At 35.3% G+C, this 144,179-nt stretch overlaps 1 long non-coding RNA gene across 1 annotated transcript; it reads right to left on the minus strand.

The window, feature by feature from the left end:
• Positions 1-16,266: 16,266 nt before the first annotated feature.
• Positions 16,267-59,468, minus strand: LOC141516380 (uncharacterized). Its single transcript, XR_012476678.1, has 3 exons — positions 59,386-59,468; positions 20,222-20,342; positions 16,267-16,357 (listed from the first exon to the last, which is right to left on the minus strand). It is a non-coding gene; the product is annotated as an uncharacterized LOC141516380 (long non-coding RNA).
• Between the last annotated feature and the right edge of the window lie 84,711 nt (positions 59,469-144,179).

Raw genomic sequence — 144,179 nt, forward strand, 5'->3', positions numbered from 1 at the left:
AAGATAGTCTATATTGAAAATACTGTTCAATTCCTCTGTACTAGGATGACCATTGTGGGTTAGAGGAAGGATGGGAAGGAGAACCCTTAAAATGAGAGAAAAAAGGAAAACAGCAATTGACTTAGGAGCTTGGAACCTGAGTGACTAAGAAAATAGCTGGGCTATCAAGAAAAATAGAAAGTCACCAGAAGCAAATTTGTAGAGGCATAAGGTTGGGGCTGGAGAGGAGGGAACATAGAGGAAACAAACAGTCTTAGAACCATGATGTTGTAGAACTCCCTTTGCATGCTATGGATGCACTTTCTGATTATGTTTTATATATGTTTATATAAGCAAAAAGAAGAAGAAAAGAGAAGTTCCTGTGCCCCACTAGATATCACACTTCAGCTTCCAGGTAGCAATCACTTGACTCTGTTTCTCTTCAGTAAACTCAGAAAAAAACACATAGAAGGGAACAGACTTCAGAAAAACTCATCTGAGTCTCACTCTCTAACTGAAATTAAACTGCCAACAAAAGAGCAATTCTCTATATCCAGGCCAGTAAAAGAAAAAGACTGGCATTGACAATGGCCTAAGTACTTGGGAGGAAGTTAGGGTGGAGAGTGAGACCATGTGACAAGATTTCCACTTTGCCTGAGACCTTTTGTTTGGCATTTATAAAAGTTGAATGACAGGTAAAGCATGGGGTTTGTGCAGCCAGGAAAAAAAAAACACCGTGGGTATTTTTAATCATTCTCTCAAGGCTTTAAACATCCTGTTAAGGTTTCAGGCAAAACCCAATCTTCCTATAGAGAAAGCAGACCAGGATGTGGTTACAACGTGGAATTCTACTCCTTTGTATTGAAGTGACTTCATGAACAGCTAAAAAAAAGACAACAACAAAGAAAAGAAAAACAGACCAAGAGACAGACAGACAGACAGACAGACAGACAGACAGACAGAAAGAAAGAAAGAAAGAAAGAAAAAAAGAAAGAAAGAAAGAAAGAAAAAGATTGATTGATAGATTTGCATGAATATTGTTTTTGGAGTGCAGTTAACATAACAATTACTTGGGGCTCAGTTCAGAAAAAATAGATATAACAGATGCCATACATCATCTCTTATATGGTGTGAGGCAACTACAAAATTGAGAGTTTTTAATTCAATCTCTGATAGTCCAGGTTACATTTCTTGAATGTAGATAGCACCTACAAATGACATTTTGGTGTAAGATATTTGATGGAAATGTCATACAATGAACAAAAATTTGATTATTTAAAATGACTGAGGAGAGAAATTAATGCCAAGTGGCCACTTCCCATTTCACTCTAAATGGCTTGCCATAGGCCACACCTTGTGACATCACTCCAGGAAGTGAGTAATGTAGGCATTAGAGGGGGAAAAAAAAACAATTGGCAGCAGCATCTTCCCATAGATAGATGGGCATCAGCAAGGCTGACTTCATCTTCTGGCATCAAGTCACTCTCTAGGGAGAGAAACAGTTTTCTTCCTTCTCTTCTAGCTTTAGCATTCATATTTGAAGAAACCTTTGAACTTTGGAGAAATGAACAATTGATCAACTACGATTTATTTTTTAACACAGAAAAAAGGTCTGCTCATATCTAATGCACCATTTACAGATTCTCTATACCATTCACTTATTCAATGTGTCATTACTGGACAATTGTAGAATCAATGCAGAGCAGAATGTAGATCAGTAATATATACTTAGCTGGAATGAAGGCATTCTAGTGGCAGAAGAAGAAATTCAAATTGTTACCAAGTCATAAGGCCTGGGACTAAATTGTTGTTCTTTCATTTATGTAAAAAATGAGATATTTTGATTCTTTCAACCATATTGCAGGTCTCTTGAATAAGGGAGACAAGTCATTTTTTTTTTTGGCATTCCTCCTTCCTCCTTGATGCTCTTTCTTCTCAATTCCATTTATTGGTTGGAAGTGGTCATTTTTATTATTTGCCTCTCAAGCCAGTATGATAACATCAAAAGAACAGTAGATTGAAAGTCAGGAGACCTCATCTGGAAGCTAATTTCTTCTATCACTAAATAGCTGAGTGATCTTGACTAGACTCCTAAACTTCCTGGACCTCTGTTACTTTATCTATAGAATGAAGAGGTTGGATTAGATCTATGAATTCAAACCTTTTAATACATGAACACCCCTTTTTAAAACTGAAAAAATTCCATAGACTTCTACACATTTTATTAGCTTCCATTCATTGAAAAAAAATACAAAATGACAAAAAAAAGCATTACAGGTTCAGTAACACTCAACTGAACTTATATTTTATTAATTATAATAATGTCCACATTTAAAAGCTAATAATGTATATGCAAAGCAGACATTTATGCTTTCAGCCTACAGAATATATGGAGACTTATTAATTATTTTTTTAAAATGTTAGCTTGAAGGTGATGTCCTTATAACTCCAACAAGTAATACAGTGGCCTGGCACATAATAAATGTATGTTAAATTATTGAACTGAATTATAGCCATTTGATAAAATAACTTGATTGCAGCAATCTTGTTTTGCCCTAGGGATCTATAATCCATAAGTAGAGAACAAATGGAATGGATAATCTCTAAGATTACATTCAGCTCAAAAATTCCATGATTTTTTTCATATCATATTATGTTAAATTATACAGTATTACATTGTGTTGTATTATATTGTTATATTGTATTATATTGTTATATTGTATTATATTTTGTAATTATGAAATATCTATACATATTTATTATATTTTATTGATGCATACATTCATTTGAAGTGTGAGAAAGACCTTTTGTAGAAAGTAAGATCTGAATTGAGTCTTAAATGAAGAGAAACAAGGATGTGGTGCTGATGGAACAGAGTGTTCAAGCAGGGAACAGAGTACAAAGGCAAAGAATATTGTGTGCAAGGAATAGTAAAAAGGTCAATGTAACTATATTGTAGCACACAAGAAAGACTAAAGGAGATTGGAAAGGTAGGAAGGGCCTGGGTTATCAAGAGTTTGAAATGTTAAACAGGGAAGTTTATATTTCATCCTGTAGATCGCAGGGAGTCATTGGAGCCCATTGAGCAGGGAAGTTAGGGATTACATGACTCAGAAAAATGGAGGAGGGATTTGAGTAAGAAGAGAACGTTGTCAGGGAGGGCAGTTTAGAAGATAGTTGCAATCATTTAGGTGAGAAACGATGAAGATTTGATGAGTGTGTGAATTGAGAGGACCATCTTCCTATTAGGATCTCCATCTATGACTTTCTGCCATATTGCCATGATCCTTTATTTCCTTCCAGGAATCTTCCTAGATCATCTGCTCTACCTAAATGATTATCTGGTTCTCTGTCATTTTACAATATGATTATTTTGTGCTAGTATTATTGACTTGGATTTTAGTGACTGTGGATGTAAATGTCATATTGTTGTGTTTTTTCAGTCATGTCTGATTCTTTGTGATCCCATTTGGGGTTTTCTTGGCAAAGATACTGGAGTGGTTTGCCATTTTCTTCTCCAACTCATTTTACAGATGAGGAAATTGAGGCAAACAGAGTGAAGTGACTTCCCACAAACATACAGCTAGGAAGTGTCTGAAATTGATTGGATTTGAACTCATGAAGACAAGGACTCTATCCATTACATCTCCTAGTTGAAATATACACTCCTAATTTAATTTATCAATAAGTCTAACATGGCAGGAACCCTGCCAAGTTGTTTATGAATGAAATTTCTTATGCCTCATACCCCTTCTTTGACAACTCATCATTTAAATGATCTCTGGAAACAAACAGACCTTTCCAAACTTCTTTTTGTCATTGACTTGGTATACCTAGTGACTGTAGTAAACAGGGCTCTATTGTCAAATTTCCCAGATGTTTGAACAGCGGGTTTGATGTTTTTAAACTATCTAAATGACGGCCCCAAATGACAAATGTTCATTTTCAAAATTAAAGCATATTAAAAATTATCTGCCAAGTATAATGTGTCAATAGAGAGTGAATGAATTGGAAATTTTGTCCATCTAGAATGGATAAGCAGGAGTAACATGAATGAACACAATCTTCTGTATTCTAGAATGCAGATAAGGAAATTTAAATAGGAGCAAACATATTCATACACATGGCTCACTTTAAAGTTGTCCATCCTGGGGCAGCTAGGTGGTGCAGTGGATAGAACACCCCCTGGAGTCAGGAGTACCTGAGTTCAAATCTAGCCTCAGACACTTAATAATTACCTAGCTCTGTGGCCTTGGGCAAGCCACTTAATCCTATTTGCTTTTTGCAGGAAAAAAACCCCCTGAAAAATAAGTTGTCTATCCTTAGCTTTAGACAAGTGTTCAGGTATAAATTTTCAATAATCAATTAATCAATAAATACATATAAAGCACTAAGTAAAATAATGTGATTATTTGCCATGATATGATAAAATTCATCACTAAATAAATATAGGCTAGGTGTTGAGTCTATGATTTCACTGATGTAGGGTGCTCCCAAATAAGGAAGCTCCCTCCTTCAAAGCAGGATTTCATTTTCAATATACAATTTGATCTTATAGAATTGCTTAAGTGATTTGCCCAGGATCACACAACTAACATGTTTCAGAGAATAGATTTGATCTTAGGTATTTCTACCTCTGAAACCATCTCTTTATCCTCTATGCCAAGCTGCATTTCTTTTAACAAATTTAGGAGAATCTACATATCCAAATGAATGCTATCCTTCAAAATAGGTGGCAAAAATCTAAACCTATATTATATTCACTTATGTTTTCAGTGCTCAAAATATTTTTGAAATTCCTTTTTGAGCATCATCTTTAGGAGAAAAAGTCTCATTGCATTAGTTTCACTTGATTTTGATCACCTTGAAGATGATATCAGTCACCAGCATTGACTGATGAAGCCTATCCTCAAAGGGTGGAGATTTGACATCACCAAAGATGTTCTCTTAAATGCTTTCTCTGTGTTCTCTTCTTCCTCACATCTTCCTGGAGCACTTTGCCTCAATCTTTTCTTTGCTCAGTGTTATCTTTATCTGCATATATGCCATGTCACTCCTATAGATCATAAATTTCATAATGGTAGGGAGAGTTTTGTTCTGTATCCCCAGTAAGTAGTATACTTAGAAACTTAAAAATGTTTATTGAATTTAATTGGAAATTCCAAATGTTCCAGATTCTGAAGGCAATCGACAGATAAAAGCTAATTCTAATGGTATTTCTAGCAATGTCAGCATGACTGGAATAAGTGTATTGTTCCCTGCAGTACTACTTGGAGAGACAGCTCTCATTTGGATGGATAAACTCTGGTTGATCTGTTTAAATACCATTTTCATTATCCTGTTTTAGGGTCTTTCAAAACTCCTGTGACAAAAATTGTAAAAAATCATATCCAGTGTTCATTCCAGCTAAGCCCTTTGAAAATTAATTAAATAATTGTGAATTAAGGACTTCTTCAGGGAAAGGTATTCTATTACATGACATAGGATAATGAAGTATAATGTAGAGTCCTACCCTCAAAGAACTTATAGTTTTATTGAAGAAATAAGGCATCCATACCAAGAATGATATAAGCTAAAACATGATTATATGTTCTAATTAGTAACAAACCTAACATATCATGGCAGGTACCTTGCTAAATGGTTAATGAATGGAATTTCTTACATTGTACCATGTACCAGACACTGTGTGCTTTACAAATATTGTCTCATTTAATCCTTATAACAACCTTGGAAGGTAAGCTCTATTTCTATTCCCATTTTACACTTGAGGAAACTGAGGCAAATAAAAGTCAAATGACTTTCCCAGGATCACAAAGTAGTGTCTGAAATTAGATTTGAATTCAGGTCTTCCTGACTACTAATCTAGGTCTCTGTGTATTATAATACACCATAACTATTATATATCAGGTGGGGCTAGTTAACAAGTGACTCAAACAAGGCTAAATATGGATCAATAATAGGGAAGACTTTATGGAAAAGGTTGGACTTGAGACAGCCCTTGGTAGATGGCTGCATCAGGAGCTTTACTCAAGAAGGTTATTTTAACACACTTTTCTGAAGTCTGCATATCATAAACCCTAAGGTCACTTTGTTGAATTCTAATAGAAAATAAAATAAAATATATAGACTTATAAAAGAAACCTATTATATTGAAATATAATTATCAAAATATTAAAAATAGACCTTAAAATTAAGAACCTTTGCCTAAATAGATAATCTTTAAGATGACCTCATGGTTCTGATCTTCTCTAGCCTGAATAAAGATTTCTCCAAGTCTAGAGATGATAATATATGGCTGGGGTAAGCACTTAGGGCCTTACTTTTCTTTGTATGGGGAAGGAATAAGACCCAGAGCTGCCATCTTTGAAATTATAATCAGCAGCAAGAAGCAAAGCAAGGCTTGTGTCCCTGTTATAGGACTCTAAAGGCTTATTAAAGCATGCACACTAGCAAATGTTATCGTTATGCTTGAAAAACCCATTTCCATTATCAGTCTCTTTTTTCAATTGATTGTGACTTTTCCTAAGAAAAAAAAATGCTTTTAGGCTAGAACTTTCTATGCTTGATTCGGCCCAAGGGGGATTTTTTTTTTTTTACGATGGGGGGAAAAGAGAGGGTGGATAGGCTGAGGTGAATCATTTCAGCTGCCTTTGAGCTACACACACATGGATGAAATGCATCACTTTGCTCTAAAATTGTTTTCTCCCCTTCCCCCCACCCCCAACCTCTATAACTTAGAAATTGCTTAGTGTATATAATTCCAGCTTGCTCATATTAAGGTCTTCATAGTGCAAGCCAAACCCAAGGACCTATACTTAACAATGAAGTTATGAAGGTTTCAATGATGGGGGTAAGGATGCTTCATAGAATCATTCTTACTTAGTTTAAAAGGACTGCATTTGACCAAAACCTCTTCAGAACATTGAAGATGCTCAGAATCATTTTTCAGAAATCCCCCCCAAAAAATTTTAAAGCTGTTAAAGCCACCTGAGTGAAGGAAGTCCTATGTTAAGCCTGTTGGACCCAAAGGGGGATACCCTCCAGTCATAAAATGAAAGTGTTTCTCTGATGACCAAATCAGCTGCAAGTCTGCCCTGATAATTGTAGGCAATAGAGAAGGGTCTAGAAGACAAGACTTCCACTGTTCCTCTGATGTCCTTATGTCCCTTTAGTAAGAGACAGCAAATGATTCTCCCATCACACACTTTTGTGCAGAAGCAGAACCTTTTATTGAGCCAAGCAGAGAGGCTTAAAAAACTTGGATAAAGCAATCTTTCCATTAGAAAAAAAAGAATTAGATAAATAACATTATAACCACATGGTGATTTTGCAGTTGTAAGGGACCTCTACATTTAAATTTCAATATATAAATCCCAATTTTGCCATGTAAAATTAATAATGGATTTCTCTAAATCCAAACCTTTTCCAACCTTCACTGTAATTCTCTTAAGAAAGCATTAAATGAAAGCATTTCACTTTAGTTGAAAATCAATGACACTTCAATGAAGCATGCATCTCCAAAGTATTATGGAGTTGAGAATCATGCAGTTCTTCAAGTAAGGCTTAGAGTCTAGGTTTCAGAGTAATGATGCCAGTGCAGCATCAGAGGCCTTGAAGGAATCTAGTCCAAAACAATGGGAAATCTAAAGTGAGCCCAGTCTGGTTCTCCTTTAAAATGCCACAAGAAATCAAGTAATGAAATGAACAGTTAAAACAAAAGAGTTAGATAATGAATGAAGAATTTGGAGGTGACCAGCCTGAGAATAGACCCAAGAGTTCATCTTTAAAAATTGTGGTCAGCTCTATTCTTAATGTTATTTTAGGTTGTGGATTCAATGGATTATTATTAATAATAATTTACATTTTAGAGAACAGTTTTTCAGTTTGCAAACTGCTTTCCACATACCTCTATGAGGCAAATACCATATTGATTACTATTTCCAAATGAAAAACCTCAGACTCAGAGCTAGGGTAAGATAAAGGTCTATTTCTTAGGGGAGGAAAGAGGAAGAGAGATAAGAGATGAGAAGAGAGACACAGAGACTCAGAAAGAGGTAGGAAGAGAAAGAAAGAAATAGAAGAAGGGACTGAAAGGAGGAAGAAAAAAGGAAGGAGGAAGAGAACAAGAGAGAAAGAGTTAGAGAGTAAGAACACGAGAGAAAACAAAGATGGAAAAAAGGAAGGAAGGAAGGAAGGAAGGGAGGGAGGGGAGAGAGACAAAGAAAAAGGAAGAAAAGGCAGAGCTAGACATATTGAATTAAGGAGATGACAGTAGGAATATATAATTTTCCTATCTCCTGGATTCTTGATTTTTTTATATTGTCATGAGCTGTAAAATTCAAGGGCCCTTCCAAACTTTACCTTATTATGTGAATTCCAGATCTCTTGCTGTCTGCAATATTATGTGAGAAGCGACTCTCTGTGATAGCTAACTGGCTAACGATTATACAGTGTTCAATATGTGCCAGTACTAATTACTTCACAAATATTACCTTCTCTTATCTTCAAAGTAACTTGGGAGGTATTGTTGTTGTTATTACAATTATTATTATTATTACCATTTTTGCAGACAAGGAAATATGGGCAACTATAATAAGTAAGTTGACCAAGACTACAGTTAGTGTCTGAGTTTAGATTTGAATTCAGGTCATTTTCACTTCAGGTTCATCACCATATCCACTGTGCTCCTAGCCACCATGTTGATTTTTGAAGTACATTCTTTTTGCTATATTTAGGAATGGGGGGGTCACTTTTTATTGGAAGAATTTTTTGCTGGTATTGATGCAAAGTGCATGAATTAAAAAGCCATTTGCTTTCTGACCACATTTATCCATTAGAACTTTAGCTGTGGATGTGTGGTTTTTTTTGATGCTCTCCCTTGAATAAGTTGTTCCTGACCAATAAGGGGACTGGCTATTAATCAACACCCAGGTAAGCCAATCAAGTATTATGTTGGCATCAGTCTTGGTGCTGGTGGTGATAGGGAGAATCTGTTGGATTCGTTTCAGGATTTTCTTGGACCTTGAAATCTTCTCCCCTATTGAAATGCTTACTCAAGATGAATGTTTTCAACAGAGTTGAAATTAACCGGTCAATTCAGGGTGGTTGTTATGGCTCATTTATTCATTCATTGAATATTTATTTTTATTAGGGTATCTACAGCTGAGTAGGGACATAAAACATGTGAGGCACCTATTAAGATCACCTAAAATTCAACCCATTTTACTCATTTTTTTCTCATTTCAATTAGCATTTAGCTACTGTGTAGTTGCAACTTACAAATATGACTGTAGAAAATCTGAGAATGAAAATATAAAATAATAAAATTTTAAATAGAGATCAGGAGAACACTACATCCCTATTTCAAAAAAGACCTTTCTATATGAAGGTCTGTGAAGATATAGCCATCCTCACTTTTTTTTAACCAGTTAACCATTTCACTAAATAGTCCTAAAATGTTGAAATCACACAGTAGCAGTCAGATCACTGACCTTTTCCTTCAAGTTAGATTGATGGGGGGGCTCACTTTTTTTTATCGGAAATATTTTTTTTCTGGTATTGATGCACTGATTAATTCATTTACCCCCTACCTCCCAAAACTTTATTCAGCTGCTCCTGTACTTCCAACCTTCTTGGCTCTCAATTCAGCTGAATGTAAAGATCTTGAGAGCAAAGGCTGTTATAATTGTGTTTTATTTTTCCTCTGTATTCCTCCTAAACCCCCAAAGACAGTGCCTTACTTCCATAATAGGTGGTTAATAAATGTTTTATTGAATGAATGAATGAGTGAACCTTGGCAGAAAAATTTGTTAGGATCATTATTGCCCAATATATGAGACAAAAAGAGGGGGAAAAAGGACTTTGTAATTACAAATACTCATTCTTGAATGACAAACTTGGCTTAAATGTTCCATCAGAAAAAGCAGATTCAAATATACAATGGAATAATGCTCCACCAGAAGTGTTAATAAGGATGCAAATTAAATGGCAAGCTCCAGTAAGAGGCAATGAGTCACTCATATCTCTTTTGGAGATGACTGAAGCATAAGGGCTAAAACAAAGATTCTCTGAGACTTCAGAAGCAGAAGATAGGCCATGTAAACCATTTTAGCTTACATTCCCCTAGTTTAATTCACAACAACCTCATGAGGTAGATGGTGTAGGTATTATTCTGCCTGCTTTATTCATGATGCAATTAAGACTCAGAAAAATTAAATGACTTTCCCATAATAACACAACTAATACATGGTAAAGCCAGCAGGTCTCCTGAGTTTTTCAAGGTTTTCATAATCTGCATGCTCTTAGTCCTTTATTTTCCCCATTATTTCTCAGGTTGTTAGGTGGAACCAGGTTCTGGTCCCTAAACTATAATTTAGGAATCTAGTTACTCTACACTGATTGTTAATCATTACCTCAGAATGAAAGACTAGTTTGACCAGTTATGTCTTTCCCTTTCTCTTTTGCATTAAATTACCAAAACCTTGTATCTTCATGAATCCTGGATTTCCTCCTCTCTCCCCTTTCTCATTTTCTATCCTATTTAAAAAGGTTGCTCTCTGACAATTCTCCTTTGTATTTCAGTCCATTCCCAATTTTGTATATATTTCTGAGTCATGCTTTCATACTTCTTAAAAATTTCCCTCTTTTAGGAATGACTTCATTAAAACTCATTATTACTCTCAAACACTAACTTATGCTGGGCTCCATTTATCATTTCTAGATAGCAAGATTCTTCATGTAAGCAACTTGGACCAACTGTCTTGCTCTGCTTTTTTTATTGTTCAGTCCTCTGAACATATGTGCTACTGTGTAAGTAAATATTACCCAATTACCGGAACCTCAAGGGTTCTGTAGATCAAAAGCATATTCAGTGCTATCATTAATGGGGTTATGTGGAAGGATCATTATGATTCCATGGATAAATTGCTTAGAGGCAGAGGATCTGGGTTCAAATGCTGGCTCTGCCAATTTCTACCTGTGTGACCTTGGACAGGTAACTCAACTTATCTTCATTCCTCATTTCTTCATCTAGAAAATAGAGGATTTGAACAAGATGACCTCTAAGTTCCCTTTAAGCTCTGTATCTGTGACCATGTCATACCTTTATGAAATATACCTTTATAAGATTTGGATCCAAGTTTTGGTCAAACCACAGTCATGTGACTGGGCAAATAATACCCTTCCTGGGCCTCAGTTTCTTCATCTATAAAATGAGAGGGTTCAGTCAGGTCCACTATAAAGTCTCTTCCCCCCATTTAATGAGTCTATGAATTGTAGCCCAAGAAAAAAGGAAATATGAGTCTTGCACTATTCCAGGGCAAGTCAAAAGTAAAGGCCCTTTGAAATATTTAAAGTAGAGATTTTTCAGCTTTTTGTTTCATGGGTTCATTTGTCATTTGAAAAAAGCCTGTAGATCCCTACTCAAAAATATGTTTTTAAATGATAAAACAAAATGCACAGGATTGCAGATCTAACAGCGACTTTTTAAAAATAATTTTTGCCCTTCAAATTCATAGACCCCTTCAAATCTCTCTACAGGTTCAGAGGTTATCAACCCCTTTTGATCAAGAACAACTCCCAGACTTTAAAATTTAGTTCAATTGTGAACCATTTTGTTCATTCTGTAGAAATTCAATAAGGGAAGTGAAGAAAAGAAATGCCATATTAAAGCAGTCATGTAGCTAACTGGGGATGAAAAAAAATTATCAACCATTAACAAAATGGATGGAAGTTTTTAGGAAAATGTTGGTTTAATTCCTGCTTCTGACTCATATTGACTCTGTGACCATCAGCAATTCTAGAAATTATAGATAATTGGTGGGGGGTGGGGGGATGGGGGCAGGGGGAGGGAGGGTGGTCCTGATGAAATAAGAGGTTTATAAATAGCCCTTCTCTGCTTCTTCCCAACTCAAGAAAACTAATCTTCAAACCCATCTTATTTTAACTTCAAACTATTGTCTATTTCAATCAAAATGAAGCTCATCTGGTGGTTAAGAATCTCAGGGGAAGTAAGCCTGGGCATTCATTCTGTATTATTTTATTATACTTGGGGAGTAATGGATGGGAGGAGGGATGTCTAGATAGAAGTTTGTCTGAGAAAAGATCTAACGGGATTAGTGGATGGCAAGCTCAATATGAGTTAACAATGTGATAAAGTAGCTACAAAAGCTAATGTTATCTGCATTAAGGAAAGTCAATTAACTATAACTTTAAGTACCTGTAGAACTTTACCCTATTAAGACCTCACATGGACTATGATGTTTAGTTCTGATGAATCATATTTTGGGAAGAATACAGACTATTTTAATTTTGATAAATTGAAAGAAGATCTGACATTTACCCAGTTCATATGATCAAAAAATAGGTTGGGAACTTGAATAATCTTTTTTGACAATGTATGCCATGTATTTTTTGGATAATTCATTATTCCTTACATTTTGTGCTGTGCAAACGCAGTCCTCATATCATTTTAGAGCTATCAATCCCTGGAGTTATTCAATCACAAACAAAAAGAATAAGTAGTTGAAGTAAAGGAAGGAAGGAAAGAAGGAAAGAAGGAAGGAAGGAAGGAAGGAAAGAAAGAAGGAAGTAAAAGAGGGAGAAAGGGAGAGAGGGAGGGAAGGAAGGTGGGAGGGAGGGAGGAAGGGAGAAAAGAAGGAAGGGAAAGAGGGAGGGAAGGAGGGAGGGAAGAAGGAAAGAAAGAAGAAAGGCATGGAGAGAGGGAGGGAGGGTAAAGGGAGGGAGGGTAAAGGGAGGGAGGAAGGGAGGGAAGATGGAATGGATAAAGGAAGGAAGGAAGGAAGGAAAAGAAGAGAAAAAAAAGAGAAAATTTTGTCTTCAGAAAGTTCATAAGTATGACACAGTGGATAAAGTCCTGGCCTTGGAATAAATTGGATGGGAGTTCAAATCCAGCCTCTGACACTTACTAGCTATGTGACCTTGGGCATATTACTTGACCCTTATTGACTCTCATCCAAGGCTATCTTCAGTCGTACTGGTTCATTTCTGGCCACTGGACCCAGATGACTCTGGAGGAGAATGTGAGTCTGGTGATATAGCACAGCATACCCATACTCAAATCCAATTCATGTGCTTGTCTTGGCAACATCTCCCTGATATAGGTGTTCTTTGAAAATAAAGGACAAAACATTAGAACTATGAATTTGGGTGATAGCTAGGATAGAAAAGTTTCTCATCTGGGGTTGGTTTCAAGAAATGGCTTCATCCCCTAAGTGGTTTGCCAAGTTTCTGTTAAATATCTTACATTATTGAGGGTACCAGTCAAAATCACTTATCAGCATTTCTTCTAAATAGCAAGGAACGTGTATTAAAGAGGCCATGAAGGAATTTCTAATGAGAAAAAATGTTCCTACTTTTTGAGAAATTAACTGCTCCAATAAATTGCAAAGATAAAGTAGGAAAAGTTATCACAATAATGTCTGTTGTAATAAAACTAAACTGTCCAGCTGATAACAGTTAAAATGCCAGAAGGTGAGTTAATGAAATACCATTCTCCTAAAAACCCCGTTGGTCCTTACACTGAGATATAATTCTGATGTTCACATATAAAGGTTATGGAGGACAGCTACATAGAAACTGTATGTATGCACACACATTCCAGATTCATCGCCTATGAACTCTTGAATATATATAAAGTTTAAAAAGCAGAGTATATTAAATGAAACTTTCAGGCAGGTAAAATAAAATAATTCTAGAACCAAAAATTTATCCTTGAAGTGTAAAAGAGATGAAAGCCTGTGGGGGAGAGGAATCAGTTTGAACACTAGCTGGCATTTGAAAATTTCTATCAAAGTTCACAAGAAGAGGGGCAAAGATTGAACTGCCATGGTCTTAAAAAAAACCTCTTATGATTTCACAACTATAAGAGAGGAACTAGGACTCCATTGTTATCTCTGTTGGAAAACCACTTGACAAGCTGAACAGAGCAAGGCAGGTGAAATCATTGGATTAAGTCGAAGAAAGGGATATGAAAGGTTTTCCCTTACTATAGGAGGAACTCTATCTAGCCCTATAGGTCAGGGAAAGGCAACAGAGCTAGAGAGTTCCAGTAGAAACTGTAAATAACCTAGAAGAGAATATTTTGGACTGTTCATTGTAATGTGTAGATTTTCAACTCTCTTTTCAGGTCGTGGTTTAAAGGGCCCCAAGAAGAAGAATAGAAGCTAAAAGGACTCCATATAAGAAGTTCAGCAAGACTGAAACATTTAGATCAAAGTAAGAAAGTCACTCTGTGAATGAAGAAAAGACAGAGAAAATCTGGCAAAATAGAGACTGGTTACCACAAGTTCAAAGATAGCAAAGCAAGCACCCAATAAACATAACTATATTCAGACTAATTAAGTAAAAAAGAGCAACTAAGGAAAGTAAACCATTATCCAAAGAATAAAAGGATAGAAAATCAGCCAAAACTCTATTTAAAAAAGGCATGAAAAAAGAATGAAAGCTATGACAAAAACAGACTTCCAAGCTCAGCTGCCATCTGTCCCACCCATCAGCTGGTAATAATGTGACTGAGTAGCAATATACATAAGAGAAAGTTCTTAAGAAAGTATGGTAAAAGGAATAAATATGTTTCTGGTGTCTGGCCTTTGTTTATGGAACATTACAGTTTGGTTAAGCATTCCAAGGTCATCAATTGAATGTTTCTCTTTGATTATTTTTAATTTAGGAATGGGAATTGTATTATTCAAATTATCTTTAGGTTTTCCAGTTTAACCTATTGAATATAGTAGGAAAAATGCAAGCAGTCTAATAATGAAAAATTATATATTGATTTTACTGATTAATAACTAGATCAGTTTTTAAATAATCACCTATTACTAAATGTTGGTAAACTCAGTTTCAATCCTAGCAAAATTCTGGAATGTTATTTAAGGATGGTTTGTGAGGACCAAGAAAGGAATATAGGGACCACTGAGAGTCATCAGATGTTCTTTATGTAGGACAAACTTAATTTCCTTTTGGAAGAAGATCACTATCCTAGTGGATTGTGGGAAGGCTGTGCACATGATATACATATGCATTTCAGTAAGGTATTTGATACATTATTGCATGTTATTCTTGTAGAAAACACAAAGATGTGTATTTGTTGATAGAAGAGTTAAATGAACTCATAACTAGTTAAAGGACTGATCACAAAGAGTAATTGATGGATTGGTTTCAGTCTGGAATATGGCCTTGGGTATAGTGTCATAGGCATTTGAATAAACCATTATTATTTTTATCAGTGACTTAGATGAAGGCAATCATTGATGTTAAACAAATTTCCAGATAATGTAGAGAAGGGAGAGATGGCTAATACATTGGAAAACATAAAAAGAATTCAAAATGTAGTTTGGCAGGTTAAAACACTGGCCAAACCTAAAAAACATCAAATGTTCTCAGGACTTAAATGGGAGCTCCTTCTTGTACTGACCTGATGCTGACTCATTTACTACTCTCCATCACATGCAATAGAAAGACCACTGGATTTAATATTAGAGGGTTTGAGTTGAATCCTGCTTCTGCCTCTTATTTGTATATATCTTGTGTGAGGTTGCATAACCCATTTCATCTCTGAATCTTAGTTTCTTGATCTATAAAATGAGGAAGTAAGGCTAGATGACCCTTCTTAGCTATAAATCTATGGTTTGATTTTTTTCCTATAAATATTCCTATGTATAAAAGGTTCTCCTGACTTTATTGGGGGGAACACATGTTCATCTGTTCTCCTTTGCTCCATTATATAACAGATTCATCTTCATTTCTTATAATATGCCTTTTTGATAATAGTTTTGCGTGATTTCTCATATGTAATTTTTCATTCATGATATACTACATTCCATTTTCAGCCACCATGAATTTATCCATTCCCCTTTGGATGATTCACAATTCATATTCTTTAGAGACAATTGGTTCTCCACTTAGCAATAACATAGACATTTACTATGTCTATGTCTCACCTCACCATATTCAAGTCTCCATAATAATAATAGACTTTTCTATTCTGTCTCTGAGACTATCAGCACTCTAGTACAAGCCCTCTTCATCTCATGCCTTGATGCTTACAATAACTATTGGTGGGTCTTCCTGTCTTATGCCTCTTCCCACTCCAATTTATTCTTCATCCTGCCACTATAGTTCCTAAGAGTTCTATTTTATCACTTTCCTATTCAATAAACTGCAGTGATTTACTATTGCCCCCAGAAGCAAAGGTATAAAAAGTCCTTCATGACCTAGCCCTATCTTACTTTTTCATTCTGTTGCACATGATTCCCCAAGACATACACTGGTCTCCTTATTGTTCCACAAATTAGCACTCCATTTCTTGACTCCAGATATTTTCTCTTGTGATAAGCACAGTCCATTGTATAAAGCCCTGTTAAATCAATAAATGAATAAATATAATTTAGTTTGGGGGTTGGTTTATATATATATATATATTTTTTTTTTCAGAATTTACACAAATAATGTTATAATGAAGTTTTTTACTATATGAAGAAAAAATCTCATATAGTTTTACTCTAGTTAAAAAAGTTTAAAGAAATGAGATTGGGGCATCTACAGATTTTGGTCAATGTTCAAGGGCCAGATTATAATCTTAATCCCTACAACACCAATTTCAGGGACAAATGATCACAATAACTTGGTAAGAGGATTTTCTCAAAATTTGTGTTTCTTCCAAACCCAGTTGATCAGGTAAACATTTTCTCAAGTTATTGAAGAGTCCCGAAATGATTGTCTTTAAATATGTATCATAAGTAGGAAATACTCCTTTGCCAATATCTTCCTTCTTATCAATGTTGATCAATTTAACTATTTATTATGTTAATGGGGGCTCATCTGACTCACCTTCTGGTGGATAGGATGGTTTGAACTAAAGTTCTATTAGGGTGTCAATATTGTACTGTTGAGTATGTCATTAAATTGGCACTCTCATTACACCTCAGTTTTCCTTTAAACTGCAATGTTATTAATCCAAACGTTTTTGATAGAATTACATTTAGTTACTAAAATATTCTTTAAGTACAACAAAAAGAACAATACCCTTGCAGATTTTTAGATAACTCCAGAAAATCATAAAAGCTTCTCCCCCTATAACTTCCCACTTTCCTTAAATTTATAAAGCCTAGATTACATAATCCTGTAAGGAGATATAGAAGTCTAGGACTACAAAATCCTTCTATGGGGCATTACATAGCAACACATTTGAGTGGGTTTCCTAATAGGCAAATATACAAGTGTGGGAAGGTCCTAGTAGACAGGGAGGGCAGTTATTTTGACTTTTGAAAACCAATTTATTTAGGGAGGATCACTGAAGTTGTTTGTTCCCCAATAAAAACAATCATTATTTTCTCATATTTGTTAGCAGGATTCCTTGTTTATAATCCCCAGAAGTTTAAAATAGCAACTTCTCATTTAGCAATGTTTTTCCTTTATTAGACATGCAAACCAATTTCTCATTGTTTTTCCTTGACTATAAAGCTCTCAGAATTGATTTTTTTTAATAAGACTTGTAAAAATATCTTTGAATGAAAAAGACAGTAACAATATGGATTTAGAAAATGACTGGATAATCTAAAGAAACCAAATTTATTTATTTATTGCAAAAGACACTGTCATTTTTCTAGTCTCCCAGGTTTTATGGCATTATCCTTACCTTCACGCTTTCCAGCTTGTTCAATCAGTTGTCAAATTTTTGCCATTTTCTATCTCTCCATCATCTCTTATGCCATAACCTATTTTTCTAATCATACTGCTACCACTTTAATTCAGGACCTCACCACAACTTCCCCTTGCTTGTTATTACATTAGTTCTCTAATTGGCCTCCCTGCCTCAAGTTTCTCCTTTCTCCAGTCCATCCTCAAAAAAGCTGCCAAAGTGTTGTCACAAAAAAAAAAATCAATGATCTGATTATGTCTTCCCCTGTTCAAAAAACTCCAGTGACTCCCTATTGCTTCTAGGATAAAATATAAATTTTGTTTAGCTTCTAAAGTCCTTGACAGCTTGGCTCCAATCTTTCTAATCTCACTGTACATTTCTCCCCCTCTTATTATTTTGTGATATAGGACATACAACTGTAGCTGATCAGACCAATAGGGGCTCAGAAGACTCTACTACAGATTGAGCACAAATAACGATAACAAAGGTGATGTTTGCCCTTCAATCTGGAAGAAGACCATTACATCAGGGAGGTGATGCCATGACAAGAACATGAATCAGATTTGAGTGAGAGAGTACTGTGCTATGTCACCAGTCTTGCTTTTTCCTCTGAAGCCATCTGGGTAAATTGGCCAGATATGTAAGCTAGTAAGTCAAGTGTCTGAGACTGTATTTGAACTTTATCCTCAGAGGATAGAATAATGACCTTGGACTCAGGAGGATAGGAGTTTGAATCCAATCTCTGACACTTGACACTTATTAGCTGTGTGACCTTGGGCAAGTCACTTAACCCAGATTACTGCTACTCCAGTCATCCTGATTCATATTTGGCCACTGGACCCAGATGGTTCTGGAGGAGAAAGTGAAACTGGTGGCACAGCCCAGCACCACCTCATTCAAATCCAATTAATGTGGTTGTCATGATATCTCCTCCTAGATGTCATGGTCTTTGAGAACAAAGGACAAACGTCATCATCATCATCATCATCATCATCATCAACATCATCATTATTTTGGATCCAGCATCTGCTGTTCATGCATGTAACATCTTTCATTTCCATTCCTTTCTATTAACATACTCTCACACCCATTGTATACTGTTTCCTTGTCTCTGTCTCACAAAATCCTTCTTTCTTTCAAATTTCAGCTCAAGCATCACTTTTTGGGGGGGGGAGGGGGCTTGGCAAGGCAATGAGGTTAAATGACTTGTCTAAGGTCATACAGCTAATTGAGTATCCAATATCTGAGACCCAGTTTGAATTCAGGTCCTCCTGACTCCAGGGCCAGTGCGCTAACCATTCTACCACCTAACTACCTCCAAAACAAACATCATTTTCTTTATGAGGGTTTACTGATTCTTTTAACTTCCAGTGCCTGACCCTTCGATTCAACTATTTTGTCTTAAAATATTATTTTTCAATATATTTATTTTATTTGTATTTTATGTTTATCATCTCCCTTGATGTAGTTCCTTTGTATTTGTATCCCCAACTCCTAGTTTAGTACTTAGCATATAATAGGTACATAATAAATGTTGATTGATTGAATCATAACTATTGAAAAATTATTGTAATGCTCTAATGGAAAATTGGCTCATTCATTAATCTTTAGCTATTCAAAACCAACATTAAATTTGATTCTCATTCTTAATAATGAAAATGTTAACATTATTTTTAAGATTACCTTAAGCATAGAGCTTTATGGCTAAAGAGATTATGGATGTATTTTCAACCACCTATTGGATTCTAAATGGCTTGACCTAGACCAATGTTCTAAATATTTTCCATTTGAGTACACAATCAGTAAAACGTTTTTAAATATGTATCCTTAGTATGTAAAGATGTACTTGCATGTATGTGAACTATATTTCATACTGTACTAAAATTTTACATATTATAAAGTTATATAATAGTCATCAAAAAAGAATGGAGTGGAAGGAAATTTTGTAACAAAAATGTACATGTGCATATGATGAAATAAAATAAAAAACAAAAAAGAAAAGAAAACAGAAACTTCATATCTTTACAAATGTTAAAGATTACAAAATACATGGTTCACAAAATAAAGAATGATACAGAAATCAACTAATATGTGATCTTAGATGCAATAGAAATTCATGGAGTTCATTGTTACTCAGAACATGGGGACATGGTCAGAACTGCATTTTAAGAAAATCACTTTTGCAAGAGATTGAATTGAAGGGAAGAAAATTGAGGAAGGTTGATCAATCAGGAGGTTATTGCATTAGTCAAAGAGAAAGGTGATGAGGGCCTATACTAGAAGTTTGGCTATATGAGTAGAGAAAAGGGAGAGAGTAAAGAAATATTTTGGGGGTAGTAACTGCAATATTTGCCAATTTATTGCATATGTGGAATAAAGGAAAGTGAGCTAAACATATAAACCTGGGTGACTGGAAGGATGGAAATGTCCTTGAAAGAGCTAGTAAGGTTTGAAAGAAGAATGTATTTAGAGAGAATGATAATGTATTAAGATCTGAGATGATCAAAACTATTCATGCCTATTCATCCTGCTAGATTTACTCTTCTCTACTCAAAATGAAAAAAGGAAATTCAGACTCACTTGTCATTGCGCTTCAGAAAAGAGACTATCTTCTGAGGGTTGTCTGCAACAATCAACACACCACCAGTGTCCATTTCAGAAGGGTAGATGTTGAAAACTTTTCAGTAGAGAAGGACCTGACCTGGAGAAGTGTTGGGGGAATAAGAGTGGAAATGATTATGTTGAAAACAAAAACTACAACTGTCTATTGTGAAAAGTGAGGATGCAACCCAATTGCTCATGTTCTTAATGGTTGATCACATTTCTCCTTTTGACACCAGGCAATGACACCCATGGGAGCTTTGGTCCTTTAGAGATACAACAAAGATTTTTAATATTTCTAGCAAAAAATATGCTGAGATGTACATAAATGTCTTCTTAGTTATGATTTTCCAGAGGAGGATTAGTATTGCTTTTCTACTAATCTTCCTCCTTCAAAATCCTCCAATTTGGTATACCTTTGGTATAATCTCATTAAAAAGACTAGCCTACTGAATTTCATTCAAAGCAAACCCAATGGTTGATTAACTGAGAAGAATCCCTCAAATTAAAGTTAACATTGGAGAATCTCAGCCTTTAGGGACCAATGGTAAAGTATAATTTTGAACACTTGAAAAGAGGGTCATCTGACAAATTTTTTCGTTAAATGATTTAGTTATCATCATGTTTCCATTTTCTCATATTTAATTAAGAAGTAAGGCTGACTAGGTAGCCTCCAAGAATCTTTCCAGCTCTAAAACTATACTCCTAATATCTCATTTTTTATTGCATCAAGTAGAAAGTTGACTCACCTTAAAAAGACTTAAAGGATCGTCATCAGACCTAGTAATTTTCTTAAGGATGCTGACTAGAGCCTGATAACTTTTTGAGATTGTGCATTTTGTGAAGGACATGTAGGAATAACCATGGAGAAGACAGGAAGATTACGTTACGGCCTTTCACCACAAGCCTTTGTAATTTGTATACAAGTCTGTGGAAGAGCACTGAATCAAGAAAACTTAATTTTGACAGGCTTGATGTATAGTCTATTTTGGTTAACCAAAAGGAACACATGCATTTTCTACATTAGAGAAATTTCCATTATTTTTCTCTCAGCCATGAAAATCGATTTTGATGTGATTACACTCAGAGGCTGCTTGATGTGGCTCTGACAGTACGAAATGGATAGAAGCGGTGGGTGGTGTTGAATCTAGGATACTGTGGTTAAGCCAAACTCTGTCAGAAACTGAAAATAGTAAGATTCAAATATACAATTAGGATATCTTGTATGAGAATGAACCTGAGGAGAAAAATCAAAGAATTTCAGACCTGGAAGAGACCTTAAAGATCAACTGATCAATCCTTTTATTTCACACATTAGGAAACTGAGGCCTAAAGAAATAAAGGGACAACTGATATGCCCAAGACTAGTTAGTGGCAGAAGCAATTAATCAATCAACAAGTTTTTATTGAATAGCCCCTATGTGCCAAGAGCTAAAAGATATATTTAATAGGATTAAAACACCCTTTAATTTCAAGATTATATCCTAATTGAACAAAGTTAAAGCAAGACTGCCTTGTCCCATTATCTTTCTTTGTGCTCTCCTTGATAGAATAATGCTTATAAATGTATATTTAGAAATAAAGCATAGCAAAGATTCCTTCCATCATTTTATATTCCTTGTAAACTATAAGTCTAGAGAAATGGAAGGATGTTATCAATGAATATCAAAAGCTCAAACTGAACTGTTCAATTTAAGCATATTTTTTGATTGCCACAAGTAGTACAGAAGACAGTGTTGGGCCTGAAGTTAGGAAGTCCTGAGTTCAAATTTGGCCTCAGGTACTTCCTACCTGTCTGACTGTGGGCAAGTCATTTATCCCTGTTTGCCTCAGTTTCCTCATCTGTAAAATGAGCCAGAGAAGGAAATGGCAAATTATAGCATTATCTTTGCCAAGAAAATTCCAAATGGAGCCATGAAAAGTCAGACACTACTGAAAAATATCAAACTCACAAACTGATCACATAATAGGTATAAGATACTGTATTCAACAGCTGCTGAAGAGAGGAATGAGTAAGAGCCAATCCCTGCTGACAGTGATCCTCCTAGCTGTTAATATTCTCTATTTATACAAATTACTCATTAATGCATTTATGTATGTGTGTATTTTTTCCCAGATAAAATGTAAGCTCTTTAAGGACAGAGATTCTTTCATTTATCTTTTTATCTCCAGTTCTTAACATTTTTTTATTGGAATTGAAAGACTTTATCATGGCTACTAAATTACACACACACACACACACACACACACACACACACACACATACACACAAAGTGAAAATGGAGATACTGGAAATGCATTAGTGTTAATCAATAATTGTAGGAGTCAAACAATGGAGTTATGGGAAGTGATGGTATTAAATGTTCTCAGTTTGTAGGGGACAAGGCTTAGAAAGAGATAGGGTACTTATTTCTCTAAGGATGCAGGTGAGAAGGGTGTAGGTGAAAATGTAGATAAATTTTGAGGGAAAGAAAAGAGTGGTTGAAAAAGTCTGTATTGATAACAATTATTTGCTCAACAGTCAAAAAGAGAAATAATTTGTTAAAGAAGACATGAGAATTCAGGCTCAAAGAGAAATAGGTTTGGGAAGAATTAGCTAGTTTGAAAGGCTCACTGAGAAAATGCTACTAGAGACAAAGATGGCTGATTAAGACTCAACTGAGGTAAAATAACCAAAAATGAAATGTTCATGACTTTGATAGCTTAGGAAGTGGAATAGAAACTAGATAATGGATGTGACTCATACGAGGAAGTAAGAAAGTGGGAACTATAGAAGGACAAATGAGCAATGGATTCAAGTGTTCTAGTAAAACTATAATTCAAATTTCTGCCTTTGCAATCTAGATTTGTTGTAGATGCAAATGAATTGGAAAGAGATAGTATTGTTGAGAAATTGGACATGAAGAGGAAAGAGCAGACTCAGTAGGAATGGAAGGACTGGGATTGTTGAAGATAAGAAGAAACAGTTCAAGATCTTAAAATTAAAGAAGTAAATAAATGATTCTAGGATCCTCAATTCTGAGTGACAGCCAGATGCTTGGTATGGTTGTTTTAATAGAAGGTTGAATGGAATTCTGATAGAAGTCTTAAGAATTAAATGTGATGTTAGGTTATCAAATGGGTTCTTACCATGGAAACTGAAGTCATCTAAAATATATAGTGTACTATTTCAGCTAAACTTTCATTGCTGCTTAACCATATTTTTACTTTCATCTTATTGATTTCCTATCTCAACACCAGAATGATTTTTGAAATTTTTTTTTCTTTCAAGTCTTCAAACCCCAATACAAAAGAAGGAACAGTTCTTCCTTTGAGATAACAGGGAAAGACAAGAGACTGGCAAAAACTCAGGGAAATTTTGAGCTAGGGGAAAGAGTAGTTGAGGCACTCTCATTGAATGGCATTGCTCTCAGTAAAGTCAAAAGTCATCTGAGGCCATTTGAAGGCACCTTCTTCCATTCTCCTCCTCCATTCCACAAAACTTCAGGATCCATTATCTCTTCTTTCCCTTCTGTCTCAGAGCCAAAGGCAGTCTGATTATTTTCTATGACTAATCCCTTTACTTGTTCTCTTGATCCCATCTCCTAAATTCTGTTGGACCTTGTCCCAGCAATCAACCCTTCTCTCATGCATCCTAAATTTTCATTGCCAACCCCCCACCATTCACATTCTTTTACCAATATGACCAGAATTACTCAATCTGAGAGAAAGACAGTGAAGAGACATAGAGAGACAGGGAGAGAGAGAGAGAGAGAGAGAGAGAGAGAGAGAGAAAGAGAGATACAGACAGACAGAAACAGAGACAGACTGACAGTTTCTCTACCCTAATAGTTACCTACCTATCTCTTTACTCTCATTTAAGACACACTTGAAAAAAAATTGTTTACCCCTGATGCTTCTACTTAACTAATACCAAAGTCACCAATCTAATAAAGGTCTTTATCTACTCATCATCACAATAGATTTCTAATTTGTCTTCTTGTCTCAAGTTTTCCCCCTTTAATCCATTCTTCCCTTATCTTCCAAACTGATTTTCCCAAGTACAGGTCTGACCATGTCACTTCCTCACCCTCCTAACTCATTAAATTCCAATGACTTGCCATTACCTCTAGTATCCATTTTAAAATCTTATATTTTTTTGATCCTTTATAGCCCAGCACTTTCTTACATTTCTGTTCTTCTTATGCTTTACTCCTTTCCAGATACTTGTTGATACTGCTAAACAACATATTTGTTGTTCCTTACACATGACATTCCATCTCCAATCCTCCATGCCTGGAATATTCTCTCTCTTCATTTCTGACTCCTAGATTTCCTGGTTTTCTTCCAGATTTAGTTCAAATATCATCTTCGTTAGGATGCCTTCACTGTTCCCCTCACTAATTCACTATTAGTGTGCTCCCTCTAAGATGAATGTATGTATAGTTATATGTAGCATATGTCTATCTCTATCATCTATTTTATATACACACACATATAAATATTGCCCGATTTATATTCTTTCTCTTTCTATCATCTATGTTTCTATTATGTGTCTGTCTATCTATCTATCTATCTATCTATCTATCTATCTATCTTATTCACACAAACATATACCTATATATTTGCTTTTCCTGATGCATATTAACAGAATAATTGAGTAGAGCCATTTATATGTTATATCTTCCAAGGAATCCCAAATAAATTTTGATATGTTGTTAGAAAAGCCTTTGCCTGAAAAAGAACCAGTACTGAATCAAAGTTTTTTTCAGAATCATTAAGCAATAAGTTAATAGGATTCTTTGATTTTTAACATCCTTAAATTAATTGTGAGAAAGTAAAGATGTGGTCAATTTCTTTACCAATAACCTCATCAAGGATGTCCTCAATTTGTGCATAGATGACCCTGGTTGTGATTTTGTATGATTGAGAGAATAAGAATAGGTTTTGTAGTTAACTTTCCTTATATTAATGGTCTAAGATTTTTTTCTGTGACTTTGACATTTTGTTCCTCTTTAGAAGAGTTTATTAGTTTATTAATGTCAAAACAATTATATTACCTCTATTATGACTCTTCCTTTATTCTTGTTCCAGTTTGGATGTCTTCCCCATCATTGTTCACTTTGATGTCAATTCTACTTTCTTATAAGCACCTCAGGGACCATGATATCAGGATTCAAGTATGGTGGTTTTCAACTATCTTTGGTAGAAAAAATAGTTTGCTGAAATGGTTTTATAAATCTTTTCCATTTTTCTTCTGTGTGTAGTCCTCTTTCCATTTTTATCCTTGAATGCCCTTGAAATTACTTTGCTTAGCTAGATCTCTTGCCAAGTTTTCTTTAAATTGGTTTTATCCTTCATTGCTTCCCTCTTACTTTTTGATAAGACAATGTTGATGAACAGACATAAGTTTTTGTAAGATATTAGAGATGAGTTTATTGTCCAATCCAGTGTTGCCTTTGGCAACCATATCAAGTGAGTTAAATGTTTACTAACTGAAGTCTAGTATCTTTCAGACACCTTGTTGAGGACATTAATTAACATTGATTAAACTTCTGGGAGAAATTATGAGTCAGTGTTGATATTTTTTTATATACTGTCCATTTCCCATTTTTTATTTTTAATGATTTGCATAAAGAATTCAGGGTAGGGGGCGGCTAGGTGGCATAGTGGATAAAGCACCAGCCCTGGAGTCAGGAGTACCTGGGTTCAAATCCAGTCTCAGACACTTAATAATTACCTAGCTGTGTGACCTTGGGCAAGCTACTTTACCCCATTTGCCTTGCAAAAACCTAAAAAAAAAAAAGAATTCAGGGTAACATTTTTATTATCATGATTTTTTCCTAATCACCAATTTTTTGTTTATTATAAATTATTTTCTTAGCATTGACAAACTTTTGGTCATAAATTTCCCACTCTGGAATAATTCCTATGACCATAATGCCTGCTAAAATAGTGTCAGTTTCATTTTTTGTATAGTATTTGGTGTTCACCAGAAAAGTATTCATCATATAAGTGTGAAACTTCTTTATAATCTACAAGTTTCTGTTCTCTATCTTTTACTTTTCCTGAATGATAATTTCCCATATGCTTCTCCCTATCCTCACCTTTTCACATCTTTGTACCTGAAGTACTAAATAGCAGAATTTAAGTTGATTTAATTTGGAAAGAACTTTGAAGGTCTTCATATAATTGCTTTACCATTTTATCCTCAACAACTCATGTTGCAAATGCTTCAATTATTTTCATGTCGACCTTTCTCCAAAAACTTGTCATTAGTACTATAATGTGCAATAACCAAATGTGCCATGAAATAATATTCATTATAGTCTTTTGGAATATGATAAAACTAGCTCTAGGAACTCTTTTCTTTGCCTCTCCAAGGAGGACTTGTGGACTATCTTTCCAATTAGCTGCAGCTTCCTTCTTTCTTCTAGTTTTACTTATAGAGAGGATCTCAGCATTTATATGATCTAATTCCTCTGACAATATTCCCACTTACTGATCATTGGATAATGATCAAATTTAAAATAATAACAAATAATGTGATATGTGCAGATGGTCTAAAAAGTTTGTGAGTTTTAACATCTTTTCCTACTATTTTATCATTGTGATCAAATTGGAAGGGGACATTCAATAGGACTAAGGGCCATTGTAAATTTATCTTTGTTTCATGGATTGCTATGATCAAATGGAATTTTATCATCCAATTGACAATCTACTGGTGGAACCATGAACAAGTTTACTTAACTTATCTGATCCTGCTTCTGAGAAAGGTCACAATATCACTCTCTTCTCCTCTCTTCATTGTGGTATGGTAGAAATAGTACTGTCTCTGAAGAAGGGGAATCTGATTTCAAATTCTATCTAGCACTTAAAAAAAAGCCTTTATGACCTTGGAAAAATTGTATCTTCTCTGACCTTCGGTTTGAAGGGTAAAATGAGGAGTTTGAACTGTACTCTCTTATTCCCTTATAATTCTAGATTTATGATCCTGAAATGCAACATCTTGAAAATTGTGTCCCATTTCAGGTGCATTTTAAATAGTAGTAGGAATAGTTCATATTTATAATAGCATAAGATTTGCAAATAATTTCCCTCACAATATCTTTATGAGGTAGGCAGTATGAATGCTATTTTCTTCATATCACAGATGAGGAAACTCAGGATTAATGAAGTTAAATCACCATCCAACAGTTGGATAAGAGACTGGACTCAAACCCAGATTTCTTAATCCAAGTAAAGTGTCTTTACCATTCCAGGCTGTTTCCCATTAACAAGATTAATATCTCCCATGATAAAGGTGAGCAACATGGTAAAGGGATGCAAAATCAAGTTGAGCAAGGATTATTTGATAGAAATGGAGTCATTTAACTTGAAAAAAATCTTAGAAGAGTAATAATGGATGTCTTTAAATCAATGAAAATTTGTCAGATGGCACAAGGATTAGATATTTTTCTGCTTGACCCTTTAGGGTTGAACTAGGACCATCATAAATAGATATTCCATATAGTGCCTTAACAGTAGACAGATTTCCTAATAATTTGATTCATCTTAAAATGGAATCGTCTGATTCAATAGGTAGTGAATTCCCTTTCACTATGGGTTTTTAATCAGTCAGTATAACTGTAGGTCATAGGTGCTGTAAATGAGATTCATGTTTTAAATAGGGGGTTGATTGGATGACCTCCCATATTTATGTTCTAGAATCATGATAGACTTAGTGAATTTCTGTTGTTCACTATTTGGATAAGAAATAATAATGCCATTTTTCATCCCAAGTAAAAAGATCACAGTATCCCCTAATTATACACCTGGTTCAACTTGAGAGGTGGATAGGGGGCCAACTTTAGAGTCAGAAAGACCTTTATTTAAGTTCAAACTTTATCACATACCCCCTGCTTTTAAAATGGGTAAGTCATTTAAAGGACTTTGCCCCAGGCACCTTTCCAGGACCAGTAGGGGATCTCCAATGTGGAATGGGCATCACTACACAATGAAATTATAGGGTTGGACAAAAAATATTCTTTTATCCAGAGATAGTATTTGGTACTAAGTGTCCTTCTCAGGACAAGTTACTAAAGTGTGCTCACTTACTCAGATTTTCAAATAATATATATTAAGAAAAATGCCACTAGAAACCTATAAATGTCAAGCCCGAATAAAATGTTTTAATAACCAATAGATATTGATTTAATATTCAGTAACTATACTACTCTTCTAAATTAAATATATTGTTGAGTCTATTTGGGATGCTCAGGGGTATATTTCCCCTTGATAGGTGCATATTAACATTAATGGGAGTTATGCACAAGAATAAAGGGGAAAAGAAAATCACCTCCTTAAGGTTATGCTTTTAGCACTGGGTGTGCAAATCCTATTATTGTGAATGGGAATAGCTCCTCTAATTCTCCTTGCCTGCCCTGCAAATGCATCCCTTGATATCAAGTGTTATCAAATATTATGTACTTTTGGACCATTTCTATGTTAACCAATTGCTTTGGGGTTTCTGCCTTCCCTTTCATTCTCTATACTTTGGAAGATATACATACAATGTGCAGCCCTGTAATTTTTTTCCCTGAGGCTAATTAATAACTCTGATACTGAGTCTTCCTTTCCTTCTCCCTTTTTCCCCCTGACTTTTAAATAAATATGTTTATTTAGTGAGTGATGGGCTCCTTTCTCTCCCTTTAAAGTTGAAAAACTCATAACTATGAAAGGCAGCATAGACACAGCGGAAAGGATATGACCCCAGAATCAAGAGACCTTTGTTCAAGTTTCACCCTCTGCTACCAACTAGTTATATGACCTCCAAGATTCATAACCTCTGAACCGTGGTTTCTTTATCTGTAATACAGAAATAAAAATAACTTCTGCCTTTACCACAGAGTTGTGAGGATAAAGTAAGATAATAGAAATGAATGTAACAGCAATTGTATTACAGAATTCCCTTTTCTGAGAACAGCTGAATAACAGATGCCATTTGGTACTTAACTCTGTTATGACACATTGTGTCCATGTTCAATTGAAATTTTTACATCTTGGGTAGCTATGTTTTTCTATGAGGACACAGTACAATGAAAAGAGGACTGGATTTGCAATCAGAGGACCTAGGTTCAAATCCTATCTTCAATATAATCATTTAAATTCTTTGAACCTCATTTTATAAAACTGAGAAATTAAACTAAATTAATTTTTAAAATCTTTTAAAGTTCTAAACCCGAGTTAATAGAAAGGAGACACCTTTAACACACTGACAATGTAGAACATTAGAATCACAAGTGTCCTATTGGCTTTTGGTGATAATCAAATTTATACCCACATTGTTGAGTTGAATAAAGTTTATGTTATATGTGTTCCATACAAGGATTTATTAAATACCTACTCTGCACCAGGTGAGAGGCAGCATGGTGTTGTGGATAGGTAGACCTTTGGAAACAGGAAGACCTTATTTCAAACCTTGCCTCTGACACATACTACTTGTGTGAAGTCCTTAAACTCTCAATAACACAGGTAGATCTCTAGGACTGTATGTTTCAGATTAGGCACCATCAACATTGGTTAAAGGAGTTTTTGTTTTTATTTTTCTCACTAATAATTTCTTATAACAATTAAAGCACAGGCAGGTCCAGTCCCAAAACAAAATGTGCCAGGTCCTGGCTATACGAAGACATAAATAAAATAGTCTGCAATCAAATAAATTATTTTCTTCCTCCTAGTCTTGAAAAAAGATTACCCCAACAGGTAAAAATAAAGAAGAATGTATTCATTTATTCACCCATTTCAGAATGAATAATTGAGAATCTGCAATCCACAGAACACCATTCTTGGTTTTGTAGAAGATTCAAAGAATTGTGCAATAATCTATCTCTGGCCTCAAGGTACAATTGAAGGAACAAGATGTTCATGTGTGTAACATTATGTGGTAATAGGAATGAAATGCCAAAAGATAAGGCAAAAAAAAAGGCCATAATGCAGTGAAAGATAGAGTTCAAATAAATGATATAAGTAGTAAGTTTTATGAAATTAGGGATACAAGAGAATACTATATGCTACAATCCTGAAGTATAACTTCAAGTAGAGAATCTGGTCATTTTTTACACTTTCTTAAGGGTGATTGGTCCTATAAAGGATATGAAGAAAGAAAGAAATACATCTGCAGGCTATACCAGAGTTGATCATTAAATGTTCAGTATAAGCATTTACAGCTTGGAAACTGACAAATACTACAAATCAGATCTAGATTTTTAAGAATTTGTTACTTGCCTAGATTTAGGAGTGTGATGGAGAAAGTTCTGATACAGATTAAACTTAAAAGTGTATCATGGGAACGGCTAGGTGGCACAGTGGCTAGAGCACCAGCCCTGGAGTCAGGAGTACCTGAGTTCAAATCTGGACTCAGACACTTAATAATTACCTAGCTGTGTGGCCTTGGGTAAGCCGTGTAACCCCATTGCCTTGCAAAAACTTAAAAAAAAAAAGTATATCATGGGTATATATCCCCCCACCCCTATCTTGGGAGCTGGTTGTTAAATATTTATCAGTGTAGCCTTGTTTACATGTTACATTCATAGTTTATGTTCTGGAATGATGGAAGATAAGTTTGTCAATGTCAGTTGAGATCAAACTATGAAAAACCTTGCATACCAGGTGAATTCTCTTCCTTTAAAAACAAAGAAACAAACTTGTTTATTCATTCCTTCTACATATGTCAAAATCATTTAAGATTCTTTAAAAGACATAACCATAGAAATAATCTATCTGTTTAGTGACCCTCTGATCATAAACACAGTGTAGGATATAAATCAGGGAAAGTTTTGTTCATCGAAGATGTTCAGCACTTTGATGGAGAACTAGATGAGTCCTGATGGAAGGATTTTCTGTGGTGCTTCTGATTATGAATGGCATTGTGCTGGCAACAACCTGCAGAACACTGTAGGAATCTAAGAAAAATGGGTTAATGATCTAAAGACATAGACCTGACCAAGTTGTTGAAGGCTGTCTTTTAACCAGATGATAATCAATAGTCCATATGTATGGATTACACATACAACTTGTCTGTCAGTCATGTATATCTAGATCAGAATACAGATAGACAATGAGTTGATCCCAGGAATAGATAAGAGGAGTTAGAATGCCTTTAAGAAATTTCAAAGCTCCTTTGATGATTCCAAAAGGAATCATGTACAAAAAGGTCAATGTTTTAATAAACAACATTCTACCTTCATTGTTCTATGATGTACTGAATAAACCAGTCTCTGAAAAATTAAAAATGAACATCACACAGAAAACAATGGATGAACATGATGAGTATGAGCAAAAATCAACAAATAGTCAACGAAGTACTTTGAAGAACAGGAATAAAAGGCATCAATGAAATATATAATTGAAAAAGAAAATGGATAACAAGAGCCATGGATGACAGACAACCAGGATACTTCCATAAGCAAAGTTGCAATGTCAAGAAAATTCAAGATGGCCACATTGAATGGACCCTGTAGTGTATTAACTTTATGGTATGGCACAAAAGAGTACACAGATTGAACAGGTTTAAATGGATGTGTCACAGGAGGGAACTTATAAATTGATGAAATCACAAATACATTTGTCTATTGAAGGACTAATTGAAAGACATGAATTAATTTGACTATTGAAGAACTCAAAATTCTGCTTTTGTCCTCTTTTTATCATTTGTTTTATGTTGGGAAAAATTTTCCAAAAAATCATTTTGGTTCTATTTTATCTATCACATTTGACTTTGTGGGAGGCAGTATAGAATACTCTAGACTTGGTTAATTGGAGATTTGAGTTCTGTTTCCGGTTTTATTATTCACTGAGGCTTAATAAGCAATTTATTTCACCCATATAGGTCCTAATTTATATTGCATAGACTATAAATATCTTAATGGTAGGACCTATGCCATTTGCCATCTTTGATTCCTCAGGAACTACTATAAGATTCTATAGATAGTAGGTATTTAATAAATTTTTTTTTTTAGGTTTTTGCAAGGCAAATACTGTTAAGTGGCTTGCCCAAGGCCACACAGCTGGGTAATTATTAAATGTCTGAGGACGGATTTGAACTCAGGTACTCCTGACTCCAGGGCCGGTGCTCTATCCACTGTGCCACCTAGGCACCCCCCTTAATAAATATTTCTAAAATAGAATGGATTTGAATTTCTAGGGTTCTTTTCGATTCTAAATTACATAATATTTTTTTATTCATTTCTACTACTTCCTTTCTTGCTCTGCTTCCCATCCTTCTTCTTTTTATAAAGAACTTGTGTACATATCTTGTGAAACTGCCCTGCATTAATAGGAGGAATAAGTTTGGGTTAGGAGAGGGTTAAGACTATGTGTCTATGTATCACCAAAACCTAGAAGGAAGAGTTAGAAAGATAAATTTCATTTAAAATCACTTCAGAAGGGGCAGCTAGGTGACACAGTGGATAGAATCTTAGCCCTGGAGTCAGTAGGACCTGAGTTCAAATTCAACCTCAGTCACTTAATATTTGCTTAACTGTGTGACCTTGGGCAAGTCACTTAAACTCATTGTCTTAAATAAATTAAAAAAATGTTTAAATCACTTCAGGTATTTAGATATTTGCAAAGGCAAACTCAGGGGATATATGAACCCTTCACACAAATAAAGACAGATCTAAGTAACTGGATAAGTACTTATTGTTCATAGGTAGCCTGAATCAATTTAATAAAATGGACAATTCTACCAAAATTACTTTTCTTATTCAGTGCCAATATAATTCAACTACCAAAAGTTATTTAAAAGAACTAGAAACAAATGAAAACAATTCAGTCAAAAGAATGAAAAGGTCTTAGGGAATCAATGACAAATGTTAAAAATACAGCCTAGTACTACCAGATTTCAAACTTTTAAAAAGCAGTAATCATAAAAACAATCTGATAAATGACTAAAAAATAGTATGAGCAATTAGTGGAATAGGTCAAGCATAAAATACACTTTAGAAAATGACCATAGTAATCTAGTGTTTAATAAACTCAAAGATCCAAGAAATCATTATTTGACAGAGAATTAGTAGGAAAATTGAAAAGCAGTTTGGAAGAAAATAGGTCTAGACTAACATCTCATATCTTAGAACAAAATAAGGTCAAAATAGTTAAAATATTTAGACATAAAGGGTGATTTAACTATGGCAACATGAACAATTTTATTTATCAAATACATTGATAAGGAAAGAATTTATGACCAAGTTAGAGATGGGGGGGTCACAGGAAGTATAATGAAAAATTTTGATTACATGAAATTAAAAAAAGATTTTCCATAAATAAAACCAATGAAGTCAAAATTAGAAGGAAAGCATGAAACTGGGGAAGAGGGTAGTAAGTTTCTGAAAAAAGGTCTCAATTCTTGAAAATATAAAGAACTCAGTCAAATTTATTTTTAAAAAGAACCATACCCTAATTGATAAAACAGGCAAAGTGATTAGGCAGCATGCAGAAGAAAGAAACAAAGCTATCAATAAGTCATAGAAAAAAAATACTCTGCATTTCTTCTGATTTGAGAAATGTAAATTAAAAGAACATTAAGATACAATTTCAACAGCTATCAGTTTGGTTTATAATGCAAAAAATGATAAATGCTTAAAGGAATGTGGAAAAATAAGAACACTAATGCACTGCTTATGGAATTGTGAACTGGTCCAACAATTCTGGAAAATAGTTTGGACCTAGGCCCAAAGAAATATTAAATGTGCATGCTCTTTGACTCATAAATACCACTACTAGGTCTTTATTGCAAAAAAAGATGAAAGAAAAACAAAAATATATAAACAAAAATATTTCTAGAAGCTCTTTATATGGTGTCAAAGAATTAGGAATTGAGGATGCCTATCAATTCAGGAATGGCTAAATAAGTTAGCATATGATTATGATGGAATACTAGTGTTATCTAAGAGATGATAGGCAAGATCTTTTCAGAAAAACTTGGAAAGTATTATTTGAGTTTATGTAAAGTGAAGCAGTAGAATCAGTTGAACATCATACACAGTAATAGCAGTATTGTAAGGATGTCAACCATGAAAGACTTATTTACTCTGATCAAAACAATGATCCAAGGCTATAAGATATGACAAGCAGGATGAGTTCAGAAAAACTCAAAAAGACTTACATTAACTGATACAGATTGAAATTCCAAAGGATACATGATAAAAATATCATCTTCCTCCAGAGAGAAGTGAACTCTGAATCAGATTGAAACATACTTTTATTTTATTTTATTTTATTTCTTGCTTCTTATTACTTTTTTTGACAAAATGGCTAAAATAGAAATAAATTTTGCATGACTTTGCATATATACTTGAAATATTGCTTGCTTTCTCAAGAAGTAGGAAGAGGTAAAAGAAAAGGAAAGAATTTAGAATTCAAAATTTTTAACAAAATGATTAAGTGTGCATGGCTCTTATTTGTAATTAAAGTTAGCATCTTATAGAATCATATAGTTAACCTCACAGAATGTTTGAAAACAGTAACTGTTTTGTTTGTGACTTTGTATGCCTAAGATCTAGCATAGTGATTGGACCCTGAATTAGTGGACTCAACAAAATTAATGTCAAATGGATTTACTTCAGCGTGTGACTTTGGGCAAGTTTCACCCTCAGTGGGCTTTAGTTTCTTTATTTCATAAATGAAGAGTTTGGAAAATTAATTTCTAAGATCCTGTCAAACTAAAAATCCATGATCCTTATTCTCTGAACTGTTGATGAATTGTTTTTTGGTCTGACTATTGCCTTCACTCTTTCCTCAGCCTCTTTACACCTTGACATGGTGGTGGGCCAGCACTTTATACTGGAGGAAATATCTAACTCAAAATGATTGAATGTCTATACTTCTATAAGTCTTCTCATATAAATGAAATTCATACACTTCAGTGCTTTAAAGACGCAACTTTCATCTCAGTGGATGCTTCTTCCACTGAATAGATTATCATCCTCTTTACCTCAATCTACAAATCAAAGGAAAAATCCTTTGAGGAAGTTCTGGATTTTCAGGGGAAATACAGAGAAATTCTTCTAATTGTGGCAAGGTGGAAGGGCACAGAATCTAGTCATGATAAAAAATATAGGGGGATTGGGTTGGGTGTTCCAGAAGATGAAGGAAGTAGCAGAGGACAGTCTAATTGCTAGGCATTGTGTTTGGAAAGAGGGCAACAACCCCCTCCTATCACTTTTAATCACTACTACTAAAGATATTTGAAAAAGATTAAGGTATAGGAATTAATCAATGACAATGAGATCTTATAGGTGAATTTGAGGAAGGCAATGGAATCTGCCTAGAAAGGTCAATTAGGCTAGAAGTGGAGTTTGACAAGGCACCCATTATGATGAGACCAGTGTAGGATCATGAAGCACCAGGAGCACACTCTCCAAGTCAGCTAACAAACTAAATAGGGGAGTCAATCACTTTCTTGAAAATGAAGTGTAATGTCCAAAGGGTTATAATCTTGTACAGACCCTTTGATCCAACAATAGAACTGCTAAGTCTGTCTCCCAAAGAGATAAAAAAGGGGATGGGGGTCATGTACTTATACAAAAATATAGCAGTTGGTTTTGTGTTGGCAAAGAATTGGAAATTGAAGAGATGCCCACCCAATGGAGAATGGCTGAACAATTTTTTGTACATGAGTGTAAAGGAATGTGATTGTGCTATAAGATATGACAAGCAGTATGATTTCAGAAAAACTCAAAGATACATGAACTGATACAGATTGAAATCAATAGAAACAAGAGAACATTTTATACAAAAACAGCAATATTAGGCGATAAACAGCTGGGAATAGCTTAACTATTCTCAGAAATACAAGAATAATCCCAAAAGACTCATGATGAAAAGTACTATCTGCCTCAGGAGAAAGAAATCTAAACTCAGTATGGAGAAGACTATTTTTCTTTTTCTTTCTTTCTTTCTTGCTCATTTTAGTTCGTTTTCTTCCATAAAATGTTTAATATGGAAATGTTTTACATGATTGCACATGTATAATCTATATCAGGACTCTTGTGTGAAAGTTGCCTCTTAGAAATAATTTTTGTATGAAATTCACTCTATATTCATTTTGTAATTTTTTATGTTGCAAATGAGGAATTTCATATCTAATTTTTACCATTTTTCTTTCTCATATCTCTAATTCTACTTTCTTAAATTTTTACTTTTGTCATTGCTTGACAAGAAGACCACTTATATTCAATGAGACAGTACCTTGAGGATAGGAGCAAAGGAAATAAACTTTCCATGATGGGTGATTAGTTATGTTGGGAGTAGTAGAGAAAGCATTGGACTATCTTTCAAAAAAGACAAGATTGTTTTCTGTCTTAGAAAAGGGGTGGAATTTGAAACTTGAAACTTAAAAAATGCTTAAAATTATTTTTAAATGTAATTGGGGAAAACAAAAAAATACTTGAAAATTTGTGTTCTTTTATGAATGTGAATGAACACCCTAGTGTAAAGAACTGATAGTTCAATCTGAGTAACAGCTCTGTTTGCTATGATATTCCATCACCATAGCAAACCTTAATATTTATAGCTAAATTTCTAGTACTTGATGCCCTTGGGAAAGATGAGCAATTTAGACCCTTTTTTCATGATGGGATCAAATCCGAAGTTTGAAAACTGTTTGTAGAATTTCAAGTGGAAGACATAACATCAAAAATGTTATTCTTGTCACTTTGCAGACTATGTTTTCAGGAATTACAGTATTTTTCCAAGTCATCTCAGTTGAATTAGAATTCTTCTCTGTTCTCTTTGTCAAGTTAGATTTGATAGATATTTCTGACTATTCATTAAATAATATCTAAATCACAAAGTAATAACCATCATATGACTCTCTCATAACTATCTGTTTCTAAAAGAATTATTGCAGCAATGGTTCTTAATAGCCATTTTACCATGCCAAGATGCAGTGAGCCACTCTTAGGTAATCTCCAATGGGAATGATCCAAATTGGTTACCCTGTTGAATTGATCTTTAACTAAAGGTCATACTCAATTTTACCTGCAACATTGAAGGACTTTGATGTGAAAGTTTCCTCTTAGAAATAATTTTAGTGTAAAATTCACTCTATATTCATTTTTAATTTTTTTATATTGCAGAAGAGGAATTTCAGATCTAATTTTATCATTTAACTTTCTCATATCTCTAATTCTATTTTCTTAAATAGTCATTGCTTGACACGAAGCTTTGCATTCTTGCAAACTTGCATTCAATGAGACTGTCCCTTGAGTACAAGGACAAAGGAAATAAACTTTCCATGGTAATGACTAGTGATGCTGATAGTAGTAGAGAAAGCTTTGGACTATTTTTCAAAAAGACAAAACTCTAGACCTGAGTCATCTATTTCCTAACTATGTGACCTTGGACCAGTCATGGTCTCTCCAAGTCTTAGCTTTCTTAATTGAAAAGGGATTCATTTAAGCTATCTCTAAGGTCCTCTCTAGTTTAAAAAAAATCTATAATTTCTAATACTCTCTATGGTAAAAGTATGATCACTTAGAATTTTCTATATTATAAGTTGTTTAATTAATATTCAAATACAATGTATCTGAAAGATAGGATAGCATAAGAGATTGGGAAAACAACCAAAGGTATATTCAAATGCTTCCTCAGTTGACCTTGGGAAAATTCACTCCTTCATTCCTTTCTGGTTTCTATCCTTGACTCTCTGGACTTCTTCCTCCACCACTACTTAGGAGTTTTCTTGCCCTGGAAGATCATTCCATCCCAAAAGCCTTCTCACAAGGGAAAATCATTTCTCCTACATATACCTTTTCCATACACTTGCCCCTTCTCCTGATGGCTATTTCTTGCCAGGACCTTCATTTTAAGTGAAATGCCCAGTATATCCATGTTCATTCTTTCATTCTTTTCTGGGCTGTACTCTTGCCTCTTTTAACTTCTTTCCTTACCATACCAGCTTGTATTCCTTCTCCCCCACCTTACTTTTCACTTCTTGTTATATGTTGCTTTCCCCTACTAGAATGTGAGTAACTTTGGGGTAAGGATAGTCTTTTATCTCTATCCTCAGTGTATAGCTTAGGGCTTATTACACAGTAAATGTTTAGTAAATGCTTTATAAATTGGAGAGTGGAGATGGGCAACGGCAGAAGTTTCATGAAATCATTGAAATTGTATGTTTTATCTATACTCTACCCTGCAAAAACAAAAGCTAACCTAAATCAGATATTTTTAATTAACCAGTGTAGTTTCAGCATTTAGTAAAAAAAAAAATCAGTTTAATATTAACTCTATTTTCTTCATTAAAAGGTATGTGAGATGGGTCAAAATGTCTTATTTAATGACTATTTGGAACCACAGAGTCAAAAACTCTCAACTTCATGAAGTCATCACTTACTTCCATGTAAGTTGCTACTTCTACTCATTGCCCTAGATGATCAGTGGCTTTGTGACTCTGGAACAATGATGTTAGACTTCCCTGGGCCCTTCCTTGAGCATCTTCCTAGTAAAGGATTCTCCTTCAGATTAATTAAGATGTGCCACCTCCTATACTTTTGCTCTCATTCTTTAAACTAAAAGGATTATTTCCCATAGGACCATCAGATTTTGGACACCAGTCTTTATGCTGACCCAAAGACTTCAAAGTCATCACAAGTTTGCACATGCCTCATGCTTTCCTCTTATACCCAGGGAAGTACTTCACAAGCTTCTAGTCTTACAAGTAGAAAAATAAATCATCAAATGAAACCAAAAAAACAATCAAAGGCATAAAGAAAAAGAGAACTTCCTGGTATAGGTGAATAATTGAAAATCTGGGTGCATTATTGTCTGGTTTCCTTGCTAGTTTAAGTATGGGCAAAATTCATTCAAACTCAAATTTTCTTTAATAAGACTAAAAAGCTAAGATATCTTTTTGTAGCTTACTCATGTGAATGGGGCTAATCCAGATTATTCATGTGGTTTTGAGATGGTATCTAGGGAAGGGGAATTTTCTTTTTGCAAACTGGATTAATTTGATTTGATTATTCAAAGCTATTGACATCTGAACTCAAAACAAAAGGAAGTCAAATTGCAACTTCAGGAAGAAAGGGAATTGTCCACAGCATGGTTGACTTGGAAATTGAGGACACATTCAACCATGTGTTCGTTGATCATAACAACTATGTGACAATCTATTTCAAAAGTTCAGGTGACTCAAAGTCCCCTATAATTCTTCAATATATCATAAATATTTATTAGGGGTCTTTCAGGTTAAGAGGCATTATTGTTAGACACAGAGGATATAAACAACAAAACCAAGACTGATTCACCTCATTTTGTCCCTCAATGAAAACTAATTCAGTGAAGTGGCAATGTATAATTCGTTTTATTAGGGACAAACAGCAAGTATACAAATGACTCAATACAAAGTGTGTAAAAATTAAGGAAAATGATTTTGAGAGGTATCCAACACTAATAACTGAGGGAACCTGGAAAGGTCTCCTGTAGAATGTGGTACCTGAACTGTGCCTTGAAGGGATCTATAGATTTGATGATAAAAGAATAAGAGGGAAAGGCATACCAGACAATTTTCACCTCCTCCACAGCTTCCTAGGCAGCTGCTCAGGAGAATGTATCAGAGACTATACCTAGGGAAACTTATGTCCTGATGCCAAGTTCTCCAGATGGGGTGCCTGCCTCTCGCAAAACATTCTTTTGGAAAAACTCCAGTCATGCCTTACTTTACTTTCTCTTTTCTGGCAATCCTGTCCTCAGCCTTCTCTTCAAGTCCTTGGAGTAACTTAAACCATTTCCTCCTCTCCCAGACCATTCCTCATTCCTTTTTGGAACCAAAAACCAAGATCAAATCAACTCTACAACATATCCTGATACTTTTATTAATCTACTCTCCAAGTTTCCTATCAGTCTCTCAGGATTTTTTCTGAGACAGGGAAAAGAAGGACAGAAGGAAGGAAGGAAGGAAGGAAGGAAGGAAGGAAGGAAGGAAGGAAGGAAGGAAGGAAGGAAGAAGGGAATATTATTAAGTTCTTGCTGTGTTCAGACACTCTACTAAGTACAGAGGATACAAAAATATAAGCAAAAATGAAAACATTTACTGCCCTCAAGAAGCTTACATTCTACTAAGGGAAGACTTTACACTAAAAAGGGCTAAAAAAGAGAAAGGGGAGATAACTTGAATAGAGGATTGGTGTTTACTGGTGAGGAGCCCACAGTAGCTAAGGGTAGTTTCATTACAAGAAAGCATGATTTTAAGTCCTAGTACCAGAAACAAGGAGAGTTGTTTAATATTTACTGAGAGCTTCCAACATGCTAGATATCACATAGAAAGGAACCAGATTGCCATCCCTCTCTGCTAAGGGAGTCTCTTCCAAATCACCAGAAGTGTCCAGTACAGGTTAACTATTGTCTGAGGGTTTTATATTTTTGGGGGTGGAGAGAAAAGGAGGTTAGGGAGTTGGTTTCTTCCTCCCTCCCTCCCACCTTTCTTTCTTCCTTCCTTCCTTCCTTCCTTCCTTCCTTCCTTCCTTCCTTCCTTCCTTCCTTCCTTCCTTCCTTCCTTCCTTCCTTCCTTCCTTCCTTTCTTTCTTTCTTTCTTTCTTTCTTTCTTTCTTCTTTCTCTTTCTTACTTTTTCCCCCCTTCCCCCCTTGTACTGACAACCTGGATCTGAGTCTCAATTGATAGACATAATTAGGAGGAAATAAGAGAGATCTTTTCCTACTTATTCTTTCTGCACATAGATATAGAGTATGTCTTCTTATTCCTCCAACCTAGAGTAACTAGAAAAACAAATGGGGCAAGGATGTGGGTCTTGGGAGAGATGATAAGGAATGGGATACATTTGGAAGGTTAGGGGCAAAATAATAGAACTAACCTGTTAGAGTTGAAATCTTAAAAGGGAGAAGAGGACTTTGGGGAAATAGAATGATAAACTACTGAAGATTAATTTTATTTGTTCAGTTATTTTGCATAAGCCTAATTTAGGTATTTAGACCTAACTTTAAGGCAGTGTTTTTTTTTTTTTTTCAGGAATTGTGGCCCATTTTATATTTTGGGATTTTGTATGGTTTTATGATGCCACTGATATTCAATGGGAGATGAGCAAAGAATATGCTATATGTATAAAGGAAATAAATGAGTAGCAATCAGGCAGAGGTATCTGCAATATGCTGTAGTAATTATTTTATAACTGTTTAAAAATAAATGATTGCCCAGAGTGACATTTCTGTCTTCAGATTCTTCCTTAGAAATTTACAAGATCTTTAAACCTGGGGAAGTCATTTAAAGTCTCTGATCATTAGTTTCCTCTTCTGTAAAATAAGAATGATAAAAACACCTACCATACAAGATCAAATAAGGATCAAATGAGGATCAAATAAAAATCAAATAAGGATCAAATGAGGATCAAATAAGGATCAAATGAGGATCAAATTAGTTGCTATGGAGAGACTACTAGTCTTTGGAGGTTGGACAAGAATGGACAAGGAAGGACAAGAATGTCTTCTTTAGTTGTTTCTGGGTCTTGTTTTCTGGGAGAGGATGTAAATGCTTGGGGGAGGGGAGTCAAAAATCTGACCTTGGGGCTAAGGGCCTGCCAGAGCAAAGATCAATTTTTAGAGCCTAAGTTTGTAGAGGTTTGTACTGACAGTGATGAACAGTAAAGTCCAGGAGCTAATGGTGGCTAGCAGAGCACAGGAGACCAGAAACCAATTACCAATTTATTAATAATAATGATGATGATAATGGCTAGTATTTATGTTGTACTTTAAGGTTTGCAAAGCACTTTATAAATATTAGCTCATTTTATCTTCAAAATAACCATGGAAGTAGGTGATATTAATTTCCCCATTTTACAGATAAGAAAACTGAGGCATGTAGAGGTTAATTGTCTTGTTCTGGGTAACACTGCTACTAAGTGTTTGATGACATAATTGAGGTTAGTTGAGAGAGAAGGAAGAGTAGGAGAAGGAGAAGAAGAAGGAGTAAGAGGAGGAGGAGGAAGAGAAGGAGGGGAGGTGGGAAGGAGGAGGAGGGAAGAAGAAAAAGAAGATGATGATGATGAAGAAGAAGAAGAAGAAGAAAAGAATTGAGACAAAGAGGACAGACAGAAAGGGGGGGAGAGAGAGAGAGAGAGAGAATTGATATTAACAGCTTCTAGGAACAGATAGGATAATTTCTCTGTGTCTCTAGGATTAAGCATGTCAGTTATCTCTCTGTGGTAGCTGGCTAGGTAAGTTAGGCTGCTAACACTTTGAAAAGAAACAATGCCTTCAGGAAGGAGTGACTGATTAGAGAGAAAGTTCCTGACCAAAGGAGGAATAAGCCTAGGCATAGTGCTCCCATGCAAAGTTTTATGGGAGCCAGGATGAGATCCACTTTATTTTCTCAAGGGTCAACCAATATAAGAAATTATTTTTGTAAGACATATACTGCTATGTGACCTTCAATTCTCACTCTTTCCAAGACTTGACTTTTGAACCTCAAAACCCCAGCATCTGCTCTATTCTGATTTTATTAGTATCACTATAAAACACAGGTCATTCTTATTCTGGGGGGAAATAAGAATTCATATTCTGAGCTGAAATGATAGTTTATATTGATGCAATAATGATAAAACATATGCAAATCTTGCTATTTGTGTTTTTGGTGCATTAGTATGTTATACTATTTATGATGCAGATGTCAAATATTGTTAAGCATTTGTATAAATCAAAAAGTATCACCGTCCTTTGCATAGAGAGAGAGAGAACTCTGAAATTTTCAGCACAGCTGTTACTCCCACACTGTCACCCTGTTTGACTTGGCCAGAGTTTCCTCTTCAGACTTTTGTAGCAAATTCACAGAGACATAAGAGTCTAAATAAGGTGGGAGAAAATAGATGCTGTCACAAGGAATCATGGTGTTCTCAGAGATGATAATTATAAAGAACAAAGAATATGTTTGGCACATAACAAGAAATATAGGAAAGTTAGTGAGGCTGATAAAGATGATGATGCCAGTCTATAAACTAGAAAGATCTGAATTTGAATTCCTTCTCTGACACATTCTGGCAAGATTATCTAAGGTAGATCACTTAGTTCTCTCCATGTCCCACCTAGGTCCCTGAGACAATTATGTCATGGAAAATGTCTTGTTTAGTAAGAGTCCAACAGGTCCAACAGCAATCCTATATAATATAACTTGCCTCTGAGGCAAAGATTTGAAAAAAAAATAAAGACATGGATTCTAATTTATGAACAGACTTTGATCTAAAAGTTTATTTAAGAGTCAGTTATTTGGAACTTGGAACATGATTCCTCATAATGCCATATAAAATGAATATGTTCCTGAATCAATACTCAAATTATCTAACTCATCATATACCTAGGTTTATAGATTTTTTTTCCTGCTATCCCTTTTCTCTTCTGTTTCTAGTTTCTCTTACTTCTATCAAGATTCAATTTATAGGCTACCTCTTCTGGTCCTCCTTTTCTCCCACAGCTAGCGTCATTTCAGAGGTCAGTTTCTATCTACTTCCTCTTTCACTTGAATGTACCTAGTAGCTTTTATAATGGAGGTCTGGTGTGTGTAGAAAGAGTCATTTTGCTTGACTGGGGAAGGCACCAAGAAACTTGCTTCCAGAAAGTAGTGCCTTGGAGATACTGTGAATAATATGTAAACCTTTTTTAACTGGTTCTTGTTGAGTAATCATATGATGAAAGAAAAGTTTTCTGAATTGCTTTGAGGGAGTCAAGATCAGCATTAGATCCTTTCCTTTTGGAATCATTCATTCATGTTATTCATCTTTTAAGAGACCATGTAGTAAAGGGAAAGGTCTTGGGCTTTCTCTTCCCTGATTCCATTTGGCCCTGAGAAACAGGTTACAGACTTGAGCCTTTTCGTTTCCTCTTTTTCATAATATGTGAAGGGAGTTACACCTCATGATCTATTGAGGTCCAAGAGATTATCAGGAGGATACTCCAGGGCATTCTGTGTTCCAGAGTCTGTGTTCTAGAGCTAGACTTTAAAAATGACCTTTAAGATTGCAGGCCAGTAGAAGGGCTCATCCACAATCATCTTGTCTTAATTGGACATGAATTTGGTGGGATCAATACTATGTAGAAATTAAGCTCAGTTAGGAGACTAATCTTGGAAAATTGAGGAAGGGGGGGAGGAATTTTTGTTCTTTGTATTTTGGGCTTACCATGTCTTTAAAATAAACATTTTTTTAAATAAAATCTAATAATATAAAATGAATAAGTAGAAATGGGTTAAGAGTTATTGGTTCCTAACAATGGGAAACACAACTAGTTGGGGGGGGGGGGGGGTGGAGCAAAGGAGAGGAGTGTCAAGAAATGGCAGTAGAGACAAAAAAAATATCCTCCCAGTCCCTCAGGCTATCTTAGAAACCTGAATGGACATTTAGCTGACTTGGCTCCTAGAAACAAGTCCAGATTATATGATCTAAAATTATATTCTTTCTTCTCTTTTAGAATATATCCTCCTTGAGGTCAAGGATCATATTTTTCACTTTTCCTTCTGTCTGAAACCTTAATATAGTGCCTAACACTTAGTGAGTACCTAATATATATTTATTGACTAACTCAATAAAATTTCTTGAGTATTTTTAAACACTGAACTAATTGCTTGGGATACAAAGACACAAATCAAACAGTTTTAGAGTTTATGAAACAGGCAAACTAGGGCAACCCTTTTATTTTATAAATAAGGAAAATGAGACCAGGTAAGATAAAGTCAATTAGTTAGATCATACAAGTAGGTTAGGCAGAATTTGAACCTGGGTCCATGCAAGTTCATTGCTTTCTCCACTAAATCCCATTATTTCCTATTGCTGTGCCATCAGTATCTCATATTTCCATGGGAAAGCACATTCATAGATTCAAGTTGTCTGTTCAAAAAATACAGATCTCCTTTGCTTTCAGTTCTGGAAGACCAATCAAGGATTCCCTCAATAGAACTTTCCCTGCTCTAATCCACTGGTGGTAGTGAAGAGGGAGGATGAGAGATCTCAGCAGGATAGGAACCTTGCCAGTGTAAAGACTCAAACACTATTCAATCTAGCTTGACCCTTTGTCCCCTTTGCTTTTCTTTTGAAAATCTCAGGAATTGACCTTACTTCTTCCTTTTCTGCTTTCATATTTATTGCTTTAGGCTAGGGTTTTTCCTGTTCTGTCACAGGCTGGAATACTATCCCATTTGTTCTTACAGTCCAATCCCTGAAGCAAACTAATAGCCTTTATGAAGTTCCAAAGGTTTGCTGTTGTTGTAGTTGTTTTTACTGATAATGACAATAGAAAGTCTCATGGAAGGAAGGAAGGTTGAAGGCAAGGTTGGGTGTATTGTTTTGTGTTCTAGAAGCTCATTACTAGTCAGTTATTTGGCATTCCACACATCTTCCCATAGGAATGATGTTATATAAAAGGGATTAGATTCTCCAAATAGTCTAACAAAAAGATTGGTAGGTATTAGGAACATGTGAATCACTCAGGTGTTCTGTTGGATACTTCTAAATACTAGGGGGAAAAGAAGAAAGTTTCAGATGCTTTGGGGAGATCCTTTGTGGAGAATTTATGAAAAAACTAGGAGAAAAGGGCATAAGATAAGATTACATGGAAATTGTAATTTGCAAAATGTTTTGGTTGAAGGAATTTTCATACCAGGAAACAGGAGAGAAAAGCTTCACTCTTATTTACCTCCCCAATTGTTCTGTTTTTTTTCCCCTCATTAGCTACAGAGAAAGACAAAAGACTCAAACAGATGTTGATTATGATGAGTGTTAAGGTCAGGAGGGAATCAAATGCAATTTATCTGAATTTTCTGGTAACAAATAGTAAGTGAAACTTCCAAGGTATTTCTTCCCAGAAACAATAAGGAGGTATCCTCATGAGGAATGGGTGAGAATATAGTATATAGACCTGAGATGCTACACACCAGACCAGTTTAGAAGTTGGGAAATAATCCTTCATAGAAATAGAGTAGGAAGAAGATAGCAACTTTGCTCCCCTGGCTGTATTCCCTCTCACAACCACTGATGGCCCCAGTACTAGCGCAAGGCAATAACATGTGAATCAGTTAGAATCACTGATAACCACTAGTTAGGGACCTTAGATATTCTCATCCCTTTATAGGTAAAGTCAAGTGACTCACTCAAGGTAGCACAAATAGTACATGGAAGAGCTAGAGTTTAGAATACAGATTCCTTTCTTCTGACTAAATTCAATCCTCTTTCCCTAAGAAGTAGCTCAATTTATAATATTAGCCTTCATTTTTCAAAGAAGACCATGACATCAGGGAAGTGATACCATGACAAGTACATGAATTGCATTTCAGTGGGGTCTGTGCTAAGTCACTAGTTTCAATTTCTCCTCCAGAGTCATCTAGGTCCAGTGGCCATATAGGAATCAGAACAAATGGAGATGATTCTGGATGTGAGGTAATGAGGGTTAAGTGACTTGTCCAATGTCACACAGCTAAGAAATATCGGAGGTTAGATTTTAACTTAGGTGCTACTGACTTGAGAGCCAGTACTCTACCCACTGTGCCATCTAGCTGATCTAGCTTAATTTATAAAAGTGATGGGAAGAAACTTTATTGAGCCTGATAGATATTGAATTTTTTGTTTTGTTCTGTTTTATAAATTGAAGGTTTGTGGTAATCCTGTGCTGAGCCAGTCTATTAGTACAATTTTTTTCATTAGCATGTACTCACATCATGTCTCTGTCATATTTTGGTAATCCTCACACTATTTCAATTTTTCTATTATTATTATTAAATGTTATGATGATATGGGATTGATGATCTTTGATGTTACTACTGTAATTGTTTTGGGGAGCCACAAATTGTGCCCATATAAGATATCAAACTTAATAGATAAATGTATGTTTTCTGACTGCTTAATTGACCTGCTGTTCCTGTGTGTCTATGTCTCCTCTGGTCTCCCTATACTTTGGGAAAGAACAAAATTGAAATTAGGTCAATTAGTAATCTTACAATAATAGCCTCTAAGTGTTCAAGTGAAAGGAAGAGTCACTATGTTGAAGGAGAAATATCTGTCTGTTTTTATTTTAATTAAGAAAATATTATTTGTGCCTGTCTCATTTTTCTGAGGGCTTCCTTGACCCCAGATGTTCAGCATATGACTCTATCAGATGCATATTTCTTCCAATGGCTCAATGTAATGTCATGTCTAAATGTAAATTATTAAATGTAAAATGTAAAATAAGAGCAACCTCAGTCTATCCTTCTACCCCTCCTCCAGCTTCCTGCCTCCTAGTCTTCCAAAGTAGGTACTGGACCCCAGTCATGGTGGCTTACTCTTTAACTCTTTAACTGACTCTTCCTGGTATAGGAATTGGGCAAGACTATAAAAGTTTGACTCACATTTCTTCCATGTCAGACTTGCTCTGGTCAAGTCCAGTCATTTCTTATTCCTGCTTCCCTATCTCTCTTTCCCTCAGCCATCCTTTCCTCAACCTTTGTCATTCAGCCTTTCTTTAAGTAACTTACTGTCTCTCCAGATTAAATGTAACTTGTGCTTTGGACATCTGTGATGAACTTTGCAGGATTGTGAATAAAAATCTGAGCTTTTACAACTCCAGAGTCGGTCGTGAGTTCTTCTCTAAGAACACTCATCTTTGAATCTCACTCTGGCAACACTGTTCAAATTTCCAAAAAGATGTAGCAAATTTCATTGTTTTCTTATTTTAAGAAATTAATTCAGCCACCTAACTTTTAGCAACCACTATCCAGATAAATCAGTAGTCATCAACATTGAGACAATACTTTCTACCAGCAAAATGATTATTACTTTTTGAAGACATCAGATGATAGCATTTTTAGCAATAAAGGGATTTTTTTTGATATTTGCATGGCAATAGGGTTCAGTGATTTGCCTAAGGTCACACAATTAGCTAAGTATTAAATGTCTAAGACTAGATTTGAACTCAGGTCCTTCTGACTCAAGGCTGATACTCTATCCACTGTGTCACCTAGCTGCCCTAGTAATGAAGTATTTTTAATTAAACTCTATATGATGCTATCATATACTTAATAGACTACAACATAATATAAATATAATTTTCATATATACTGTGAAACCAAAAAAATTATATGATTCCCTTTATTATGATATTCAATTCATTGTAGTGGTCTCTAACAGAACCTGCAATATCTCCAAAGTATGTCTGTAGAAACAAAAAGACAGTTTCTGTTCCCATTCTAAAAGAGGGAAGAAAATGCATAAAAGGGAACTGAAGTACAGGTAGGGTGGTGGGGGGTTGGCACCTGCACAGGAAAGGATGAGAAGTCCAGAGAAACAAGAGTGGAGCCTAGGAGGTAATGAAGCAATACACAAGGCTGGCCTCCAAGATTCAAGAACAAAGTGACCTAAAATAGAAAAAGATGCTAGAGGTGACCAGAAGTTACAGGGTAAGAAGGTTGTTGTGAAAAAGAAGCTCATAGAATTACATCAGAACCAATTATTCTTTGAATGTAGACTTGAATCCAAATCAAAAATATATTAATTTGTTGAACCTAAAACTCACCAAACTAACATTGGTTTTGTTTAAAATCAATCTATCAGAATAATCAGTTTTAGGTTCAAAATAAATTCTGAAGGTATCTGTATAACCTTGGACAGATGAATTCCCTAGCTCTCAGTTTCCTCATAAGCAAAATATGAGATCATGATCTCTAAAGTGTAGACATTTTAACATAATTTTGTTTGCCTTTTTCTTTCTAGGATGATTCATGCCTGGCCATATAGACTCTGAATAGGCAAACATATAGCAGTGTAGTTTTCCAAAGGGACATTGAAAAGAAGATGAGGGAAGAAGTAGGAAGCAGTGCCAAAAAATAGTATGCTTTCCGTGTCCCCTTCTAGATATGGGTCTAAAGGACTTTAAAACTGCTAGAGCAATTGATCATTGGGTATCTATACAGATATAGCAATGTGGGACATGGAGTCTAGGCTCTTTCACACCTTGTACTGGTATAGTCTTCTGTATTGGACCAATACTCCTGCTACAGTAGGCATCACTGACTTCTAGATTCAGAGGACACAATGTTCCAGTAATGATTGACAAGTTGTTATCCCAAAGTTCAGTTTCTCTTCAGTGACCTTGAGGCTGGACCAGGGCCAGCCCCAAGAGCCAGTACCAAGCTAAACTCACAACCTTGTGTCTTTAGGAAGTTGGGAGGAGATAAGGTTATTTGCTTGCAGCCATGGGTGTTGGGAATGTTTGCTGAAGATGTATTTCCTCAGAATCACAATGCTTGCTATTGTAAGTAAAGTGTTCTGGTTCTTTACTATTTGGGCCACTTCTCCAAAATTTGTTAACTCTTACATTTTAAAATGAAGGAGTTGACTGTGGGGTGATAGTAGGAGCTGGGCCCTAGAATATAGGAAATAAAGGAATGGTCATAATCCCTCATCCTTGCAGGAACCTATTACTGTAGCACAGCCCCAGAATTAGGAGTAACTAGTCTAGAAACAACTAGCCTGTTGTAGAAAGAAACCTGGATGGTGAACTAGTTAGAAAGTCATGACTGGTGTCAAAGAGACCTGAGTTCAAATTTGGCCTAAGGCATTTACTAGCTGTGTCACTCTGGGCAAGTCCCTTAGCCCCATTTATCTCAGTTTCCTCATCTTTAAATTGATTTGGAGAAGGAAATGGCAAAACACTTCCATATCTTTGCCAAGAAAACCCCAAATGAAACCATAAAGAGCCAAACTTGACTGAAATAACTGAACAACAAGAAATTTGGGTGGGTGATATAAAGAAAATTAACAATATTTCAAATTGGGTCCTCCATTCCGACAGTAATTACTTCTTCAAGCAGCTGTGGCATTATGCCCTCATGTGTAACATGACTGGCAAGAACTGGATGAAAATGATGCCTATAGCTAGGATGCATCAAAGGTTTTATATAAGTTTAATTTCTGTAACAAGTGATTGAAAATTCCCCTAATTCAAAAGTCTCCTATTGATCAAATTAGGCAAGGGAGGAGTAAGGAGGTCCAATCTAGGTATCAACCAATTAGCATTTTAAAAGAGTGCATGGAGACAGTTCTCTCAAGAGTAAAACAAAGTAAAGGCTCAGTATGTAAAGTCATCAATAAGCCCTAGAGGTATACTTTTTGGTTGGGTCTTTAGTCTTGTCTTTTCACTGGAAGGATTCCTCTCCCATTGGTTGGAGGAGTCAAAGGTGAGTGACAGGGTATTTAAGGCAAAAGTAAATGGGAAAACAACTCAGTAAGCTATCAATAAACCTTCTAGTAACCTAATTCAAATTTGGTCTTCCTGAAGTCCAAAACATCCTTATTTTCCAAATAGTTTCCTCTGTAGATATGTACTTTCATTAACCCATATACATTGCTCATTTTATATAAAGCAGGAAAGAATGAGGGTTACTCCATGTGTAGACTACCCTTGCTAGTCTTGTTGGCATGTATGCCTATCATTTATTCTAGAGATAGAAAAAGGAGCTGCCCAGTTTATTCAGTAGAGTCTTGCCTCAGAGAAGGAAAGACCCAAATGAATTACAAAGAAAGGGGGGGGGGGAAAGAAACCAGGTTGGCTTTTTCTTTAAATATAGTCACTATTTCCCTGTAGGCAGCTTTAAAACAGGCATAAAACCATCTCTTTTCACCAGAATATTTAATTCATGGATTAATTCATAAAGAATAAATGAAGACATTTTTAATTTTATATGAAAGTGTGAATGTGAATTATTACTTTACATTTTTTAGTGCATTCATCAAAATTAGTTTTAGTAAGTCTCCCATATTTCAGATTGTCTATGTTCACTCCTATTTGCTCTCTTCAGTAACTGTATTAATACACTTTTACTTGATGACCAAAACATATCCCTACATGTAAGGATGAAAAAAAAATTCCTTAATATTATTACTATTTCCCCCTCTTCTTTTAAGAGGCAGATATAAGGTCAGAGTGAAGCAGGGCACAGGAGATGACTATGTTGGACTTGAAGGTCATTCAGGAAATGGTCATGTTGGATTCGAAGTTCATGCCCTTTGGAACAGGAAAGACTAGTGTATAGAATACCACCCATGAGCAAAGAATATTGTCTTAGACACTCCTTGGGGGCTGTCCCTTTGACATACATATTGGAGAATACCTGGGGCCAGGTACTAGACCATTCCTCAAGCACCACCCTTGTCCAATCCACTATGGAAATGCATTTATATAAGGTCTTTGGAGTAAGGCTCTCTCTTTTCTTTCCACTTTTTTTCCTTATAGGATGGCTACTTTCTCTGTCTAAGCTAGCACCACATGCTCCCCACCTATGCAGCTAAAGAGTTATGGCCTCTGCTCCTTGTGACTGGACTCATTCATGTCTTACCCAGCCAGGTCTTATGGCTGATTTCCTTTCTCTCTTTCTCTTAGGCACTTTAACCTAGACCCTTCTTATTCACCCTGTCCTCCAGCAGCTTAATGCTTCTCAAAGGAAAAAAAGAAATAATCTGTGAACTTTGCAGATGTGTGAAATAAAAATCCTGATCTTTTCCACCTCCAGGGCTATTCCATTAGTTTTTCACTTTCAAGAATTCTCATCTTTATGACAGAAGTGCTAATTTCCCCAACATTATTAGAATAAGCCTTGTATCAATTAATTAGTCCTAAGACAGGGATTCCAAAGCTGAGGTCTATAGATCTCATGTGATGGTTGTGGTAAATGGATAGATTTCAGGGCATATATAAATTTGATTGGCAATACATATCTCTATCTCTATCTACATCTTTATCTACATACATATGTATGTCTGTATATATATATATATATATATATATACAAACATGCATATGGATATATCTATCTATATATAAGTAGATAGATATAGATATAATTATAGTTATATTATTCCTTTGTTTTTGCTAGCCTTTGGTTTTCTTTGCAATCTTATATATTTTATTTTATGCATTTAAAATTTATTCTGAGAAAGGATCCAGAAACTTCATCAGAATGCCAAAGGGGTTCCCTATCACAGGAAAGACTGAGAGCTCAACCTAGGTAGAAAGTACACGAAGAGCAAAAAACTAGGTTAGACAGATCCTCTCCTTGATCAGGACAACAGTTTTCATCTGTTGGTAAATCTAAAATCTAAAACCTGTATATTAAGACATAAATGTCTATGATTCCACATATTAACTGGGTGCCTATTATGAACCTCGTCAATAAAATAGTATTTATTAAGTCACAACTAACCAGGTACTGTATTTATTGGTGGGGAAACAAAATATACAAAACATAGTTTCTACTCTTAAGGATTATAACCAAATGCTAAGCACTAAAGGAATGCAAAGAAAAAATAGAAGGATTAAAGTTTTTAAAAGAGAATTAGAAATACTATGGGAGAGTAGAAGAAATGTTGTTGTTGAGTCATTTCATCCTCATTGCAATCCCATTTTGCCAAAGATACTGGACTAGTTTGCTAGTTCTTTCTCTAGTTCATTTTACAGATGAGAAAACTGAGGCTTGGAGGATAAACTGACTTGCCCAGGATCAAACAATTAGTAAGTGTCTGAGCCAGATTTGAACTCAGAAAGATCAGTCTTTACTGACTCTAGGTCTCACATTCTATCCACTGTGCTATCTAGCTGCCTTAGAAAGAATGCTAGATTTGGTATTAAATGATCTGCATTAGAATCCATCTTCACCTTTTACTAGGTTACAAAATAGTACTAAATTAGATAGTTCCAGTTCAGGTCTCTCTGACTTCATGTATGTAAATGAGGCAGCATGATATAGTGGATAGAAAGTGGCCCTTAGAGTCAGGAAGATCTTGGTTCAGGTCTCACCTCTGGGTTGTGACCTTGGCAAGTTGCCTAGTCTTTAGATAGTCCAAGCAGCTCTATTAATTGCAGAGAAAATGCTGACCTTCATTGAGAAGGGAAGTTCCATAATTGGTGTTCTCTAGACCAATAAAATCACAGTTCTGGGGAAAAATGTAAAAGATATATACTTACACTTTCAACTAATGAAATGCAAAATCACAGATCATTTGAAATATTAGCATAAATATTCTATGCACACAAATTCTCAAATGGCTCTGTGATCTTGTTGAAGTGAATGATTGATGCAGATTGCAACCCATCTTTTTTCTTCCCATCTTGTGTCCATGTCAAGTTCTGTTCTAAATCTATGATCTATGTCTTTCCTCCAGGACCTCCAGGTCCCAGGAGGATTCCAGTTGCCCCCAGTTCCCAGAGCAATACAATTTCCCTCCAGATCCAGGAGCCTGAGGTCTGTCCATGGGAAGAGTCAAGGTCACAGCCATGGTGGGGTCCCCAAAGGAGCAGAAACTTGGTTCCCCCATCCCTGCTTACCCTCCATGTGACTTGACATAAGAGGAAAACAACCTACTAATGAGAGCTCTCCCAAAGGGGAATGCAGTATTGTTTTTTTAAGTGAGATCTTCAAGCAGAGACTGGATGACCACAATTTGTTGGGACTATTGTAGGTTGAATAAAATGACATCAAAGGGAGGTCATTTTGGGCAAGACACATCCACTCAGTAACTACCTGCCTTTGAAACAAGTAGGCTTCCAGGGAAGGAGGACAGGGGTCCCTGGACAATGATGCTACCTCTCAAAAGTATAGAGGAATGAGGATTTTAAGCAGACATTAGGGAGATGCTTTCCAAACTGAGGTGGGTACAGGAAGAGCTTCCATGCCACCTGCTGCTTTCAAAGAGTTTTAATGGGAAAGACAACATGAAACATCTAGGCACCAACAATATGGGTGTGCATACATGCATGCATTTTTTGTATGTAGATATGTATACATATATGCATATGACTATGTATATGTATATATATAATATATATATATTATATATACTTATAGATGGCATGGAGAACTGCCATCTCTCCCTGCACCCACCTCAAAATACTCATACAAGCTGAGGCCAATGGATTGTTTTGATTCACAGTAGAGTATGATTGGTGACTGTCAACCCAGGCACCAGGAGAACTCAAGTCTATCTCCTCACAGTTGAGCCTCCTCCCACCCTGAACCATCCCCAAGGGTTCCAGTTCCAAGGTCAACCACTTGAACTTAACTATAATTCTGCAATTTAGATAATTGATGTAGAACTTGGAAGGGATTTGATTTATAGAAGAGGGACCTGAGGACCTTAGCAGTTAAGTGATTTTCCCAAGCTCATGCCTTCTATTAGCATGCATCCAAATTAATATTTGAATCCAAGAGTTGCTGACATTAAATTCACTAAAATATATTGCCTTCCTGGTCAAGTCAATTCACCATTCTGAATGAATTTATTTTCCTCATCCAGAAAATGGGTTGACTAGATGAAACAGTAATAAGCATTTATAATGGACCTACTATGTTGCAGACAGTGTGGGAAGCATTAAGGAAATAAAGAAAGGCAAAAAATTAAAAATTAAAAAGGGCTCCTGCTTTCAAGGAGTCTTAAAGGGAAAGACAACATGAAACATCTAGGCACCAACATTATGGGTGTGCATGCATGTATTTATATGTAAATGTGAATATATATATATATATATATTTGTGTATATACCTATACATGCATAGGTATATATCTATATCTATCTATCTATATCTATATCTATCTATCTGAGAGAGACAGAGAGACAGAGACAGAGAGACAGAGAGAGAGAGAGAGACAGAGGGAGAGATGGGGGGAGAAAGAGAGAGAGAGAGAGAGAGAGAGAGAGAGAGAGAGAGAGAGAGAGAGAGAGAGAGATTAAGAGGAAAAAAGACACCAGCATGAAGACATAAGGGAGATTGGAGAAGGCTTCTTGTAAATGGTAGAATTTCATTTGAGAAATAAAGGAAACAAGAGAAGGCAAGAGGGTAGGAGGAAGATAATTTCATACACTGGGTGTCAGTCATTAGAAAGGCCCAGGGTCAGAAGATGGAGTATCTTGTGTGAGAAACTGAAAAGACTGGTTTCACTAGACAACAGAATGTGTGTAAGAGAGTTAAATGGAATAGGTATTCCCTGAACCTTATTCATTGGGAGGGGGGATATGATCAAACCTGTGCTTTAGAAAAATGATTTGGTGGCTGAGAGGAAGATGGACTGGATTGAAGAGAGATGATGCTGGGAAGTTAGTAATAAAGCTATTGTAATACTCAGTTGAAAGGTGATAAAGAACTGCAGCAGGATCACAGGAGAGAAGAGGGCATATATATAAGAAATTTTATGATAGTATAATAGCCAAAACATGGCAACAACTTATTTATAGGGGTTGGGAAGAAAGGTAAGTCAAGAATGATGTCCAGGTTAAAAGCCTGAGTGACTAAGAGGATTAATGTCCTTAACAATAATAGCCAATAATAGCAAAGTTAGAAAGAAATGAAAGTTTTTACCATCCCATTAAGATTACTATAACTACCTGGCCAAATATTCTTGGTGTTTTCTTTATCTTCTCCTGACATCACAAAGATATCAGTGGAATATTAGGGTTATACAATAGCAATCCTTCTCTCTTACCATATGACCTGCCCACCTTTAAACTCTTTCTTTGAGTTATCTTTCACTATGTCCCAGAGTTTCTTAATTTTTTTAATGTTACAGTGTGCTCATACCTACTGTCTATCTTGACTATTGCACACTGAATGGTATTCATTTTTTTTCTTCTGTAGTATTCTTCTGTGTTTGCATTTCTCCATCATTTGATTTTCTTCAAATAATTTTCATTCTTTTCATTTTTTCACTCTTGTTCTGTTTTTTCCCAGAGAATTTCCTCGTTTTTGTTTTGTTTTTTATATGTTTCTTTTCTAAATTCTCTATTGCTTTGTTAAACTCAGCTTATTGTTAAAGTAGATAATGTGCTGGGTCTTGATATAGAAAGACCTAACTTCAAATATGACCTTACATACTTGCTAACTGTGGGATCATGGACAAATCACTTAACTTCTCTTTGTTAATAATATTTGCCCATCATTTTCAAAGAAGACAACAACATCAGGGAGATGATGCCATGACAAGCACATGAATTGGATTTGAGTGAGGCATGGTTGGGCTAGATTATCAGCCTCACTTTCTCCTTCAGAGCCATCTAAATCCAGTTGTCAGATATGGATCAGCATGACTAGAGATAGTCCTGGATGTGAGGCAATCAGCATAAAATGACTGGCCCAGAGTCACACAGTTGATTATTGTGAAGTATCGGAGGTCAGATTTGTACTCCTATCCTCCTGCCCTCTTGCTTATCTATAAAACTGGTATAAAAACAAGACCTATGTCTCATGGTAGTGTTGAGGATCAAACAAGATTATAACTGTAAAGCACAGTATCTGTCACAGTTATATAAATGGCATTTATTAATATTAATTTCTTCGTTAAGTATGATGCCAATCCTTATTTCTTCTTATTTTATGTTTTATTTTTTATTTTTATTTTTTATTTTATGTTTTTATTTAATTCTTTGCTTGCTTTTTTTGGGTCATTCTGGGAGCTCTTGAAGTCATTATTGTTTCAAGGGACTTCATAAAATACATTGTAATACTGCTGTATATCCCAGAGGGTTCTAACTCAGTTTCATTTTTTAAAAAAAAAATTATTCTTTGAGATTTATTGGGGGAAATGTTGATTTCTCCCCCAGTTCTTACTTTTTTTTTTATCAGCATTGGTTTACCTATTTCTCTATGTCTCTCAGGCAGGTAAGTTGCCATAGATAGATATGGAGTCAGAAGTTTTTAAATGGGAATTCTGCCTCAGACACTTATTTAACTGTGTGATACTGTGTCACTTCACCTATCTCTTGGGTTAGTTTCTTTATTTGTAAAATGTGAATAATCATAGTACTTGCCTCACAGGATTGGTATAAGGATCAAATGAGGTGATATACATAGGGTGTTTCACAAACCTTAAAGTGCTTACTATATAAATGTTAATTATTAATACATTGATTGTTTTAAGCATGATTCTTGACAATAGTTTTTTCCTTTCTGAAGACCTAATCTTTTTTGTGCAACTTCCACAACTCTTGTGGACTATTCTTTGATCTTTCAAATCACAGTATTTGATGAAATCTATGGTCTTTAGGGGTTAATGGTAACCAACTGGTACAGTGACATTGAAAAACTATGAGGAAATTGCAATTAGGTCTCTTCTTTTTCCTTCTTACTCTTTTGGGATCTCTCAAGTTCTGAGACAGACTTTATTTAGTTCCTATAATGAACATGGAGTATTGGTGGAGAAGGAATTTGGGGAAGGACCCTTACTAAGGGAAAGCCTTTAGCAAGGGAAAGCCTTTAGCAAGGAAAAACCTTGCTAAGTGGAAACTCAAGATAGGTTTTTTGCAAGGCAAATGGTGTTAAGTGGCTTGCCCAAGGCCACACAGCTAGGTAATTATTAAGTGTCTGAGGCCAGATTTGAACTCAGGCACTCCTGACTCCAGGGCCGGTGCTCTATCCACTGCACACCTAGCCGCCCCTTCAGAATAGATTTCGTAACTGACTGTTTTCTCTATCTTTGTCCTGTTCTTATTAGAGCTTCCTGCTTCTTCCTGTACAATATTCATTAATTGCAACCATTGCCACATTTCTGGGTCCCTCTTCTTCTACAATGATCTTCATAGACTGTAGCAATTCTTCATGTGGGTCTTCTTTCCTTCCACTTGAGAAGGGGAGTCAGTCGATATGGAGAGAACACTGAACTAGGATTAATTCTGAAAAATCTGAGTTTAAGATTGTAGCTCTCACAAAGCACAAGGGACTTCTCTGGCCTGCATTATGGGAAAGGGAAGGAAAAGGACCAGGAATTACAGGTTAAATAACTGGTCTTAGTTCTTTTTTCAAAAAATAAGAATTATCAGGGGCAGCTAGATGGTGCAGTGGATAGAACACCGGCCCTGGAGTCAGGAGTGCCTGAGTTCAAATGCGGCCTCAGACACTTAATAATTACCTAGCTGTGTGGCCTTGAGCAAATCGCTTAACCCCATTTGCCTTGCAAAAAAAAGTTAAGAATTATCTTATGGAAGACATTTTCAATTTTTTTTATTCCTACTACTTTATATTTATTCCACTAGAGGAAATTTTTCTAGTTGCTTTGGACCGGTACATGCTAAAGGTGGTCTTTTAGTTAGTTCAAAGACAACAAGAAATATTACATCATAGGACATCTGGTAAGCTCTTAGACCAATACTCAGAAGCACTTGAAAAACAAAGCAAAACACCTTGAGGATAATTGCAGCATGCATGAATGCTGACATCTTTTATACAAAACTCAGTGGTAAAGAAATTCTACAAAGATCTCAATAAGACATTAAAATTAAATTAAATTAAAATTATTTGAATCAAAATCAAATCAAATCAAATTAAAAGCAAATATATTCTTATAATGAATCATGAGTGAGACTGGAAGATGTATGTGTGTGCATATTTATATGTATATATGTGCATACTTCTCATATATAAATACTTACAATATGTACATAATCAATCATATTTATGCCTAACATACATAAATTGTGCATATGAATTCTAATGGGAGTTATTTAGAGAGATATGCATATATATACACATATGCATACATATATAGGTGCCTTCTCTACAGCCTCTTCATTGCCCTGCTCTCAGGACATCTACACTCTATGAGACTTGGACTCAACTTTGTATCTTTTCTGATAGGTGAAATTTTTACTTTATATTATGCAGTCCAGGTCTCTATACAATGTTTCAGTCTCTTTACTATTCCTTTTATTTTACCTCTTTTTTTCTAGCTCTCCTTTATGTATTGTCTTCTCCTATTAGAATGTAAGGTTCTTGAATTTGTTTGCTTGAATCTGTGCTTAGTACATTGCCTGTATATAGGAAGCCATTTCTAAATATTAGTCTTTTTAGCATTAGTACCTAACTTTAATCATTTGCTTTGGTTTTAAAGAAAATACAGATTTAGGAAAAACTATCATTGAACTGATTTATCAAAAAATTAGTAAACATTGATAAAATTCCTAGTCATTCTAAAGACAGCAACCATTTAATGGGTCTTGGAACACAATGCCCGATTGGTAAATTTTCATCTGCATACTGTTCCCACTAGTACTGTCATTCTTAGTTTTAAGGCTCATTAAAAACATGCTTCTACCTATGTTATTCTTAGCTCTACTGTTTGTGTCTCAGCTCCTTGGTTCTTCCAGCACTTTGATGATAGTGAAAAATAACTTACACTTTGGTAAATGATGATAGGCCCAGTTCTCACTTTTCCCTGAAGACCCCAGACATCATTCTGGTGTAGAACTTCCATTAACTTCAAAAAGATGTCCATGCTGTGAAGAGATCTGTGGGGAATGAATAGAAATGAGATTCTGGCCCAACAATTTGGACTTGCTGGCCTCAATTGTACTTGGAGCAAAGATATGCAATCGACTCTGGTGCAAAGCAAACTACAGGCAATAAACTCTCATTAGAACAGATTTAATTGAGCTGAGTCACTGGATTTCAATCATTAGTCTCAGGACAGTCCCAGAATTGAGGCAGAACAGCCTGGCGAGAAGAAATGGGGATAGAGAGACAGATTCTAGTTTTTATTTTGTTTCTCTGATTTGGGGGGCATTCTCTTGTCTGTTATTTGTGACCTTTAGTAAGTTACTTTAAATCCCTAGACTCTAGACCTTAGCAAAATGATGGGGTGGGCACTATGCTAGACAATACTAGATCATGTGACCAGATGATTTTGGGGGATGATGGTTGAAGGACAGACCTCAGCATCTCTCCACATGTCTGACTACAATCTTTCAAATGGTACATTAAACAGATGAGGGAGAACACTAAGTCTGGGATAGCAAGGAAGATGAGGAGAAAAGGGAAATGGAAACTTTGATGCTGCTGTCGGCATCCTGAATCACAGTGGGGAAAAACCAATTTCCCTGAGGACTGGTGGGCAGCCTTGTCTTCACAGCAATAAGAGCATCTTTGTATGACCTTCCCTATAGCAGCAATGATTCTGTTTTATTGTTGTTCTTGTTCAGTCATTTTGGTTATGTTTGACTCTTTGTGATCTCATTTGGCATTTTCCTAGCAAAGATACTAGAGTGGTATCTTCTAGGCAAGAGGTGATAAGTACCTGAATGAAAGGTGATGGCTATGTGGTAAAGCCAGAAATATGCATTAGTGATATAATTGATGGGTGTATTCATGGCTATCTCCAGAGCAGTCTATCATTAAATGAATATTTATTAAATGTGATCTGAGAGGGAAAGGCATTAGTACTCAGTGGGATAAGAAAAGCTTTCAGTATGTGGCATTTGAGATAAACTTGAAGAAAGTCAGAGATGAAATGGCAGTGGCAGTGCAAAGCCCTAGAGATAGGAGATGCACCACCCTACTTAAGGAACTTCAAGTAGGCCAACATAACAGAATGGCAGTATTTGAAATGTGTTTCCTCCTTCTGCCTGTCATCCCAAAGAACCTTTGATGACCATTGAGCAGAGTCAATGACTGTTCTCAAGGTCATCTTCCCCTCCAGCTTGAGATCCTGACCTGATTATTTCTTACAGCTTCCCATTAAGGAATGGGATGGACCAGGCTAATCTGTCACCCACCCTAACCAATATTTGACCATTAACAAAAGTCATTTAAAATCTGCCTAGGCAAGTATGGGCCTGGATTTTAGACTTTTTTTTTTGATCTTGTCTGATCTTATATCAATAAATATTTTTCTTGAGAAGGTTCCAAACTTGGAAATGACCTGGTGAATTCACTAATTCTAAGGCCCTTTTGACTGAGTTTACCAGGGGCAAAAAAGAGAAGACCTTCAGAGCACTTGGAGAGGATAATCAACAAGAAGATTGTCCCAAGACTGTACTTTTTCCATTTGTCTGTTCATTTCATTATATTTTAGCTTACTTTTAATCAATTAATTAAATTAATTTTGGTTTTTTCTTTTTTGCAAGACAATGGGGTTAAGTGACTTGCCCAAGGTCACACAACTAGATAATTATCAAATGTCTGAGCCAAAATTTGAACCCTTCTAAAGTAGGGCCAGTGTTCTATCTACTGAGCCACCTAACAGCCTCTTTTAATTTCTTTTTAAACAAGCAGTGTAGTATATTCAAAGGTGTCCTATTTGCCTGTGATTCCTTTTAGTTTTCCCACTATTTCTCTTTTAGGGGGCAAACTTATCTCCACCCTTCCTCTTTTAACTGAAAAAAAGAAAAAAGAAAACATCTTTGCAATAAAATTACGTAGTTAAATGAACTACATTCTACATTGACCATATCAAAAATATATATCTCATTCTTCATTTTGAGTCCATTAACTTTGTCCTAGAAGTAGGGAGTGTCATCAGTCTACTGGAATTTTGTCAGGTCATTGCATTGATCAGAGATCTTAAGTCTTGTATGTTGTTTGCCATTTTTCCTTATTCTAATTATCTCATCCTGCAGGAATTCTAGATTGGATCTACAATTGTAACATGTGCTACGACCACCGTAAAACCATCTCAGCAGACAGACTAAATCAAGTGGAAAGTTATCAACAGACCTCAAATTTGTCAATGAGCTAAGAGGATGTCTATCCTGAGAATGGGAGCTTTCTGCAGCAGAATAGGCAGATGAGAACAATTTGTTCCAACAGCCATGCATATGACTGAAATAAGCACTGTGGAGCACTTAAGAGCTTTGGCAGACATCAAAGATGCCAAGGTCATCTATTGCATCCCAGACCATCACCAATCATCTTGACTTTTGTTTTGCCATTGGATTTTCATGACTGTGGAAGAGAAAGTGCCACTGATGACTGTGCAACTTTTCCTCACATCCTATTAATGCATGACTTAAGATATCATTCTGTTCTGTTATTGGTCCTCTTCAAAATGAAGAACAAACAATATTCAGAATAGAACCACTCCTTCCATCATCTTTTTTTGGCACTATAGAATTCTATGACATATACATACCATAATTGTCCAGCCATTTCCCGTCTGATGGATAATCCTTTAGTTTCTATATTTTTGGCACTACAAAGGAAGAGATACTAGATCTATTTTTGTAAATATGTAACCTTTTTCCTCTTTCTTTGATCTCTTTAAACACAACTGTTAAATCATCAGATCAAAGGGTATATATAACTGAGTGACTTGTTGGATAAAGTTCCAAGTTGCTTTCTGGAATGTCTGCACTAATTTACAGCACTATTATCAATATATTAATCTGTCTGCTTTCCTGTAACCACTTTAATAAATGTCATTCTTCTTTCTTCTTTGCCATTCTAGTGGGAACTTAGAGCTGATTTAATTTTGCATTTCCCTATTTTGAAATTTTTTTTGGTTGTTGATTGCTTAAATATCTTCTTTTGAAAATTGCTTGTTCATATCCTTTGTCCACTTATTTATTAAAGAATGACTTTTTACAAATTTAAATTTATTTCTTATATTTCTTGGGAATGAAACCTTTATCAGAGAAATTTCCTGTGAAGATTTTTTCCCCCTTCATAAAAATTTTCTCTTACAATTTTTATTGCCATTTTGTAAGAGAACATTGAATGAAAGTTGCTTGGACAGTGCAGAACTATGGTGAAATATATCAATATCTATTTAGAACAACTGGTACCATTAGAAAGATGGTGTGGATATAATAGCAAAAGCCCTGGTTGAGAGTTAGAGGACCTGTGTTTGAATGTTGGCTCTGCAAATAGACAACCATTACTATCTTGAACTATCACTTGATTACTATAGACTTTAGTTTCCTCATCTATAAAATAATCAGCTCAGACTCAATGATTTCTAAGAAATGCTCTAGCTCCAAATCCTATGAATTCTCTTTCCTCTAAATACACACAATGCCCTTTTTTTTGGATCTCCATCTACTGGTGGATTGACTTGTATAAGTAAAAAGACAAAAAAATCAGAGAATTTCTGAAGGGCAATGAACATAAAAGGTGATCTAATCTAACCTGTGGCTGAAAAATAATTCCTTATTTCCTTTGGAGAGACTGCTAGTTGACTCTGTGAATAGAATGCTGGACCTAGAATCAGTAAGATTCATTTTCCTGAGTTCAAATCTAAGCTCAGACATTTACTAGCTGTATGACTTTGGGCAAGTCAATGAACCTTGTTTACCTCAATATCCTCATCTGTAAAATAAGCTAGAGAAGGGAATTATAAACCACTCCAGTATTTTTTCCAAGAAAACCCTAAATAGGGGTCATGAAGAGTCAAATATTTCCCTGGGAAATACTCTTTATTTTGTTTGAAAATTTCTCCTGAAGGAAAACCAGATACTTACTTGAACAGGTCATTCAACTGTGGGACAACTGTAATAACTAGAAAATTTCTCCTTAAACCAATCCTAAATCTGCCTCTTTGTGATGTCACCTATTATTCCTAATCATGCTTTCTCTGGCCAAAACCAAGTCAAATAGTTCTTCTACAGATAGTTCTAGCAGTGGATCTGGAATCAGGAAGATCTTAGTCTCATAAATTTACTGACTCTGGATAAATTTTCTGTCTAAATTTTCTCATAGGAATAATAGTAGTGATTATCTTACAGGGGACCTTAAAGTACCATCTAAAAGCTAATTGCTGTTACTACTACTACTACTACTACTACTACTTCTTCTACTACTACTACTACTACTACTACTACTACTACTTCTACTACTTCTACTACTACTACTACTATTATTAATTACCTTGTCTCCTATCAATACCTCTAGACTTCTCCAAACTAAACATGTCCATATCATTAATTCATTTTCATATGTCATAATCTAAAGGGGCTTCACTATTTTATTTGCTCTTCTGGACAATCATGATGCCTAGAACCAACCATACTATTCTAGATACTGTTTGACCAGCTTAGAGTAAAATGAAACCATCACCTTTCTATTCTTGGAAATTATCCTTTTTCATGTCTACTAATAATAGTTCACTTGTCAAGATAGAGCAAAAAAAGTACCTTTTATTTCTGGAATAAAATAAAGCACTCCTTCATGTCCTTCCAGCTACTCTTGAAAAAATTATAGATTTCAAACTGACCAGAATCATGTTTTAACCACTATACCTAGTAGTTTTACATAGTAAATTTATTTTCCCCTTTAAAAAGTTCTAAGTGGACTAGTAACCTGTTTAAAATGAACTCACCAATCCCCTTGCCTTTGTTTAAAAAAATAACAAAACAAACAGTCTTTATAAATAAATTAAAATTCTAACTAAAAAGCTAATTATAAGCGTATTTGTTTTGTTTGAGGTAAGGCACATCTATTATCATAAAGATAATTAACTCAGTCTGACAGATCTAATAAAAGGACAAGTTTAGCACTGGCTTAGCCAGAAGCCCAAGGCAAGCAATTTTTATAATTACTAGTTATTGTAACTGGGCTCAGAGAAAATGGTCTGTGATATTTAAACAGTAATGTTAATTTGCATTTAGACCTGCTTTTTTTCAGGGAAGAATAAGAAAAAGGATGGAATATTGTAAGAAAGTTCAATAAGCACTATATTTGTTTTATTTTTTTTTTCAAAAAGGAAAGGAAAAAAAAAGAAAAGGCAGACAGGATGGATTTCTCTTTACTAAGGAATTGAAGTCTTTTTTTGTGTCTAGATAATGAATGTCCCTACAAGGTAAGTATTCTAGTAACCTCAAAACAAACAATGAACAGAATGGTGAATTTTCAACAAACTCATGTGTCAAAGCCATATTTGGTACTAGTTTTATCAGTCTCCTGCTACCTCACCATCTTCATATAAATAAGGACTTTTATTTATATCCAGCCCTTCATTGGAACTGAGCAAATAAAAAAAAAGCAAAAGGAAATAGGACCTGCACCATTACAGAGCCCCAGATAAAGGAAATCTAGAATCTAGAGCAAGCTCTGGAAATGACTTTGTTTGGTCTTAGGTCATGACTTTTTAAAGCCTAGCTCTCCTGAATCTTTTACAATAGATTCCTTCCCAGAGCTAAACAAATCAACCTTTTTTTAAGGGAGGAAGTTACTCTTTAACTGCTTCCATAATAAAGGTTGTAGAAATAAGTAATAACCAGTGTCAGAAAATAGACTGCTAATACACTACAGAAAGCACTTAAAGTTAAAATACCTGTTAGTCAAGTACACATTTTATTATGTACTACAGATATGGAGATGGAATTCACCCATTATATTTGGTAAATATGTTGTATAACTTCTTAGTAAAATGCCCCCCTTCCCAGCTCCTGTAACAGAGGTGAATATTTAACCCACCAAACTAGCTAATTGCAGACTTTTTGAAAATACAGGGAGAGATCTTAATAGTTGTTTCTCCCCCACCCCTCCCCCAACCTTAAGACTTTCCCCATTTTCCTGCCTTGTTCTTTTTTCCTTTCTCTTTAGATCTCCTTCTAAAATTATTCCCTTTTTAAAATTTAAGGAACATGAGTTCAAATCTGTCCTCATAATGATGGAGCTGCCATTCTAAAGTTCAGATTCTTTCAATGAAAAATTCAAGACTGACCATGGAGGTGCAAAAGTTAAATTTTTTTTTTAATTCACAGGTCTGCAACGTTCACATATACTACAGAACACAAAAAGTTCACAGGTTTAATTCACCTGGAGAGACAGGAAGATACTTCAGGACAGAGTGAATAGCAAAGGTCTAGAGAGGAATGCATGAGGAAAAGAGAGAAAGGAAAGGAAAAGAGCAATGGAAATGACTGCGATGAGATCCCCAAAGGTTTAACATAGGTCTAGCCTGCAGTAGGGTCCATATTTGTTAGTTATGGACCTGGAAAGCAGTCCCCTTGAAAGAAAAAGAGAGAAAGAGACAGAGAGACAGAGATAGAGACATCAATATAGGTCCAGGGAATAAACTTAGAGAAAAGAAGGGAAAAGGTAATGGCCGGGAGACCAGAAGAGGAAAGAATACAAAAGCTTAGAGATTCAGCCACATGAGGCCATATTGTTTCAGTATCATGGACTAGAGCATGTGATTATAGCTTAGAGAGAGAGAGAGAGAGAGAGAGAGAGAGAGAGAGAGAGAGAGAATAAAAAGTGGCAGCCCTGCAAGAATTCAGGGAAAAGAATTCCCCTAACTTGGTAGATGGGACAAGAGTGGAGCTTGGGGAATGGTTTAGCACGTGGTCCAGGTAGTCTCCGAAGACATTATAAATATCCAAATGGCTCTTGGCAGAAAAAAGGTTCACACCCTTGCTCCAGAAAATAGTGAACTCTTGTGTTTCTGAATGGCCTCCTCTAATACTCTTATCCTCAGAAAAGAATTCATTATAAAATCCTAGTTTTGAATGATAAGAATACTGTTTTCTTTCTTACATATTTGATTTTGCTAAGGAAAAAACTCATTTAATTCCAATACTTTCTAAATTTAAAACATATGTTTGTATATTTAATCAAAGGCTTCCTTGCACTTATTGATATAATCATATAGATATTATATTATTCTTAACATAATCAATTTCCTAACATTGAAATATCCTTTAGAGTTCAGTTTTTCTGTTTTGTCCATATATCCTAGACAGATGCCATAAATAGACAAACTAAGCTTAAATAAAAAAAAGAGAAAGAGTGTAGGGTTTGCCTTTAAGTTCCTTTAATGAACCCAAACTTCTCTCTGAAATTTGTCTCCCTACCAATAAAAATTGGCATTTTGATTCTATTGGCATTTTTGTATGGCTCCAAGTCAGGCTAAAACTAAGTTGAGGGTAACCAATAGGACTCAATTAATTTGCTAGATGGAATGGGGAGATAAAAATAATTGTCCCAATGACCATGACCAGGACTGAAGCAGGTGCTGTGGGGCACTTAGAACTTGGGCAGACAAGAAAGATGCCAAGGTCATTCAGTATATCCTGGACTATCACCAGTTATTGTGATTTTTGTCTGATCATTGGACTATGATGACTCTGGAAGAGACAGCAAGGCTAACAACTTTGTGGAACTGTGCAAGTCATCACCAGGTGATATCATTGATCCTCTGAATATGGAGGACAAACAACAATTACTACCACCTCAGAAATTTCCATAAAATTTAAAGGAAGGGCTAATTAACAGAAGAATGGAGAGCCATATGATAGGTATGACTGGGTTTCAGATAAGAAAAGGACAAGAGTAAAGAAAGATTTCATGAAAGAAATTGATAATTTAAAAAATGAATCTATGAAATGAGGTATAATGAATGCAGACAGCCTGTATGTATGGTCTACTGTATTCTTTCAATGTCAAAAGAAAGTGAGGAAGGTCACATCTTATTGGATGGATTTGTCACATGAGTTGATGAGAAGATATATAGAGAAGACTTGTCAGTATAGATAGATTTTGATCTGTATCTTTGCAGGGAAAAATCCAAATTAATGAGATCACGTATTCATATTTGAATATTTGAACATTCACTGTGGTATCTGCCATTTCATTTTTTGTTTTTATGATTTTATTTTTCTCCTTTTCTAGTTTAATTAGCAAATGGCTTATCACTTTTATGGGTCTTTTTTTTTTAAAAACCCAGTTCTTTGGTTTAATAATTTGCTTATTTTTAAACTTTCAAAACCCTTTATTTTTCCTTTGATCTTAGTGATCTCTTTTTTTTTGCATTCATTTTGAGGATAGCAATTTGTTGATTTTGTAACATTTTAACTTCAAGCTCAGATCATTAATCTTCTCTTTTTATCTTTTGTTAATATAAGCATTCAGGGAAATAAATTTGCCTCTAAGAAATGCTTTCACTGCATCTCATAAATTTTGATATCTTGTGTTATTATTATCATTATATTTAATATTAAGCCAGAGCATCCTGAGGCACTTAAGGATAAAACTGGAAGGAGGATAACAAACAGATGAAAAATGGAAAAGATTTGTCAAGATTACTACAGAATGTCTTTAGGGACACCCTATATATAGCAAACTATTCTCTCCATCAGCGACAATGGAGTCACCACATTAGTGCTCTTAACATTTAGATAACTGATGTATTACATGAAAAAGCAGAGATTGTAGTTAAAAAAAATATTGCCAGAGTTACAGAGTTACAATTTCGAAGGCAATGAGAGAGCTATTCTTAAGGTATATGATAGAGGAGGACAACTAAAACAAGGAGTATGTCTGGGGAATTTCTGACATTATTACTGACAAAAGACCATTGAAAAATATCAATAATTATTAACCCATGTAATATTTTCTCATATCTCTGAAATCTTTGTGAGAACAATTCCCATGCATTAAGTGTATCTTTAATGAAGGAATTATAAGATAACCAGTAGGCTATTGAGATACACACATATACGCACAAATACATATATTATAGTTTATCACATTTTGTGGTTACACAATTGACAAAAAGATAAAGAGAACACAGCTTCCCATTGAGCTTGTTGGTAAAATTTAAAAAAAGAATTTGATTCAAAAATAAAAAACTATTGCTCTAAGGTCTTTCCTCCAACAAAGTGTCCCCCATATTGGAACCTTTATATATACATTTACATATATATATATGTATATGATGTTTTCTTCTAACATTCACATTATAAATATGAAATAAAGAATAAAACAAGTAGATACATTCTCACTCAAGGTATTTTCTAATGCTGTGGAGGCTAATCAAATGGAAAAAAAAATTCTCTATAAATCAAAGATGGTGAGGTCCTCCAGATGTTTTTGTTTATGAATTAAATTATATAGATTGCATCAGACTCTGGAAGATGGCAGAATCTGCAAAATGAGTTTGGACCAATTATCCACACAGTAAAGCAAAGTGGATGAAGAATGCTTGATGTCTAAACAATGATACATAGCTTGTCTATTAGCACATATAGCTTAAATAGACACTGAAGATAGACAACAAAGGAGGAAGATAACATAAATTCTGTTTTGTAAAATGTGTGGTATTTTTAATCGATCAATTAACAGACATTTATTATGTATCTCTATATGATGAACATTATGCAGATTGCTGATAATACAAGGGCAAAGAAATAATTCCCACTTGAAATATTCCTATTTGTATCAATTCTGATGGGGGGAGATAACAAACATAATAAGTTCAATAAATACAAATAATATAAAATATCACATATACACATACACATGAATTAGTGAAATACAGTATGATTTGGGATAGAAGACATTAGCAGTTGGGAAATCTGGAAAGGATTCATATAAAAGATGATGTCTGATCTGCGTGTTGAAGGAAGTCAGAAACTCTATAAGGAAGATGAAAGGAGAAGCTATATTTTATGTGGGATGGACATTGCAAAGACTTGATGATTGGAATGTTTTAACTGAGAATAAAGGGAAGGTCAGTTTGGCTAGCTATCTGAATAAAGGAGGGAGCACAAACTCAAGTGTCAGACTGGGCAGGACTTCACAAATTAAAGTTTCTATTTTATTCTAGAGGCAATAGTAATCCACTGGAATTGGTTGTATGGGAGAGCTATATGTTCAGATCCTTAAGGAAAACTATTTTGGGCTACTTTGTTGAGAGACTTGAGTTAGAGATCCTGAATAGGAAGCTGTTGCAATAATATAATATATATATGGAAAAAAGGGGCTTATTTGAGATATTTTAGATTTTATTTGTTGTTGTTTGGTTGTTTTTTAATCATGTCCCATTCTTTTTGGCCCCTTTTGGGGTTTTCTTGCCATTTCCTTCTCCAGTTCCTTTTACAGATGAGGAGGCTAAGGCAGAAAGAGCTAAGTGGTTTGCCCAAATTCAGACTGCTACTGATATTATAAATAAATAAATGGCACTATTTTGCAACTGATTACATGGTTAGCATGAGGGAGAGGGATAATGCTAAGATTACAAATATGAAACATTTGAAAAATGGAAGCTTGAAATAAGGAAGTTTGGAATAGGGTAGGATACAGGGAGAAAATCATGAATTCTATTTTATATATGTTGAATTGAAATTGTTTTAATTAGCTAATGAGTAGTGGGGTAATATAGGCCTAAAGCTCAGTTGAAAGCTTAATTGATTAAAACTCATTTTTGAACCTGAATGTGGATACATAGATTTTATTGATCCTTAGATTTTTCATGAAAAACTAAACCTTATTTTAGAAAATCTATCTCTTACTCCCTGGAAAACTTTGAGCAATTAAACTCCATGAGTCTCAATTTCTTCATATATAGACTGAGGAGCAGAATTAGAAAAGAAGTCAGAATTCATTTAATTCAAATCCTATGAAAATAGCAAGTCCTCTCTATGATATCTCTGATAAATCAGTCAAGTCAATACATATTTGCTAATTACTTATAATGTGCTAAGATATCTAATTACCATCACTTTTCCTCCTTAGAGCTTAGAATAATCAAATGGAAAAATTGATGAACTACAAGACCCAAGTTTAAAACCTGGATCTAAATTTATTTTTACTTGTGAAAGCTTGGTCAAATTTCTTAACCTCTCTTGGACTCAATTTTTTCATATGCAAAATGAGTAGGCAACTATGTGGCCCAGTGGATAGGACCTGAGTTTAAAACTGGCCTCAGATACTTACTGGCTGTGTTACCCTGGGAAAGTCACTTAACCCTTATTGCCTCAGTTTCCTCATCTATTAAATGATCTGGGGAAGAAAATGTCAAACTACTACAGAATCAGGGCCAAGAAAGTCTCAAATGGAGTCATGGAGAGTTGACAAGACTGAAAAATGACTTAACAATGACAAAACAAGCAGGCTGGACTAGATGACCTCTAAGCTCTATAACTCTGACTTTATCTCAGGTCTTGTTATTTAAAAAGGTTTGAATGAACTTAATGGCATCATTATTTGGTCTATAATTCTTCTTTATGGCCAAAGGTATATTAAGAGAGATGCTTAAAAATGTCTTGCTGAAGTCAAGGCATATCTAAATAAGGTATTTCTCTAAAATATCAGTCTACTAATATTGTGGGGGAAAAAGAAAAATAGGTTAGTCTGGAAATACTTATTTTTTCTTTTTTATCCAACTATGCATAAACCATTCCTTTACTTTTTTCCCTAATAATTTTATAATGGATTGATTTCAGACTCTTAGAAATATCCACAATCATCCTTTGTAAAAGAATTGGAAAAATGGCAGCCTGTCTCCAGTTCTGTAGCACCTTTTTCTGGTTTGAATTGTTTCCCCAAAGAAGATCCAAAATCACTTTAGAGCACTGGAAGAGAGTAATCTCAAGTCAAGGGACAGTAAAGTTTGTTTGTTTTTGCAAGACAATAAGGTTAATGATTTGCCCAAGGTCACTAGGTGTCTGAGGTCATATTTGAACTCAAGTCCTACTGACATCAGGACCTATGCTCTAACCATTGTGCCATCTCGATGCTCCAGAGACAGTCATATTAATCAGAATTATATCAATTTTGAGTCATTAAGCTCGACTATTCTTCGATCGTCTCCTCCCTTGTTTTGCTTATCAACTCTTAGATTAATCCTTCCCAACCTCTAGAATGTCTAGATCTTTTTCCTTGAAACAGATACTAGGACAAAATGGGGACTGAGTAGTTCAGTCTTTGCTCTCATTATCCATCCTTCTGCCCAGGTACTCTATACAGGCATTCTCTCTCTCTCTCTCTTCCTTTTTCTTGCTTCTAGAACATACAATATGCCTATATGTCTAGCACATACAATAAATGTCCTTTTGTCTTTAGCATTTATTGCAAACTTCACCTCCTTCTGGGTAAGCTTTAGCCATCTTGATAGCATTCAGGGAGATAAAACCTATCCCTAATGCATACTGCCATAAATGAAGACAATTTATGAAGGACAAACCAAGAAATTGTTGGAATTAATAGAAGACTGTCTTAAAAGACATGGGAAAAATTTCATTTGGGGGCAGTTGGGTAGTACCTTGGAGTTAGGAGGAAGGGAGTTTGAATCCTACCTCAGATCCTTGACAGTTACTAGCTCTGTGACCTTGGGCAAGTCACTTAATCTTGACTGCTTCACATCCAGGTTATTTCCAGTCATCCTGATTCACATCTAGACACTGGACCCAGCTGACCCTGGGGGAGAAAGTGAGGCTGGTGTCTTAGCACAGCACCCCTCAACTCAAATCCACTTCATGCACTTGCCATGACATCACCTCCCTGAGATTGTGATCTTCTTGAGAATGAAGGACAAACATCACCATCATCAAAATTTCATTTTGTTTTGTTTTCCACGCTTACATTTCTTTACTTCTAGGTTGCTTCTTTTGCTGCACTCTCTGTCTTCCCTTTGCATCTCTTTGACTCCAATTACTTGTTCTTCAGGTTACCTAAGCCTTGTCATTTGAGTAATATTCCAGATTGTTGCCTTGATTCTGGCAATCACTGACTGCAGACTTCCCTTTGAGGGTAGAGGATCAGCAGGCAGAGGGATCCAAGCCCCTCCCCTGAGGCAGGTGACTCAATTTTAGGCAGACTCATCTTCAAGTCATCATTTACACACACACACACACACACACACACACACACACACACACACACACACACACAAATATAAACACCCCTGAAATGACATCACAGGGTGGGAGGTATACAGGAATAACATTAAAAATATCATAAATGAGTTATTATCAGGAAAAAAATGGGACACCAGAAGCTCTTGACTGTAGGGTAGGGCTTGGTTATAATATATTACTGACATTAGTGTAAAATAACTTTGATAGAAGCAATGCTCTGCAGGATATGCCTTTTGTTTCTGAAATTGGCCGTATGTATGTTATTGTCAGCAGCCTCACAGTTGAAGTGTACTGAAAGTGGGTCAGTGAAGTTGAAAGAAGGATGGATCAGTGCTCAGATCTTTCTAGCTTATGCTGCACCTCTCTCTAACCTTATCCTTAGGGATTGAGGTTGCTTTCAGGGTCCTCAGTTCGGGGTTTAACTTCAGAAAACTATTGATGACATGTTAAGTGCCATTATTTTACCAGGAAGGTTATGATCTTGGACTGCTTAGGAACCTATGTCTTGATGTGTGGGGCTTTCCCTGAGCCTAGCTGTATTTGGCTATACTTGTGAGTGTGTCTCTGTGTCTTCCTTAGGGGTTCAATTACAGCCTGAGGGTCTAGGAAGCAAGTCTGCCTCTATTCTCAGTGGGAAGTGGCAGCCCAGGGCTATAACTGGCCTTGTTTGTCTCTAGGGCCAGCAGAAGCATTTGATGTAGGTGACTGAGGCACCAGAATTATCATAAGAACTGACTTCAGATCTGAAAGGCGACTTCAATCTCAGTTTTACCAAGTTCATGAATTTCCTCCATCCTGAGGTATTCCCATGTCTAGGAGAAAAATTAATAGCAGGCCCCAGGCACTTGATTAAAGATAAATTCCATGATGCAGATACTGTGAACATTAGATGGCTGTTCTTTACAAGTCAATCTTAAATATTTTGAATGCCAAATAGTGGATTTGCCATTCCCTGAGCTTAGAGAGGCATCACTCTAAGCATTATTCTGTGCTGTCTCTGATGATGTTATTTAATTGTTAACAGTGCTGCAGGATCTGCCATTAGCAGACTTACCTGGCTAATATTAATATTAGGCAACAGATATTGTCATTATCTATAGTGAATTAGATTTGTTAGGGAATTTAGAGAGCATCTAATCCAATCTCTTCATTTAACAGACAAAGAAACTGCCTTGAGTCACTTTGGACATAAGCCATAATATATAATTTTTTTTATTTCCTTTTTTCCTTGTTTTGTTTTCTTGAGTGCTTTTGTGCATATCATTTCTCCCCTCGGGGAAAATAAAGGGTAAGGACCAAATCTGCTATTTCAGCTGTAACTTCTTTCAGCATGTAGGATATGAGGAGAATACTTAAGAAATATGAAATGGTGGTGACTGACTTCTGTTCATGTAGGAGTCCTACTTTCCTCATGAAAATTAGGGCAGGTATATAAGAATATCAAGATTAGGAGTAAGGAAAAGGGGAAAATGTAATACAAATTCAAAACCCAGCTCATAGTGTAGTAACCATATTTTTTTCAGCCTGCTTTCACTCATTCTCATTAGTTTCATCCTCTCTACAGATTGTAAAGAGAAAGCTTTGCCAGAGAAATTTTTAAAAAGGGGGAAAAAACTTTCTGACTTGGTAGGAATTTTTATATTGATCTGCAGACATCTTATTTCTACTCAGATGCTGTTGGGTCAATGGGTCTTGGGACTTTTGATTTCTCTGATTACCCCATATCCCAGAAGGCCAGACAAGGGTCAAACTGGGATTTTCTTTTATTGATCTCCTATGTTGGAATGGAAAGAACCCTGGATTTGAAGTCAAGGCCAAGGTTTGAATCTTATGTCTATTATTGCCTTCATGATCTTGAGCAAGTCACCTCTTTGGACCACAGGTTCCTAATCTATAAAATGGGGAGGCTTGTGTACTTTTTAGGTTCCTTCTAGCCCTCAAATTCTATTCCTATGTTTTTCAAGATCACATTACAGATGTTTTAAGACATATCAGCAGCTATGATATAACAATGGGGAAAAAAAAGCTAATGGTAGTCAGTTTTTCTTCTCACATAGAGGGAACAATGACCCAAATTCCCTTTTCTAAAGGTGGGAACGGGTCACTGCCTAAAGGCAAGGTTAATTTTGTTAAAATTAGAATCCGTTTAGCTATGATTATTTAGTTGCAGGTAGGAGTGAGTCTATATTATACTAAATGATGAAGGAAACTCTTTGAGATGAAAGGAAATTTTTTTTTAAAAAGTCCTTACTCATAATATTGAGTTCATAGACTTGTAAGTAGAGAAATAATGAAATAAGATGACATGGAGTAGGAAGGGGGTCACAGTAAGTAGAACACTTCAATGAAGAGGTGAGCTTTAAGGCTGTCTGGTGAGAAGAAGAGAGGTTTGGTACACTGGGCTTGCTGGGTTTCTCTAGGCCAGGTGTGTCATTGAGAGGCAGCATTAAATGATAAAGAGAAAGCGGTAATGAAGAAGTGTGATGAGGGAGGACTGAACTGGAAGGAGAAGTGTCTTAGGAGGAGATGGAGGCAAAGTGCTGTACACAGGTGGTAAGCAGAGAGATTTGAAATAAAATACTATTTTCTTTAGTTGAGTTCAGAAGTATAAAGTTTCAAGGGCCATATAAGACTTTGAAAGTTCTTAGGAATTCCCATATATACCAATCTCAATAGACTAAGGGAGATAGAAATATATTTCCGTAATTCTTATACAGTATGTAGGGCATGTAAGGTAGGACATGGATTTAAATTCACCTCTTTTACTTTTTAGAAGTATGACAGGGGTAAATGATTTAACCTCTCTGATACTTCCTTTCAGTTTATCTTTAAAATGAGAATTCATTTAATAAACTTTAGATTTACAACTATGTCAATCATCATTATTAATATTTCTTATAAATTCTTCCCTACTTTTTAGCCTTTTCCCTCTTCCTTCCACCTCATTTTTCTTCTGTTACTTTCTCTTCCTTTTTTATTTCTTCCCTCTTTCTCTCTCCCTCTCAACCTTCTTCCTTTTCTTTTCTTCTTCCTTCCTTCCCTGCTTCCTCCCTCCCTCCCCACTCCCTCCTTTCCTTCCTCCCTCCCTTCCTTCCTTCCTTCCTTCCTTCCTTCCTTCCTTCCTTCTTTCTTTTGAGCCCTATGTCCCTGACTGATGGGATACTCTGGAATGAGGGGCTGATTGTCTTAACCAGGGATTCATTAGTGAAATCAGTCACAGGAGGTGGGCTAACCTGCAGCTTTTGTGCTTTACCTGTTTGCACAAATGCTTCCCATTTTTGTCGACTGTAATTTCTTCTGGAACAGGTCTTTGACAAAAGGCTCCTCAGAATCAGTAGGCAATTCCTCCTCGGCTTTTAATGCAGGTCAAACTGTGGGTCTTAAAAGATTGACTATGGCCCTTTAAACATATTCTCCGAGCTCTGGTGCATTATTAATCAGGGCTGCAGACAAAACATGTATTGTCTCCTTGCTGAGAAAAGCATGTTTTCTTTGCTTATGAATTGATCCCCTAAATATTCCTCATGGGAATAGGCTGTTTTCTTCTAAAGCAAACTGACTTTAAACTACAGATGTGCTAATCTAGCTGTAGGAAATTTCAACTCTCATTGATCTGTAGGTTGTATAGGTATTAATCTACCTGGGATGGAAAACTGAAAGAAGGGGCAATTAATTAAGTAGTCCTGGGGTTATTTTTCAAAATATTAATGTAATCAGTGACATGAAAGCCTCTAAGTATTCAGAGACTGGTTTTGGTTTAGATAAGTGTCTGAACTTTGGGAACTTGAGTTGAATTTCAGGGAAATAAAAAGAACCAAGTTTACTTTTTGAAAGTTACACAAATATATTTTTCATCATAGATAATTGTTTCTTTCATGTATAATCTTCCTTTTTGAATTTTAAGCTACTGGAGGGCAGTAACTATGTTTTTATTGTGGCTTAGTATGGTAAAAAGGCAGAACTTGCTCAGTAATTTTTGATTTAATCTAATAATAAATCACTATTACTTTAAAATTGTGGCCTTTGAGTAACAGAATTGGGGTCTGGGAGGTCTTGAAAGAACCTCAACTGGACTGAGATTTGTCTTAATGAACATTTTGTTGAAAATTCGATTTATACTTATTAGATTAGATTGCATAGAATTAACCTAATCTTCTTGATAAAGGCAGGAATTGAACCCAAGTCATCTTGAAACAAAGGCCACCCATCTATCTGCTACTTTGGCCTGCTTCTCATATGTCTATATTGAAGTCTATGTCCATCTCTTTTTCTATGTCTGTTTCTCCCTCTTTTACTTCCTAGTGCAGGAAACATGGCACAACAGAGAGAAAGGAAGCAGAAGGTGCTAAATCCATAATTTTTAGACCATCTATGAATATTAACATAATTATTTTTCTTTAAAGTATGGAATTTTTTTGTCCAGTGATAAACCAGGGAACATATTCATGTTATTTGGGACATTTTTGATGTAGTGAAACTAATAGACAGAAGGAAATTGCAGTTAAATGGGAGAATTGCTCACATGCTTTATATGAAGAGGTAAATAGAGGAGTTGGCAAAGTTGGGATTATCAAGTATCCATAAGTCACAAAAAACATTATTTCATGGAACATTTGGTCTCCTTGCATTGTATTACTCATGGTAAGTATTTGCAAAAAAAAGACCATTATGAAAATAATTAGAGTTTATGAGACAACATATTTTGCAGAACATAAAGATATAGAGAAATTCTATGGAAAACTACAAATTAAATTATTCTGTTCTTTGATATTTGGTGAATTCATTGCAAAAGGGGGAAAATGAATTTGGCAAAAATGTGTTGGAAAATCAGATGCAAGGAATCAGAGTCAAAGACTTGCAAGATTACATTTTATAAAATATTTCATAAAAATAATAATTGGAAAATTGACTTTGATCAGCTCTAAATGATCACATGAAATGAATTCTATTTATCAAAAAGGAAAGAGCTCTTTACCATAATGCCTTAGTTTACTATTTATAATCATATTTGTAATAGTAAAGATCAAAATTAAAGCCAAACAATGTCTGTGATGAAAACAACAAAGTGACAATCTGAAATAAAAATTTTATAATGAAAAAACAAGATATGGATAGAAGAGATGTTGATGGTTATTGGAGTTACAATTTTTATGTTAAATTCATAATGAAGTTTAACTAATATTCAGGCTCTCATCACCTCCCTCTTATAGTGGCCTTTGGGTTAGTCTTCCTTCCTTAAATCTTTCTCTATCCTTGTTCATCCTCAATTTAACCATCAAATTGACCTTCCTAAAGTGTCCCCTCTATTCAAAAACCCAGTGGCTCTCTATCACTTCCAGGATCAAATATACAATTCTCTGTTTAAAAGTCAAAGCCCTTTATAACTTGGCCCATTTTTTTTTTTTTTTTTGGTTTTTGCAAGGCAATGGGGCTGTGACTTTCTCAAGGTCACACAGCTAGGTCATTGTTAAGTGTCTTAGGTCAGATTTGGACTTAGGTCATGCTGACTTCAGGCCTGGTGCTCTATCCATTGTGTCACCTAGCTGCCTGCCCAACTTTTTATTCTTCTTATAATTTATTTATTTCTAAGAACTTTATGAGACAATTGTACTGACTGTTCAAAGCCACTCCTTTCTCCTGACTGCATTTTTAGGCTCTTGCACCCAACTTCCATACCTAGAATTCTTACCTTCTCTTCTTTCTCTTTTCCCTTTCCTGGATTTCTTCAAGACTCAGTTAAAGAATTACCTTTTAAAAGATGTGTTTCCTCATTCCCTTTAATGCTGGTTGCCTTCCTTTGTTGATTATCTCCAATTAATTCTGCTCTTATCTTGTTTGAACATAGTTGTTTGTATGTTTTCTCCCATAAGATTGAGCTCCTTGAGAGTAGGACCGTTTTTTTTTTTTTTTTTGCCTTTTTAATCTCTTGTACTTAGTACAGAGCCAGGCACATAATAAGTGGTTTAATAAATGTCTATTGACTAACTAAATCAGTTGATACAATGAGGAAATCAAGAGAATCTATAACAACTTTATTTTATAATTGACTTACTTGCAAAACAGGGGAATTGGGCATGAGAAGTAATTCTGGTTTTTAATACATAAGTTCCAATAATCTGGGCTGAATAAAATACATCCTAAGGATCTGAAGAAATCTGAGGATGAGATTGATGAGCCATCATTGGCATACTTGTAAAAAATCACAGAGAGCAGGAGAAATGCCAATAGACAAGGGTCAGGGAGATGTCCTAATTATCAAAAGGGGAAAGAAGGTAAATTAATATAAAGTGGGCATATAATGTTTGCTGAATTGAATTCAATTAGAGCCTTTCAAATTTAAGCCAGTGACCTTGATGCTGATTCCTGGCAAAATTTTGGAATATACAAATAATGGAATGGTTAGAAAGGGAAATGAGGATCACTTAAAGCCAACATTCATTAGTCATGCCAGATTAATTTCATTTTCATTTTTACAGGATCTTCTCTTCAGGAGAATACTGTAGATGGTATTTGTCCTTCATTTTTCAAAGAGAACCAATGACAGCATGGGGTGATGTCTCATCTTGCAAGTGAATTGGATTTAAGTGAAGCAGAGTTGTACAAGGTTGTCAGATCCCCACCCCAAAGTCATCAAATTTCAGTGACAAGATAAAAGTCAGGACAACTAGCAATGGCTAATAGATGACCTTGGCATCTTCAATGTCTGCTTCCCAAGTTCTAAGCTTCATGGGCATTGAATCTGGGGTAGCTGTCTCCTTAACTTACTTTACACTTAACTCACAGGCAAAGTCCTGTGAAGTACCTACAAACTGCTTTAGACTGTCTACTGAGATGGTTTACCAGTATGTGGCCACTACAGCTTCTTGGAGTCACAGGAGAGATTTGTGTGAAAGGTGGATATCAAAGGTAGATGAGAAACTCTGTAAAGTGTTCAGCAAGCCCTTGTATCACATACACTAGTCCTTCTTGAATACTTTCTACCCATGATACCCATACATACTCATTATACACACGCACACATACGCATATACAGTGTGTACTATAGTTATAGTTGGATGTTATTATAGCATTTGACAAAGTATCTCATTATGTCATCATCCACAAAATGACTTAGTTGGATTTGGTTAATAAATTAGCCCTAAAGATAGTGATTAATTGAGCAATCTCAGACTCCAGGAAGGTTTCTCCTAAAGTGCCACAAGTCTCTGTCTTTAGCCACATATTCAAGATTTTTATCTATAACTTTCAATCAAGCTCTATGAATAGCAGAATGTTGAGAAGGATAAATAATACAGTAAGAAAGAGAATTGGCATCCCCAAAGTTCTTTACAAGCTGGATTGATGGAGGCAAATCTCATAAGATGATATTTTACAGGAATATATTAAAATAAATGAACATTTACTATTTTGTACATAACATTAGCCCTGGAACCAGATAAGATAAAAAATTTAGATCATAGAATCAAAAGACTAGAGATTTAGAGCCAGTTGAAATCTTAGATGCCACCCAACCCCTTATTTTCCAGATGTGAAAACTCTTACCTAGGAATGTAATTTGTCCAAAGTCACACTGTTAGTAAGTATCAAAAGAGGAAATGAATCCAAGCTTCAGGTACCCAGAGTCAAGGGTATACCAGACTGCATACATAGTTTTTGTCCTTATGTTGCTTACAGTTTTTAGAAGGAATATGACACATACAAAGATAACTAATATAAATAACATGCCATAAATGCATTTGTGGCACCAAAGAAAATGTTTTATGAATTCTATATGAGGAAAGACTCATAGGGTAGGGGTGAGGGGAAGAAGAGGAGATCAGAAAAAGACAAGTTCAAGGATGGAGTAACAAAATATAACATCAAAATAATTGTTAAGGGCTACATTTGAGCTTTAAAAGGTCCAGTGAAGACATAATTAGCAGTCTTCAAATATGTAAAGATTTGCAGAAGGATCAGGCTGGTTCCACTAGGCCCTGGAGGGCAGAGTAAGAACAATAGGTAAAAGTATAGCAAAGTTGATTTTGGTTCAATAAAAGGAAAAACAATTAGAACTGTCCAAAAAAAGTAGAATTGGATGCCTTAGGGGGAAAGTCAGTTTGCCATCACAGAAAATCTTCCAGCACAGGCTTGATGAGTACTTTTGGGGGATATTGCAGAAGTTAGAGGTTAGATTATCTGACCTCATGGGTCACTTTTAACTCTAAGCCTATGATTTTTATGATACGAGATAAATATAGTTCTTACCCAGAGGATCTTACAGTCAATCCTTCTACCATTACTGTAACACAGAGCACTAGGAAAGCTCGTTTTAAAAGCTAGTATAGGAGTGCTTTTCTTTTTTTAAAACGAACCTGTGATTTAATCCTTATAGGTAATATTGTGTGAGAAATTTCCTCTACCTATGAAGATCAGTAACTCTTCGATAATTTGGAGTCTTGGAGAGTTTTCTGGGGTCCTGTGAGATTAAATGATTTGCCTAGAGTCATAAAGCCCTGCTATATTTCATGAGTTGGGCTTGATCCTGGCGACTTCAAAGTCTGCTCTCTATCAAAGATGGCAGCTCTGCCTCTCAGAGCCTATTAAAATAATGATCAGGAGTACAATTCTAGGAAAGTCACTAATCCAGAACTTTCTAGTGATGATGTGTATATGTCCTGTACTTGACTCAGTCTCATTCTTTTCTGTAATCTTCAAATGCCCTGTTTTGTGGGTTAGGAGAGAGAGCAGGAGTGTGTGCCACTCCATCAAGATGGATTTGTCTGAGTTCCTGCTAAATCAATGTTTATTTACCGAAATCTGTGCTATTGTTTTGTTAGAGAAAGCTCTGCCACATATTTTGTGAGTGAAGATCTGGCTAGTGAGAGTCCGCCTGTTTGTTACCAGCTGGCATTTTTACTAGCATCATCATGCCATTTTCTTTATTGGTAGACTTTTTCTCTGATCTTGTTTTTCTCCTAGGGAAGTTAGGCTCCTTTTGTTCTTGTTATAATAGAGAACAAGTCATTTCCTTTTCAGCATCACACACTTGGACTTACATTTTTTGGGTAGGTCTCAGCACTTTCAGAACCAGGAAAAGTTGACTCTGGACTGAATTAAATTCAGATTATAAGGAAAGTCTCAAGCATCCAAGAGTCCAACACTGTGCCTCCAATTCAGTGGAAGTGCCTGGAGACAAATTTTTAAAAAATTTTTAATCTCTGGCACTTTGTTTATACACATGGAACAACTGGCTGGAAGTTTTTTCCTCTGTTCTTAGGTCTAATAAGCATATGTATTTTTATTTTTCTCCACGTAATTTCCATGCCTCCCTAGGGTCTCCCTCCCAGGCTTAGTCTTTTTGTTAGTAGTTACAGTTGATAAAGTTGATAAGAGATATACATTGAATTTTAGACTAATCATTTTTGGGGGGCACAAGTCTTTAAATTCTATTATCAACTCCTATTAAGACCTTTTTAAATTTTAATTAATTAATTATTTTTAAATTTTTTTCATTCATATGCACATATATCTTTTTAAGTTACAAAATTTCCTTCCACCCTCCCTTCCCTTCCACCATTTTCCCTTCAGTGGCGAATAGTCAGGTTAACATTGTGAATAGATATTTTTGATAAACATGTCTACAGATTAGTCATTTTTAGTATGAGGAATTAGGATTAAAGGAAAGAGAGATACATAAGAGATAATTTTTATAAAGTTCATCAGATCCTAAAGGGTTGTTTGTTTTGTTTTGTTTTGTTTTTCTATCTCTGGATGGGGACAACATTGTTCATAGCTGGTCTAATATGCTTGTCCTAGCACTCTGAACTGCTGAAAGGAGCTGCTTCCATTAAGGCTGATCATCTCATAATGTTGTTGTTAATGTGTACATCGTTCTCCTGGTTCTTCTCCCTTCCCTCAGCATCAGATCCTGTAAGTCATTCCATGCTTCTTTAGAGCTTGACCATTTATGATTTCTTATAGAATAATATCCCATAGTATTCATGTACCATATCTTATTTAGCCATTCCCCAATTGATGGGCATTGCCTCAATTTCCAATTCTTTGCCACTACGAAAAGACTGTTATGAATATTTTGACACATGTAAGACTTTTCCTATTTTTTATTTCTTCTGGCTATAGACCTAGAATTGGAATTGCTGGGTCAAAGGGAATGAACATTTTTATTGCTTTTTGGGCTTAGTTACGTATTGCCCCCCCGAAAGGTTGGATCCACTCACAACTTTTTTTTTTTCATTCACAACTTCTTAGTAATATCTTAAAGACAGATTTATTGGATAACTGGGATAGTCCACCAGGTGAGAACTTAGGCAACTGGACTTGAAAGATATATGACCAAATAACACCCTCAATTAATTATAATAAACAAAACAGGGTTTCAACCATGGTATATCATGACTGTTCTATAACTGTTCTAAGGGCTTAGCTGGAGCCTCTTGATATTTTATATACCCAAAGGAGCATTTTCAGTTCTTTTTAGCTATTATTAGAACTTGGCTGAGTATCAGGACCTGGTGAGTCCAGGACATTTAAGTACCAGAAGGGGAAGTCCCTCAAGAGTTGTCCAAGACAGGCAGGGTAATAGCGTAGAAATAGCAATGACTTGTTCATCAGGAAAGAATTTAATTCTAGACCCTGATCCGGCAATGACTAACTTCATGACCTTGGACAAGTCTCTTCTCTATTCTTGGGCACGAGTTCTTATCTGACAACAAGTAGGCTGGATGAGATGACCTCTAAGGCTTTCTATTCTAATACACTGTGTTCTGTGATCATCAAAAGCCAATTGTGGCAGCTGTCAGACTCAATTGCCTCTATTATACATAGGATCGATCACAGCCTTCACTGCATTCCTCCCTCTCAGTCATGGACTCTGACCTGTTTTCTATTTTTCCTTTCTCAAACCTTTATTTCAGGTTTATGGACCTCCAAATCTTTCTTACATACCTGCTACTTTCTCAAGATACCAGAGGTCAGTCCTACTATAGGAACTAGGTCTAGCTACTCTATTTGGCAGGCCAAGAAGATGAGTCTTAGGGATTCGAAGGGACTTAGTTTGTGACCTTAGTTCCTTTAGCTCTAAATGTTACTTAACTTTATTTTTCTGAACAAAGGTGGATTCCTTGAAGAATTCTCCAAATGAGAGAGATTCCCCTCCACTAGTAGAGTATTTAGTTTATAATTCTAACTTTCAACAGGCCAGGTACAATGTCTTTAAGGCATTCTCTTTCAGATCCAGTTAACTGCTCATATCCCAGGCTACCTTTGCTTATGCAAAGTTGATCCTCAATTATTGGACAAAGTCAGGTTTACATAGGCACTCAATTAACTTTGCCAAGTTGTTACCTTAGATGAAAGGAAGAAAAGAGATAGAAAACTGATTTATATCAATTTAGTTCAGTTCAATTTTACCAGCATTTAAAGCTGGTTAAATTTAATTGTGCTAGATGCTAGAGATCCAAACAAAATGCAGTAATCCTTGTCTTCCTCTCCCCTCACAGTACAAAGAAAATGAATTCCTTTATACTGAAGGGGAGAATCAATCTACAAGATGATCTGGGTGAGGGTGTGTTTACTAGCTGTCCACTAATAATAGGGGTGAAGGAACCTGGGAATATCAACTCCTTGGCTTCACTTACGTCTGATGCCAGGGAAGGCATTTTTCTGTTTTGCTTGCATTAGTCATTGCAAATATTAAAGTGTGAGCCTGAATGGAAATAGAGATCTGCAGTTCCTCCCTCCCTGGCAGGCAATTGCATTAGAAGCAGTATCCAACTTCTATCTTAGGTGGAATAGGGAAAAGAAAGATCGGATCATTGAAACACAGAAGTTACACACATTTTTTCTATTCAATGCAACAAACTTTTTCAAAAACTTCATAATGTTGAGAAAAAAGTAATTTTAAAGATCATTTAATCTACTCTCAAGAGAAAGAAAACAAGACCCAGAAAAGGGGTCTCAGATCACATAATGAATTAGTGACTGACACAAGGTTAGAACCCAATCCCCTGACTCCCAGCTCAATAATAATAATAATAATATAGTGTGTTCCAGATTTGCAAAACAAAAACAAAAACACTTTGGATCTAAGCACAGATGTGATGTGGGCAGACAGAGATCACTCAACTGTACAGAGAGAGAGAGGAAAACAGAAAGAATTGGGGGATGCTGGGATGTGCATCCTTTACCCCATCTCTCCTCAATAGGGAATTTAATGTGAGATAGTTTATCATTACTGATGCAGATGATCACTTAGGATCAGCCTCTTTACTATTCCCAGCTTCCCACTCATATAGTCTGTGAAAATCCTAAAGATTCAAGAAAAGACACATGGGGGAGAGGTAATGAGACAATTCTGTCTGGCAACTGCTTTACAGAAGCAAGATCATTCAATCTCAGCCTTAGAGATCTTAAGTGGAAGAGGAGTCTGGGAGCTAGATAATACAGTGGATAGGGTACTGTTATTGAAATTGTGAAGACCTGTATGCAAAGCATTCTTCAAATACTTACTAGCTCTGTGACTCTGGGCAAATAATCTCTCTTAGCCTGAGTTTTTTTTATTTCTAAAATGAGAATAATATTAGCAATCACTTTAAAGAGTTGTTATAACAAGAATTAGAGCACATTATAAACTGCAAAATGAATGATTTTGACTATATTAAATTAAAAATTTTTGCGCTAATAAAAGCAATGTTGCCGAAATTAGAAGGAAAGCAGAAAGCTGGGAAATAATCTTCACAATCAGGAGTTCTGATTAAGGTCTCATTTCTAAAATATATAGAGAATTGCATCAAATTTATAAGATCACAAATCTCCTCAATTGATAAATGGTCCAAGGATTTGAACAGACAGTTTTCAAATACAGAAATTAAAGCTATATATAAAATCATATGAAAAATGCTTCAAATCATTGATTAGAGAAATGCAAATTAAACAACAATGAAGTACAATCTCACATCTATTAGATTGACCAAGATCAGAAAAAAGGGAAAATGATCAATGTTGGAAAGGTTGTGGGAGGATTGGGACATTGATGCATTGCTGGAGGAATTGCAAATGGATCCAGTCTTTCTGGAGAGAAATATGGAACTATGTCTGAAGAGTAATAAAACTGTTCATACCCTTTGATCCAACAATTCCAATTCTAGGTCTATATCCAGAAGAAATTATAAAAAGTAGGGAAAGTCCTACTTGTTCCAAAATATTCATAGTGGCTCTTGTTGTAGTGGCAAAGAATTGAAAACTGAGGGGACGCCCATCAATTGGGGAATGACTAAGTAACTTATGATACATGAATACTATGGAATGCTATTGTTCTATAAGAAACCATAAATGGTTGGACTCTAGAGAAGCATGGAATGACTTACAGGATCTGATGCTGAGCAAAGGGAGTAGAACCAAGAGAACATTGTACACATCAACAATATTGTGAGATGAACAACCTTGATGGAAGCAGCTCCTCTCAGTAGTCCACAGAGCTAGGACAACTGTATTAGAAGATATGGACTATATTTTCCTCATCCAGAAGAAGAAAATAAAAAGCACACACACATACACACACACATATACACACACACACACACACACACACACACACACACACACACACACACTCAACCCTTCAGAATCTGATAACACTTTATAAAAATTGTCTTTTATGTGTCTCTTTCCCTTAATCTTAAATCCTCATACTGAAAATTGCTAATTTATTAACATTTTTATCACAATATATATGTACAATGCTAACCTGACTGTTAGTCACTGAGTTGGAGGAGAGTTGAATGAGAAGGGAGGGTGGAAGGAAATTTTGTAACTTAAAAATATACATATGTATACGGATGAAAATAAATATATACTTTAAAAAAAGCTGTTATAAGGACCAAATGAGATAAGTTTTAAAAAATATATCTCATTTATTTCATTAAATATTTACCAATTACATTTTAAACATTTTATCATTCATTTTTCTACTTTATCTTTCATTTCATTTAAAGTTCTGAATTCTCTCTCTCCTTCCTCCCTTTTCCCAATCCTAAATTAAAGCACAACATTTGATATGGTAGATAAATATGTGGAGAGGACTTCTGGAGAAGAGTCAAGATGATGATGTGAAGCTAACATGTTCCCAGAGCTTTTCCCTACCAAAGATAAATGAAACCTCTACTCTGACATTCACACTACAGATCCCACCAAGAAAAAGAAGATTCAAAGAAGTTTCCAACTGTAGACATCATGGAAGATCTTCAGTGAAGGTCTTTTTCAAGGAAAAGGGGAAGTAAGGTCTGGAAGCAAGAGTGCAAAAAAGTCAGCAAGAGACTCTTAGATACAGGGTAATTTAGGTACCAACAGCTTAACAGTAGCAGAGGTCTTAGCAGCTAGATAGCAAGCCAGTAGGGAGGCTCCCACCCCCAAACAAAGTCTGAACCATGAAAATACCAGGGCAAAAGACCAGACTGAGTCAGGAACAAGCCACTGTTAAGTCAGAATCTGTACATAAAGGAGGAAATAAACCTCTTCAAAGGCAACACCTGGACTACACAGGCAATATCTTGGCCAATAACACGCCTGGGATCAGACCCCAGCCCCAGCAAAAAAAAAAAAAAAGCTTGGATATACTCCCTAACAACAAAGATGAACAAAAAAGCTAAAAGAGCACTCAGTACAGAAAACTACTTTACAGACAAGATGATAGCATTGTCACATCTGAAGAAGAATGCAGTGAAAAATCATTCACAGGGGGTAGTATCAAAACAGTTTATAAATTGGACTCAAATACAAAAGTTCACTGAAGAGCTTAAAAAAGAACTTAAAAACCAAAGAAGAGAGGATGGAAAAAAATGGAAAAAAGAAATGAAAGTCACGCAGAAAAATTATGAAAAATTGACCAAAGAAATGAACTCCATTAAAATAAAAAATAACCAACTGGAAAAAAAACACAGAAGCTAATTGAAGAAAATAAAACCCTAAAAATTAGAATTGAACAAATAGAACCAATGAATCTACAAGACTACAGGATTCCATCAAACAAAGTAAAAAGGCTTGAAAAATTAAAGAAAATGTAAAGAACCTTTTAGGGAAAAATGAATGATCTGGAAAATAGATCCTGGAGAGATAATTGATGAATCATCAGATTGCCAAAAAGCCTGGATCCAAAAAAAAAAACAAAACAAAACCCCCAACCTGGAAAACATCATGTGGGAAATTATGAGAGATAACTGTCCAGATCTACTAGAACAAGATAACAATATAATCATTGAAAGAATCCACAGAACTCCTCCAGAAAATGACCCCAGGATAAAAACTCCAAGGGCTGTAAATAGCCAAATTCTGGAACCCTCAAATAAAGTAGAGAATATTGCAAACAGCAAGAAGAAAACAATTCAAATACTTTGGAAGCCCAAACAGACTCACACAGGACCTATTAGTCTCAACACTGAAGGAGCAGAAGACCTGGAATAACGTATTTTAGAGAGCAAAGGACCTGCCTGGGATTACAACCCAGGATGTACTACCCTGAAAAATTCAACATATATTGTCAGGGGAAAAGATGGATGTTCAACGAAATAGAGGACTTCCAGAACTTTCTGAGACAATGACAAGCATTGGACAGAGAATTCAATCACCAAATAAATACACAACTGAAGAGTTGCATAAAAAAGACTATATGAAAAGAGGAAGGAAAAAAAAAACAAAAGAAAACAAAACAAATGTTGGTCAAGACCATCAAATTGTATATAACCCTAAAAAAGGAAGATACAACACTTCTGATTCTTTAGAACTTTACTTCTCTTGGGATAATCAAAGGGTAGAATATAACTGAAGAGAATGAACCTAAAGGATATGGGTACAATTGAATCTTATATCTCAGTTGAAGAGGTCCAAGATTACATCATTATGTTTGAGACAAAAAGCCCTGAACAAAAGTAGGGGTGTTAACATTAAATTTAAGTTACTCATTGTCCTTTGACCCAATTTAATCCTACTGTGTTTAGCACTTTATCTAATGAGGGCTTCATAAACTGGGCAGTCCTGAGTCAATGTGTCTGTAACTTGCATCATTTGTAAAGTTTTCAGGTCAGACCTTCCAGGTCAGACCTTAGAGATTTTTAAGATTCTTGCAGTTATGGTCTGACTTAACCCATGCTTCACTTAACAAGGGGTTAAGTAACCTGGGTGAGGGAGTAAAGTGGGAGAGAGAATACGTCTTCCTTTACTTAACAAGATATTAAGCAGCATGGAAGGGAGGGAAAAGTTTGAAAGAAAATAGGCTTTGTTTCACTTAACAAGGGTTAAATACCCTGGTCCTGGGTGGTGGTGGTGGGTAATGCCTGAGAGAAAAATAGATCTGGGGGAGGGGCACAAATAGTTCAAGAAATGATATGGCTTTGTATGATACTTTGGTTCATGAGGAGGGATAAGGCAAAAAATGAATAGAATAATAGTTTGATATAATTTGGGTCAATGCTGCTTATCAAGCAATCAAGCAAACAATCTGTGATGATACTTTGATAACATTATGAGCTTATCAAGCAATCAAATCATCAAACTGTGATTGATGATACCTGATTAATAGCATTGGAGAGATAAATAATGCAAAGGAAGAGGTGCAAAGATTTAGAATTTTAGAGGGAAAGAAAGTAGAATGAGTAAATTCTATTTAATAGATTTAGCCCAGAGAGGGAATAAGATACACTTCCATTTGGGTTTAAAAATCTAACCTAATCTACAGGGAAGGGGGCACTGAGAAAAGGAAAGATAAGGAAGAAGAGACTGATAAAAGGGAAGATGATGGTATAAGTGAAAATAAACTGAAAGTTAAATTTTTAAAAGAAAAGTAAAAGGGGAAAGGTAGTAAAATATTGGTGAGGAGGAATAAGAGAAAACAAAAGTGAAAAAATATAAATGAAGAAAGTTAGCATGGAGGGAAATACAGAATTAGTAATCTTAACTGTAAATATGAATGTGATGAATGGTTCCATAAAATGAAAGTAGATAGTAGAATGGATTAAAAATCAGAATCATACAATATGTTGTTTACAAGAATCATATTTGAAGCAGACAGAGATACACACAGGGTAAAAGTAAAAGGTTGGAGCAAAATTTATTATGCCTCAGCTGAAGTAAAAAAAATCTGGAGTTGTGATCCTAATCTCAGATAATGTAAAAGCAAAAATCAATCTCATTAAAAGGGATAAGGAAGTAAACTATATCTTTTTAAAAGACACCATTATTAATGAAGCTATATCATTGGTAAACATATATTCACCTAGTGATATAACATCCAAATTCCTAGAGGAAAAGTTGAGTGAATTAAAGGAGACATAGACAGCAAAATTTTAATAATGGGAGACCTCAAACTCCCTCTCTCAGAACTACATAAATTTAACAAAATAAATAAGAAGGAAGTTAAGAAGTTGAATGACATCTTAGAAAACTTAGATATGATAGACCTTTGGAGAAAGGGAATAGAAAAGAATATATACGTTTTACTCAGTGGTACATGGTACCTACACCAAAACTGACCATGCACACTAGGACCCCAAAACCTTATAATCAAGTGCAGAAAGGCAGAAATAATAAATGCACACATCTCAGACCTGGATGCAATAAAAATTACATAGAATAAAGGTTCAGGGAAAGATAAACCAAGAACTAATTGGAAATTAAATAACTTTATCTTAAATAATGGGTGGATCATCAGCAAATAATATAAATAATAATTATATCCAAGAAAATGATAATAATGAGACATCATACCAAAATTTATGGGATGCAGTTAAGGCAGTTTTATTTATATCTCTAAATGCTCATATGAATAAAATAGAGAAAGAGGAAATCAATAAATTAGGTATGTAACTAAAAAAGCTAGATAGAAATGACAAATTAAAGATCCCTAAATAAATATCAAGTTAGAAATTCTGAAAATAAAGGAAGAGTTTAATAAAATTGAAAGCCAGAAAACCATCAATCTCATAAATAAAACCAAGAGTTGGTTGTATGAAAAAAAACAATAAAAGACAAACCTTTGATCAATCTGATTAAAAAAAGAAAAAAAGAAAACCAAATTGCCAGTATAGAAAATGAAAAGGGTGAACTAACCACCAGTGAGGAGGAAATTAAAGAGATATTCAAAGCTATTTTGCTAAACTTTATAACAACGAATTGGATAACCTGAGTGAAATAGGTGAATACTTACAAAAATACAAGCTGCCCAGATTAATAAAAGAGGAAACAAATTACTTAAATAAACCTTAGCTTAAATAAATTTCAGAAAAAGAAATTGAAGAAACCATCAATAAACTCCCTAAGAGAAAGTCAACAGGTCCAGATGGATTTACAAGTAAATTCTACCAAACATTTAAGGAGTAATTAATTCCTATTCTACATAAACTATTTTAAAAAATAGGAGAGGAAGGTGTTTTAGCAAACTCCTTTTATGACACAAACATGGTGCTGATACCTAAACCAGGAATAACCAAAATAGACAACAAAAATTATAGAACAACATGAATATTGATGCAAAAATCTTCAATAAAATTTTAGCAATGAGACTAAAACAAGTTATTACTCAGATAATACACCACGATCAGGTAAGATTTATACTAGGTAGGCAGGGATAGTTTAACATTAGGAAAACACTCAGCATAATTAAGCACATCAATAGCAAAATCAACAGAAATCATATGATTATGCATTTTATCAAAAGATACTGAAAAATCTTTTGATAAAATGCATCTATTCATATTAAAAACACTAGAAAGTTTAAGAATAAATGGAGTTTTTCCTTTAAAAATAAATAGTATCTACCTAAAACTATCAATAAATATTATAAATCAGGGTGAAACAAGGATGCCCATTATCACCATTTCTATTCAATATAGTATTAGAAATGCTAGCAGTGAGAGACACCATAGATAAATTAATAGACTAAGAAATACTCTATCAGATCTATGGGAAGAGAATAAATTTATGACCAAACAAGAATTAGAGCACATTATAAACTGCAAAATTAATATTTTTACCACATTAAATTTAAAAAGGTTTTGTACTAATAAAATCAATGTTGCCAAATTTAGGAGGAAAGCAGAAAGCTAGGAAACAATCTTTAAAACTATGATAAAGGTCTCATTTCTGAAATACATAGAGAATTGCATCAAATTTATAAGGTCACAAGTCACTACCCAACAGATAAATGGTAAAGATATGAACACACAGTTTTCAAATGAAGAAATTAAAGCTATATATATATATATAAAAGCATATGAAAAAAAGATTCCAAATCATTATTGGTTAGAAATGCAAATTAAAACAACAATGAGGTATCATCTCTCATATATGAGATTGGCCAAGATGAGAAAAAGAGAAAATGATCAATGTTGGAGAGATTGTGGGAGGATTGGGACATTGATGCTTTGCTAGTGAAGTTGTGAATGGATCCAACCATTCTGGATAACAATATGGAACTATGCCCAAATAGCAATAAAACTGTTCATACCCTTTGATCCAGAAATTCCAATCCATGTCTATATCCAGAAGAAATTATAGAAAAAGGGAAAAGTCCTACTTATTCCAGAATATTCATAGTAGCTCTTTTTGTAGTGGCAAGAAACTGGCAATTGAGGGGATGCCCATCAATTGGGGAATGACTAAGCAAGGTATGGTACATGAATACTGTGTAATATTATTGTTCTATAAGAAATCATAAATGGTCAGACTCTAGAGGCTTGGAATGACTTACAGGATCTGATACTGAACAAAGGGAGTAGAACCAAGAGAACAATGCACAAATCAACAACAACATTGTGAGATGGATGGAAGATCTGATGGAAGCAGCTCCTCTTTTTGGCATGAGGAATTAGGATTAAGTCTTTCCCTTACTCCTAATCCCTCCTACTGAAAATTACTAATCTGTTAATATCTTAATCAAAATATGTATGTACAATGAAAAACTGACTGCTACTGAGAGGAGGGGGGTGGGAAGGGAGGGTGGAAGGAAACTTTGTAACATAAAAATATACATGAGTATATAGATGACTATAAATAAATACATTTTTAAAAAAGCTAAATATGTAGAACTATGATATACTTCCATTCCTTAGTTCATTCTCTAGAGATAGACATTTTCCTTCTTAAGTTCATAGTTGATTTGAATGAGCCTTTTACTACACTTTACTTTCCAAAATTGTTGGATCAGTTCACAATTCTATCAGCAGTTTATTAGTGTCCCAATTTTTCCATATCCCTTCCAACATTTGTTATTTTCTTCTATCATTTTTGTCAATTTGATAGGTGTGAGATGGTACCTCAGAGTTATTTTAATTTGAATTCCTCTAATCAAACATGAGATAATATTTTACGTGCTTATTGAGATGTTTGATTTCTTCTTCTGAAAGTTATCTAGTTATATCTTTTTATCAGTTATCAATTGGGGAATGAGTTATTTTTATGAAAGTGACTGAGTTCCTTATATAAGATATAAGATTTTTATCACAGATATTTGTAAAAATGTTCCATTTTCTGCTTTTCTTCTAATTTTGGCGGCATTGTAAAAGTGCGTTATGTGCAAAAGTATGCTAATTTTAAGTAATCAAAATTGTCATTTTAATATCTGTGATCCTCTCTATCTCTAGTTCAGTCATGAACTCTCCTTATTCATGGATCTAAAAGTTAAATTTTTTATACTCCCCTAATTTCCTTATGATGTCACTCTTCATATCTATATCATTTATCTATCTTGACCTTATTTTAGTATACAGTGGGACATGTTGGTCTATTTCAAGTGTCTGCCAAATTGCTTTTCAGTTTTCCCAGCACTTCTTGTCAAATGCTAAGTTTTTGCCTCCAAAGCTGGGGCCTTTGTGTTGATAAAACACTAGATTTCAGTGCTCATTTCCTGCTATGTATTGTATACCTAATCCATTCCACTGATCCTGTACCCTGTTTTTAAGCTAGTGCCAGATTGTTTTAATTGAGTTATAATTTGAAATATGTGGTGCTTCTTTGACATTTCTATTTTTATTTATCCCCTTGATATTTTTGACCTTTTGTTCTTAATGTTGTTCTTATTTTTTCTAACTCCATAAAATCATTCTTCATTGAATAAGTAAATCAACTGAGGGAGAATTGTCTCATCTTACCCCAAAATAATGAATATTTCTTCAATTGTTTAGATCTGTCTTTATTTGTGTGAAAAGTACTTTCTATTTGTGCTCTAATACTTCCTGTTGGCCTAGTCAGGTAGATACTCAAGAGTTTAAAATTGTTTGTAGTTATTTTAAATGGAATTTTTCCTTCTATCTCTTTCTTCTTGGTTTTGTTGGTCATATATAGAAATATAGGTGTTTATGTGGGTTTGCATATGTGCATATTTATGTGGTATGCTATAATTTTGCTGAAGTATTAATTGTTTCAGTCAGTCTATTGGTTGTTTCTTTAGGGTTCCCTAAAATATGATCATATCATCTTCAGTTGCTTATTTTTATTTCTTCAATTTATTTTTCTTGTATTATTGCTATACCTAGCCCTTCTACTACAATATTAAGTAATAGTAATGGTAACAGACATGCTTGCTTTGCCCCGATCTTATTTGGGAAGGTTTTGAAGTTTAACCCATTACGGATATGCATGAAATTGGTTTTTCATTTTAAAAGAAACTTCATTTATTCATATGTTTTCCAATATGTTTACAAACGAACAGATTTAGTATTTTGTCAAAAGCTCTTCCTGCATTTATTAAGATAATCACATTGCTGTAATCACCACCAAGTACAATCACTGATTTTACATCTGTCAGCTCAGATCTAGCCCCCTCCCCATTTAATAAATATCTCCTTCTGATCTCCTAACTTTTCTTGGGCTGATAAACTTTTTTTCCCCCCTTGATCTTTTTTTTTTTCTCTGTCACTCCAGAATTAAATTTTAGGTATTATTTTAAAATTGTGTGGAGGAAATGCTGAAAGAATTTGGTTATAATTCCTCCTCTCCTCTTCCATTTTGGGTCTTCTCTCTGAAGCGTCAACCAAGGATTTCTGACAGGATAATATTTGCAAAGAATTTTTAAAAGCATTTTCTAAAAGAAAAAGAAGAGCAAGAGGAAGAAGAAAACAAAGGAAGAAGAACAAGAATAAGAAGGAATTAAAGTTTCATATGTATTCACTGTTGATGTTTATCTTAATTTCTAAAACAATCCCCAATCAGTTTGCATTCCTGATTTGTATTTTGGAGGAAGAGGGGTGATAGGATAAGTGATCTCTCAAGTCCTATAAGATTAACTGTTATGATCTAATGATCCTGTGAACAAACTATGAAAATACACAGATTTGTATGATAAGAATTTTCATGAAAATCTGCAGGGAAGTCTAGGAAATCTGAATTGAATGAGATAACTTTCAATGGGCAAGAAGAAGGCAGGAATGAAGGTGAAGACAGAGCCCTGGAGTGAGCAAGGATGATTTCATAGAAGAAATAGCACATGATTAGGAATTGAAATCAATAAGGGACTTCAAAAGAGGAAGGTGAGGAAAAGTGAAGTCCCTTCGAAATGCAAAGGATAGAGAGCAAGAAATGAAAAGGACAAAACATTGTTAGGAGACAAAAATTAGTCTAATGTGGTTAGAATATAGAATATGTGAAGTGGAATGTCAGTTAATGTCAACAAAAGCCAAATAACAAAAATCAAAAATCAAAACAAAAAAACACCAATAGAAATCTTGTAGTTCCCTGTTTCAATAAATTCCTAAACAAGAAATCACTTTATCCATGGCAGCACCTCACAAGCAAACATCCAGTCTTTGCCAAAAATCCTCCTACCTACCAAATCAGCCCTTGGTCTTTCTCATTCTTAGAAATTCTTGTTATAGATTAGGTATAAAGTCTTTCTACAACTTTTACCACTTATCGGTGGCTAAGTTCTGAACAGTCACTGGTTTCATTGATGTTTTTCATATAAAACATTCCATTTGCCAACTCTGGACATTTTCAATGGGTTTCTCCCCTATGTCTATTCACTGAGTTTCTTTCTTTTCTTCTCCACATTCTGATTTCTTCAATCTACTTCCAAATTCACTAAAAATCCCACCTTCTATAGGAATCATTCCCAATTGTCTTTAAATGTTAGTGCTTTCCTCTTTTTCTTATCTTCAGTTTATTATATCTTTGTCTTGTTTATATATAATTATTTGCATGTGGTGTCCCCCATTAGATTGTGAACCCCTTAAGACCAAGGACTGCTTTTTGTCTTTTTTTTTTTAATACACCCATTCAAATCAAAATTGAAATGCCTAATAAATGTTTATTGGCTGCCTGCCTGCCTGACTATTTGATAGGCAATGTGGATCTGATGAAGTTTTTTGAAGAGTGATATGATCAGAATATATCAAGAGGTTAACTTAGTACAATAAATGTTGGAAAATGGGAAAGGTATGAGGCAAGAAGACTATTTAGGAGGTAAAAGGGAATAACCTCTAAATTATCTGTTTTCTAAGTTCAGATTTGCTTTTATTATTTGTTCTCAAATCTCCAATAACTTTATATACCCTTTTAAAAGTAAATTTTCTTGGGGTGGCTAGGTGGTGCAGTGGATAAAGCACTGGCCCTGGAGTCGGGAGTACCTGGGTTCAAATCTGACCTCAGACACTTAATTACCTAGCTGTGTGGCCTTGGGCAAGCCACTTAACCCCATTTGCCTTGATAAAAAAAAAAAAGCAACTTTTCTCCTTTGAAATGGCAGTGACATTAAAATGTCTGTTTTTTAATACAATATTCAAAAAGGCAATTTTGGGGGTGTTAGTTTAGAAAATTCCATAGGATCAATAGTCTAATAAATCATTTTCTTTCATATTCATTGAGAACAAGTATTAAAATTCAATACATTCATTTAACTCAAACACACACATGACTAATGAATTTAGAACTTATCTTTTTTGTTTGTTTGTTTTTGCAAGGCAAATGGGGTTAAGTGGCTTGCCCAAGGCCACACAGCTAGGTAATTATTAAGTGTTTGAGGTCAGATTTGAACCCAGGTACTCCCGACTCCAGGGCCAGTGCTTTATCCACTGCACCATCTAGCCACTCAGAACTCTTCTTTAATGAGATTGGAGACCATTACATAATATTTAAACCAAAATACAAAAAAAATCAACAAAATTAAATGGAAAGAGGGGTAGTTCTTGGGCTACTTCTGACCAAAGGGCAGCAGAAAAGATTAGAAATTAAACAAGATAATTTCAAATAGTTTTTATATATTCATTCTACTTCACTATTTGACTTCTGGTGTCTGCCATTAGAAAGCAATGGAAATAGGGGAAGTTGTGTAGGCAGAGACTGTGATTAATTAGCAAGGGGACAGATGAATTGCTTACATAACTTGAAAGGGGGCCAGGAAACTTAAGAACTAGCTAAGGAAAAAAATTCATGTTGGGCATGAGGATACTGGGAATAAGGAGAAAAAAAACTAGAGTAAAGGAGCGAAGGAAGGAAAGAAGGAGGGAGATGGACAGACACACAGAAAAACATGAAAAGTACTCATTTCTTTTTATATTTAGTTTTTTGCAAGGCAAATGGGGTTAAGTGGCTTGCCCAAGGCCACACAGCTAGGTAATTATTAAGTGTCTGAGGTCAAATTTGAACTCAGCTACTCCTGACTCCAGGGCTGGTGTTCTATTCACTGTGTCACTTAACTGCCCCAAAAGTACTAATTTCTGAGGAACAAAATTACTTTAAAATCATCTATCATACTATACCAAGCTACCTGAACAATATGTAGAGATGGGGGAAAACATTTATTTCTCCTGTCTCCATTATCTTATGATAAAATAAGTAGATGAAAAATTACCAAGGACCCCAAAAGGCAAGATAGCATACCTGAAGTTGGATTCAAACTCAGGTCTTCCTAAATCCAGGTCTTATATTCCAGCTACTGCATCACCAATATCACTTAGAACTATAATTTGATGCTTCCTTTACAGTATTAAAGATAACTTATAAAAGCAAAGCAGAAATTAGAAAGAAGAATATAGATATGGATTTATTTACTACTCTATTCAGAACTTCAAAGGTGATGAGAATGGAAGTTCATACATCTATTCATTCATTCATTCATTTGTTCATTCATTCATTCAGCTAGCCAGCCAATAAGTGTTTCCCAAATATCTGCTAAAAAAATAAATGCGCATGTGCCTATTCACAAGGCAGAGATATATAGCATATCAATGACTTTAAGAATAATTATATAATATACATATTTACCCATATATACATATCCACTCATATTGAAAAGCATGTGTCCATATATATGCATGTATATGTATACCTACCACATTTATATATACATATACATATACACACACATACACATTCATGGAATCACACATATATGTATACACACATTCCATTTTAACACTAATATTCTCCCAGTAATGCTAAATGTCTTTCTTCAGGAAACACAATGATACTGGAAGGATGAAATCTATTAAAAATTCAAATGATAATGGAAAGATATATCAAAGATAAATAGGATGATACATATTACCAAATAATTGCTTATTTATAAGAAGTAGCAAAAAAGAAAAAAAATAATCATATTTATATATACACTGTAAACAATCACTTTATATATATACGCATGCATGCATGATACATATTTAGGATCTAGAGTGTAGGGACTGGAGCTTGGCATGAGGTGGGCTTGAACAATATTTTTCACAACATCCACTGAAGTAGGAGATGGAACATTGATTAGAACAGTAGAGGGAGCTGACCTTGAATCACAGGAAAAAATGAGGGGATTGGACTTTCCCACTGTAGCTCTGTGATCCAATGTTAGGGGGAGGCTGAGTTTCTTAGAATGACTGAATAATGTTATCCTATAACAATTTTGGTTAGAGAAACATTGTGCAGTAAACAATAGATTACAAACATTGGCTTATTTTAGATCCTTTGTCAATCCCCTCACAGTGTAACATTCCCATTTTGCAGAGGGCAATTGGAACTCAGAGAGTTTAGGTGATTGATTCAAAGTCATACCACTAATTAGGGAGACATGTGACTTTAACTCTTTTCACTTTGCCCTACTTCACTTCATTTTTTTTACTGTTCTAAGTTGGAATAAAATTCTAAATGTAATAGATTTGTTATGATGTAAAATAATGAAATCATAGGAAAGTTGGAATTTTCTATGTTGTTCCTCATCTTCCTTATACTTCAAATCTATGAGGATCCTCTCTCTTCTCTCTCTCTCTCTCTCTCTCTCTCTCTCTCTCTCTCTCTCTCTCTCTCTCTCCCCCTCCCCATCTCTGTGTATGTGTTTGTGTGTGTGTGTGTGAGTGTGTATTAGAGTTCTACTCTTATTTTGATTGTGTAAGCTCCTCTTTGGGGAGGGTTGTTCTTTAACCAATACAGATTGCAATCCTTCTATGATTAATCACCCTGTTTGAGTCATTTATGTCTTTTCATATATCAACCAAAGAGGATCTGCCCAATGTCTTTCTCTCCTGTTTTTAATAACTCATGAGTATTACTATTATATTTAGGTTTGCTACCTGTTGTCTCATTCTCACTATGTAACAGATTCACTTTCTCTCCTGGTTATATGATAAGCCTAGTAATTTTTTTCTACTTCTCATGATTAGGTCATCATTTGGTAATATGTCACCCTATTTATGTTTGACATGTATTTCCATTATCATTTGGGTCATTTATAGGTTTTGTCCTGAGATCATGGTGTTTCTTGAAGCCCAGTCATTTAATATTACTGGGAGAATATCAGTGTTAAAAACATTGGCTTTTGCATAAGGAAGCAATTCAAAAGAAATGAAATCACTTTACATTTTCCCAAATATGATCCAGCCAGATCTCCTCCTACTTGATTCTGGACTCAGTACCATTATCCTTCTGCAGCATCTGCCCGAGCTCTGCTTACTGATGGACTAATGTGACAAGCTACTTATCCAGCTGCATTCATAGTTCAGGCAATATCTATTTTTCACACACTTTGTTTTATCAGTGTGGGTAATAGATACTGCTATGAATTTCACTATGGAATCTTTGTAGTTTTATAGCATTTAGAGAAATTAATAGGGGAAAGGAAAGGATGAGAATAATATTTATTAAATGTTAAGCTCTTTGCAAATATTATCTCATTTGATTCTCAAAATATCCCTGGGAATTAGGATGCTATCATTTCCCTCATTTTACAGTTAAGAGAACTGAGTCAAATAGAGTTTAATGACTTATTCAGGGTCATAAACCTATTAAGTATCTGAAGCTGGATTTGAACTCAGGCCTTCCTAACTCTAGGCCCAGCACTCTATCCTCTGTGCCACCAAGTACTATCATTTATGAACTAGAATACTTAGAAAACTTCAGCGTCAATAGAGAATGATTCTTTTGTTTGGACTTTGAATATTTCATGAAATTAGGCAGAACATTAGTTGAACATTGTCTCATTGTTTTATGTCTTTGATTGTCAATACTCAGAAGATAGATTGATGATACAAAAATGTCATTCAATAAAAAATATACCTTTAGCTGCATTTGTCATAAAGTCTTTAATTTAAATGACATGGGAAGACTCTTATCTGAGGAAAAACCCTTCAAATCTGTATTTTTCTATTAATAATCATATTTCACTTTTTCTTTTTTAATTTCTTTTTTATTATTTTTTTGCAATGCAAATGGGGTTAATTGGCTTGCCCAAGGCCACACAGCTAGTTAATTATTAAGTGTCTGAGACCGGATTTGAACCCAGGTACTCCTGACTCCACGGCCAGTGCTTTATCTACTGCACCATATTATTTTTTTCAAATACATACAAATATACTTTTCAACATCCATCCTTTTGCAAGTTATTAGGTTTCACATTGTTCTATCACCCTCCCTTCCTTTCCCCATCCAATGACAAGAAGTAATTTGATATAGGTTTTATATATATATATATATATATATATATATATATATATATATATATATAATCATTTAAACATATTTCCATATTAGTCATGTTATATTTCATTCTTTCAATGAATATATGATCTCATTAATGTGGATACTCTGCAATACTGAAGATTACAACTCATATCTTCTCATTTTGTGGAACCTGACTTTGTTTTCCAAGAAAACCTTCAAAGGAGGCCTCTTAGAATTCTAGGACCCTAAGTCTAGCTTTCTTGGTATCCTGGGTTATACTTCACTCTATCTACTATATAGCAAAAACTCCTATTTGGGTTACTGACTCAAATGGTATCCTTTATGCTTTTTTTTCTTGTGAACTTTTTTCAATAAAAGTGTTATAGACTAATCAGGCTCCTTTGGTTAACTCACAATTTTAAAACTTTGAATCATACTGCACCACTAGAAGTACAGTGATATTAAAAAGCAGGGCCTTTGTACTATTAAAAGTACTGAAAAATTTTCCATAGGAAATCAGTCCATTCTCCTCCCATTCAATTCTCAGATGAGTTCAGTACCAATAGGCAGTGGCTTCACAAGATCTAGGAGTTGGCTTTATTGTCCATAGGCAATGAGGAAAACATTTCAGAGGAGACTTGGTAATGTCTATCTAATAAATTTTTTAAAAAACATCAATAAACAATAGACCAAATAGAATCTTATATTCTCTACACTTCTCAATCAGTGTAACTCCAAAGATGTATTACTGCATAAAATTCCTTGTCTATAAAAGCCTATTTTTGCCAGTTTCTCCTTTTTGACAGAGTGGAGGGATATGCAATTTTAACAAGGACTTTTTGGAGATGATTAAGTAATCTGGTTTAGTTGGGGCAGATGAGTTCCTACTTACCTGTTTAGGGATGACATAAGGTAGACAAATTGTATTTCTCTCTTTGCAGTATCTTCAAAATGAATCCCCTAATGCCCTTAAAATAGGATTTAAAAATCCAAAAGTTTGGATTTAAAACAGCAATTGAGAGTATAATTTATATGTTCTTACTCTACCAAGTTGTGTCTATTATATGTTTAAACCATACTGAGATTGCTTCCATTATAACCTGGACTAGACAGGGCCACATGAAAGAAGGCAAGATTTTTTTCCTATTGATTCAATTTCTGTTTTGGCAACAGGAGGAAGACAAAGAAAGATGATGGTGGATTTTGAAAAGATGGTAACACTACACCTGGAATGGAAGAGAACTCTTATGTGGACTATGATGTCAAAGCCCAGACTAATATGAAATGCATGATTGATATAGCTCTGAGCCCCCAAATGGACACATAATATGCTTTGAATGAGTATGGGCAGACCTTGAGCCAGAGTATAGCAATGTATGTATTTCTATTCATTTCAGAAGGAACAGTAGCTAAAACAATGGGGCGCAGATGGACACCATAGTAGGACAATGAAAGACAACCCATTGCAAGGTAACATGATAAATCTTGGCAGCTCAGACATATAATTAGTTCTTTTCAAAATTGGCTGAAATGCCTGTCTTGTAAAATTGCCATTTGCACAAAGTTCTAAAAAATAGCTACCACTTTGTCTTTGAAATGGCTTAAGAAAAAGAAGGCTTCTTGCTATAGTGGAGACAGCATTGAATCAGGAATTCTAATTCTAATTCTGCCACTAATTAGTTCTGTCATCTATATAAATTCCTTTATTTCTAAAATGAAAGGCTGGATCTAAGTGATCTTTATGGGTATACCAAGGTCTAAAACTCTAAAATTTTATTCTATTCTTTTAGTGAGGAATTACTAAAATTTTACAATCACAAAGAATAAGCATATATTTGACTCACTTTTCCAATATTAATCATGCTTTGACCATGAAAAATGAGAGTTTGGAGTAAATTCTCTAGAAATTAATGAACAAATGAAAACTGAAATTATTAAAAATTATTAAAAATGATGAAATTATTAAAAATGATGAAAAGTTCTCTTAATGTTTGAGTACAATATTACCATGATGATTATAATACCATACAATGACTCCTTCTAACATGAATCTTATCTACTCTATCATGAGAAAATTCTTTACAACACTTTCCAACTAGATGGCTGGAAGTGACAAGTACCTTGCTTGGTAACTTTGAAATTTAGCCAGGGTTACTTACAGGGATGAAGTATCAGGAATTCAGTCATGTTAAGGACAACCTATGACTTGGAAAGTTCTATTGGTCATTTTAGTGACCCAATTTGTGACTGACATTTTTTACTATTACATTCCATGTTTCTGTCAAAGACTTGGATAATGGCAGACACTGAATTTGTGAAAGACATATATGACCTACCTCTTAAGGAGCTGACCTTGAATGCTAGAATTGGAACTTGATAGCTTTTGCTTTTTATATCAAGTTGGCCTGTATATGGTTTGATATCTCTTACTCAGATTTCTGGGTATTTTAAAAAGACTCTTTCCAAAAATAATGGGAATTTTCCTCTCTGACTAAGGATTCTTTTTCTTTGTTTCTTTGTAGTTTACTTTCCTCTCTCCTCTTTTGTTTCTTTCTCTCCTTACCTAGCTCCCCCTTCCTTTCATTTTTCTTCCTTGCTTCCTACCTTTCTTTCCTTCTCTTTTTCTCTTTCTCTCCTTTTTAGAAAGTTTTGAGAGCCATGACAATTAGCCCCTTTACTCAAGGGAGAGTGTGCATTGGGCGGGAAAAAGTCAGTATGCTGTAGTTATCTATTCCCTAGCATGGCCTAAAATAACTGAGACTCAGTGCCACTCAACTGCTTTCTGAAGACAGAGCTAGTGAAGTGAGACATACTTTTCCTGCCCCTCAGGCTATCTTATCATTTCCTTCAGCTCTTGATCCCCTGGATGCACGAGAATTAAGAGCATAAACCTCCCTCCCACAAACAACTCTGTCAGCAAAAATGCCCAAAATTAAGCTTCTTAATTTAGCACTTTTATTTTTTAAACCTATCTCCTGCTCACTCACTCAGGTCCAAGTCAGGTATTTATAAAAGTTCTCACTTATCTGACAGAGTCCAGCCTCTTCCAAATAACTTTCCCCTTCCCCAGGGAAGTACTTATTCAATATCTTGTCTCCTTGTGCAAGGAGGAGAATCATCTTGAGGATGATGAGCTTCAAAAATTACCAAACATGAATGAACTTCTAACTAGAACACCCTGATTTCACTGAATGAAACCTCCCAGGTTAATGAGGCTAAGGGATGGTCAGGTCTATCTCCCTAGTGAAGCAAGCCATTAGGATCAATCCTAGAGACTTTTGGGAGATCTGCTATATTCACCTGTTTTCACAGGTGAGAACTGGACCAGCACAAGAGGACTTGCTCAGGGTAAAGGAAAGCTGCAGGTAGGTAGATAAGGGGAAAATGTAGAAAGGGAATTTGGGAAGACATGAAGAAGCTTCTTTGAATGTCACAATTTTAGTTTGGAGCAGCTCTGCTTAAAGGCTAAACTTTGGCTGTCTTAGGAATTGTGGTTGCTTAGAGAATCTCATCTAGGATTTTCAGTTTATTCCATAAGGACTAGGCCTGGTTTGGTTCAATTTAAAGTTTTTGTATGTCACTAGAAGCCTAGTATAAGGACACTTTTCCAAACTCTCAATAGATTACTTAATGCAGTCAACCAAGAGCTATTTTTGTCTCAGGGTTGTTCAGATAGCTGCACATGAATTTTTGGCTAATCATATATATGTATGTATATATACATACATATATATGTATAAAACCTGTATATATGCACATAAATATGTGTGTATAACCTATGAATAGTAGAATGCAGATTCCTTGAGAGAAGGGAGTGCTTTATCTTTGACATAGTATCCCCAGTGCCTAATATAGTGCTTTGGACATAGTAGGCACTTAAGAAAGGCTTGCTGAATTGCACCATACATTGCAGAACTGAATAATAGAGAAATTTTTTTACCGTATTCTATATGACTACTCTCTTCACTGATTTAGATAATTCTCTCTCTCTTCCTCTATGATTTTACCAGTTTTCTTTGGAGGAACTGCTCAATAAACCAAAGGACTTTATCCTTTAGTTATGCTCCTCATCTTCTTCCTCACCCATTAAATCTATGAAGAAATGATCTGAGAATTAGTTTAGACTTTCTTTAATAGTTTAAGGACTCACTGACATTTCTAGCCTCTCAAAAGACACTGGTTTTCTAGATATACTCTATTAATAGAATAGAGATGCAGTATTGGCATGGACCAGAGAGGTCTCTTCCAGCCTCCATATTTTACAGAAGAGTAAACTGAAGGTAGAGGATGTTCAGTGATCTACCCATGGGGATACAGCAAGTGAATGACAAGCATTGGCATGGCAACTTGGATACTGGCAAAGCACTGGATCTGGAGGTAGGAGGCCTGGGTTCCTGCCCTGACAAAGTAGAAGAAACATCTATGCTTTTATTTAAAGTCTGTCAGAGACACTTTTGTTGTTATTACAAGCAATTGTTGGGAGAGCTGTAGGATTGACAGTTTCCCTTTTAAAAGCCAAAAGCTCTGATTATAAGCAATTTTCAGCTAGTATATATAGAGCAAAAATAAATTGAAGAAGTAAAATCAAGGGCAGTTAGGCTGGATCATAGCTCTTACTAAATACAAAAAATATTATTCTTTAAAAGGAAAGATATGGACAAATTATGTAGTTCTCAGATATGGCTTTGTGATAAATGTCTTGTAACTAGGCATCTAGATGGTTCAGTGTATAAAGTGCTGGAAATAAGCACTCTCTCTGTAGAGCAAGGAAGAATTGTATTCAAATTTAGCCCCCCAAACACTGATTAGCTGTGTGATTTTGGACACACCACACTCCCCTTCTCAATTTCCTCATCTGTAAAATGATTATGATAGTAATCCCTGCCTTCCAGGACTTTTGTTAGGATAAAATGATATAATATTTTTAAGTGCCTTATAAACCTTAGTTGCTATAGATTTGTGATTATTACTATTATTATTTTATAGCATTGTCACAGTGATAGGAGAAACATTACAAATGATGAAAATATTTTGAAAGTCTTAGGTCTTTGAATTCTTAGGAATTTCATTGTCCAATTTTTCAATTTATGTCCCTTTAATAGTGTTAGGCTACATAATTTAATTAGAAGACCTCCTGGAGCTTTAGGTTTCTAAAACTCTAGCTATGGGCAAAAAACCCCCCAGCATTATTCTGAGATCCTGAGCTTTAGGTGACTCATCTATAAAAAGGGGATAATTTTTATGTATTTATATTACTTATTTTACATGTTGTTTATAAAACTTAAGAGTTCTACATAACTGTGGATAGTTATCATTGAATTTAGGTCTTTAAACATCTAATCAATTGTCTTTTCCTTTAGAGATGGATCAATTATTGCTAAACATATGTGTGTGTATGTATAAAAGATTAGAGGACCTTGGACTTTATGTTCTAAAATAAAAAATTTTCTACAAATCAAACTATCATTGACTACTGGTCTTCAAGACCTGATATTTTCCAAACATAGTTATCTACATAAATGATCAATATTTTCTACCTACTTAATATTCAAATGATATGCCTTGGTTAGAGATGGAGTAGCCCTAATAGGGGCCATAAAAATTCATTTGCCTGAAGTAAGTCCAAATCATAGGAGCTTTAAAGTGAAAAGAAAATAAGATCAGAAAGACTATATATTCATATTTATTATATATGGTATATATGGAAGAAAAACAGTAAAAATGACAATAATTCACAAGAGCAAAAATATAAGAAAGAAACTAGTAATAAAACTCATATATTACTTCATATGCTTAATAAAAATGTATGAAATAAGAAAGATAAACAAAGCTAGTTAGTGATGTTAACACATGAAGGTAAATTAAATGAAAAAGGTATCACTGATATTTGATGGTTTGGTATCCATTATTTCAATGCATTTTGGAAGTGAACAAATTATTCAAAATGACTTGAATAGATTTTTTTAAATGGTAATGTATAGAAATAGCAATCTATATTAAGAAGATATATCCATCTGATCATTAGAAATTATCAGCACTGTATATGTACATATAGATACAGATACATACATACATACATACACAGCTTTATGACCTATCACCATTAAGTAGAAGGAAAACATTCTATAAAATGTTTTCTTTGTGTCTAGAGATATAAGAATGAGAAGAAAGAGACAAGGTAGAGAGCTATTACATCAAGATCAACAGAAGGAAAAAAAAGTAGCAGTATCATCACCAGAGTATACAGAACATAATAACTAAAGGAAGAAATTGATAAAAGTTCATCAAACATAACAAGTCTCCAATGAAGCATGATAAAATGGAGATTGGGACATAATTTATTTGTACTTCTGGTGCTTTCTCTCTCTCTCTAAAACAGTGTAGGTAGAAATTTCTTGGTTTTTCTTAATGACAGTTTTATCCTCCAAAATTTGATTGAGGTGATAAGGAAAAACTATACTCAATTTAGCCAATAAGGAAGACCTCATTGCTGAAATAGAAATGATTTGAACTTCAGTAGAAAGGGATCATTCCATCACAGAATTATGATCGAGAAGAAAACAATATGGAAATAGAATGACATATGTTCTAACCTTTGGTAGAGATTTCAATGGGTCCAGAAGAAAGAAAGAATTTCATGGTCTAAAATATTAGAAAAACTCCAGTCCTAGAGAGAAGCAATAGATGGAGTTGCAGAGATGTCAATTTAAATAGGACAATAATAACTTACATTAATATAGCTCTTAATATGTGCTTTGCATTGTACAATTAGTATCTTATTAATATTCACAACAACTCTGGGAGGCAAATGCTATTATTATAATCCACATTTTATAGATAAAGAAACAGAAGCAAAAATAGTTTAAATGACTTGCCTGAGTGTCTGAGCTTGAATCTGAACTTAGATCTTCCCAAATCCAGTTATTCTGTCCACTGTACCACCTGTTGTTTTTGAGTGATTTTTCACTTGTATCTGACTTTTCATGATCCCATTTGGAATTTTCTTGGCAAAGATGTAGGAGTGGTTTGCCATTTCCCTTACCAATTCATTAGTAGATGAGAAACTGATACAAATAGAAGTAATTTCTTAAGGTCACATAGCTAGTAAATATTTGAGCCAAGATTTGAGCATAGAACGATGAGGGTAAGACATATATTACCAACTAATAACAATTTAGTCAGCACCTCATTTCTCTGTGTCCCTCTTTTTATCTGACATGGGCCTTCCATGATTTTACAATCTAATTAAAAATATGAGATGTTTGTAATGTAAACCAGTTGTATGGTGTCAATAGAAGAACATAGATTTTAAAAATTGGTTTGCTTAGGCTCATTGAAAGTGGCATGCAACAGGCAAACAAATCAAATCTAATAACTAAATAAACATTAATTCATTTATTAAGTGCCTACTAGGTGTCAGACATTGTCCTAAACATTGGGGGTGGGTGGGTACAGTAAAGTAAAGAGAGAGATGTGAGAATACCTGACATGGAGCAAATATGGTCCATGGAATTAAAGCAGAGCAATGATACAGAGTAGAAAGATTAAAAAATTTCTGCCCTCTACAAAGAGGTCAAATGATTTCAAGACAGACAAATTAGCATCACTATTTAACCAAATTCTCATTTTTTTTCCTTCTAGACAAATGATGGGTGTTGGTTTTCTTCATCACTCATAGATATTTCCTTCTCTCCTCTGAAGGGGTCTCCACCAGCTCTTGTGGAGACCCTTACATGCCTCGACTATTTCAGGAACCAGAAGGAGGGGCTCCCTGTCACAAAACTCTCCCCTCTCCAGTCCATTCTCCACTTAGCTGCCAAAATCATCTATTAAAATGCAGATCTGACAATGACATTTATCATCCCAATTCCAAAAATGTCTTTGACTCCTTATTACCTCCAGGATCAAATATAAAATCATTTGTTTGTCATTTAAAGTTTTTTTTTTTAATAACCTGACTCCTTCCAACTTTTCCAAACATCTTAAACCTTATTTCTCTTTAAACTCTTTACCAAACAGGGCACTGGCCTTCTTGCTACTGTTTCTTTCACCAGCAATTTCTTGACTGGACATTTTTCACTCCCCCTCATCATCTGGGTTCTCTGTCTTCCTTCAAGTCTCAGCCAATATCCTACCTTCTACTAAAAAGTTCTCCTAAACCCTCCTAATGTCTTTCCCTTGGGATCATCTCCAATTTTTCTTGTTTACATATGTGTGTATGTGGTATAAGTGTAATCTATATGTGTATGTGCATGTGTTTATTGTACAAAGTTGTTTGAAGGTCATTTACCCCATTAGATTGTCAGCTCCTAGAGATCAAGGGCTGTTTCATTTTGTTTTGCCTCTTTTACATTGCCTGAACATAGTCAGTTATTAGAAAAGCGTGCTGATATATTGAATTAAAAAGCCACAAGTGGAAAGTAGAGAAATTGATAGCTGTGAATGTCCTGAGTTCTGTACAAATTTAGCTCAACCTTCTACTTTTTCTAGGTGTCATATTCTGTTCACTTCCCTTGGATAATGTACTAGCTAGTGTTCCAGAAGTGAAAGATCCCCAAACATCTACTGAATCATCAGAGAAATTTTTCCTTATTTTCTATATAGTCTTAGTATATGTCAGTTTTATTGTAGTTTCATTTTTTAAAAAAAATCAATTCACTTAAGGATTCTCAGACCCAGCATCTTCTGAAGAGTGTAAAAAAGTACTGTGAGCCCCAAAGCCCCAATGAGTAAACAATTAAGGTTGCTAAAATGAAGGTGTCCCAAAGTTAACCAATCTATAAATATGTTCTCAGCTGGAAACCATGAAGAAGAGAGATGAAGAACAAGGGTGATGGGAGACCATTAAATATGTTTGTTCCAAATTCTGTTGCCCCAGTTCTTTTATTTTTTTAAAAATCATTCCTGTGTATCCCCTAGTGGTTTATACACTATTAAACAGAATATTGCTATTGATCATGATGGGAAAAAATGGGAGTTTACTCTGCAATAACTTCAAAACCCCAGCCTCCTTCAAAGATCAGCATTAGTGTCTGGGTCCATTTCATATTATGTATTAGGAATAAATTCTAGTCTGCATCCTGTGCTGTCTGGACCCTTAGTAGTAAGGACACATCTGAAATGATGAAATGCAATCCAAAAGGGAACAATATTACATAGAAGTGGTACAGTATGGGTGAAAAAGGACTGGACTAGCTAGGAGAGGTGGCTTCTAATCCCAGCACTCTCACTAGTGTGATGGGTGATGTAAGAAAAGACCTTCCATTCTGTGGGGCTCAGTTTCTTCTCTAGATTAAATTATCACTAAAGCTTCCTCCAGTTTTAATAGAATATTATTTTTCAAAGCTGCCATTCACTTGAAGAAGTTCAGAAAGACTTCTAGTATGTAAAAATGAACAGCTTGGGGAGAGTTTTCATGGGCTAGGGAGCAGAGATATTGTACAGCCTAGAAAGCAGAATGGTAAATAGTGTCAGACTCTGTAGTGAGTTGAGTGACAAGCTCTGGAGGAGTGTAGAGCTGCTACTATGAGGACAGACTACACTTAGAATGAGTGTGGAACAGACTACAGGTCACTCAGTCATTTCTTTAGCCACACTTGAATGACTGGATAGCATCCCTGTCAGATGTGTCAGCTTTGAGTAGGAAGAACACTGACATATGGGCTGGTAAATCTCCCTCCCTTTAAGGTATTGCCATTTCAAGAACACTACCTGGAGGGGTAGGATTTAGACTCCAGTTGGTTGAAGCATTCAGATGTCACCCAGGAGTTTCTCTGTTCAAAGGCAATTTATTATCAGAGCAGGAGTTGAAACAGATTCCTCTGTTCCACCTCTTTCTACTTCTGAACAGGTAACTTAAAATTCTCCTTTTTCTCTCTTCCAGATCTCTACTCGAAATCCCAGTTATTGATTGCTTTTGGGGTCTAAATTTTTATTCTTTAGTTCTTGTCTCAAAGAGAAGATTATTTATATTTTGAGGAAGGCAAATCAAAAGGACCCCTGGTTCTGTGTCTTTTTTCATATGAGCACCCTTAGCTTCCTCTCCTAAAACCCTCTGCCAGAATTAAACTTATCTGGGAAGTATTTCAATAATAATTATAGTTCTTGTCTATGGTACCACCCCTTCTCCCTCCACAAGCACAATGGAAAGGAAGTTTAGAATGAAAAATAAAGAAGCAAATATCTGGGGAAATGTGCATTATGTATTTGAGTCTTACTTTTTAGTCTTACGATAGGAGGATTTTAATCTCCCTCTCTGTTGCATGTAATGCCACAATAAAAAGTACAAATTTAGGAGAGAAATTAGAGAAAAATTCTACTTTTGAAGAAATATGCTTTGCTTCACCTAAGAATAGATGAATAATTTAAAATAGTAAGTATTCAACAAGGTCCTTATTCCTTTATTGAAATTCATGCACAATGAAAAGTGCACTTTCAAAAATTTAGGCAAGCACTCTCAGAATTTTGCAAAGGGATGAAAAAAGATCTGTCCAAGATGCATCTGTCATGGATCTTATTACACTCATCATTACCCAAACATTGGTGTATTCTATGCCTAAGACCTCAGGCATCTCACAGAATAACCTAGTGCCCCAAATTTCCCCAAAGTTACATATGATTCCCTGAAACACAAATAAATCTAGTTAAAAAAAGACATAAAAATTATAGAACTCTCTCACCTAGGAATTAAAATATCCTGCCTATAAAGATATCTTATCTGGCATCTCTTGTTTATCATCTTTTTAGTTTTTCAGCTGGGATATAGAAGGAAGTTCAGTAGGAACTCATCAAAACATCTGTATTTGCCCTGTTTTTACATATTACCTGCATGCAGTCTCAGTGGGAGAGAGGAAAGACTTGGGACTATTCCTAATAGTTTTTGCTTTCCTGAGTCATACAAACCTGAATTCTTATAATTATTCTTACTAATGTCATTATGTTCTACTGACTAGGTTTCTTTGGTTTGGTGACCAGATCCGAAGAAGAGGCACTTCAAAGTATGAAAAGCCTGGTGAAAATAGGAATGCCACATTTGTGGAGTTATCTGTCCACTTTGAATACACTTTAAAATTTTTATTTGTTTCATTACATTAATTTCCAAATATATCCCATTCACCTCCCCGACTCAGTAAGCAGGTCAATTAAAAAATCTGATAATATATGCACAGTGTGCATATATTTCACTTCTGCAAAGAATTTTTCTGCTTTCTGTAACTTTAAAATAGTCCAGTAAAGTTCAGAACCTAGTGTGGATATACATGGGACAATATAGGTCAACACATGCATTTTGCCCATTCTCCTCTCTTAGTCTTAATTTTGTCATATATTTTACAATAGTCTAAGGGTTTAACCTATAAGAGAAGAAAACAAAAGACAAGAAAATGCAATTGGTAAGGTAAGAGCTAACCTAAGACAACCTAATATCTTTCATAGTTTTAGAATTGAACTTTGGTACCTGTTGTTTATTTTTATTATTTGCATCAATATTCATTTTTCTAAAACATTTTATAATAAGGAACAAAAGATGTTTCTTAGAATGAGTCATAGATTCATAGCTTCAGAGTTTTAAGTCATTTGGTCTAATTGGCTTACTGTACGGAAAAGGAAACTGAAAATTGGAGAAGTTGGGCGACTTGCCCAAGGTCATAGGTTGAGACCTCTGAACACAAATCCATTGTTCCTCTCTCTGACTCACTTTTCCACATGTGGTCCTTGGAGTCCTTGGCATCAAGACATAAACTAAACTTGTATAATAACATAAAAGGGGCACTTCCCCCCCCCCAAAAAAAAATCACAGAACTGTCAAATTCCTGATCAAGAGAATCTAGGAATATGCAAATGTAATGAAATCATTGCCATGGCAACAGCAATAAGTCCATGAAGCATGGAATGGGCATATCAAGGAGGATGTCAGTGATAGTATAATAGCAACAAAGGTGGAACACTCTGAAGTCTTTTTTTTAAAGAAGAATTTGGTGAAGAGTGAGGGACACCATTAGGAAACATTCAATTTCCTGTCTCAGTGTTTTCTTATATCCAGGACCATCTCTGTTCATCTCAGCCACTGGACCCAGATAACTCTGGAGGAGCAAGTGAGACTGATGGCTTTGCACAATTCTTTCTCATTTAAATCCAATCCACTTGTATGTCACATAATCATATCCTGGTGCCATAGTCCTTACAAAGGACAGACAATAACAACAAAACAATTTCCATTCTTGTAATATACTCCATCTCAACAACAACTTTCTTTCTTGGAATATACTACTCCCTTTTGCTTCTTAGAATTCCTAATTATTTTCAAAGAGCAGTTCAAAATCCATCTCCTACATAAAACCTCTTCTGATTTCTCTAATTTCTAGCAGATCCCTGTTCCCCCCCCACCTTATATTTACTTTATTTAAATTTGTTTGAGTCACAGAGTAGTATGACCTTTGAGTCAGAATCATCTCAAAGTTCTAATTCCACTGGCAGTGGTCCTCCTATTATATCAGGAATGTGATGCCATGACATGCAAGTAAATTGGATTGGAATGAGGGGTTGCTGTGCTAAGTCACCAGTCTCACTTTCTCCTCTGGCTCCATCTGGGTCCAGTGAGTGATATGAGATAGCCCTGGATGTGGGGTACTCAGGACTAAGTCACTTGGCCAGGGTTGTACAGCTAGTAAGTTTCAACTATCTGAGGTGAATTTGAAATCAAGTCCTTCTGACTCCAGGGCAGATGCTCTTTTTTACATATATGTAGAGAGAGGATTAAAGATCTGAGTTTGTGTCTTGTCTCTGACATAAAGTAGCTGTTTGACCATAAGCAAATCACAACACACTTTAGCAGGAAAGTCTTAGAGATTATTATTTTGTTTGTTTGTTTTGTTTTTTTCAAGGCAAATGGGGTTAAATGGCTTGCCCAAGCCCACACAGCTAGGTAATTATTAAGTGTCTGAGAGATTTGAACCCAGGTACTCCTGACTCCAGGGCCAGTGCTTTATCCACTGTGCCACCTAGCCGCCCCAAGTCTTAAAGATTATAAGTAAAAATTATAAGTCTGCATTGTTGGAAAGAGTTTTATACACTGGGAATTCAATACATGGAGTCCTCCCTCCATTTGACTAAAGAGTAATTAAACTGCTGTTCTAACAAATGTTTTATCCATCAAAATAGTCCCTTTTGGAGAACATAGCATGTAATCCAATGATATTTGTTGCCAAAAACATTTGCTCATGTCACATTTGGTTTATTATTCTTATTCTTTTTATATTATCATCATAATACCATCTTAAGAGGGTAGACTAGATTTCTAAAAAAGCAGACAAAAGTTACTTGTCTTGAGTTAGCAATGTTATGACTTAGCTAGAATTAGAAAATTAGAATTAGAATATAGATGTCCTCCCAAGTAAAAGACTCTCAGTTGTACATATATATTCTGGTATATTTGTACATGTTTGTATTATATATGCCTCCACTAGATGTCTGTGATGTCAAATAGTAACATGGTCATGCTCTTGGTTCTTGAAAGCTATTTCTAAAACAATTTAGGCTTAAATGACACTTAAATGACTCTTTGAGGTGGATTGGATAAGTAGAAATCATGTTTTATGGAGTCAATATTAATTATACTTTGTATGTACGTGGGACACAGATAAAAGCAACAGTCTTTACCCTCAAGAAACTTCTATTCATTTAAGAAATTAAAATTACTAAGCTAAACAACTCACTCTGATGTCCCATAGTAAGTATTGGAGTTGGGACTGAAATCAAGATCCCTTGACTCCTAAGACTAAGTTTTTTCTATTCATCACTACTACCATTAACAGGGCAAAGATCACTTATTGATTAGGTCTACTCTGCAGCATTCTAGTAGGTATTGTGGGTGATAGAGTAAGAGAAACCAGTTGATTAATTTCAGATGGTCTTTGGCAATCTAGAATGTATCTAGACACAGGTGACTAGGAGAGTGTTTGAAGCCACAGTGTATGAAGATCACCTGAAGGAATTAGGGATGGAAAAGAGACTTGTGAGAGTATGGTAGATGATAGAGGTGGCAGATATCTTGAAGTATTTCAAGAGTTGCCAAGTAAAAGAGTATAGATGGAATTGTTTTACTTGGCTCTAAAAGGGAAACTGGAAGTGCGGAGGGAAGATTTAAGCTTTGTTTCTTAATACACTTCATGATGAAGAAATGAATTCTTTGTAACGGAAGTGCTATGATGAGAATCTGGATGACATGACTTGTTTGACCAGAATGTACAGTGTTAAAGGGAAAAGAAATAAGAAACTACTGTTACAGTTAGGTGGCACCAACCTTGGAGTCAAGAGACCTGAACTCAAATCCAACCTCAGATACTTAATAAGTACCTAGCTATGTGACCTTGGGAAAGTCACTTAACCTCATTGCTTTACAAAAACAAAATAAAAAAAAGAAATAGGAAACTACATTTATCCCTTCCATATTGTGAGATTAGGCACACAGTGCTCCCATAATCTGGAAAATTCACATAAAACTTTTTAATCCTTCTTTTTGTATCAGAGAAGTGGGTAGAACACTGGTCCTGAAAGCAGGAGGACCTGAGTTCAAATGTGACTTCAGATACTTGACACTTACTAGCTGTGTGAGCAAGTCACTTAACATTAACAGCCCCATGTCCAAGGCTATTTCCTGCAATCCTGATCCATATTTGGCCACTGGATTCAATGGCTCTTGAGGAGAAAGTTAGACTATGACATAGCACAGCACTATCCAATTCATGTGCATCTTGTGTCATAACCTTCAATGTCATGGTCTTTTCCTAGAAGGAAGGACAAACATCACCTCCCCTGCAAATCACTTTTCCATTCTCCAGGAAATCCTTTAAAAGCAGATTTTGATCTACACTGGTAAAAGAAACTTTTGCTTCCAGAGTAACTTATTAGAAGTTCAATACATTGCATTTGTTTACATATAGAGGGGTGTCTATAAGTTAGGAGCTGTCCTCTCAGTAACAAGTTTGTCCTTTGAGGATATAAATTATTTTATTTTTTGTTATCTTATAAAGTTGTTGATGGGTAGCTCTACTTTCTCCAACCTCTGGCTTAATGGATGTGACTATGCTTTTTGTAGCTGGAGTTGTGAAAGGGTAGGGACCCTTAGTACAGAATTAGCAGAAGGTCTCTTCTTTAACTCCTTCAGAGCTTTTATCTTTTAATTTCATCTCCTCCCATTTGTTGGTGACGTTTGTCCCTTGCCATGAGAAGCAGGTGAATTGGATTTGAGAGATATGTGCTGTGCTAAGTCACCACCTTCACTTTCTCCTCCAGAGACATTTGGGTCCAGTCAAGACATGAGTTAGAATGATTGGAGATGGTCCTCCATTCAAGGCAAACAGGATTAAGTGACTTGCCAAGGTCACACAGTGGTAAGTAAGTGTCTGAGATCAGATTTGAACTCAAATTGTCCTAACTCCAGGGCTGGTGCTCCATCCACCACACTGCCAAGGTGTCTAATAAATATCACATCCCCACATGTGAGATAAGAGACACTTAGCCTTTCCTAATCAATAATTCTCCCTATTCCTTCTTATTGAGATTTTATGTAAATGAAGCAGGCTGTGCTTTGGGAACAAGTTCATCATCTTTACTGGCCTTTTCTTTTATTATTGAGCTATCCAAAGCCTCTGATCCCTTTCGATATGTGGAGTGTTCCCTAAAATTTTCAGTCTATATTTGTATTTCCAGTGTTTCCTTTGTGGTCTATTAAATAGGTGTTTTATAAATGTTAGATGATCAGTTGATTGCCAATTTAAAAACATCTCATACATATGTCTTACTTTGCTTTTTACACTGTCACCATCCTAGATCAGAAACCACATCTCTACTATTGCAATAATCTTCTGTTAGGCTCTTTCTTGTTTTACGCTTTTTTTTCCTCTTTGGTCTATGTTCCATATAGCAAACAAAACAATCATTCTAAGGAGCAAATCTGAATATACTACTCTCCTGATTAAAAATGGCCAGCATTCTTTTCTCCCATTTTCTCTAGGATAAAACAAACTCATCCAGATCTTTCATAACCTGAGTCTGATCAGACTTTCCAGCCTTATTTAAAATTATTTCCATTCACAAACTCTACACTGTAGTCAGAAAATACTCTTAACCATTCTTTGTATTTGTTCATTCATCTGCACTCTTCGTGCATTCATATGATCTGTTTCTTATGCCTGAAATGCACTCATTCCTTTCTATCTCTGTCTCTAGGAACGATTGTTTTCCTTTAAGGTTCAGCTCAAGGGTCAACTTTTCTGTGAAGTCTTCCCTCAGTTCTTGGTATCCTTTTAGCATACTTATTTGGGTGTATATTTCATCCCTCTTCTGATAGACTGTACGTTTCTTGAGGTCAAGGACCCATTAACTTTTATCCTGATAACAGCAGAATCTAATAGAATAGTATTCATGACAACATATAATAAATATTTATTCAATTGATTTGAAGAAGTGAGCATCTTCAAACTGCATAGAAAAGAGCTATACATAGTTATAAGCTTCTGGAAAGCAGATATAAATGTTTACATTTTTAAAAAAATGATTGACATTTTTTCATGGCCTAAGACTCTAAAGGGGAATACAGTTTATTTGGATGAGAGCCCTGAAAATGTAACTTACTATACAGGAGCAAACTTAATAAAGAAACAAAAGAGAAACAGTTAAAGAAACCAATATGGTGACACAGGGACTTTCTGACAAGCTCCAATTTTCAAAGGACTATATAAAGGATAGCTACAATTATGCAAAATTTTGGGAAATTATAATTTAATGGGGTATAGAAACATATATGAATTTTGTCAGTAAGAGTAAACCCCAGAATAAGGTAAGGTTTTCAAAAATGCTGCAAACAAGAAAATTTTTGCTATGCTTGGAGTGAGAAAATGAAAAAAAAAAGATAGAATATGTCCTCTTCCTAGGAAATACAAACAATCTTCATAGGTGAGAGAAAAAGAATGTAAACTATTCATCTTGTGCTTCAGTTTTCTTGATCAATGGAAATGGCATCTTTAAATTTGAATGCAAGCAATAACTTGGTTATATGGGAAAGTAAAAACTGATAAAACACCAATATACTTTAAATGAGCGTGAGTCTCCAGACCTAATAAACACTTGTAAGTAAGATACTAGAATCACTGTTGAAAATTTGTAATGATTCATGATTTGGCTTGTATAATATTTCTTTAAATATATAGTATAACTCTCTAATGGAATGAAATTTTATTGAGGTTACAGATTATTTTATTTTTGTCTATACTTGCAGCATTTAGCAGAATGATTTTCACATAGTAGATCTTAATACATTTTCGATGAATTGAATGAATTATTCTAGAATACTTGAGGATAGCCAAGTTGCCTTTATCTTTAACAAAAGGGGAAAAGGTAGATTTCTGGAAACAACACTTCTGTTAAGTCTATATTTATCTTTGGCAAAATTTTGTTATTGAATTTAGTAATATTTTCATAACCATCATCATCTTGATTAAATAAAAAGAATGTTGTGTTGGCAAGTGGCATCATGGATTCACTAAATGTCCAAATTAAACCCTTTTATGTTTCTGTAAATTATCAACAATTCTTAGAATTATAGGATTAAAACCATAGATCATAGATTTAAAAGAAGTAACACAGAAGACTATGTAGTCTAAACTGCCAAACTTTATAGATGGAGAAACTGAGGATCAGAGAAATTATTATATAATCTTTATTTCTGTAAAACATTTAAAAGAAAACCTTCATGATATCATAGTAGACAACAGGAGAAAAATGCCATTAAGTTGACTCATAGGTGTTTGAATAACCATACTCAAAAGATTATTGATTCATGGATTGGAGCCAATGTGGAGGAACATCTCTAGTTGTTTTTCACAGTCCTACTCAACATTTTTATCAATCGAGACATAGAAGACAGACATACTAAATTTTCAGATGGCATAAATCTAGATCAATTGAGATTAAAAAAGACCTTTCCAAGTTAGAATAATGGGCAAAAGTTATTAAGAGAAATGTTAATAAAAATATATGTAATATCACATAGTTAAAATAATTAATTGCCTGAGAAGAGAATGAGAGAAATTTGACTCAAAAATTGTTCACATGATATTGAGTTAGAGATGCCCGTGAAAAGAAAATAAATATGAATTTACAATGTGGCATGGCTATTATAAGAGGTAATGCAATCATAAACAAAATGGTAAGCAGTTAAAAATAATGACTGGAGGAAGTTGGATGGCAAAGTGTATAGAATGTAGGACTTGGAGTCAGGATGACCTGAATTCAAATCCTCCTTCAGTCACTTATTTTCTCTATACCTCTATACTAAATTAGATTAGTCTAATAAGTAATACTAATGATAACATCAAAGAGTTAATGTGAGGATCAAAATAGACAACATAATCTCAGTCAAACCACTTCTACTATACATTCTGAAGAATTCTGTAATACCTGTTTCATAGGTAATAAATATGCTTCCATCAGAAACCTTTATTCCTCAGTTCTCTTTCTGACCACTGCATTGGTCACTCTCACTTCTATTCCCTATCTTGACTTTCTTTTGTGTTCTGGCCCCATTAGAATATTGCTAGCTGCTGTACTTGTTTCAGTAATATTTTCATTCTGTCTAAGTCTTCAGGAACCCAATTCACTTTCATCATATACTCCTTCAGATACTCTTTTTTTAAAGAAAGATTTTATTTATTTTGAGTTTTACAATATTTCCCCCATTTTTGCTTCCCTCCCCTCATCCTCCACAGAAGGCATTCCGTTAGTCTTTACATTGTTTCCAGGGTATACATTGATCTCAGTTGAATGTGATGAGAGAGAAATCATATCCTTAAGGAAGAAAAATAAAGTATAAGAGATAGCAAAATTACATAATAAGATAATGTTTTTTTCTGAATTGAAGGTAATAGTTTTGTTTTTTGTTCAAAGTCCTCAATTCTTTCTCTGATATACAGAGGGTATTCTCCATTGCAGATAGCCCAAAATTGTCTCTGGTTGATGCACTGATGGAACAAGCAAGTCCATCAAGGTTGATCATCACCCCCATATTGCTGTTAGGGTGTACAATGTTTTTCTGGTTCTTCTCATCTCATTCAGGCTTCCCTGAAATCCTTACAGGCTTCCCTGAATTCCCATCCCTGCTGGTTTCTAATAGAATAATAGTGTTCCATGACATACATATACCACAATTTATTAAGCCATTCCCCAATTGAAGGACATTCACTTAATTTCCATTTCTTTGCCACCACAAACAGGGCTGCTATGAATATTTTTGTATAAGTGATGTTTTTTTACTATTTTTCATAATCTCTACAGGGTATAGACCCAGCAGTGGTATTGCTGGATCAAAGGGTATGCACAGTTTTGTTGCCCTTTGGGCATAATTCCAAATTGCTCTCCAGAAAGGTTGGATGAGTTCACAGCACCATCAACAATGTATTAGTGTCCCAGATTTCCCACATCCCTTACAACAATGATCATTGTCCTTTCTGGTCATATTGGCCAGTCTGAGATATGTGAGGTGGTATCTGAGAGATGCTTTAATTTGCATTTCTCTAATAAGTAATAATTTAGAGCAATTTTTCATATGAACTTTGGATTTCATTGATTTCCTCAGCTGTTAATTACCTTTGCATATCCCTTGTCCATTGGAGAATGGCTTGGTTATTTTTGAAAATTTGACTCAGTTCTCTGTATATTTTAGAAATGAGTCTTTTGTCAGAAATACTAGTCATCAAAATTGTTTCCCAATTTACTACATTTCTTTTGATCTTGGTTACAGTGGTTTTGTCTATGCAAAAGCTTTTTAATTTAATGTAATCAAAATTATCTAGTTTGTTTTTAATGATGTTCTCCATCTCTTCCTTGGTCAGAAACTGCTTCCTTTTCCATAGATCTGACAGGTAAACTAGTCTTTGATCTTCTAGTTTGCTTATAATATTGTTTTTTATGTCTAAATCCTCTATCCATTTTGATCTTATCTTGGTATAGGGTGTGAGGTGCTGGTCTAATCTAAATTTCTTCCATATTAACTTCCAATTTTCCTTGCAGTTTTTATCAAGAGAGAGTTTTTATCCCAATAGCTGAACTCTGGGTTTATCAAACAGCAGATTACTATAATCATTTCCTGCTATTGCACCTATATCTATTCCACTGATCTACCACTCTACTTCTTAGCCAGTACCAGACAGTTTTAATGGCTGATGCTTTATAATATAATTTTACATCTGGTAAGGTTAAGCCACCTTATTTTGAACTTTTATTCATTGAATCCCTGGAAATTCTTGACTTTTTATTTCTCCATATAAATTTACTTACAACTTTTTCTAACATATTAAAGTAATTTTTTGGAATTTTGATTGGTAGGGCACTAAACAGGTAGTTTAGTTTTGGTAGAATTTTTTTTATATTATTTTTATTTTTATTTTTATTATATTAGCTCCACCTATCTATGAACAGTTGATGTTTGCCCAGTTATTTAAATTTGATTTTATTTGTGTGAGAAGTGTCTTGTAATTGTTTTCAAAAAGTTTTTGAGTCTGCATTGAGAGGTTCACTCCCAGGTATTTTATATAGTCTGAGGTTACTTTGAATGGGGTTTTTCTTTCTAGTTCTTTCTTTTTTTTTTTTTAGGGTTTTTTTGCAAGGCAGTGAGGTTAAGTGGCTTGCCCAAGGCCACACAGTTAGGTGATTATTAATTGTCTGAGTCCAGATTTGAACTCAGGTACTCCTGACTCCAGGGCCAGTGCTCTATCCACTGTGCCACATAGCCACTCCCTTTCTAGCTCTTTCTGCTGTAGTTTGCTAGTCATATATAGAAATGTTGAGGATTTTTGAGGGTTTCTTTCTTATCTTGCTACTTTGCTAAAGTTGCTAATTACTTCTAGTAGTTTTTAGATGATTTTTTGGGATTCTCTAGGTATACCATCATGTCATCTGCAAAAAAATAAGAGTTTTGTTTCTTCCTTCCCAATTCTAATTCCTTCAATTTCTTTTTCTTCTCTTATTGCCTGAAGCTAACATTTCTAATACAATATTGAATAGTAGTAGTGATAATGGCATCCTTGTTTCACCCCTGATCTTATTGGGAATTCCTCTAGCCTATCCCCATTGCATATAATGCTTGTTGATGTTTTCAGATAGATACTGCTTATTATTCTGAGGAACAATCCATTTATTCCTACACTCTCTAGTGTTTTTAGTAGGAATCGGTGGTGTATTTTGTCAAAAGCTTTTTCAGCATCTATTGATCTGATCATATGATTTATAATAGGTTTGTTATTGATATAATTAATTATACTAACAGTTTTCCTAATATTGAGCCAACCCTGCATTCCTGGGATAAATCCTATTTGATCATATTGTATTATCCTAGTGATAACATGTTGTAATCATTTTGCTAAGATTTTATTTAAGATTGTTGCATCTATATTCATCAAGGAGATAGGTCTATAATTTTCTTTCTCTGTTTTAACTCTTCCTACTTTAGATATCAGCTCATACTGATGTCATAGAAAGAGTTAGGCAGAGTTCCATCTTCACCTATTTTCCAAAAGAATTTATATGGAATTGGAACCAATTGTTCCTTAAATGTCTGATAGAATTCACTTGTGAATCCATCTGGCCATGGAGATTTTTTTTCTTAGGGAGTTCAATAATGGCTTGTTGAATTTCTTTTTCTGAGATAGGGTTATTTAGGTTTTTAATTTCCTCTTATTTAATCTGGCCAACTTTTATTTTTTGTGAATATTTGTCCATTTCACTTAGATTGTCAAATTTATTGGCACAGAGTTGGGCAAAATAATTTCTAATCATTACTTTAATTTCCCCCTCATTGGTGGTGAGTTCACCTTTTTCATTCATAATACTAGCAATTTGATTTTCTTCTTTCTTTTGATAATCAAATTGACCAGAGGTTTATCAATTTTATTGTTTTTTTCCCATAAAACCACCTCTTGGTTTTATTTATTAGTTCAATAGTTTTCTTCCTTTTGATTTTACTAATTTCACCTTTAATTTTTAGAATTTCTAATTTGGTATTTAATTGAGGGTTTTTAATTTGTTCTTTCTCTAATTTTTTAGTTATATATTCAGTTCATTGATTTCTACTTTCTCTAAGTTATTCATGTAAGCATTTAAAGACATAATATATCCTCTGATAGCCACCTTGAGTGTATCCCATAGGTTCTGGTATCCCATAGGTTGTTCCATTATTGTCATTATCTAGGATGAAATAATTAATTCTTTCTATAATTTGTTGCTTAATCCACTCATTCTTTAAAATGATATTATTTAGTTTCCAATTAGTTCTGGGTCTATATCTCCCTGGCCCAGTATTGCATATGATTTTTATTGCATTATGATCTGAGAAAGATGTATTCACTATTTCTGCCTTTCTGCAATTGATCACTAGGTTTTTATGCCCTAGTACATGGTCAATTTTTGTGTAAGTGCCATGTACTGCAGAAAATAAAGTATACTCCTTTCTATTTCTATTCCATTTCCTCCATACGTCAATCATATCTAAGTTTTCTAACAATCTCTTTACCTCCTTAACTTCCTTCTTCTTTATTTTATGATTATATTTATCTAAATCTGAGAGTGGGAGATTGAGGTCTCCCACTAGTAGATTTTGCTGTCTATGTCTTCCAGCTCTTTCAACTTCTCCTCTAAGAATTTGGATGCTATATCATTGGGTGCATACATATTTAGTATTGAAATTACTTTATTATCTATGGTACCTTTTAGGAGGATTAGTTTCCTTTCTTACCTCTTTTAATGTTATCTATTTTTGTATCTGTTTTGTCTGAGATAGGGATTGCTACCCCTGCTTTTTTCATTTCAGCTGAAGCAAAATATATTTTGCTCAAACCTTTTACCTTTACTCTATATGTATCTCTCTACTTCAAAATAGTTTCTTGTAAGCAGCATATTGCAGGATTCTGGTTTTTAATCCACTCTAGTATTTCCTTGCATTTTAAAGGAGAGTTCATCTCATTCACATTCAAAGTTATAATTACTAACTCTTTATTGCCCTCCATACTATCTTCCTTATGTTTGTATTTTTCCCCTTTTTTCCCCTTTATCCACATTCCCCAGTGTTTTGTTTTTTGAATACTGCCACCTTCAGTGTGTTTGCTCTAGTGTATCATCTCCCCTCTGCTTTCTTTACCCTTTCCCATTCCCCTTCTTCCCTTCCTTCTGTTAGTTCCCTTTTTCTCCCCGCTCCCCTTTTCCCCTTTTCCCCTTTTAATGCTTGAAAGGTAAGATAAGTTTCTTAACTGAGTGTGTCTAAGTTAACTTTAAGCCAAGTCTGATGAGATTAAGATTCAGGTGGTTCTCACCTTCTCTCTTCTTCTCCTCTATTACAATGGGTCTTTTGTACCTCTTGATATAATGAGATTTATTCCATTCAGTCTCCCTCCAACCTCCCTTCTCCTTACTGCCCCGCCCTTTTTAAAGAGGTATTGTTTTTAAATCATTCTATCTGAGTCACAGAAAAGTTATGAGCATCCATCACTTATGGCTAAGTATATTCTCTCCAATAGAGTTACAATTCTGAAGTTATGAGACTCTTTATCCCAAGTGGGTATATAGCCAGTTTCATCTTATTGGATAGCAGTTTTTTTCCTTTACCCCCCCCCCCCCTTCTTTTACCTTTTCATGTGTCTCTTGGGCCCCTTGTTTGATGTCCAAATTTTCTATTTAGCTCTGATTTTTTCATCAGGAAATATTAGAAGTCTCCCATTCCAATAAATGTTCATCTTTTCCCCTTGAAGAGAAGACTTGGCTTTGCTGGGTAGTGAATTCTTGGCTGCTTTCCAAGCCCCTTTGCTCTTCAGAATATCTCATTCCAGGACCCTCAATACCTTAATGTTGATGTCATCATGTCCTGTGTAATCCTCATTGTGGGTCCTTGGTATTTAAATTGCTTCTTTCTGGCTGCTTGTAGGATTTTCTCTTTTATCTGATAGTTCTAGAATTTAGCCACAACATTCCTTGGTGTTTTCATTTAAGGCTCTCTTTCTGAAGGAGATTGATGTATTCTTTTTTTTTTTTCCACGGGGGGAATCACATTCTTTATAGTAAGTCCATGGCAAAAGTTACTTTCATATTTTTCCAATGTTGCCATTGCTGATTGCAACTCCCTCCTTTCTTATTTCTCCACTACCATGTACTACATTTTCTCTTTCCTTTCACTCTGACTTTGCTGTAGGGTAGCTGAGTGGTGCAGCAGACAAATCCCTGGTCCTGGGGCCAAAAGGCCCTGAGCCCCCTTACCACCCCTTAGGCCTAGCATCCACCTGGCCCTATGGTCCTGGACAGGCCTTCCAATCCTAGCCCCATGCAAAAAGTAAAAAAGAAAATGTGTTATATCTGACCACTCTCCCCCCATGGTCCATCCTGTCCTCCTTTATTCACATCCCCACTCCGCCCCCCTGCTCCCCCCTCCTTCTTACTCTGGATGTCTATACCCCATTGATTATATATATGCTGTTTCCTCTCCTAGCCACCTCTGATGAGAGCAAAGGTTCCCTCATTCCCCCTTGCCTCCCCCCTTCCATATCATTGCAATAGCTCATTGTAATAAAGAAAAATCTTATTACATGAAATATCTTGGCCTATTCCCCCTCTCCTTTTTCTTTCTCCCATTACATTTCCCTTTATTCTATTGACTCCATTTTTACACCATATTTTATCTTCTAATTCAGCTTTCTCCTATGCTTCAACTATAAAATCTCCCTCTACCTGCTCTATTAACTGAGAAGGTTCATATGAGTATTATCAGTGTCATTTTTCTATGCGGGAATACATGCAGTTCATCATCATCATTAAGTCCCTCCTATTTTCCCCTTCTCCACTTCTATGCTTCACCTGAGTCCTGTATCTGAAGATCAAACCTTCTGTTCAGCTCTGGCCATTCCAACAGGAACCTTTGAAATTCCCCTGGTTCATTGAAAGTCCATCTTTTTCCCTGGAAGAGGACATTCAGCCTTGCTGGGTAGTTCATTCTTGGCTGCATTCTAAGCTCTTTTGCCTTCAAGTATATTATATTCCACGCCCTACGAGCTTCCAATGTAGTTGCTGCTAAGTCCTGTGTGATCCTGACTGCAGCTCCACAATATTTGAACTGTGTCCTTCTGGCTGCTTGTAATATTTTTCTCTTTGACTTGGGAGTTCTGGAACTTGGCTATAATATTCCTAGGGGTTGGTTTTTTGGGATCTCTTTCTCGGGGGGGGGGATCTGTGGATTCTCTCCATTTCTATTTTGCCCTCTGCTTCTAGAATATCAGGGAAATTTTCCTGTAGTAATTCTTTGAAAATGATGTCAAGGCTCTTTTCCTGATCATGACTTTCAGGTATTCCAATAATTTTTAAATTATCTTTCCTAAGTCTGTTTTCCATATCAGTTGTTTTTTTAATGAGATATTTCATATTTTCTTCTAATTTTTCATTTTTTTGGTTTTGAAGTATTGATTCCTTATTTCTGGTAAATTCATCAACCTCCCTGAATTCTATTCTTTGTCTGAAGGATTTGTTCTCCTCAAAGAGTTTTCTTATCTCTTTTTCCATCTGGCCAATTTTGCTTTTTAAAGCATTCTTCTCCTTAGTAACTTTTTGAACTGTTTTATCCATTTGACCTAACCTGGTTCTGAGCATGCTATTTTCTTCAGCATTTTTTTTTGGATTTCCTTGACTAGGCTGCTGACTTCATTTTCATGTTTTTCCTGCATCTCTCTCATTTCTTTTCCCAGTTTTTCTTCTAACTCCCTCATTTGATTTTTCAAAGTCTTTTTTGAGCTCTGTCATAGCCTGAGCCCAATTTCTGTTTTTCTTGGAGTCTTTAGATGCAGGAGCTTGTGCTTCCTCATCTTCAGACTGAGTATTTTGATCCTTCTTGGGCTCATTTGCAAAATATTTCTCAATGGTGCTCCTCTTATTTCTCTGCTTGCTCATTTTCCCAGCCTGGGCCTGGTTTAGGGGTGCTTCCTGAGCTTTTTGGGACACTCCCACAAGGGTCTCAGTGTGTGAGGCTCTGTCCTCCCTCCTGGTCTGTGAATGACCATAGGCGCCACCCCCTCTGCCTTGGGGCTGAGTTGGGGGCCACCCTGCTGTTCTGTTGGGGGGCCTAGACTGCAATCAGGATCTGAATGTGGTCAGAACCCCAGCATCCTGTTCCAGAAGCAGAGGACAGAGCTCTGCAGTGTCTCTCTCTTCACTCCCCTCCCTCAGCTCAATGGGCTCATGCCCTGGGGGCTCCTGCTTACTGCCTCTGCCTGCTTCTGTTTCCAGATCAGGGCTGCCAAAAGACCAAGCAGCTCTCTGTGTGCCTTGAGGGCTGGGCTCCACATGCTTGCTCTGGGAGAGGTCCCCTGTTGTTCCCCCACTTTGTGCCTGGTGTTCCCCAGAGCAGAGCTCAGGAGACTCCCCCTGCTGCTGTGAGCCGCAGCTCCCAGCACCCTTGGGCTGCCTCCCAGAGGCTGAAGTTCTTTTGCTCTGGTGGGCCACCCCTCTGGAGGCCGCTGCTCCGACCCCAGGGAGCAGAGCCTTTCTGCTCTTTTCCAGGTTACCTTGAGTAGGAGAACGGCCTCGCTGGGTCCCTTTGTGGGTTCTGTTTTGTGAAAGTTTAGTTAGAGTCCTACAATTTGAAGTTTTATCAGAAAGTGCCTAAGACTCGATCCTTTATTGTCGCCATCTTGATGTATTCTTTCAATAACTATTTTACCCTCTGGTTCTATGATATTGGGGCAATTTTCCATCACTAAGTCCTGTAATATTAAGTCCAGGCTTTTTTTTTTCTCATTGTTTTCAGGAAGGCCTATAATTCTCAGGTTGTCCCTTCTTGATCTGTTTGCAAGGTCAGTAGTTTTCCTGATGAATTATTTTACATTTACTTCTTTTTTTTGGATCTTTTGGCTTTGTTTAACAGAACCTTGTTATCTCATGAAATCATTAGTTGCCATCGATTCCATTCTTTTTTTTTTTTTAGAGAATAATTTTCTTCATTTACCTTTCGCAACTCCTTTTCCTGTTGGTCAATTCTATTTTTGAAGTAGTTTTCCATTTGCCCAAGTGTAGTTTTGAGAGTATCATTTTCTTTTTGCATTTGCCCAGTTGAGGGTTTGAGAGGATTATTTTCTTTTTTGCATTTGTCCAATTGAAGATCTGAGAGAGTTATTTTTATTTTGTATTTGTCTCATTGTTTTTTCCAAGGATCTATTTTTTTTGTTGCAGGGTATTAATTTTCTTTCCCAGATTTTCCAATTGATTTTTAAACTCCTTCCTGTTTCTTCAAGGAAGTCTTTCTGGGCTGGAGACCAATTCACATTCTCCTCAGAAGTGCTAGTTAGATATCTCTGGATTAGAATCTATTTCTTCTAAGTATCTCTCCATGGGCCCCCCTTTCACTGGTCTTTCTTCATATTTCTAGGATCTTATGTTGGGGGGGCTCTCAGAGGGTTTCTTTTGAAGATCCTAGAGGTTTTGTTCACTTGGCTTAGGAATTCCAGGGGCCGACCTGTAGGGCACGCTGGTTGCTTTTTCTGGAGCGTTTGGGGCCCTCAGTAGCAGGGTCTGAGTTGACCATGAACAATGTGCTGAACCCTGGGGGAGGGAGTTAATCTCTTTCCTTGAGTGAACTCTGTTGCTCTGAGGGGGTGGCCTGTTGTTTATTGTTTGTTCTGGGCAAAGGGCTCTGCTGAAAGTATGGAGCTCAGGTCCCTGGCCTAGCTGTTGTTCTCCAGGCAAGCTCTAAGATTCTGTGCTGGAACTCACCATCCAGTAGCTCCTCCCCCAACCAAAGACTCAGTAGCTAAAGTTGGATCTGGCACCCACCACTCACCAAGTCTTTCCTGCTGAGGCTGGCCCTCTGACTTCCTCCTGCTGCTGTCCCCACACTGATCCTCTGCTCTCTTCTCCCGGTTCACCCACAGTCTCCTAACACAGACCCTCTTGATATGTGTTCTTCTTCTAACTTCTCTTTATGGGTTTTGTGGATAGAATTTCTGTTAAGAGGTTTCTTTCATATTGTTTTTCAGGGGAAAGAGGATCACTTAACACAGTGCCTGTCTTCTCTCTGCCATCTTGGCCAAAAGTCTCCTACAGATACTCTTATCCAGTGATGCTGACCTCTTGCATGTTCTATGAGCAAGACACTCCATCTTTTAACTCCAGGCATTTTCTCTATTCCCTAGGCCTGGAATATTTTCTGTCCTCATCTCTTCCTTCTTTCAAGTACTAACTAAAATCTTATTTTCTATAGAAATCTTTTCTAAATTCCTCCTAATTTCAGTGCTTTCCCTCTATTATTTCTTATTTGTCCTATTCATATTTATTTGTTTGTTTTCTCCCTCCCCCATCAGATTGTAAGCCAAGTCCTTGAAGGCAGATGTTGTTTTTCTTTGTATACATAGTGCTTAGCATAGTGCCTCGTACATAAAAGATATTTTAAAATTTCTCATTGTCTGACAGATTAAAATGTGTAAGCCAATATGTAAAATTTAAAGAACTATATATATATAGTCAAATACTGAAATGCATGTTTTTGTGTAGGTGGAGAGAACAGGACAAGGACTAAATAGGGATAATTTATGAGGAAGTAGATTTCAGCTTGACATAAGGGCAAAAGCAACAGCATCTTTTGACCAATTTTGACCCTGCTAAAGTAAAGGTTGTCTTATAAAAGATTGGATGTCTTGTCACATTTGAAAATGGTCAAAAAGAGATTAGATAAGCATCCATAAGGGATGTCCTTAGGGAATTGTTGCTAGGGTTGTGGGAAAGGTGACTCTTAAGTCCATTTCCAACTAGAATAGTTTCTTATTCTATGATTCCATGACTTGTTTTAATGGACTCCCAGAATTATTTTGCAGAGAAACAAGGTACATGGTATGTCTTAGGCTGCAACATTAAACTGTAAACAGGTTATTTCTTTTCAATGATAAACTGCAAAAATTTTTCTGCAAATTAAACATGTATCTGCAAGATCCCAAAGGCCAAACAAAGTATGTAGTTATTTTTGATTATAATTAGTCCTCTATTGTAATAGACTTTGAAACAATAATTAGGTCCAGGAGATCCTGGGAAACAAACTCCTCTTTCTTTCGTCAGCTTAACTTTAAGCGTTCTCTAAGAGTAAGCATAATGGAATAATGGAAGTGTTATTATTTTCTGAGTATGAGAAGATGCTTAGAGAGTAGAGGTACTATAGTAAACTCCTTGAGGGCAGGAACCGAGTCCTATTCATCTTGGTATCTCATTGAGCAGCCTGGCATGGTGTTGTAAGCACAGCAGATGTTTAGTGTTAGATTATTCTTTAATTAACGAAGGAAGAAACATATTAATCCAAAGTAGTATTGATGTTATGTTATGTTGAAGTCTGGCTGTAACTCTTACCCACAGGATATTAACAATGGGAAAAGAGTCACTTTAAAGTTGAAAGCACCTTTTAAGTAGACCTTTTTGGTATTGCAATGTTTCACTTCTGGTACTGAGTCCAGTAATAGCCACCTCAGACAGAATTTAATTTTATACAGAATTATGAATGTTCTAGTGAGATCAAGGTCTTATTACCATTATTTTCATGAATCCCTGTTTCTACTTTCACAGAATATTTCTTTCTGAATAGAATTTCTTGAATTTTGTGAATCAAAAGATGATTTTGATCGAAATATTCAATTTGAAAATTGCCGACTTATTTAATCAATCAGTTTTAATGTATGGGCTGTCCTTTTGTCTATTTATCTACCTACCTATATATCTCTTTATCTCCTGAGCTCTATCTATATCTATCTTGTATACTTCAATTTCCTTGCCTCCCTGCATAGACACAAGGTATTCCTACCATCTGAAAACTCTCAAAACACTTAATCTCTGCTCAACTATACTTCCATACACTATTTTATACTATATTTATTTGTTTAGCTTTTTCTGTTTGTATTTGTGAAAGAGATAAGAATAGTAAACAGATGGGATGAGTTCTGCATTATTAATATTAAAATAGTTAAGAGAATTGCATTCCTTCCTTCCTTTCTTCCTTCCTTCCTTCCTCCCTCCCTTCCTTCCTCCCTTCCTTCACTCATTTAAGAAACATTTTTTAAGTTCTCTGTTTTAGTCATTACTCTAGAAGTTGGGCAGACAAAAAAAAAAGAGAAAAGAAACAGTGCCTGCCTCCAAGGAGCTTACATTTTATGGCGAAACAACACCATATACAGAAACACAAATACAAAATAAAAACAAAGAAGGTAGGAGGGGAAATTGGGTAGAGAGAGGAAACTAGCAACTAGGAAGATTGGGATATACCTTCTACCTGAGGTGAAAGTTTATCTGAGTTTTGAGAAATTCTGTGAGAAGAGGAAGAAGAACTCTTTTCTTCTCATGGGGGACAGCTGTCCAAATCCATTAAGATTAAACATGGAATGCCATGTCCTGAGAACACAAGAAGGTCAATTTGGTTCAAAATTATAATGGGTGAAGTAAGAGACAATAAGCTTAGAAAGGAAGACTAAAGCCAGACTGCAAAGCATTTTGTTCTAGCGGTAAGGAGGAGTTTCTGGAACTTTTGCCTGCTTTCGTATTTCTGCACATTTTTTTTAAAGAAAAATAATCTACACATATTGAAGGAATTTCTGAGGAATGAGAATGGACATCAGGGCTTTCCTAAATAAAATTCTGTAGGACCTCATATTTTTATAGTACTACAACTGACTGAAAGATTCAGAGAATAGATGCCACTATACTATTTTTTTTTGCAAGGCAATGGGGTTAAGTGGCTTGCTCAAGGTCACACAGCTAGGTAATTATTAAGTGTCTGAGATCAGATTTGAACTCAGGTATTCCTGATTCCAGGGCCAGTGCTCTATCCACTGTGCAACCTAACCCCCCCACTATACTATGAAAAAAATAAAAATATGTGTCAGTATTTGCAAATGAGTACATATGTATGTATACATGTGCATATATGCATATATATGTGTGCATATATGCAAATAAAATAGTATTTAGTATCTCCTTCAACAAAGTGTCTCCACTCTCTTAAGATTCCTTTAAAGATTTAATAAGAATGTATTTAATATGGAAATGTTTTGCATGGCTGTACATGTATACTCTATATCAAAATTTGTTGTCTTTTCAAGGAAAGGAAGTTAAAGAGGGAAGGAAAGAATTTGGAATGCAAATTTTTTAAAAATGAATATTTAAATTGTATTACATGTAATTGGAAAATAAAATAAAATATAAAACTTTTCCAAAGGGGGGGAAAAGACAGCAAGAGAAATGTTTTTGTTTGAAGATCCTCTGGTTACTAAAGTAAGTGAGACATAAAAGAGGGAGAGAGATGCTTGCCAAAGGGGTTGTCACTGTATGCATGTTATCTGGTACAGAATGCAAATGCAAGATGTATTCCTTATGAATGTTGAGGTTCTTTCAAGAACCTCAAAAGCATTGCATTATCTCCTAAAGGTGACCCATAATCATTACAAAGATTTAGGTCAAGCTATATGGGAAAAATAAGTAGATAAAGATCATCTAATATCCACTTTATGATAAAGAATTGGATAGACATTCAATAAAGCTCATCTAAAGATACAATTAAGTTGGATAGCCACACAGATAATGAACTGAGCTCAGAATGGGATAGGAAGGAGAAAGTAAGTTGAATTTCATTTGTGATATTGTCCATTCTTTCCTAACAGGTACTTTATATTTTCTTCTGTTTTTTTTTTAGCCTTTTGGATTTGTTTGATGAAATCTTGGTGTCCCATAGAGTCTTTAGTTTCCGTTTGTATAATTCTAAATTTAGGGTCTTATTTTCTTCAGTTAAATTATGTATTTTCTTTTCCAGGTGGTAATTTTACTTTTTGATCAGGTGAATTTCTTTTCCAGTTATTTAATTTTATTTTTTGATGAGAAATATTCTTTTTCCTGATGATCATTTTTACTTTTAAACTTCAGTCACATATTCATTATTCTCCTGCATAGCTCTCATTTCATTTTTTCCCATTTTTCTTGTCCTCTCTTCTTTGTTTTTAACATCTTTTTTGAGTTCTGCCAAGAGGTTTTTTGGATTTGAGACCAATGTATAAACTCCTTTGAGGTTTCACACAGCTTTGCCTATGAAGTGATTTGTTCCCAACCCACTTCTGTCTGTTACCCCAGTGTTCTTAGGGCTCAAACTTTGGGATTTTAACCCTCCCTCCTGGGTCAGAACTAGAGCTCCACTGTGGCTAAGAACCTCCCACTGACTCTCTCACTCTCCTGTCTACACTGGGCTATAAGTATATTCCTATCCCCTAATTCCCATTACCACAGAAGAGACAAATCTTTACTGAAGATCTTCCATGATAGCTTGAGTTGAGAACTTGTTTTATTATTTTCTTTTGGTGGGATCTGTAGCTTTATTGCCTGTGTGGAAGCTTCATTTAAAGTTCTGTTGGGAAAAAGTCCAGGAGCTTCCTAGCTTTGCCCCTCTATCTTGGCTCTACCCAGGTGTCCCAACCAAAATGGTCCATTCTTGGAATGACTCCAAGTTCCCTCTGAAACGAAGTCCTAGTTTTTTTTTTCTGTTTTGTTTTGTTTTTTTAGCACAAGTCATCTTCCAATGATGCTAAGTGGTTTCCACCATAAATTATGGACAAAAGTTTTCAGAAATTTAAATCTATAGGTAAAAAGAAGATGGAGATATTCATGGTAGACAATAAGTTGCAATATTATACAAACAAAAAAAATTCATAAAATAGCATTGGTAATGATTTGGAAGAAGTGCATGAGCATGAAAGGAAACAGGCCAGGCATGAAGAAAGATATAAACAACCCATTTAATGGCTTCCATTTGATTTCAAGAGATCTAGATGAAAGTTTGCCCTACATATACAGTAGGTCGCAAGGTACTGATTTAATGGGAGAAAATGTACAAGAATCCCTCAAGATGGTAGAAATCCCAGTCTTCAAAGAGAAAAACCATTCAGAAAGAACATATATTCATTGATGCTTCAAGTTGCATTTGTGTATGTGTTTTACTCTTTCTCTGGTACAGCATGAGATCCTTTATGGCAGAGGTGGTAGAGAATTTATGGGTCTCTACCTCACAGTAATTTGGGGATATTCATTGTTACACATTCTTTAAAGTCACTGAAACATTGAATTTTGGATCTGGAAAGGGTCTTAGAAACATTAGTCTAAATTGTTTCATTCATTATGATATCCTTCTCCCCAACCCCAAATTATTCTAAATTTACAAGGTGTTCCTCTAAGTATAAAACCTCTTAGAGGAAAGAAATGAAGATGAGAAAGAAGAGAAAATGAAGTAAATCATCACAATATGTTTTATCTGCTGTTGTGCTAAGCTTGCATCTCAGAAGGAAACAAGAAAGAATATTGTTCCTGCCCTCAAAGAATTTATAGTCTAGTAGAAGAGTCAAGACATGTATGTAAATGTCATATAAGTAGTCCAACCAAAATTCTGCTAGAGAGCAGAAAAAGGAATCTCTCATTCTGGGCTTGTTGCCATGGTTATAACCTTTCCCCTTGTTTGCCATTTTGACATTTACAATCAGTTGGAATTCTTTTGCTTTCTGGGCTTCACCTAGAGATAAAACAGCCTGTATAAATGAGTAGACTAATGCATTAATTTTGCTGACCTGTAAGTTTACTAATTAAGAGTTCATGGCTTTTCCTCTCCCTTAAAATCCCCTAATTCCTACCTTCCCTTTTTTCATCTCTAGTCTTTCATTGTTTCAGACATTTTCTGTATTCCCCTCATTTTCTTTGTCTTACCTATAGCCCCTTTGCTTCAGGCAACCCCCTCTCATCTTCCTCAGAATTACATCTCCCAAGTGATCCTACCTTCTCTGCTTCCCTCTTCCCTGATATCATCTGCCATCTACTCCCTGCTCTCACCAACTTGCTTGGCCTTTTATCTACTTGTTTAATTTATGTATGTTTTACACAGCATTCATTGCCAAGACATCTGGCTTCTTACAGTCATTAAAAACACATAGGGAAAAAAAGAATATTCATCACTCCAATGAAAGACTTTAAATGGTCTCAATAAATAATTTAATTGAAATTCTCCACCAGTCTTGGTCCCTCTCAGTTCTGCTTCCTCATTTCCCCATTCACTAACCCCTTCGGTTCAATATAACTCCTTTCCCTCTCCCTTGAACATTAGGCTGTATCCACAGGCACCAAAACAATTTGTCCAGAAGTGAAAAATTTACACAATTGGCCAGTTGTTTTGTCAATATGATGGCTGGTATTCTTTTTTCATGATTTAAAAAAAATGAATAGACAGAATTGACCTGTTGTTTTGGCATTGCTATAGACAGGGCAGGACAGAACTAACTTACCTTGCAGACTATTCTGATAGCCTATAAATGATAGTTAAGGATAAGTCAGGGGGACACTATTCCCCAGATTGACATATAGATCTGATGTTTTGGTGTCAAGGGTGCATGACTAAAGAAACATCCATCTGCCTGGTACCCTCTCCACCCACTGCTTCTGCTTCAGGGCAAGCTTAAACAAATATTTTTTTTCCACAGTCAAGCAACATTTGTCCTAACCAACACTTACCCCAATCAATACATTTTAATTGAAACTAATGGCAGTTAGCTTAAACAAACAGATTTTTCACTAGACTAAGAACATTAAATCAATGCATTTCTTTAAAAATGCTATATCTTATGTAAAATCATTATTTTTTATTTTATCCAAGACACATTTTTATTCTACTTTATCTACTAGGTTAAGGAGTCGGACTAAAATAATGGACTAAGATTATTTTACAAGTTATATGCCTGCAAAATTATCAGGCAGGGATAGAAATATATCCATTACTCAAGTTTATTCTGATTTTCATAATCTTCACATTCATATATGTATTATATCATTTATATGTATGGCATATATGTGATAAGAAGGCAACTTGATTAATGGTTGCAAAACAAGATTTATAGTGAGAAAGATCTGAATTTAATTCTACCTCAGACACTATCTGTATGACCCTAGGTAAGTCACATAATGTTTTTGAGACTCATTTTCCTCTTCTGTAAAATAAAATCCATAGCAGTTATGTCATAGTTTTTTCTTTTTTTGGTTTTTACAAGGTGATAGAGTTAAGTGACTTGCACAAGTTCACACAGCTAGGTAATTATTAAATGTTTGAGGGCCAGATTTGATTCTCAAGTTCTCTTGTCTCCAGGACTGATATCTCATAGTTTTGATGATCAAATGAACTAGTCTACAAGTTACATATGAATTTTGGCTATTATTATTTTATATGATTAAATAATAATGCCTCTCCCCCAGATCATTTAATTAGAGCATGAAACCAATGTTATACTTTCAACCTCATGTAAAAACTAATAATTTCTTCAACTTTGTGGTCAAAGGCAGTCACAATACTATCTAACGTTGAGATAGTACTTTAATACTTATATAACACTTTATATACATTATCTTGCTTTATCCTATCAATAACCCTGTAAGGGAAGTACTAAAGTAAACTCTAGTTTATTTTATTGGTATCCAGTACCAACTGAGGTACCCAGTCATTGTGACTTTTCAAGGTAACATAGCTAGAAAGTGTTTGAGGCAAGAATCAAAGCAAGGTTCTGGTGACTCCCAAGTCCAGTGGGCTACCTATAATTATACTGTACTTCCTCTCAATTTCCATTAGTTTTCTTGTTTAAAAAAGAGGGACTATGAAGGAATGGGCAAGGCAACACTGATGGTGTCATATAGCCAGTTTTGTACTGAGAGGAAACACAATAACTCAGAGAGCATGATCTATTGGTGTCAGGTCGGTCAGGTCATCTTCATTTATGAGGAAAAACACATTCATAAATAGTAGCTTTCATGATAAATAGTATATACTCTCCAATGAACTGGAACTGAGCATGCTCAGAAGAAAGAAGGCTTATACAATTGAAAATAATTGAAATACAAAAAAAAAAAATCCCATTTCAAATTAGTAGGAATATGGTGAATATATAAAGCTTTTCTTAGCTTTCAAATAGAGAATCTCCTAGGACCTAGAACCAATCATGTGGCTTCACAATGGGAGATAGAATGGCCCATGGACAATGTTGTAACTAGGACCTTTTTTCACCTGGAACAAAAAATAGTTGAGCAGGAGAGGAGTAAGTGAGTAAACAACTAAGAAGGGGATTGAGTCTGTGTGAAAGCCTGCTGGGTAAATGGATGGACAGCTAGTCTTTCAGAAATTCTGGCCCTCATCCTACAGGGACTTGAGGATGAAGTAGCTGGATTGGACCAAGGACCAATTAGACTGCTATTCAGAGAAAAATAAATGACAGAGAAAAACAGGATTAAAAAACTTCTGGGGCAAAAAAATTAGATGGCAGGAAGAAAGAAGTAATACTATAACTGTGGGTATGGTCTTGGTGGTTGGAGGACACAGACCAACCTCCAGAAAGCCTGAGTTTTATTCCTACATGAGTCAGTGTGTGTGGGGGGGCAGGCATGATGTTTACTGGACCCTTGGGAAGGCACCTTAGAGTGCTCCTACCACTAACACTGTTACTCAGGCAAATTTCCATCCATACTGATTGCGACTTTGTTCAGCATGGTAAATCTTAACATGATAAGTCTTCTGTATCATACTGGTTCTAGCAGCTCATCTCCCTGTAACTGCTCACTAAACTCAAAACTTTTTACCCTAATTCAGAGATGTAGTTATTGTGTCCCAAGCTTGATACCCAAATATCTCACCCAGTTGCACCATTCTGGACTTTGCCATGATGTTGCATGCTACAAGACCACTTCAGCCCTGGAGCTCACATTTTGTCAGTACTCTCTGATTCTAGTTCACCACTTTCCCTCTGATTGGAGGACAGGAAATTCTCCTTCTAGGATCTCCACTTTAGGAAGGAACCCAACTTCACACCTTCACTTCCCAACCACCTTGTATGTACAATTTTGGTTTTCTCCCTCATCCCTTCCCCCCAGCTTCTCTCCCCCCCCCCCTATTTTCTGTTCAATGTTGTCTTTCTCTATCAGTTATAAACTTCCTGAGGGCAAGGATATTCTTTACCATTCTTTTTAATCTCATTACTTAGCACTGTGCCTTCCGCATAATAAGTTCTTGTATGTGTGTGTCACTGAGATCAGATTTGAACTTAAGTCTGTCAGGGCCAGAGCTTCAAGACTTCAGGGCCAATGCTATTCCCTATGCCATCCAGCTATCTCAATAGTAGGATCTTGATAAAGTTTGTAGCTTGGTTGAGAATTCCAAACTCAGCTTCTTTGGAACAAAGGGAAATAGTTTTAGAACTTAATGGGACCTTAAAGTACAGTTTTTCTTATTTTACAGATGAAGAACCTGAAGCCCAGAGCTATTAAATGACTTGTCCAGGTCACACAGTCAATACATGTGCTTTCCTAGTCCTCCTTCAATTTGAAGCCATGAAAATGGTCAGATGTACTTTTCTTTCTTGGTCAGACTCCCCCCTAAAATACTTCTAAGACTTTCTTTCTGACCTGACATGTCTATCTGATTTGCATCCCAATTGTTTTGTTTTATGATGGATGAAACATATGGACATTTTCTCCCAATCATTTTCTTCATCTCTGGTATATTTCACATAGAGTTTCTTTCTAAACAATGAAAAACTAAAGGCTAACATATAAGTTTCACCCATTTAATCTACAAATGTTGTAATGCCCTTTATATGTAGGGCATTATATCTCTTCATAAGAAGAAACAGATAGTGCCTATTTTTTTCCACAAAGAATTTCTGATATTAATGGAAAGAGAAATTCATCTAGATGAAAAGTTAAATAACAGTGCAAGTCAACAAATATGGAGACATCATAAGATAGAGTAAAACAAATGTTCAAAAGACTTTGCATGAGCTAAACTGTTTGTAAAACTAAGATGGTCAGGAAGACTTCCTAAAATGAATAACAGAGACAGCACCACCTTCAATTAGACACTATAGTTTCATGGGGTTAGAACAAAACACCATTGCTTCAGGATCTGACCTACCAATAACCTACCTACACAACTTGAACCCATTTTCATTTTATAATTCCCTCTTCCACTCTTTTCCCTCCTAAAGATATATACTTTCCTAATGTAATATCTCCCTTTATTGTTTTGTAAACTTGTGATGGTTTATCAAACAGGACAATCAGTTATCTAAGCTATTCCTGTAGATGAGATCCATGAAAAAAAGAGTATCTATCTGCCCCCAAAAGACATTTTTCTCTCTTCCCCCTGCCTTCCACACTCATCAAAAGTCTGACAGTGCCCAGGCAGGGACTGTGGTCATCTTTTGGAGTATTCACTTTCACATACAAGATAATTAGCTGCCTAATTGCTTCCCTAAACTTTCCTGATGAATTTGCTTGTGTAAGTAATTATGATTTATTGAAAAATCACCAAGTTTGCAAATCTTCTGTGCTTCATTTCCTACCTATTCAATCCCCTAGGCATAAAATGAGATTTTTGATGTTTGCAATTTAATTTTTAAAAATCACCCTTGTTGAATTTGTTCAAGGTAGCACTTTTTCTAAGACCTGGAAAGTCTTGGCCACTCCCAGCTGCTTCCAGTTAGTCCAGTATTGGTTTCACTGATGTGTTTAGTATTTCCAATTGAGTGAGAATGATAAATGTCAGCTTGGAGTGCTGGATGGTGGAACAAGTTTCACTGGCTCTCTTATTTTTCTAGGCAACTCTCTAAGATTATATATTATAAGTTAGTTGCTGTTCAGTCAGTACATGGGGATACCAGTGCAGATGTTATCTATTTCAATAGATACAGTTATGCATCTTGCTAAAGGTAATGCAATTGGTGAGTCAGATGATCATAGGTTAATAAAATTTAAAGATAAAAAGGACTAGATAGTCAAGTGAAAGGAAGTGAAGCCTTTGAAGTGAAGTGACCACCATATAGGTAGCAGGAAACAAAGCTAGGATGTGAGGGCAGGTTTTCTGATTTTAAAGTCAATATTCTCTCAGCATTCTTGGTTGGTTGATCTCTGATGACTACTCCAGTGAGAATCCATTTGAGAAAAAAAAGGATATTTACTAATTCCCTTTTGTTCCCCACAGAGGGCAGATTCATGTTACCTAAACAACTGGAAAGAGATCTTGGCATAAAATTAACTCCTGGCTTTGACTGTCATCTGTACAGATAGAGGTCATAGAGAGACCCCAGTAAAATGATTCAAGTATTTGGTCACTGTGCCAATGACCTCAAATTACTGTTTTTTTGCTAAAGGCATTAATTAGAAATGTTTACATGTAGCATGTGTGCTAATTGATCTATAGAATAATTGATTTCCAGAGTTGGAAGGGATCTTGGTGATCATGTAAGCTAACTCCTCTCCCTCCCCTCCCCCCAAGCTAAACATTCTCATAATTCATCAGAATAAAATTAATAAAAGAAAGGTCTTTGATTGTTTCAGTGTGGCAAGACTCTTAGAGTGGGGGCTGTCTCTTTCAATGCAGATTACAGATAAAGTCACATTTTATGATTTAGGAGATAAATGCTAATAAGTTAACTAAGGCAAATAGAGATTAATTAGGATTAAGTGACCTGCAACAGAACTAGTAAGTATCAGAAACAATATCTGAACATTGTTCTTTCTTACTCCAAACATAACTCTAGTCACCATACCATGTGGTCCCTCCAAAAAGTAAGCTATCACTATACCAATAATGATCAAAGTAAATAATTTGCATTTGAGAATTTCCTTGCTTTATTGCTGTGCTCATGTTTTAAGACTTGTAATCCTGAACAGTGTTTAGCAATAGATATTTTTCATAAGGTTTCCCTATGGAGATCACTGAGGCCATCATCATTGAAATATCCTCTTCAAATTTTACTCACCTTTTCTACTCCCCTTTCTGTCAATGGAAGTGACAGAAGCTTGGTCACAGGGGACCTTTGATATTAGATTGAACAAAATATTAGAAAGTGTAGCACACTGGGAGAAGCAAGTCTGTACTGGTGCTAAGAATTTTCTTAGTGACCCTATAGGGCTTCTCCATATCTAATTTTGGTAATATGATTGATGATCTGATTTCTCATAAGTGGTAGAAAGAAACTACATCAAAATTAATCACATTACTCTGGCTTGGGGGGAAGTCTGAATAGAAAGGTATGTGAACTCATTATCCAATGACTCTTTTCCCCACTTGAAATTAAATTTTTTTCCAAATCTATCCATATTGGTCTGAAAAACCTGCAAATGTGTTTGCAAATGAGAATGACCAGAAATGAGTAATTTGGCCCAAGTGATTACAGTTTATAATAGGAAACCCAGGACTTTTCTGTCTATCATGCACCAAAGCAATTGATGGTAAAAGAAAGAGTGAGTCATAGGAGATGACTGAAATTATGGACAGTTTACTCTCTAGTTTCAAAGGAATAAAAATATGTTTCTGTATATAGTGCTTTGATTGAAAAAAAAACATTTTACATCCATGATCTCATATGATCCTTTTGTGAGAGGCAGCACAAGTATGATTATTCATTTTTAACAGTCAAAGAAAGGATCTTAGTGACTTGGCTAAGATTTTGTAAGTGCCACTGTAACTGATCCCAACAGTGCATTTTTCTCCTACTCCATGAGGAGTCCCCAAGATCATCTTTACTCTTTAGAAAGTTTAAAGATTTTCCTCTGATTTAAATCCTTTATAAAAGATAGTATTTAAGAGTTCTAAATTTAAAGTTCACTTTTCTTTTCTTCTCATGATCCTAGATGATAGTTACATTAGTTATATGAGAATATCTATGAGATGGGAGGTGGGAATTAACCTTAATATAAAAACATGCAGCCTGAAGAAGTCAAGAAGGCTATCATTTTTCCCAATATGTAGTATTCAAACTATACAGCTGTATACCCTACACTTAAGCTATCAAGAAATTTAGGCTATTTGAAATGTTATCAATGTGCAGACAGGGTATGGCCATTATGTTAGATGGGCAATACAATTTATGGGAGATATAATAAATAGAGGGAAATTTACTATGTTTGTTCAATATAGAGAAGGTAATTGAAGTACAGGATACAAAGTAAAACTATAAACAATAATTAGATAGTGAGAATGTAGAGAATTGACCGTGCCCTACATAATAATAAAGTTGAGCATCAGCAAAGACAGAAGCCTGTGTGCAGTTGGAATCTGGTTGTAAAAGGAGAGGATGCTTAATAAACATCTGGAGAAATTGTGTGATGTTACTGAGAGAAGACTCTTCCAAAGGAAAGAGCTGTTTCTGCCACTACTCAGATCTTCCCTTATAATCTTAATTTGTAGAGGAACATATGATTACATGTACGTGATTATGTACATCTGGAATGGAGTTAATTTGAAGCCTCCATATCCTCAGTAGCTAACTAGAGCAGTAAAAATAATTGTAGAGTTGTTTAGTATATTCCATAGTTTCCAAATTGGAAGCTTCCCCACTCTCACAGATAGGCAGTATTGAAAATTTAACCTTACTTATCAATATATGATCCATAAAAAGCCTATTATTTTTGTCTTGGTTTCTTGGGTGCTTTGGACGAGGCTTGGTTCATAGCAGGTGTTCAATAAATTCTTGTTGATTGATTGACTGATTAAAGTAATTTCATGATGATATTTATTTAGATACTATTGTGAAATTAATTGTATAATTCATTCATTCACTACTTATTTCTTTTATCCATTCAATAGGAATTTTTGAAAGTAAGTGATGTGTAATAAGGATATATATTATATAAATAATATTTTTTGAAAACCAGCAGTTATATAATACTTTTAAGTTTTGCAAATGACTTTACAAATATTATCTTATTTTATCTGCATAACAAACCTGGAGGGTAGGTGCTGTAATTAACTACATTTTACAGTTAAGGGATTGAAGCAGATCAAGGTTATATGACTTGCCTAAGATCACACAACTAGTAAGTATCTGAGGCAGGATATGAATTCAGGTTTTCCTGATGCTAGGTCAGAATTCCAACACTTGATCCAATGTACAACCTAGGTCCCCTAAGATGTTGGTGGGAGGTAGGGGAGAATACCAAAAAATATTATCATAAGATTTCTTCATAAGAATTAGCTGAGTAAAAGAATGGACAGCTAAACGAAAACTCTTACAGGAATTCAGAAAAAGGGGTAATCTATGTGAGATGCATATCTGAAGGAGTTTTGTAGAGGAGGAGGAGAAAGAGGAGGAGGAAGAAAAGATCAGAGTTGAACTGAGCCCTAATTCCTTTAAAAAACAAATGTTTATTATGAATTTTAACATGCATTTTAAAAAATTCTGAGTTCCAAATTCTTGCCTTCCCTCTAACCTTTCCCCTAGCCATTGAGAAGGCAATCTATATGCTTTTTTTTCTTAAAAATTTATTTATTTATTTTCAGCCATATGCACATGTATATTTTTAAGTTCCAAAATTCCATTCCATCCTCCCTTCCCACCCCTCTCCCTTAAACATGTTAATAGACTAGCAATTTTTGGTATGAGGAATTAGGAAAGGGAAAGAGATACATAAGAGATAATTTTTATAGTGTTCATCAGATTCTGAAGAGTTGGTATATTTTTTTGTGTGTTTTGTTTTGTTTTATTTTTCTTCCTCTGAATGGGGATAATTTAGTCCATAACCAGTCTAATAAAGTTGTCCCAGCTCTCTGGACTGCTGAGAGGAGCTGCTTTCATCAAGGTTATTCATCTCACAAGGTTGTTGTTTTTGTGTACATTTTTCTCTTGGTTCTACTCCCTAAGCCACATGATTTCAATTATACCTGTGAAGTCATACAAAATATGTTTCCATATTAGCCAAGTTATTTTTTCAAAAAGAAGAAAAAACAGACTGGAAAAAACTATGTAGAAATTTTCACTCAGCGTTCATCAGTTCTCTCTTTCTCAGGAGGTGGACATCATTTTTGATCATGAGTTCTTTAGGATAGCTTTGGATCATAGTATTGCTCAGAGTAGCTAAGTCTTTCACAGACAACCATTATTATGTTTGCCAACTCCTGGTTCTACTCACTTTCATTTTGCATCAATTCATAAAAATCTTCCCAGGTTTTTCTGTAAGCAGTCACCTCCTCATGAGCCTTAATTCAATAAAATAAGCTTTTAAAAATGTTTATACATGTTAGGCTCTAAGTCTAGTACTTGTGATACAAAGGAAAACAAAATAGTTTATACCTCCAAAGAGTTTGCATTATTGGAGGATAAAAGAAAATAAGACAAAAAAGAAAAAATAACAAAAGTAATTAAGGAAACTATAAAAAAGTGATTTCAAGGTTGTGAGAACAACACTGACAACTTTAGAGGAGTAAAGACAGGGATAACAAAAACATAAATATAGTATTAAACATAGTATTAAGGAATCTAGATGTGATGTATAAGGGACACCTTTTGTGATATAAGGGTGAGGAAGGAGAACTGACTAGACATTAAGGATAGCCTGTTAAAATCACCGAGGCAGGAGATAGAATTGTCCCATACCAGAAATCATAGGTGGGTAAATTTGGCCTGGATGTAGAATGCAAGATAGAACTTCATGTGAAATCAATCCTGAAAGAGACAAATCTTGGAGGATATAGGATTTGTATATACTATAGACAGAGGGGAAAGTACTTAGGTGGCTTGGAAAGCAGTATCAAAGACTTGGAATCTTGAATGAGCACAGAGCGCTGAAGCAATAAGATTGATTTGGTGCTGGCCCAATGTACCATCAT

The sequence above is a fragment of the Macrotis lagotis genome, chromosome 3 (genome assembly GCF_037893015.1).
Source record: "Macrotis lagotis isolate mMagLag1 chromosome 3, bilby.v1.9.chrom.fasta, whole genome shotgun sequence".
In the NCBI taxonomy this organism is placed as follows: Eukaryota; Metazoa; Chordata; class Mammalia; order Peramelemorphia; family Peramelidae; genus Macrotis; species Macrotis lagotis.